Here is a 144,179-nt window from a genome sequence, read left to right as displayed (position 1 = left end):
TGTTGTTTTGGTAAAGTAGTTACCCACTTGTTGTTTTGGTAAAGTAGTTATTCCTTACCCACTTGTTGTTTTGGTAAAGTAGTTATTCCTTACCCACTTGTTGTTTTGGTAAAGTAGTTATTCCTTACCCACTTGTTGTTTTGGTAAAGTAGTTATTCCTTACCCACTTGTTGTTTTGTTGTTACCCACTTGTTGTTTTGGTAAAGTAGTTATTCCTTACCCACTTGTTGTTTTGGTAAAGTAGTTATTCCTTACCCACTTGTTGTTTGTAAAGTAGTTATTCCTTACCCACTTGTTGTTTTGGTAAAGTAGTTATTCCTTACCCACTTGTTGTTTTGGTAAAGTAGTTATTCCTTACCCACTTGTTGTTTTGGTAAAGTAGTTATTCCTTACCCACTTGTTGTTTTGGTAAAGTAGTTATTCCTTACCCACTTGTTGTTTTGGTAAAGTAGTTATTCCTTACCCACTTGTTGTTTTGGTAAAGTAGTTATTCCTTACCCACTTGTTGTTTTGGTAAAGTAGTTATTCCTTACCCACTTGTTGTTTTGGTAAAGTAGTTATTCCTTACCCACTTGTTGTTTTGGTAAAGTAGTTATTTACCCACTTGTTGTTTTGGTAAAGTAGTTACTTACCCACTTGTTGTTTTGGTAAAGTAGTTATTCCTTACCCACTTGTTGTTTTGGTAAAGTAGTTATTCCTTACCCACTTGTTGTTTTGGTAAAGTAGTTATTCCTTACCCACTTGTTGTTTTGGTAAAGTAGTTATTTACCCACTTGTTGTTTTGGTAAAGTAGTTACCCACTTGTTGTTTTGGTAAAGTAGTTATTCCTTACCCACTTGTTGTTTTGTAAAGTAGTTATTCCTTACCCACTTGTTGTTTTGGTAAACTTGTTGTTTTGGTAAAGTAGTTATTCCTTACCCACTTGTTGTTTTGGTAAAGTAGTTATTCCTTACCCACTTGTTGTTTTGGTAAAGTAGTTATTCCTTACCCACTTGTTGTTTTGGTAAAGTAGTTATTCCTTACCCACTTGTTGTTTTGGTAAAGTAGTTATTCCTTACCCACTTGTTGTTTTGGTAAAGTAGTTATTCCTTGTTGTTTTGGTAAAGTAGTTACCCACTTGTTGTTTTGGTAAAGTAGTTATTCCTTACCCACTTGTTGTTTTGGTAAAGTAGTTATTCCTTACCCACTTGTTGTTTTGGTAAAGTAGTTATTCCTTACCCACTTGTTGTTTTGGTAAAGTAGTTATTCCTTACCCACTTGTTGTTTTGGTAAAGTAGTTATTCCTTACCCACTTGTTGTTTTGTAGTTATTCCTTACCCACTTGTTGTTTTGGTAAAGTAGTTATTACCCACTTGTTGTTTTGGTAAAGTAGTTATTCCTTACCCTTGTTGTTTTGGTAAAGTAGTTACTTGTTGTTTTGGTAAAGTAGTTATTCCTTACCCACTTGTTGTTTTGGTAAAGTAGTTATTCCTTACCCACTTGTTGTTTTGGTAAAGTAGTTATTACCCACTTGTTGTTTTGGTAAAGTAGTTATTCCTTACCCACTTGTTGTTTTTGTAGTACCCAAAGTAGTTATTCCTTACCCACTTGTTGTTTTGGTAAAGTAGTTATTCCTTACCCACTTGTTGTTTTGGTAAAGTAGTTATTCCTTACCCACTTGTTGTTTTGGTAAAGTAGTTATTCCTTACCCACTTGTTGTTTTGGTAAAGTAGTTATTCCTTACCCACTTGTTGTTTTGGTAAAGTAGTTATTCCTTACCCACTTGTTGTTTTGGTAAAGTAGTTATTCCTTACCCACTTGTTGTTTTGGTAAAGTAGTTATTCCTTACCCACTTGTTGTTTTGGTAAAGTAGTTATTCCTTACCCACTTGTTGTTTTGGTAAAGTAGTTATTCCTTACCCACTTGTTGTTTTGGTAAAGTAGTTATTCCTTACCCACTTGTTGTTTTGGTAAAGTAGTTATTCCTTACCCACTTGTTGTTTTGGTAAAGTAGTTATTCCTTACCCACTTGTTGTTTTGGTAAAGTAGTTATTCCTTACCCACTTGTTGTTTTGGTAAAGTAGTTATTCCTTACCCACTTATTGTTTTCGCCTCCCTTTCTGGGGTGGAAATCCGTTAAAACAGTGAATACATTTTGTCTGAACTAATATACTATAATAGTGTCGCCCATTACCTCTCATCAGCACCTGCATCTTTTGTAGTAGGACCATTACATAAAACAAGGCCAAATATACATTGGAGTTGCTTACCAAGATGACATTGAATGCTCCTGAGTGGCCTAGTTAAAGATTTAAAATCAGGTTTTAAATCTATGGCAATACTTGAAAATGGCTGTCTAGCATTGATCAAGAAACAGCTTGAAGACTTTAAAAGAATAATGGGTAAATATTGTACAAGCCAGGTGTGCAAAGCTCTTAAGAGACTTACCCAGAAAGACTCACAGCTGTAATCTCTGCCAACGGTGATTCTAACACGTATTGACTCAGGCAGTTGAATACTTATCTAATCAAGATATTTTATTTTCATTAAAAAACATAATTTTCTTCTACTTTGACAAGGTATTTGAAAGAAAAATATCATTTTAATCTCACTTTCTAACAACCAAATGTTTAAAAAGTCTAGGGGTGTGAATACTTTCTGAAGGCACTGTATATAAAGAAAACAAACTATTGGGACTTGGTTCAAACCATGTGAATTTATTTACCTTTTAACCTATCTAAGAAATAGTTGACCAGAATTATTTATTGTCATGTTTTTGTGTGATGGCAATTTTAACCACACATTAACAACATTGATTCTGCAAAGTGCTTTTAATTCCTGACATCAATGCCATTGAATGCTAAGGTTTCACAAATAGCATTCTTCAGTTTTGATCACTTGCACGTTTTATGATGATACACATTGTCGAAAATATATGCGTTCCAAACATTTAAAAAACTTCCAATCAATAAAAATAACAAAATCATAAAAGTTAAACCAATCAGAAGTGTCATAATAAATACTAATCATTCAAAGAGTTCGCCTTGTGACCGATATCGATCCGACAACATTGGCTTTATAATTGAGGGAAAATAGATTAAAACCCAGGACATTTTGCTATCAGCTCACACATTCTTCTAGCCTGGGTGTCCAAGATATGTTTATGCTCTTGCCAATGCCAATTGTATTGTTTGGCAAGACAATGAGTAACAGGGAGTTGGCACAAACAGACTGACACACGGGGTAACATTCTTCAACATATTGCTCAGTCTGAAAGCAACATATATCACACCAGTGGGAATTGTGTCAGTTCTGTGTCATTTTGTTGTTGTTAACTAGGCCTACTTTTACATTTCTTGAGGGACATCATTCCAGTTTGTATTTCTACAGGAAACTCACAATTCTACAGGTTTCAGTGATTTAAAAAAGTCTCAATGGAAAAAACAAAACACAAATTGCATATTACTATCTCCATGACAACAAAGCATAGAATGTGAACTAGAAGACGAGCCTTTCTGAACTAACTCAAATATGTACGTTAATATCAAGAATAAGGTACCAATTCAGCAAATCACATGACATGATTAGCAACAAAACTTGGAATTAGTGGAAAAATATACAAAACCACCAATTATTTAAACCTGTAGAGATACTGGATGAGCTACTGATCAAGTATACCAGCTGTTTATCTGCCACAATCATATGTACAACTAAAGAGCCTTCTTTCCTCAGAAATGTACTCCAGAAACAGTTGATACTTTGCTTTGCTTCCTAATCACATACACACCTTTGGGAGCGTGTGTGAAAGACTTGCCATTATAATGTAACGTACCTTTTTGGAAATACAATATCTGCTCAATAGACCGATTTACAACAGTACCTGAACTAGCTAACCCACACACACAGCCCCTGGAACACTACAGAAACATACATACCAACCAACCAACAAAACAAGCATAGAACGTAAAGTAGGAGTGACAATTGTTGGTGACTGAGGTGAGTGCGGATGGATTGGAGCACAAGGCTACGATACAAATGAATTTGTCCATCGAGGAAAAAGAAACAGCCATCATGATGACAGCTACCTAGGTAGCTAGCGGGAGTACAGAGGTCCAGTAACTACTGAACCGCTGCTCATGAACATCACAGAGACAAAATTGCATAGTCCCAAGACCATAATCAAAATCGAAGGAAGTTATTGTTTTACTGTCGGAGTATTAACTCTGGATAATCGTTCAGAATATTTTCAGACTGAAATGTAATGAATAGAGCAGACCCAATTGCCAAATCTATACGACATGCAATTCTATCTGTTCTACACAATACATATCTATCCAAACGTTTCATTATGTCCTGTAATATTGCTGCCTTCTGAACAGACCCCTTCCTCGTTAGAGCAATGATAAGTCTGTCTGAACCACTAACACAACAGCTTATATCATCATAATGATACACCAATGAGAGGTTAAAACAGGGAAGATAACGTATGACAGTTAATGTCAACTTTTAAAACACCTATGAGAGCTTATAACAGATTATGTCAACAGATAGACCAAGGAAAGCATATGACACCTAAGAAAGCAAATGTCAGCGTATGTCATGATCTACACTATGATGCCAGTTATTTCTGATTCATGACTGGAGGCCCCTATAGTTCAATATCAATAATGTTATCAAGGGAAGTCACTTTCCATCAGCCATTCACTCATTCTTTTACAAATCCATACTGTAATAGATCCTCACTAAATAACTAACTCCTTCACACTTCGTAATATACAAGTCTGCATCCAAAATGGCACCCCTCCCCTACATAGTGCACTACTTTTGAACAGGGCCCTGCTTAAAAGATGTGCGCAATATAGGGAATAAGGTGGCCATTAGGGAGGCAGATTATATCATTCAGATAACAGTCCAAGGATGCCTAATAGTGGTGGCTATTACACACAACACTCAGTTGTGCACTGGTTCAGTGGCAGTTCATAAACAGGCGTTTACAGTGCCTTCGAAAAGTATTCAGCCCCTTTGACTTTTTCCACATTTTCTTAGGTTACAGCCTTATTCAAAAAATTATTAAATTGCTTTGGTTCCTCATCAATCTGCACACAGTACCCCAGAAATGACAAAGCAAAAACAGGATTTTAGAAAATGATACTAATTTATATAAATACATTTAAAAAACACGTAAACAGCACATTTCCATAAGTACTCAGACCCTTTACACAGTACTTTGTTAAATCATCTTTGGCAGCGATTACAGCATTCTTCTTGGGTATGAAGCTGCAACCTTAGCACACCTGTATTTGGGGAGTTTCTCCCATTCCTCTCTACAGATTCTCTCAAGCTCTGTCAGGTTGGATGGGGAGCGTTGCTGCATAGCTCTTTTCAGGTCTCTCCAGAGATGTTCGATCTGGTTCGAGTCCGGGCTCTGGCTGGCCCACTCAACAACATTGAGACTTATCTCGAAGCCACTTGGGGCAAAGTACAGAGAGATCCTTGATGAAAACCTGCTCCAGAGTGCTCCGGAGCTCAGCTACTACAGCTGTGTGCTTAGGGTGGTTGTCCTCTTGGAAGGTGAACCTTCGCCTCAGTCTGAGGTCTGAAGCACTCTGGAGCAGGTTTTCATCAAGGATCTCTCTGTACTTTGCTCCGTTCATATTTCCCTCAATCCTGACAACTCTCCCAGTTCCTACTGCTGAAAAACATCTCCACAGCATGATGCTGCTACCTCCATGCTTCACCGTAGGGATGGTGCTAGGTTTCCTCCAGAAATTACACTTGGTTTCATTAAACTTGTTTCTCATGGTCTGAGAGTCTTTAGGTGCCTTTTAGCAAAGGTTGAGCGGGCTGTCATGTGCCTTTTATTGAGGAGTGGCTTCCATCTGGCCACTCTACCATAAAGGCCTGATTGGTGGAGGGCTGCAGAGATGGTTGTCCTTCTGGAAGGTTCTCCCATCTCCAGAGGAACTCTAGAACTCTGTCAAAGTGACTATCGGGTTCTTGGTCACCTCCCTGACCAAGGCCCTTCTCCCCCGACTGCTTAGTTTGGCCAGGCAGTCAGCTCTTGGAAGAGTCTGGGTGGTTCCACACGTCTCTCATTTATGAATGATGGAGGCCACTGTGTTCTTGGGGACCTTCAATGCTGCAGACATTTTTTATTACCCTTCCCTAGATCTGTGCCTCGACACAATCCCGTCGGAGGTATTTGTTTTTTTATTTTTAATATACGTGCAACAATGTCTAAAACCCTGTTTTCACATTGTCATTATGAGGTATTGTGTGTAGATGAGGATTTGATTTATTTAATCCATTTTATAATAAGGCTGTAACATACCAAAATGTGGAAAAAGGTCAAGGGGTCTGAATACTTTGAAGGCACTGTAAGTTATCACTTCCAGAACTCAAGAGAGTTATATTAAAATATGTTTTGGATTATAGAGCTAAATGTAGAAAATGAAATAAGAAACGTTCATTTCATTTTTAAGTCGATGATGATTATGTCGATTGCGATGCCCGCCGTCCTCCCTCCCAAATACACTGCTGTAAACTCTTTCAAGTGTGATTTACTGTTCCTGTCCTAACTGTTGTCTTTTTGTTACACTGGTCCCATTCTCAGAGCCCATTTTAACTAACACTGCAGGTTTCAGTAAAGAAAATAACCCTACAGGTTGACAAATGCACTGTGGCTCTCTTCTTTGGCAGTAGTGGTGTCTTGGAATTTAGAACTATGCCGCTGTGCAATACTGTTTGTTCTCCTTTGTTGACGGAATATTGAGTTAACTGATGCTGAGCTGAGCGAAACCCATCAGCTTGACATCGTCAGGGATCTCCGACTCGTCTATGCCAGATGCCTGAGAAAGAAAGAAATGTTCAGTGCATCTGTCTTTGTAGAACGTTGGGCAGGGCATAATGCAGTTTCAACAGGACAAAAATGGAAGCTTTGATTGAAACAACAAATATTGAACTTACCAGTTTGAAAGTTACATTTTTATTGTTGAAAGGATCATCAACAATCTTCTGCAGGTTGGCAGCAACTGGAAAGAATACAGATGTGGAATAAGGAATCTGAACCTCTAAAACCAGCATAATTTTTGGCATTTCTGGAGTAAATGACAGTGTCTGAAATGTGTCTTGCCTACTACTTACTAAAACTACATACTGTGTACGAATCGTTCTACATACTATTTAGAACGTACTGTTTTGTAAAACGTATGCACTATAAGCAACAAATATCAACATACTAGTGTCATGACGTGGCCCTCTAGATATAGCAAGCACCAACTCACTCTCGCTCACCACCTCTCTCTTCCCCTACACACAGGCTCTGTTATCTCAGGTCGTAAATTTCTGTTGACTCTTTCCCTCATGCAGTATAGAGAGAGAGGGTTCACAGTAGAACAAAGGAACTTATTCTACCTCATAGAACTTGAGAACTGAACAATATCCATGTTTTGGAGAACGTGTAAATGGTCGGTGGAGAATCCGGTCAACAGCACTGCACCCCCAACAGCAACTCGCCCAAGCCTTCCCCATTTCTCCTTCTCCCAAATCCATTCAGCTGATGGTCTGAAAGAGCTGCAAAATCTGGACCCCTACAAATCAGCCGGGCTAGACAATCTGGACCCTTTCTTTCTAAAATTATCTGCAGAAATTGTTGCCACCCCTATTTACTAGCCTGTTCAACCTCTCTTTCGTAACGTCTGAGATTCCCAAAGATTGGAAAGCAGCTGCGGTCATCCCCCTCTTCAAAGGGGGGGGACACTCTTGACCCAAACTGCTACAGACCTATATCTATCCTACCATGCCTTTCTAAGGTCTTCGAAAGCCAAGTCAACAAACAGGATTACCGACCATTTCGGATCTCACCATACCTTCTCTGCTATGCAATCTGGTTTCAGAGCTGGTCATGGGTGCACCTCAGCCACGCTCAAGGTCCTAAACAATATCTTAACCGCCATCGATAAGAAACATTACTGTGCAGCTGTATTCATTGATCTGGCCAAGGCTTTCGACTCTGTCAACCACCACATCCTCATTGGCAGACTCGACAGCCTTGGTTTCTCAAATGATTGCCTCGCCTGGTTCACCAACTACTTCTCTGATAGAGTTCAGTGTGTCAAATCGGAGGGTCTGCTGTCCGGACCTCTGGCAGTCTCTATGGGGGTGCCACAGGGTTCAATTCTTGGACCGACTCTCTTCTCTGTATACATCAATGAGGTCACTCTTGCTGCTGGTGAGTCCCTGATCCACCTCTACGCAGATGACACCATTCTGTATACTTCCGGCCCTTCTTTGGACACTGTGTTAACAACCCTCCAGGCAAGCTTCAATGCCATACAACTCTCCTTCCGTGGCCTCCAATTGCTCTTAAATACAAGTAAAACTAAATGCATGCTCTTCAACCGATCGCTACCTGCACCTTCCCGCCTGTCCAACATCACTACTCTGGACGGCTCTGACTTAGAATACGTGGAGAACTACAAATACTTAGGTGTCTGGTTAGACTGTAAACTCTCCTTCCAGACCCATATCAAACATCTCCAATCCAAAGTTAAATCTAGAATTGGCTTCCTATTTCGCAACAAAGCATCCTTCACTCATGCTGCCAAACATACCCTTGTAAAACTGACCATCCTACCAATCCTCGACTTTGGCGATGTCATTTACAAAATAGCGTCCAATACCCTACGCAACAAATTGGATGCAGTCTATCACAGTGCAATCCGTTTTGTCACCAAAGCCCCATATACTACCCACCATTGCGACCTGTACGCTCTCGTTGGCTGGCCCTCGCTTCATACTCGTCGCCAAACCCACTGGCTCCATGTCATCTACAAGACCCTGCTAGGTTAAGTCCCCCCTTATCTCAGCTCGCTGGTCACCATAGCATCTCCCACCTGTAGCACACGCTCCACACACTCTCTAGTCACCCCCAAAACCAATTATTTCTTTGGCCGCCTCTCCTTCCAGTTCTCTGCTGCCAATGACTGGAACGAACTACAAAAATCTCTGAAACTGGAAACACTTATCTCCCTCACTAGCTTTAAGCACCAACTGTCAGAGCAGCTCACAGATTACTGCACCTGTACATAGCCTACCTATAATTTAGCCCAAACAACTACCTCTTTCCCAACTGTATTTAATTAATTAATTAATTTTGCTCCTTTGCACCCCATTATTTTTATTTCTACTTTGCACATTCTTCCATTGCAAAACTACCATTCCAGTGTTTTACTTGCTATATTGTATTTACTTTGCCACCATAGCCTTTTTTGCCTTTACCTCCCTTCTCACCTCATTTGCTCACATTGTATATAGACTTGTTTATACTGTATTATTGACTGTATGTTTGTTTTACTCCATGTGTAACTCTGTGTCGTATCTGTCGAACTGCTTTGCTTTATCTTGGCCAGGTCGCAATTGTAAATGAGAACTTGTTCTCAACTTGCCTACCTGGTTAAATAAAGGTGAAATAAAAAATATATTTAAAAAATCCAGCTACGACCGGTCCATTTTGTCTAATGTTTGTGACCTCATGAGATACAATACAGCCACATTACCATAACTCTGTATATACAAGAGTCTCCGTTATGAGATTTGCATCTAATTATTGTATAAAATGAATGAGTAAAGATGAAACTATTTGTGAAATTATGTAATGTGATTTTAAACTGTTGAAAGAGAATCCAACTCCCTTTAAAGTTTAACTAAGTCATTGGCCAGCACCATGAGCACAGACAATGATCTGGAGTCATGGGACAGCCCTTTTCTGCTGTCCCGAATATAAAACCCCGGTTGGAGAAGCCCACTTCAGACCAAGACAGAATAAGAGCAAATCTTCTATACTAATTACTAGCCTGCAGCTAGAATAAATGTTGACTGAATGCGGAGACCGACAACTGCCGAAACATCTATTCTATAAGAACATTTCTGAATGTTACTGTGAAATATTCCTTCTAACCAAAGACTCCATGGACGCAGAGAAAATCTCGGATGAACTTTCCAACAGAAAAGGACGATTCCAAGAGATCACAACGACGCACTGAGCGTAAATATATATATTGATTGCAATTATTCCAGAATGAGTGAGCGTTCATGTGCAAAGGATTAGCATGTGTAGTGACTCGTCTTTCCCGGCCTTCTCAGTCCACACCCACTTTCCTTATCATTTCCTTGTAACCATATATATTGTTGTTTGGTTATGCATTTCTGTGATTATTTAGTTAGTAAATAAATGATTAATGTATGGATGATTCATAGTGAAGGCTGGGTTCTTGCAGATAACCAATGACATTTGGGATGAGACTAATGTGAGGTAAAGAATGATTCATTAATTAGAAGACTAATTGGTCAGATATTAAAATATCTGAAAAGTTATATTAGGAAAATTATAACTTTGTAATCTGAAGATTTTCCTTGGTGCCCCGACTTCCTGGTTAATTACATGTACATGATTAATTTAATCACGTAATAATAACTACAGAGAACTGATTTGATAAGTCTTCACTTTAATGATGCCAAAGACACAACACGGCTCACCCATACTGAGAATGTGTCAGCTAATGCACAATTGCATTGTTTCCAGCCATTTGTTCATTTTTCTACAGCCTGTCCCTTTCTTTGATTATCAGCTGTTGTCAAACACACATGCGTCTGAAAATGTAATTCTCTTCCTTAGAGTGCAGATAAATCTACTAGATGAAAAGCCAAAATGAGTATGACATCCTGGCATTTAAAACACCCAATTTTCTAAATGTCACACTATAAAATATATTTCCACATAACCAAAATGTGCTGTCTCAGTCAGTCATTTCAGCCTGACCTGTGACTTCACTGACCTCTAGTAGTTTTGGTCAAGTTACCATAGTCGGGGACATGTTATCCTACAGTAGATCTCTCGAAGCTTTGATTTCATACTCACCAACCACTACGTCTTTCCCATCGACTAGACCTGCGGATACCAACTCCTGAGACACTCCATCTGATGAATCTGAGGAAGGTAGGTGAGTGAGTGGGAGAGAGAACAGAAGCGAGAGATATGGAGATAGATGGGGAGAGAGAAACAGAGCAGGAGTGGTTAGTTATGTGAGAAGAAAAAGTGTGATGGGTCCATATATGTGATTGTAACATAGCCACATAGCCCTGATATGCAGATGACTGGCAACCCTGATTAGAAACACCTGTTTCTCACCTGTCGATCCCTATAAATGCGGTTTCTGATAGGAAAAGATTTTAACATACACAAAGAAGACTGTTAAGTTGAAACATCTGCTCTGAAGCAGTAAAAGTTAGCTTTATGCAAAATATTGAGTGCGAATCCCATCACACATGTTTTGCTAATCTGGATTCACTGGTTTTATGATACCATCAGACTTTTGGGTGAATGCGATGGTCCACTTTTGTTTAATGGTTAGATAGTGCCTTCAGAAAGTATTCACACATCTTGACTCTTTCCACATTTTGTAAGGTTACAGCATGGATTTAAAAATATATTACATTCATATTTTGTTTCACTGATCTACACACAATACCCCATAATGTCAAAGTGGAATTATGTTGTTAGAAATGTCTACAAATTATAAAAAATGTGAAATCATTTAAGTAGTCAAACGTTTTGTTATGGCCTAAATAAGTGCAGGATTGTTGAGGGAAACTTGTTCCAAGGATCAGGCAGAGCTCATTATCCAGTTTATAAGAGTTTATTAAAGCAATTGAAGGGAAGTTCACTCAGGACAGAAGCAGAAGAACTAAAAAACACTGCAGAATCACAGTCATTTACAGTGGGGCAAAGAAGTATTTAGTCAGCCACCAATTGTGCAAGTTCTCCCACATAAACAGATGAGAGAGGCCTGTAATTATCATCATAGGTACACTACAGAAAATCACATTGTAGGATTTTTAATGAATTTATTTGCAAATTATGGTGGAAAATAAGTATTTGGTCAATAACAAAAGTTTCTCAAAACTTTGTTATATACCCTGTGTTGGCAATGACAGAGGTCAAACGTTTTCTGTAAGTCTTCACAAGGTTTTCACACACTGTTGCTGGTATTTTGGCCCATTCCTCCATGCAGATCTCCTCTAGAGCAGTGATGTTTTGGGGCTGTTGCTGGGCAACACGGACATTCAACTCCCTCCAAAGATTTTCTATGGGGTTGAGATCTGGAGAATGGCTAGGCCACTCCAGGACCTTGAAATGCTTCTTACAAAGCCACTCCTTTATTATCATGCTGAAAGACCCAGCCACGTTTCATCTTCAATGCCCTTGCTGATGGAAGGAGGTTTTCACTCAAAATCTCACGATACATGGCACCATTCATTCTTTCCTTTACACGGATCAGTCTTCCTGGTCCCTTTGCAGAAAAACAGCCCAAAAGCATGATGTTTCCACCCCCATGCTTCACAGTAGGTATGGTGTTCTTTGGATGCAACTCCGCATTCTTTGTCCTCCAAACACAACAAGTTGAGTTTTTACCAAAAATATATATTTTGGTTTCATCTGACATTCTCCCAATCTTCTTCTGGATCATCCAAATGCTCTCTAGCAAACTTCAGACGGGCCTGGACATGTACTGGCTTAAGCAGGGGGAAACGTCTGGCACTGCAGGATTTGAGTCCCTGGCGGCGTAGTGTGTTACTGATGGTAGGCTTTGTTACTTTGGTCCCAGCTCTCTGCAGGTCATTCACTGGGTCACCCAGTGTGGTTCTTGTGATCATTTTGACCCCACGGGGTGAGATCTTGCGTGGAGCCCCAGATCGAGGGAGATTATCAGTCGTCTTGTATGTCTTCCATTTCCTAATAACTGCTCCCACGGTTGATTTCTTCAAACCAAGCTGCTTACCTATTGCAGATTCAGTCTTCCCAGCCTGGTGCAGGTCTACAATTTTGTTTCTGGTGTCCTTTGACAGCTCTTTGGTCTTGGCCATAGTGGAGTTTGGAGTCTGACTGTTTGAGGTTGTGGACATGTGTCTTTTATACTGATAACAAGTTCAAACAGGTGCCATTAATACAGGTAACGAGTGGAGGACAGAGGAGCCTCTTAAAGAAGTTGTTACAGGTCTGTAAGAGCCAGAAATCTTGCTTGTTTGGTGACCAAATACTTATTTTCCACCATAATTTGCAAATAAATTCATTAAAAAATCCTAGAATGTGATTTTCTGGATTTTTTTCTCATTTTGTCTGTCATAGTTGAAGTGTACCTATGATGAAAATGACAGGCCTCTCATCTTTTTAAGTGGGAGAACTTGCACAATTGGTGGCTGACTAAATACTTTTTTGCCCCACTGTAACAGGAAATAGCTAAAAACATACAAACACAGAGACAGACAGACACTTACCTCTACCAGGCATGAACTCAAATCGGATGTCATTCAGTTCTTTCTTCAAGTTCCTGGGAAGAGAAGAGTGAGAAATGGTTTGGAGGAGGTCTGGACATTCAGGTTAGGCGGTGTCAACCATTGTCCAATCGGGATTATCTACTCATAAAACATTGTGATATACCCCTATTGGCCAACACTTTTTGTTATATAAACAAAACAACCCAGCTAAAACACAGTTGGGCTGGGGCGAAATCGGATGCTACAACTGGACGAAACAAGACAAGACGTAATGTTGAAAGCCTGGACAGATACTAAGGCAAATCTTTTCTAATATTCCTTTCTGGTGGAGGAGCTTGAGCATGGAACAGGTTTGTGTCTATGTGGCACTCACACGACGGAGCAAAGTGACAGTCGACTGATGACGAATGGGCGGTCTTGCCGTAGTGAGTTTGGTTATAAATCATGGGCTGGATAGAAGCAAAGTTACAGTCGACTGATGACGAATGGGCAGTCTTTATGCAGGAATCGACAGATCAGAACCATGCTATTTGGACTATCAAGAAAAATTTGTGGAACTTTGGATATGGAACAAGCATGTAGTTTGAAAACCCAGCCCTAGTCTGTGGTTGACCAATTAGAATTCCTTGCAATAAAACTAGCCAATGGCCAAATAACAAGTATCCTATTTCAGAAGACAGATTCCTCCCATGTCTCTAAGTGGAACTCGGTCCACGAAGAGTATTCACCCCCCAGCTTTTGCCCCTCCAAATAATGCATTTTAGGCTATTCATTGATTTAAAACCAGTCAATGTAGCACGAGAGCTGCTGATACAGCTCAAACAGCTATTTGTTGCTTCTGGAGTGAAACATGGACTTAAAAATCAGCCCAATCATTCTGCAACAATTCTACATTTTTTGGTCACAATTAAAATTATATTTTTTTATTTCTCAACTGGTAATTGAAGCGCAATTACTATTCAAGTGCAAAGGCAATTAGGCAGGCTTCAGCGCATCACACAACTTTGCAATGAGCTGGAGGCAGTACACATTTTGAAAATATATAGTTAATTTTTTAAAACCTAAACATTTTACTAATTATTATGAGGCACTTCTTAACATGCTTCAAAGTATCCTAGTCAAAATCCAACCAAACATGCAGACAATTACTTTATAAAGACTTTCACATGCCATTGAAACCAGTAAACGTGTTCGCTCATGTTCCATTGGTTTTCAAATGAACATTCTTTCATTGTCCAGTAGCCAAAGGCACAATCCTAGTCATATTATTAACCCTGCTAGTTAAAGATAATACTAGTCATATTATTAACCCTGCTAGTTAAAGATAATACTAGTCATATTATTAACCCTGCTAGTTGATGATAATCCTGGTCATATTAGTAACCCTGCTAGTTGATGATAATCCTAGTCATATTAGTAACCCTGCTAGTTGATGACAATCATAGTCATGTTATCAACCCTGCTCGTTGATGACAATGCTAGTCATATTAGTAACCAACCCATGCTAGTTGATGATAATCCTAGTCGTATTAGCAACCCTGCTAGTTGATGATAATCCTGGTTATATTAGTAACCAACCCATGCTAGTTGATGATAATCCTAGTCATATTAGTAACCAACCCATGCTAGTGGATGATAATCCTAGTCATATTAGTAACCAACCCATGCTAGTTGATGATAATCCTAGTCGTATTAGCAACCCTGCTAGTTGATGATAATCCTGGTTATATTAGTAACCAACCCATGCTAGTTGATGATAATCCTAGTCATATTAGTAACCAACCCATGCTAGTGGATGATAATCCTAGTCATATTAAAAACCCTGCTAGTTAATGATAATCCTAGTCATATTAGTAACCCATGTTAGTTGATGATAATCCTAGTCATATTAGCAACCCTGCTAGTCGATGATAATCCTAGTCAGAATAAGTTCTTAACTGACTTGCCTAGTTAAATAAACGCAAAAATGTTGTTGTTGCTTTTTAAATCCTAGTCATATTAGCAACCCTGCAAATTGATGACAATCCTAGTCATGTTAGTAACCATGCTAGTTGATGTTAATCCTAGTCATGTTAGGAAAATAAATGATCAACATTTCATGCTTAACGCTCTTATCTGTTGCATGAGCCTCATTGATTTTTTTCTGTTTTGGGGAAGTAGCCTAGGCCTCGTAGCTGTGTGTATTACGCTATATCCGATAGGAGAAGAAGTGTTACACTTTCTTTGCGCAGGAAAATGTTTGCGTTTTGTAAAAACATGTTTTACTTTATTTAACTAGGCAAGTCAGTTAAGAATAAATTCTTATCTTCAATGATGGTCTACCCCGGCTAAATCCGGACGACGCTGGGCCAATTGTGCCTCGCCTTATGAGACTCCCAATCACGGCCGGATGTGATACAGCCTGGAATCGAACCAGGAACTGTAGTGATGCCTTTTGCACTGAGATGCAGTGCCTTAGACCACTGCCACTCATGATTGCAATTCTATTACACTTTATATGAGAGGAGACATTAACAGAATATTTTTTAATACGACAAATTACTGATCAATTAGGCCTATGAAAGGGGGAGACCTATCTAACCTGGAGGAGGAAAATATTGTCCAAAAACAAAACAAAAGTAGCAATGACCCAATGATAAAGACAGTGAATATTCTCACCAAGGTTATGGCTGATGTTCTCCGCTGGTGCCAATAAGACAGGCTACTTTTCCCTCAAATAAACTGAGAATTTTGATAACTAAAAGACAGATTGGAGTCTTCTCATTGTCTCTATACAGCAATAGCCAAACTTTTTTTCCACGATTGTGTGTTTCTTTATATTGCAATATTCTTGGCTGGGTCTCTCTGCTTTTCACTGACGGTCACAACTCAACAATCATCTATTTGGTCCAAATTGAGGGCCCTTCCGGCTGTAGGCTATGTGATTTAAAATAACCCACAGCATTGGGTGGGTGGACGCCCTAATCACGGGTGGACGCCCTAATCAGGTTATGCAATCAATGCATATGGGGGTCTGGTGAATTTCTTAAATGTCCGGTCAATTCAAATGCTGCCAGTATAATGTCTGGTGCCACATTTTCCTAACGGAAACAATGTCACCCACCACTCGATGCGTACCTCAACCTCAACACCAGGCTGATGGGGACTTTGGTGGCGGCAGGGTCCTGGGCTACAGCGTCTCCCTGGGTAAGGATGGCCTCAGCTGGCTTGTCGTGCCCTGCCCCTCCTGGACGGAGCAGACTAGGAGAACCATCTTCTGGAGGGAAGATCTGAGGTGGACCAGAGATAGAGAGATAAACTCATGCTGTATCAGAAAGAGAATGTGAATGTGGTTTTGGTTGTCAACCTTGTGGTAATATTACCAAAGCTACCTTTCAGGGGATACTTTGGGATTTTGGCAATCAAGCCCTTTATCAACTACCTCAGAATCAGATTAACTCATGGATACCATTTTCGACTCTGCTTCCAGTATGAAGGGAGTAAGAGGTAGTTATGCGAGCCAACGGTAACAAGCATTAGCGCAATGACTGGAAGTCTACGGTATCTACTAGCATGCTAGCAGTTACCCATAGACTTCCAGTCACTGCGCTAACGCTAGTAAGCCACTGCGTTAACGCTAGGCACGCAAAGTCATACAAATTGGTATCCACTGGTTCATCTAACTATGGGGAAGTAGATAAAGGGCTTAATTGTCAAAATACCAAATTATCCCTTTAAGATGAAGGCACTAACTATAAGTCACACTGGATAAGAGTGTCTGCTAAATGACTAAAATGTAAATGCAAAGCCTTTTTACACTGTATTCTCTCAGGCCATGAGGCTGTCAGCCGTGGGCTAAGAGCAGTGTGAACATGGCTATAGATACTAATGCCAAGTCTTACAATGCATTATGACTGCACCATAATGCATTGTATACCTGTATGCCTTAAGTGAAGTGTTATCACATGATCTGCATGTCCATACACTCCTTTTGGGAGAGAGCAGATTAAAGAGTTAGATCAGGTCTTTGGCAATGATTCTTCTAATACAATTTCATACAAAACTAAAGCCGGCCGGCATCCTATTGTTTCTGCAATGAACAGATGAAAGGTTTTTAGGTGTTCTGATTTATAGCAGCACCATGGCTTACCTCGATGGATCCATCTTTCACTCTGGGAGACTAGAATGGGATACGACACAAAGATTAACAGACGTCAACAGAACATGCAATGAAGGTTTTCCCTCCCCACAGAATAACAGGTTGATTGATTGGGTCCTAGGTGGCATTGAACCACGACAGGACTTACGGTTACAACTAGCAGACCTGGGTTCAGATAGAATTTTAAATAATCCATATCTGTGCTTGATTGAACTTGCTTGGTACAATAAAAACAATAGAATAGTTGCAAGAGTGTAAGCCCACTCCAGGCAGACTAGAGAAAACCATAAGGGATGGTTTCCCAGACACAGATTAAATCTAATCCTGAACTAAACAGCACTTCCGATGAACATCACCATTGAGAACGCTTTTTAGTCCAGGACAAGGCTTAATCTGTCTGAGAAACTGTCCAGAAAGCCAATGATGTGAAGATTTTCAATAGTATTTGAACGTAGGTCTGATGTCTAGGTTAAGAGTAACTAGGTTAGTCTCACCCTTAGAGCTGCCACGGCTGCCTGGCCCTCCTCACTCTCCATATCCAGCTCATCATCACTCCACTCCCACTCCCCGTCTTCGGTCTTATGGAGACGACCACTGGAACCAGGCACACGGCGCACCTAAACACACTATTTTATCTTTAGCATGGCATTGTGTGGTTTGGAGTAAAAAAAACATCCCTTGGACCAGTCCCTCGAAATCATGTACAAACTTTTAATATACAAAATGCAACATTTCCCTGCCATACTGTAGGCCTACTGCTGTACATAGCAGGAAGGAAGTCCTTATGTCAAAGCATGATGTGTATATGTAGATTCCTGTGTTTGATGTCACTATGTACACTAACCTGGGACCTGTTCGGGAGGCTGTATCGCTGAATAACATTTTTATAGAACTGCATTGTGTAGAACAGCTATGACTGTGTTTCATGTAGAATTCCACTGTGTGAGTGTGCCAAGGGTTATAATTCTGTTGTCTCGTACCCTTTTGGATCTGTCTCCTATCGATGGACCTTTCTGAAGGAGCTTCTCTTCCAAGTATTCATTATTCTGCATGACAGAGACAGACAGACAAGATTAAATCCCATGACAACATGGTTCTATTTTTCTTTGCAACAGCAGCCACCCGAGTGGCGCAGCAGTCCAAGGCACTGCATCTCAGTGCTAGAAGCGTCACTACAGACACCCTGGTTCGAATCTAGCCTGTATCACAACCGGCCGTGATTGGGAGTCCCATAGGGCGGCGCACAACTGACCCAGCGTCATCCGGGTTTGGCCGGTGTAGACAGTCATTGTAAATAAAAATCTGTTCTTAACTGACTTGCCAAGTTAAATCAAAAATAATATTTGTCAAAGGTACTACATATTACGGATGCACATACACAGTGTACAAAACATTAGGAACAGCCGCTCTTTCCATGACAGACTGACCAGTTGAATACAGGTGAAAGCTATGATCCCTTATTGATGTCACTTGTTGAATTGTCTTCAATCAGTGTAAATAGAAGGGAGGGGACATGTTAAAGAATGATTTGAGACAACTGAGAAGTGGATTGTGTACATATGGCATTCAGAGGGTGAATGGGCAAGGCAAAATATCGAAGTGCCTTTGAACAGGGTTCGGTAGAAGGTGCCAAGCGCACCGGTTTGAGTGATTCCAGAACTGCAACACTGCTGGGTTTTTTTTACGCTGAACAGTTTCCCGTGTGTATCGAGAATGGTCCACCACCCAAAGGACATCCAGCAAACTTGGCACAACTGTGGGAAGCGTTGGAATCAACATGAGCCAACATCCCTGTGGAACGCTTTTGACACCTTAGTGTAGAATTTAAAAATTGAGTCTGTTCCAATGGCAAAATCGTGTGTAACTCAATATTAGGTAGGTGTTCCTAATGTTTTGTACACTCAGTGTATATATATAGTATCTGTCTTACCTTTGCTTTAGTGAAGAATTTATGCTTTAGCAGCTCAGCAGCAGTTGGTCTGAAAGACAGAGACAATTCTTTACTACTCTGCATGACCTTAAACGCACCATGGAGGGAAGAGAATCCACTCAAAAAATAAAATGGGATTAAGAAAAGTTGAGACCCAGAATAAGATGACTAGGTGAATAATAATAGCTGCTTTCTGGTGTGCCATATAAAGGACAATGCTAACTTGGAGAAATTGTGTCACAGTGGAATTAGGTAGCCAACCTGGTTGTAAAACATCTGATTACTAGAATCACATTTGTTAGATTAGGGTTGACCGTGTTGGTTAGACCGTGGCCCCTGCAACGTCGGGGTAGTAGGTTCAATTCCCACTGGGGCCATATACTAAAATGTATGCAATCACTAATGTAAGCCACTTTGGATAAAAGCATCTGTTAAATGGCATACATTGTATTATGAGAGTGTGGGATAGTCACCTTTTCTCGGGCTCCTTCTGTAGACAGAGTGAGATCATCTTCCTGAAGGACTTGCCATACTTCTTCACCATCTCCTTGTCCTGGATGCCCGTCTCCAAGCAGGGAGGGTCATTCTGCAGGGTCAGCATCAGCACCTACACACACACACACACCAGGTCATGACCAGGTTATTACACACACAACATGTAAGACAACATCAGTTGGCAATTGAATTCATATATATTTAGCCAGGATAGTCACAGAAACTGATTTTCAGGGGGATAAAGATGACACTGCTTCCACATCTTTCCAAGTAAATGTGTATAAATCACCTTCATGGGCGGATATTTATGATATGGGGCAGCGCCTGTAGCTAGCTCGATGGCTGTGATCCCGAAACTCCAGATATCTGCTTTGTAGTCATAACCTCTGACCTGAGGAGAGAGGAAGAATAATTGTAAGATATCTTTTCAAATATCTTCTAAAAGAGCATCTGTTCTAACAGTTAGACAGATAAAATGGTAGCTGACAAACAATCACGACATAATAAAGTGCTTTTAATTTCTCAAAAGATCTGAAGCAAGAGGAAATTGTGTATGTCTCCACTACGCTCTTTGGAGGTGAATTAGTTTTCATCTAGAAGTTAGATTGAAATAGAAGATAAGGAGAGTGATAGCGAAAGCAAGAGATAGATAGAGAGACAGCAACAGAGAGAGAAAGAAAGAAAAACAGAATGAGGATTGCCACCCACCTGCTCCATGACCTCTGGGGCCATCCAACATGGCGTTCCAACAAATGTCTTTCTGACCTTTGTTCTGGTCATATCTCCTCCCGCCGCTAAGAAGGCACTCACACCAAAGTCTGGGATAGACAGAAGGGAGGAGAGAGGTGAGAGTTGGTAGATAGAAAGATCAGAGAGATAGGCAACCAACCAATAGACTTGTTCCAGAGGAGTAAATGCTAGGAAGGTTGTATAATTTGTATTAGTAAAAAACAGAAGTAAATAAGCTTAAGGGAGTTGGGGTCTTAGGACACATGACCATCCATACCTGCGATTTGCACAGAGCCATCATCCCCGAGAAGAATATTACCAGCCTTCAGATCCCTGTGAACAGAAAAAAACAGACTAACCAGATGAATCAGGAAATCACCTTTAATGAAACTAAACTAAGCAGTAGGTAGTACTAAAACGGAGTCATTATCCTGTGTGTCTGTGGCCTAGCTGTATGGCACTGTGGTGCTACAGCTGGATGACAGATCAGAGCCTGTTCAGTAGCCCGTTTCATCTTTATGACACTGTGGTGCTTCAGCTGGATGACAGATCGCTGTGTGTTCCTAGGAAGAAGAAGCTGTTGAATGAATGAGGGAGTTTACATGAAGGGAGGAAGTTAACCTTTTTGGGATAGGGGGCAGCATTTTCACTTTTGGATGAATAGCGTACCCAGAGTGAACTGCCTCCTACTCTGTCCTAGATGCTAATATATGCATATTATTATTATTATTATTGGATAGACAATACTCTGAAGTTTCTAAAACTGTTTGAATGATGTCTGTGAGCATAACAGAACTCATATGGCAGGCGAAAACCTGAGAAGAATCCAACCAGGAAGTGGGAAATCTGAGGTGTGTAGTTTTTCCAACTCAGCCCCCATTGAAGATAAAGGGTGATATTAGTTAGGTTTCACTCCCCAAGTTCTTCCAATAGATGTCAACTGTCTTTATAACCTGTTTTGAGGATTCTACTCTAAAAGGAGGGGCTCATAAGGGCTCTTTGAGTGAGTGGTCTGGCAGAGTGCCACAGCCTCGGTCTGGCGCGCTCACGTGAAAGGCAGCTACGTTCCACTTCATTTGTACAGACAAAGGAATTGTCCGGTTGGAACATTAATGAAGTTTTATGTTAAAAACATCCTAAAGATTGATTCCATACTTAGGTTGGCATGTTTCTACGGCCTGTAACGGAACCTTTTGAACTTTTCCTCCAACGTTCGGTGCGACCTGAACGCGCTTTTGGATTTGTTTACCAAACGCCCTCACAAAAGAAGATATTTGGACATAACTGATGGACACTATCTAACAAATTAAAACATTTATGGTGAAACTGGTATTCCTGGGAGTGCATTCTGAGATTCCTGGGAGTGCATTCTGATGAAGATCATCAAAGGTAAGTGAACATTTAAAATGCTATTTCTGAGTAATGTTGACTACCCAATATGGCGGCGGGTATCTTTTTGGCTGCTTTGTTGTCTGAACGCTGTACTCAGATTATTTCATGGTTTGCTTTCTCCGTAAAGTTTCTTTTAAATCTGACACAGCGGTTGCATTAAGGAGAAGTGTATCTAAAGTTCCATGTATAATAGTTGTATCTTTATTATGAGTATTTCTGTAAATTGATGTGGCTCTCTGCAATATCACCGCATGTTTTAGAACTACTGAACGTAACACACCAATGTAAACTCAGATTTTTTTAATATAAATATGAACTTTATCAAACAAAACATACATGTATTATGTAACATGAAGTCCTATGAGTGTCATCTGATGAAGATCAAAGCTTAGTGATTAATTCTGTGTTTTTCTGTGGCTTGGTGGTGACCTAACATAATTGTTTGTGTTGCTTTCGCTGTAAATCAGACACTGAGGATTAACGAGAATTTTATCTTTAAAATGGTGTAAAATACTTGTATGCTTGAGAAATTTTAATTATGAGATTTTTGTTGTTTTGAATTTGGCGCCCTGCACTTTCACAAAAAAAACATGTGACTGCACCTGTGAATCTGCCCATTCTTATGCAGGTACTCCAATCCTCCCAGGACCTCTTTAAGGATGGTGGCTATGGACGACTCATCCAGCACCCCAGACTTATGCTCCCCACGAGATATGATGTGTTTAATGATGTCCAGTACTGAGCCTGACAAAGAGAAAGAGAAAGAGAGAGAAGCAATGAGAGGTCACTATTTGTTAGCTGTAGGATTCAACATGCATCATAGGAGGGTGAACAGTAAAATCATGAATTTCTTGGTCAAGTCCTTTTAGGTCAATAGTACTTTACTTCAAAAGTCTAGTTATTTAGATTTTGTGATCAGAAATAGCTATCACACACATGCACGTTTCATTACAAGCAAAGGTAGACCACAGAACATAGAGATAAAAGAATGTGTCCATAACAGGCAGCAGGGATAGTCTGGGCTGAGTTGCTCTATCCCTCCTCTATCTCTTGGCAGTGTTACTGCATGCCAGGAGGATGGACAGTACTGGGCTGAGAATCAAGGCCACAGCTGGAGAAAAGCTGCTGCTCTGTGGCCAAAAGAGCTTGGTAAGCAGGCACCTGGGATGGAGATGGGGTCTGGTAGTTCAAGAACAAACTTCTATTTCAAATACAATTTCATTACTAATATCAACAGTCGCGCTGGCAACAACCTGGTATCAATCTCAATTCCATGTCATCCCAATCGTGCCATCCCAGGCAGTTTGAAAGGTCAGTGCAGGGGCAGCCATTAGTAAATGTATTCTAACAGTAGTACTTACCACCACTGAGTAGCCTCATTACCAGCCACAGCTCGTCCTTCACTACGAAGGATGTGTAGTAGGACACGATGTTGGGGTGGTGGCACTGGGACATAGCCTGGATCTCTTTCTGCAAAGAAAGTAAGAGAAAGAGAGAGAGAACCTGAGAGGAATGTATCAGTCTCAGCAATGCACGTCTTTCCCTCCGATTGTGTGTGTGTGTGTCTGTGTGGTATGGTGTGTCTGCTGCTGCACTCTCACCTTTTCCAGCCCGTTCTCTACAGCTAGCCTATACCAGAGGCCATATTGTGAGATTTTGACAATTCATGTGACTGTGGGTAAATAGATAAAGGGCTTCATTGCTAAAATATCACACTATCCCTTTAAGAGGGCTTGCTATCAAATTATTAGCTAGTATTGATTGCTATACTGTCAACTCCTGAAAGACATTGTGCTCTAAACATGTGAGTGCGTGCATACCTGTTCATCTGTGTGTGTTTGCGTGCATGTGTGGGAGCGCATCTGTTGCATGTGTCTGTAGTGAATGAGTGTGTGTATGTGTGTGTGTGTGTGTGTGTGTGTGTGTGTGTGTGTGTGTGTGTGTGTGTGTGTGTGTGTGTGTGTGTGTGTGTGTGTGTGTGTGTGTGTGTGTGTGTGTGTGTGTGTGTGTGTGTGTGTGTTACCAGGAGCTCGTCCATACTGGTCTGACACTTCTCCAGGTTGATGCGTTTAATGGCCACCCTCTCCTTCCTGGGCTCACAGTAGGCCGCCTGCACCACAGCCGTGGCACCACTCCCTGAAGAGGAAAAGTAGGGGGAAGAATTAGAATGTAACACACATGCAAAGGGAAGCCAGTGGCACCATTAACTGGGACACACCACTGTTGGGAACACCTAAGGGTTTAACTAATCGTAATGTTTTGTTACCAGACAACTTCAACAAAAATCGGGAGAAAAAAAAAAGAGTTAAGAATTAGATTGCAACACACTCATTGGACAAGGAAACCATCAGGTTTTAAATGAATGTTTAATAACCAGACAATTTCAACAAAACCAAGAGGAAGACAGGGGGAAGAACGTAACACACATAGGTAAACCATGAGGGTTTAAATTACAGTAGCTAATAATTTAACTCCCGTGTTTGACAACGAAGAGATAAATAAATCCAATTGTAAAATAGTCTTCTCTTTTCAGTCCTAGACATGGCTCAAATTACAGTAACTGACCCGACAACTACAACAAAAGCCAATAAGAAGTCAGTTGGGGAAGAATGTAAGTTGCACATGTATAGGAAAACTAACTAGCTACAGTAATGTTTCAATACTCAACAACAAGTCACTATAACACCCCTGTATTTACAACAAATAAATAATTTATTTTATATTTTGCAGGATAAAATTGAGGTGTCCAAATAAAAAATGTAAAAATGTATACAATTAGTAACAAGAGCAATAAGGCAAACATCTAATAATAATAACAACAATTACATAATAACACAAATATATACAGTACCAGTCAAAAGTTCAGACACACCTACTCAATCTTGGGTTTTCTTTATTTTTACTATTTTCTACTTTGTAGAATAATAGGGAAGACAAAGCTATGAAATAACACATGGAATCATGTAGTAAGCAAAAAAAAAAGTGTTAAACAAATGAAAATATATTTTATATTTGAGATTCTTCAAAGTAACCACCCTTTTGCCTTGATGACAGCTTTGCACACTCTTGGCATTCTCTCATTCTCATTCTCTCAACCAGCTTCCTGCTTCATGAGGAAGTCACCTGGAATGCATTTCAATTAACAGGTGTGCCTTGATAAAATTTAATATGTGGAATTTCTTTCCTTCTTAATGCATTTGAGCTAATCAGCTGTGTTGTGACAAGGTAGGGGTGGTATACAGAATATGGCCTTTTACCAAATAGGGATAAGTCCATATTATGGCAAGAACAGCTCGATTTAGCAATGAGAAATGACAGTCCATCATTACTTTAAGACATGAAGGTCAGTCAACATGGAACATTTCAAGAACTTTGAAGGTTTCTTCAAGTGCAGTCGCAAGAACCATCAAGTGCTATGATGAAACTGGCTCTCATGCGGACCGCCACAGGAATGGAAGACCAAGAGTTACCTCTGCAGCAGAGGATGAGTTCATTAGAGTTACCAGTCGCGGAAATTGAAGCCCAAATAAAAACTTCAAAGATTTCAAGTAACAGACACATCTCAACATCAACTGTTCAGAGGAGGCCGCATTAATCAGGCCTTCAAGGTCGAATTGCTGGAAAGAAACCACTATTAATGATGAGTGCAAATTTGAGATTTTTGGTTCCAACCACCATCCATGTCTTTGAGAGATGCAGAGTAGGTGAACAGATTATCGCCGCATGTGTGGTTCCCACCGGAAAGCATGGAGGTGGTGGTGTGATGGTGTGGGGGTGCTTTGCTGGTGACACGGTCTGTGATTTATTTAGAATTCAAGGCACACTTAATAACCAGCATGACTACCACAGCATTCTGCAGCGATACGCCATCCCATTTGGTTTGCTCTTAGTGGGACTATCATTTCTTTTTCAAGAGGACAATAACCCAACACCCCTCCAGGCTGTGTAAGGGAAATTTGACCAAGGAGAGTGATGGAGTACTGCATTAGATGACCTGGCCTCAACAATCACCCGACCTCAACCCAATTGAGATATTTCGGGATGAGTTGGACTGCAGAGTAGTGTTTCCTCTGCGTAAGTGTGGGCATGCGCCATGGCAGAATCATTGCCGCCACACAAAAATAAATAAAGTTCCGTAAACCACATTTGCTTTTCTTGGTCAATAAAAAATCTGTCTGGGTTCAACACAGTTCTGAAGGTTATTTAGCTCTGTGAGGTAGCCTGCAACTCAATAAATACACAGTTCTGAAGGTTATTTAGCTCTGTGAGGTAGCCTGCAACTCAATAAACACAGTTCTGAAGGTTATTTAGCTCTGTGAGCTGTGGCAGGTAGCCTGCAACTCAAGAAACACAGTGTGCGAGTGACCAGTGTTCGATAGAAGCTCTGCGGCGCAAAACACAATTCACTTGAATCACCTCAGAGAGCACCTTCGTGAGAAACTGCAAGAAAGGTATGTTAGCTTGCTTGTTTGACTAACATTAGCTAGCCAACTACACAAGCTAGCTATCACATAAAAGCTCTAACATAATTTAGATCTATAATATTGCTGACACAATTGTAACGGCAATAAGCTATCCAATATCCACAAGTATATTGAGGATAGGAACATGGTTAACATTACTAGTCGAGCAAGTTAGCTAGCTACTTCGTTTGGAACTGTATTAAGTGCAAGCAAGATAGATACATTTATCTGACCTTGATTAGATTTTTTTCTCAGATGAGTTTATTGAAGTATTTCCAGCCACAGCAGCAAAAGAGAAAGAGGGAGCAGGGACAAGAGTGTCAGGTAACGTCACCTTAGCTTGCTATCGTCAAATCAGCCGGAATTAAATTAAACTTTCTTTAGTTCGTTAACTCTTTAAAAGCTTAAGCTATCATTTTATAACAAGTGTATGGCTTACTATACGCAGAAGAAACACTTCTATGTTGTCCAACTCATCCCGAACCATCTCAATTCGGTTGAGATCAGGTGAATGTGTAGGCCAGAGAAGAGGCAGAATCCCAGGAGTAAGGTAGGAATGCATGAGGGACAGAATGGAGCTGAGAGGAGAGAGCCAGGAGGGGAGATGGAAGGAGAAAAGGAGAGAGGAGATCAGAAGAAAGAGTAGATAAAAGGAGAGTGGTGGAGGAGGAGGAGGACAGGAGTAAGGCCAAGTGTGCACCATAGGCAATCCTAATGGGACCCAAAGTGGCTTAAAATTTACAGACTGACCCTGTGGCTATATAATACGCCACATGGTTAGTCAAATTTCCTTTAATTAGGCTAGGGGTAAAAATGTTTGTGCAAATTTAGTCTGTGCTAGTCTACAGCATTATGTGAAGTGTTGTAATACTTGTTAATACTTTACATTTACATTTAAGTCATTTAGCAGACGCTCTTAGCCACCAGTAATTCCACTAAACTACACTCTTCATCCCGTCTAGGAATGTTCTGCCGCCTGTGCCGTCAACATAGGAAGGATGCTAAGAGGGGTGTGTCAAAGCACCCTTTTATTGAAATAGGGGCCCAGATTCATCAGTTGGACTTGGCAGTAGTCCCCAGATCCTCAAAAAGTTATACAGCTGCACCATCAAGAGCAACATGACTGGTTGCATCACCGCCTGCTATGGCAACTGCTCTGCATCTGACCGTAAGGCGCTATAGAGGGTAGAGCGTACAGTCCAGGACATTACTGGGGCCAAGCTTCCTGCCATCCAGGACCTATATGCTAGGTGGTGTCAGAGCCCCAAAAATGGTCAAAAAGACTCCTAATGCTCTCATGCAGGTTTCAGTGTTACTTGCCTTGAAGCGAGCATAGAAGCATTTTAGCTCGTCTGGTAGGCTTGTGTCACTGGGCAGGTCGCAGCTTGCCTTTGTAGTGTGTAATAGTTTGCATGCCCTTCCACATCTGACAAGCGTCGGAGCCAGTGTAGTACGATTCAATCTTAGTCCTGTATTGGCGCCATGTCTGTTTGATGGTTTGTCTGAGGGCAGAGCGGGATTAATTACAAACTTCCGGGTTAGAGTCCAGCTCTTTGAGGGGCAGCTCTATCCTTTAGATTAGTGAGGATGTTGCCTGTAATCCATGGCTTCTGGTATGTACGTACAGTCACTGTGGGGACAACGTCATCGATGCACTTATTGATGAAGCCAGTAGTATGAATGAGTAGGTGTGTCCAAACTTTCGACTGGTACTGTATATACATTAACAGCATAATAATGTTGTACAACTACTAATAAGCCTAGAACTAATAAAAACTATGGCTACAACTCCTGCATGCTTTGTTGACTACGAAATTTCTTTACCCAACAGTGGGACAGACTTTGTTCCCACGCTCGGGACTCTGACTATTGGTTACACAGACTTTTGGCCTCCTATAACCACCTCTCGCCGGCTTACTATTCAAGTTACCTGATGAAATTGCTGTACAACATGATCTTGTTGCCATCCGATGCACTTTCAGATGTCATAAAAGCTCTCTCTGTCCTCTGCCGTGCCTTGATTGTATTGCTGTTGATGATATCTGGAAATGTGCATATACACCCTGGCCCACCTACTGTTGCTAGACCCAATACTGACTTGTGCTCTGATATCTGCTTCATTGATTTCTGCTCCCGTAAAAGCCTAGGTTTTCTGCACGTTAACATTAGAAGTTATATTTTTGAAAGTGTGGGTTCAAAGCTCCAATCCAGATGTGTTGGTTATTACTGAGACGTGGTTAAGGAAGAGTGTTTTGAATACTGATGTTAACCGTTCTGGTTATAACCTTTTCGGCAAGACAGATCTTCCAAAGGTGGGGGAGTGGCAATCTTTGCCAAGGATCACCTTCAGTGCTCGGTTGTCTCCACCAAGTCGGTCCCCAAACTATTTGATTTACTGGATTTAAGTATTCAACTTTCAAATAGCTCTTTGTTGACTGTTGCTGGGTGTTATCGCCTTCAATCAGCACAGGCCTGTACCCTACCTGCCCTAAACTCTCTCCTGGCCCCTTACACCAAGTCTGAATTTGTCCTGAGAGGTGACCTAAACTGGGACTTGCTTAAACCACCTGACCAAGTCCAAAAGCAATGGGACTCCCTAAATCTCTCGGATTATTACCAATCCCACAGGTATGACACCAAACACCCAGAAAAGGCTACTCTTCTTGATGTTATCCTCACAAATAATCCTGATAGGTACCAGTTTGGTGTTTTCTGTAATGACCTTAGTTATCCCTGTTTTATAGCCTGTGTTCGTAATGGCTGCTCAGTTGAACGACCTAGCCTGATTTGTCATAGACGCTTGCTAAAAAAAACTGCAATGAGCAAGCCTTCATTCATTACCTGTCCTCTAAATTGGTATAGAATCAGCTTGATCCCCTCTGTCAAAGACGCTTGGAACTTATTTTTTATATTTTCAGTGGTATTGTTAACAAACACGCCCCCACAAAAAAATGAGAATTAAAAACAGGTTCAGCCCCTGGTTAGACCGTGAACTTGCAGAGCTACTCCACCTCAAGAATTGCATTTGGCGAAAGGCTCAGCACGCGCATACTCAGGCTGACTGGCTCTCGTTCAGGCAAATGAGAAATTAGGGCACTCAGGCTATCCAGAAGGCCAAACTTAGTTACTTTAAGGAGCAGTTCTCTGTGGGTCTCACCCCAACAAGTTCTGGAAAACAGTTAAAGACCTGGAGAATAAACCCTCCTCACAGCTGCCCATGTCCCTTAAAGTTGATGACATGGTTGTTACTGACAAGAAGCACATGGCGGAGCTCTTTAATCACCACTCATTAAGTCAGGACTCCTATTTGACTCAGAAATGCCTCTCTGCCCGTCCAACATTTCCTCATCTCCCACCCCTTCCAATACGACTATCCCCGATGCTAATCCCTCTTTTCCCCCTGACCCACTACAAAGTTGCTCCCTGCAGGCAGTCACTAAGTCCGAGGTGTTAAAGGAGCTCCTGAAATTTGACCCCCAAAAAACATCTGGGTCAGATGGTTTAGCCCCTTACGGTTGCTGCCCCTATCATCGCCAAGCCTGTCTGCCCTTTCTGGGTAGGCTCCCATTGCTTGGAAGGGAGCCACGGTTCGCACATTATTTAAAAGGGGGAGATCAAGCTGATCCTAACTATTATAGGCCTATTTCTATTTTGCCCTGTTTATCAAAAGTGTTGGAAAAACTTGTCAATAATCAACTGATTGACTTTCTTGATGTCTATAGTATTCTCTCTGGTATGCAATATCGTTTCCATTCAGGTTATGGATGTGTAACCTTAAAAGGTCCTCAATGAGGTCACCATTCCCCTTGATTCTAAGCAATGTTGTGCTGCTATTTTTATTGCCTTGGCCAAAACTTTTGATATGGTAGACAATTTGATTATTGTGGGCCGGCTAAGGAGTATTGGTGTCTCTGAGGGGCTATGGTCTGGTTTGCTAACTACCTCTCTCAAAGAGTGCAGTGTATAAAGTCAGAAAATCTGCTGTCTCAGCCACTGCCTGTCACCAAGAGAGTACCCCAAGGCTCGATCCTAGGCCCCACACTCTCCTCAATTTACATCAACAAAATAGCTCAGGCAGTAGAAGGCTCTCTGACCCATTTACATGCAGGTGATACAGTCTTATACTCAGCTGGCCACTCCCCAGATTGTGTTAAATGCTCTTCAATAAAGCTTTCTTAGTGTCCAACAAGCTTTCCCTACCCTTAACCTTGTTCTGAACACCTCCAAAACAAAGGTCATGTGGTTTGGTAATAATAACACCCCTCTCCCCACAGGTGTGATTACTACTTGTGAGGGTTTAGAGCTTGAGGTAGTCCCCTCATACAAGTATTTGGGAGTATGGCTAGACATTACTCTGTGTTTCTCTCAGCACATATCAAAGCTGCAGGCTAAAGTTAAATCTAGACTTGGTTTCCTCTATCGTAATCGCTCCTCTTTCACCCCAGCTGCCAAACTAACCCCGATTCAGATGACCATCCTACCAATGCTAGATTACGGAGACATCATTTATAGATCGGCAGGTAAAGGTGCTCTCGAGCAACTAGATGTTCTTTACCATTCGACCATCAGATTTGCAACCAATGCTCCTTATAGGACACATCACTGCACTCTATACTCCTCTGTAAACTGGTCATCTCTCTATACCCATCGCAAGTCCCACTGGCTTATTAAAAATCCTCACTCCCCCTTATCTAAGATAACTACTGCAGCGCTCATCCTCCACATACAACACCCGCTCTTGCCAGTCACATTCTGTTTAAGGTCCCCCAAAGTACACACAAAATCTCAGCTTTTCAGTACGCTGCAGCTAGGTGACTGGAACAAGCTCCAACAAACACACAAACTGGACAGTTTTATCTCAATCTCATTCAAAGACTCAATCATGGACAATCTTAAGGACAGTTGTGGCTGATTTGCATGATGTATTTTTGTCTCTACCTTCTTGCCCTTTGTGCTGTTGTCTGGGTCCAATAATGTGTGTACCATGTTTAGTGCTGCTACCATGTCGTTGTCTCTCGTCATAAATACACACATACATATACACACACAGTTTAAGTCTGAACTTTACATACACCTTAGGCAAAAACAGTTCAACTCAGTTTTTCAATATTCCTGACATTCAAAATTCCCCGTCTAAGATCAGTTAGGATCACCACTTTATTTTGAGAATGTGAAATGTCAGAATAATAGTAAAGAAAATTATTTATTTCAGCTTTTATTTATTTCATATTCCCAGTGGGTCAGAAATGTACATGCACTCAATTAGTATTTGGTAGCATTGCCTTTAAACGTTTAACTTGGGTAAAAAAAAAATTGGGTAGCCTTCCACAAGCTTCCCACAATAAGTTGGGTGAATTTTGGCCCATTCCTCCTGACAAAGCTGGTGTAACAGTCAGGTTTCTAGGCCTCCTTGCTCGCTCACGCCTTTTCAGTTGTGCCCACAAATTATCTATAGGATTGAGGTCAGGGCTTTGTGATGGCCACTCCAATACCTTGACTTTGTTGTCCTTAAGCCATTTTGCCACATCTTTGGAAGTATGCTTGGGGTCATTGTCCATTTGGAAGACCCATTTGCGACCAAGCTTTAACGTCCTGACTGATGTCTTGAGATGTTGCTTCAATATATCCACATAATTTTCCACCCTCATTATGCTATCTATTTTGTGAAGTGCACCAGTCCCTTCTGCAGCAAAGCACCCCCACAACATGATGCTGCCACCCAACCGTGAAGAACTGGGGATGGTGTTCTTCGGCTTGCAAGCATCCCCCTTTTCCTCCAAACATAACGATGGTCATTATGCCCAAACAGTTCTATTTTTGTTTCATCAGACCAGTGGACATTTCTCCAAAAAGTATGATCTTTGTCCTAGTGTGCAATTGCAAACCGTAGTATGGCTTTTTTTAAGGCTGGTTTTCGGAGCAGTGGCTTCTTCCTTGCTGAGCGGCCTTTCAGTTTATGTCGATATAGGACTTGTTTTACTGTGGATATCGATACTTGTGTACCTGTTTCCTCCAGCATCTTCACAGGGTCCTTTGCAGTTGTTCTGGGATTGATTTGTACTTTTCGCACCAAGGTACGTTCATCTCTAGGAGACAGATCGCATCTCCTTCCTGAGCGGTATGACGGCTGTGTGGTCCCATGGTGTTTATACTTGCGTACTATTGTTTGCAGAGATGAACGTGGTACCTTCAGGCATTTGGAAATTGGATGAAACAGATTTGTGGAGGTCTAAAAAAAACATTTGAGGTTTTGGCTGATATCTTTTGATTTTCCCATGATGTCAAGCAAAGAGGCACTGAGTTTGAAGGTAGGCCTCGAAATACATCCACAGGTACACCTCCAATTGGCTCAAAAAGCCTCTTCAGAAGCTTCTGAAGCCATGACATCATTTTCTGGAATTTTCCAAGCTGTTTAAAGGCACAGTCAATTTAGTGCATGTACACTTCTGACCCACTGGAATTGTGATACAGTGAAATAATCTGTCTGTAAACAATTGTTGGAAAAATGACTTGTGTCCTGCACAAAGTGGATGTCCTAACCGACTTGCCAGCCCCCATCCCCGCAGGAGGCATTTTGCCCTTTTGTAGGCCGTCATTGTAAATAATATTTTTTTCTTAACTGACTTGCATAGTTAAATAAAATTACTACAAGTAATACATCTAAGTACCTATAATATATAACCTTTGCTGGAAGGATATTAATTATATAGCTAATATACTTTAATTAATATCCCTTTGTTGCAAGGTTTTTGACATCTTTGGCATTTGTATCAACAGTGATTTGTGAGATGTTTGGCTTTATTCAGATCTCTAAGACGATTTTCCTCTGTATCAAGTCTTAGTGGTCTCCTTTACAACTCAAACTTCAACTACAATACCAAACATACAGCATTATACAAACCAGCCAATTTCACAGAAACAAAAGCCTGAAATACAGGACATGGCATCGACAGGGATGGTCGCCTCGCTTCGCGTTCTTAGGAAACTTTGCAGCATTGTTTTATTTTTATGTACAATTTCTTACACTGTTACCCCAGGAATTCTTAAGTTTTATTACATACAGCCGGGAAGAACTATTGGAAATAAGAGCAACGTCAACTTACCAACATTACAACCAGGAATACAACTTTCCCGAAGCGAATCCTCTGTTTGGACCACCACCCAGGACAATGGATCGGATCCCAGTAGGTGACCCAAAACAAGAGCGCCGCAGAAGGGGCAGACGGAGCAGTCTTCTGGTCAGGCTCCGTAGATGGGCACGTCGCTCATCGCTCCCGAGTATACTACTCGCCAATGTCCAGTCTCTTGACAACAAGGTAGACGAAATTCGAGCAAGGGTTGCCTTCCAGAGAGACATCAGAGAATGTAACATTCTCTTTTTCACGGAAACATGGCTCACTCGGGACACGTTATCAGAGTTGGTACAGCCACCCTGTTTCTTCACTCATCGCAGACAGAAAGCAACATCTCTCTGGTAAGAAGAAGGGCGCGGGGGGCCTTATGCCTTATGACTAACGAGTCGTGGTGTGATCATAACAACACACAGGAACTCAAGTCCTTTTGTTCACCTGAACTAGAATTAATCACAATCAAATGCCGACCACGTTATCTACCAAGAGAATTCTCTTCGATTATAATCATGGCCGTGTATATCCCCCCCAAGCAGGCACCTCGACAGCCCTGAAAGAACTTAATTGGACTCTATGTAAACTGGAAACCACATATCCTAAGGCTGCATTTATTGTAGCTGTGTATTTAAACAAAGCTAATCTGAAAAGAAGACTCCCTAAATTTGATCAGCATATTGAATGTACGACCTGGGCTGGCAGCATTCTGGATCATTGCTACTCTAACTTCCGCGACGCATACAAAGCCCTCCCTCCTTTCGGTAAATCTGACCACGACTCCATTTTGTTGCTCCCAGCCAAAAGACAAAAACAGTAAACTCCCGTGCTCAGGTCTGTTCAACGCTGGTCCGACCAATCTGATTCCATGCTTCAAGACTGCTTCGATCACGTGGACTGGGATATGTTCCACATAGCCTCAAACAACAACATTGATGTATACGCTGATTCGGTGAGCGAGTTTATTAGCAAGTGCATCGGTGATGTTGTACCCACGGTGACTATTAAAACCTTCCCCAACCACAAACCGTGGATTGATGGCAGCATTCGCGCAAAACTGAAAGTGTGAACCACTGCTTTAAATCATGGCAAGGCGACCGGAAACATGACCGAATAGAAACAGTGTAACTATTCCCTCCGCAAGGCAATTGGATTGGATTGCGTCCTACCTGACAGGTCGCTCCTACCAGGTGGCGTGGCGAGAATCTGTCTCCTCACCACGCGCTCTCACCACTGGTGTCCCCCAGGGCTCTGTTCTTGGCCCTCTCCTATTCTCGCTATACACCAAGTCACTTGGCTCTGTCATAACCTCACATGGTCTCTCTTATCATTGCTATGCAGACGACACACAATTAATCTTCTCCTTTCCCCCTTCTGATGACCAGGTGGCGAATCGCATCTCTGCATGTCTGGCAGACATATCAGTGTAGATGACGGATCACCACCTCAAGCTGAACCTCGGCAAGACGGAGCTGCTCTTCCTCCCGGGGAAGGACTGCCCGTTCCATGATCTCGCCATCACGGTTGACAACTCCATTGTGTCCTCCTCCCAGAGTGCCAAGAACCTTGGCGTGATCCTGGACAACACCCTGTCGTTCTCAACTAACATCAAGGCGGTGGCCCGTTCCTGTAGGTTCATGCTCTACAACATCCGCAGAGTACGACCCTGCCTCACACAGGAAGCGGCGCAGGTCCTAATCCAGGCACTTGTCATCTCCCGTCTGGATTACTGCAACTCGCTGTTGGCTGGGCTCCCTGCCTGTGCCATTAAACCCCTTCAACTCATCCAGAACGCCGCAGCCCGTCTGGTGTTCAACCTTCCCAAGTTCTCTCACGTCACCCCGCTCCTCCGTTCTCTCCACTGGCTTCCAGTTGAAGCTCGCATCCGCTACAAGACCATGGTGCTTGCCTACGGAGCTGTGAGGGGAACGGCACCTCAGTACCTCCAGGCTCTGATCAGGCCCTACACCCAAACAAGGGCACTGCGTTCATCCACCTCTGGCCTGCTCGCCTCCCTACCACTGAGGAAGTACAGCTCCCGCTCAGCCCAGTCAAAACTGTTCGCTGCCCTGGCCCCCCAATGGTGGAACAAACTCCCTCACGACGCCAGGACAGCGGAGTCAATCACCACCTTCCGGAGACACCTGAAACCCCACCTCTTTAAGGAATACCTAGGATAGGTTAAGTAATCCCTCTCACCCCACCCCCCTAAGTTTTAGATGCACTATTGTTAAGTGACTGTCCCACTGGATGTCATAAGGTGAATGCACCAATTTGTAAGTCGCTCTGGATAAGAGCGTCTGCTAAATGACTTAAATGTAAATGTTAAATGCAATCAAACAAGCCAAGCGTCAGTATAGAGACAAAGAAGAGTCGCAATTCAACGGTGAAAATTACAGGCCTCTCATCTTTTTAAGTGGGAGAACTTGCACAATTAGTGGCTGACTAAATACTTTTTTGCCCCACTGTATATACTAGACTCTATACCAAAGGTACTCGAGTCACATGACACAAATATGATGACTTGCAACTCTACTTTAACACCAATGACTCGTGACTTGACTTGGACTTGAGGCTTATGACTCGACCTGACTTGATACCCTCCCCAAGCCCAAATATTTAAAAAAATTATGCTATTAAAGTGTGCAGCACATCAATTCTTCACTTAACAGATTACAGTTTGAATCGGACAGCAGTCAATCAAATTGTGCGTGGAAGTGCAAAGGAACGTCGGCGGGTGAATTCAGATGGAGCCCTTGGAAAGACGGTACTCAAAATAATTATTTTCGGATATAAAGACGGCGTTGTATCAACAAAAAACGGATTGCAACTTGCAAAACATGCGGGAAGAAAATTACAGACGGAGGCGAAACAATTTCCAACTTCATCCGACATTTTAAGCTGCACAAAACAGTAAGTTGTGGCTAATATTGCCGACAGCTATCCATCACACAAGGTTGTGTGTTTATGAGTGTGAGTAACTTGTTTGTTTCATGGGTTTGCTGGCTTGTGATGTCTGGAGCCTGTATTGTTATGTGCCGTCCTCACTGCTAGCCTAGATTAGACTTGCTGATTGGCGAGCCACCACGCTTTTTGGAGCTGGACAAGATCAAATGAGCACATTTGTGGCAGAGTGCCTCCTAGAATGGTTGTGTACTCTTCCTAACCTGCTGATTACGGCGAGTGCTTGAACCTCTGTGTTTATGCTTCACACAAATCCTACCATCCCCCTCTCTGCTGGCCTCCACAGTTTTGAGCTTTCTCCATTGAGTAACCACCCCACACGACCAGACCCAGCCTACCACGCCTCTTCCGCTGTCACAGATTGAGAGGGGGGTCTTTCTCATGGCTACCCATGTATTTCCATGGATATATAATGTTTATTTGTAAAGTAATAAATATATAGATATTTTTAAAAGCATTCATGATTTGCGTAAATGTAATATACTAACTATTACTCGTTAAAAACCATGACATGGGATTACATTTGGTGAAGAACACATGACGACTTGTTTAGGACTTGAGAGTTAAGAATTGAGACTTGTAAAACAAAGACTTGGTCCAACCTCTGCTCTATTCCATCTACTGCATCTTGCCTTTGCCCGACGGCCATTTGCTCATCCATATATTTGTATGTACATATTCTTAATTAATCATTCCTTTACACTTGTGTGTATAAGGTAGTAGTTGTGAAATTGTAAGACTACTTGTTAGATATTGCTGCACGGTCGATCTAGAACCACAAGCATTTCGCTACACTCGCATTAACATCTGCTAATCGTTTGTATGTGACCAATAACATTTGATTTGACTCATCTAGTAGCTACCAACTCCATACTAACACAAGGTATGAGTGACTCATTAAGCCCTATCATGCCTTCTCTCAGAGAAAAAAGGGAACCACCCTCCTCCATCCTGCCACTAGCTAGCACTTTACTTGTCCTGATTTACCTAGTTCGCTAGCTCCAGTAGCTTCGGGAAGCTAGCTACGCTAATTAGCTGCCTAGCTAGCTAGTAATCCATGAAACGCACAACTGATAAACGGATTTTTGGCCTATGTCTAACGTTACTTCAATATATTTGCTAGCTATCAAAAGTACGGTTGGTGGCTAGCTGTAGGTTTAGCTGACCAGCTATAAATTAGCGAGCTAGTTAGCTGTCTTGCAAGAAAGCCAGCTTAGTTATGACGTTAGCATGCTTGCTAGGTGTCTAGCGGCATACTCACCAATCACCTCGTTGAGCACATAATCGTCCTTGTTGATGGACCAGGTTTGAGCACTCGGGTCCTCTGTCATGGCTTCGTTGGAGGTTTACACTGTTTACAGTGTTCTAATGAATGTGGTGGGTTGGTTTTCAAGAAATGTAACGCGATAATTACTCCATTCGGTTCTGGGATGTTACCTACCTCACCCTGACAGTTACTGCAGCCACTGTCAACACTACTTTGACACTTGCGAGACGCCTCGCAGCCGAAAGTGGAATGAAAAAGACGCCATCTTGAGTGTGGCAATAGGTGGCTAGATTTTTTTAATTTTTTTATATATTTTTTATTTTATTAATATCAAATCAATACATAAAGGACATGAGGGAACACAAGCATACATAGATTACAAACGATAGACAATCGAGCTAGGGGGTACAATATCACATTACAATTACACAAGGACCTTAAGGGACATGCATATACTTACAATTCTAACAGCTTTTTTGTTAGAAGAGCATTTAACCGTCTTAAAATACAGTTCAATTTCTTTTTGTAGGGTACGAAAATGTGTTTTTCTGTTTGTAAATTGACATTTGTGTATATGAAATTTGGACAAAAGAATAATGAAATGAATTACGTAAAAATGATTGCGCTTATTTCTGTTGTATGTAAAGAATCCAAACAGTACATCTCTCCACAATAGTGTAAAATCTTCATAAATGTGTTCAATTATAAACCTACTGATGTCTTGCCACAGTTTTCTTACATGCATACAATGCCAAAAAAGATGCACAACTGTTTCTGGGTGGTCATTACAAAAGGAGCCATTTGAGTTTATGTTTTCCTTAAACTTCTTCATATAGTGGTTGGCAGGATAATATTTATTAATAATTTTAAAGGAAACTTCCTTAATTTTGTTAACAAGTAGGTATGTGTGTGGCAACATCCAAACTTTTCCCAACAGATATTATCAATAAATCCATTCCAATAAGGCATGACATAAGGTATAGATACAACATCCTGCTGAAACAAGGATCGTATCGCTCTGTTGTTGAATGGACCAAAAGAGAAACAAATCTTTCCTACTGATGAGTCAACAGGGTCAACAGAAGGTAGGCTCTGAGGGTCAGGTCTTGACATGTTCCTGAATAACATAGCAACACCTGAGGGAATGGCATCTAAGACAATTGCAAAATCTTTAGGTGTTACAGGGACCTTGTAAAGTGATAAGAATTCTTTATAACTGAGTAAAAGACCCTCTGTATTTACCAGTTGGCTCACCAATAGGATATTATTTCGGAACCAATATTCTAAAAACAGAGAGGTATTTTTATACAATATATCCCAATTATTCCATATATAATATCTGTGTGGAGAAAAATTGTGTTTATAAATTAAGGACCATGACAAGAAAACCTGCCGATGAAAAGCAGAAAGTTTCACTGGAACTTTGTCAATATTATAATTGCAAAACAACATGAAGTTAAGGCCACCAAAAGTAGAGAAGACATGATGAGGAATAAAATTCCAGATAGAAGTGGGTCTAGCTAGATATGTGGCTAGATATGGAACGCTGTTTGGGTATTAGTGTGTCAAAACAGACACACTTCAAATAACACAATTACTGCGGTGTAAAGTACAAATACTTTAAAGTACTACTTAAGTCGTTTTTTGGGGTATCTGTACCTTACTTTGCTATTTATATTTTTGACTACTTTTATTTCACTACATTCCTTAAGAAAATATTATACTTTTTACTCCATACATTTTCCTTCCGAAAGTGCTCGTTACACTTCGAACGGTTAGCAGGACCGGAAAATGGTCAAATTCACACACTTATCAACCGAACATCCCTGGTCATCCCTACTGCGGACTCACAAAACACACATGCTTTGTTCGTAAATTATGTCTGAATGTTGGAGTGTGCCCGTGACTTTCCGTAAATAAAATTTAAAAAACTAGAAACTTGTTTGCTTAATATAAGAGTTGTTTTATTATTTATACTTTTACTTTTGATACTTAAGTATATTTTAAACCAAATACTTTAAAACTTTTACTCAAGTAGAATTTTACAGGGTGACTTTTACTTTTTCTTGAGTCATTTTTCATTTAAAACCTGTTTGGGATAGGGGGCAGCATTTTCACGTTCGGATGAAAAGTGTGCCCAGAATAAACTGCCTGCTACTCAGGCCCAGAAGCTAATATATCCATATTATTAGTACATTTGGATAGAAATCACTCTAAAGTTTCTAAAACTGTTTGAGTATAACAGAACTCATATGTCAGGCGAAAATCTGAGAAAAATCCAAACAGGAAGTGGGAAAGTTTGTAGTTTTTCAACTCATACTTGAGTCATTTTTTTAAGAAGGTATCTTTACTTTTACTCAAGTCTGATAGTTTTCCACCACTGCAAAATTATATTATAAACTGGGTGGTTCGAGCCCTGAATGCTGATTGGCTGACAGCAGTGGTATATTTAAGCAATAAGGCCCAAGGGGGTGTGGTATATGGCCAATATACCACGGCTAAGGGCTGTTCTTATGCATGACGCAACGTGGAGTGCCTGGACACAGCCCTAAGCCGTGGTATATTGGCCAAACATCACAAACCCTAAGGTGTCTTATTGCTATTATAAACTGTTTACGAATGGAATTAGAGCAGTAAAAATAAGTGTTTTGTCAAACCCGTGGTATAAGGTCTGAAATACCACGGCTGTCAGCCAATCAGCATTCAGTTAATAATAGCAATAAGGCACCTCAGGGGGGTTGTGGTATATGGCCAATATACCACGGCTATCAGACAATCAGCATTCAGGGCTCGAACCAGCCAGTTTATAATATAAGTTTGTTATTTGTCGTGTCCCTAAGAACAGCCCTTAGCCGGCAGAGATGGCCGCCTCGCTTCACGTTCCTAGGAAACTATGCAGTATTTAGGATTTTTATGTGTTATTTCTTACATTGTTACTCCAGGAAATCTTAGGTTTTATTGCATACAGTCGGTAGGAACTATTTGATATAAGAGCAACGTCAACTTACCAACATTACGACCAGGAATACGACTTTCACGAAGGGGATCCTCTGTTTGGAAGACCACCCAGGACAATGAATTGGTTCCCAGCCGGCGACCCAAAACAACGGCGCCGCAGAAGGGGCAGGTGGAAGGTCTTCTGGTCAGGCTCTGTAGACAGGCACATCGCGCACCGCTCCCGAGCATTCTACTCACCAGTGTCCAGTCTCTTGACAACAAGGTAGACGAAATCCGAACAAGGGTTGCCTTCCAGAGAGACATCAGAGAATGTAACGTTCTTTGATTCACGGAAACATGGCTCACTCGAGATACGTCATCAGCATCGGTACAGCCACCTGGTTTCTTCACGCATCGCGCCGACAGAAACAAACATCTCTCTGGTAAGAAGAAGGACGGGGGTGTATGCCTTATGATTAACGAGTCGTGGTGTGATCATAACAACTCAAGTCCTTTTGTTCACCTGTCCTAGATTTCCTTATAATCAAATGCCGACCACATTATCTACCAAGAGAACTCTCTTCGATCATAATCACAGTCGTGTATATTCCCCCCCAAGCAGACACATCGACGGCCCTGAAAGATTTGATTTGATTTGATTTGAAGAACGTAATTTCACTCTACGTAAACTGGAAACCACATATCCTGAGGCTGCATTTATTGTAGCTGGGGATATTAGCAATGCCAATCTGAAAACAAGGCTCCCTAAATTTGATCAGCATATTGAATGCGCCACCCGGGCTGGCAAAACACTGGATCATTGTTATTATAACTTCCGCGACGCATACAAAGCTCTTCCTCACCCTCCTTTCGGAAAAACTGACCATGAATCCATTTTGCTGCTCCCAGCCTATAGATAGAAACTAAAACAGGAAGTGCCCGTGCTCAGGTCTGTTCAACGCTGGTCCGACCAATCTGATTCCACGCTTCAAGATTGCTTCGATCACGTGGACTGGGATATGTTCCGCATAGTGTCGAACAATAACATTGATGAATACACTGATTCGGTGAGCCAGTTTATTAGCAAGTGCATCGGTGATGTTGTACCCACAGCGTCTATTAAAACCTTCCCCAACCACAAACCGTGGATTGATTGCAGCATTCGCACAAAAAAGAAAACGCAAATCACTGCTTTTAATCGGGGCAAGGTGACCGGAAACATGACCGAATACAAACAGTGTAGCTATTCCCTCCGCAAGGCTATCAAACAAGCTAAGTGTCATTATAGAGAAAAAGTAGAGTTGCAATTCAACAGCTCAGGTAGTTGTTGTAAAATCATAAAATTGTTAGATTACTTGTTAAATATTACTGCATGGTCGGAACTAGAAGCACAAGCATTTCCTTACACTAGCATTAACATCTGCTAACCATGTGTATGTGACAAATATAATTTGATTTGATTTGGTATATTGGCCATATACCACGCCCTCTAATGCCTTAATGCTTAATTATAGAATGTTGTGTGTGCTGATTTGCATGTTGTGTTTACAATTCCGCATTGGTGATAAGGCATTATCTGTTTGACTGTGTCACGTATAATCCCTCTCCGGCCTCTTGGTTATCATGCTGCTGATTATCCCGCACACCAGTCACCATCGTGCAGCATTTTGAGCGTACAATGTCCTTTTTATTAGAATGTCGCCAACAATAAACAATACAAAATGACTGTGAAGCTTAACAGAGCTATGATGCCTCTAACAAAGTTAACTTCCCACAAAACCAACAGGGGAAAAGGCTGCCTAAGTATGATTCCCAATCAGAGACAATGGTAGACAGCTGTCCCTGATTGAGAACCATACCTGGCCAAACACAAAGAAATAGAAAACATTGAAAATCAGAACATAGAATGCCCACCCAAATCACACCCTGACCAAACCAAAATAGAGACATCAAAAGGCTCTCTCAGGTCAGGGCGTGACACCCTATATCTGGCACTCCCCTTAATTTGTTCCTCAAGTGTTATTGACTCTGTTTTCATGTCGGTGCGTTGTTTGGGTTTCGTGTTCATTGTTGCTTTTATTTATTAAAACCTCATATGGCCAAGCGGCAGTGTTCGGAAGTTCGGATGACTGACGTGCCCAAAGTAAACTGCCTGTTATTTAGGCCCAGAAGCTAGGATATACATATAATCGGTAGCATTGTATAGAAAGCACTGCAGTTTATAGAACTGCTAAAATAATGTCTGTGAGTATAACAGAACTGATATGGCAGGCAAAAACCCGAGGGAAATCCATCCGGAAAAACTTATTTTGAGGTCACAGGCCATTTCAATGCTAGCCTATGGGATATACAAATAACTAGGACCCAGGTTGCAGTTCCTATAGAACAGTTTGCAGTTCCCAGCTTCCACTAGATGTCAACAGTCTTTAGAAAGGGTTTCAGGCTTGTTGTTCCTTTTATCCAGGTGGGAAAGGGCAGTGTTGAGTGCAATAGAGATTGCATCAACTGTGGATCTGTTGGGGCGGTATGCAAATTGGAGTGGGTCTAGGGTTTCTGGGAAAATGTTGTTGATGTGAGCCATGACCAGCCTTTCAAAGCACTTGTCAGTGAAGACTTGCCAATTGGTCAGCACATGCTCGGAACACACGTCCTGGTAATCCGTCTGGCCCTGTGGCCTTGTGAATGTTGACCTGTTTAAAGGTCTTACTCACATCGGCTACAGAGAGTGTGATCACACAGTCGTCTGCAACAGCTGATGCTCTCATGCATGTTTCACTGTTACTTGCCTCGAAGTGAGTAGTAGTGATTTAGTTCGTCTGGTGGTTTTGTGTCACTGAGCAGCTTGTGGCTGTGCTTCCCTTTGTAGTCTGTAATAGTTTGCAAGCCCTGCCACATCTGATGAGCATCGGAGCCAGTGTAGTATGATTCAATCTTAGTCCTGTTGTCACGGAACTGTCATTACACACAACTGGTCCCTATTCCCTTTGATTGGTAATTGTATAAGTGTGCCCTTTGTTTGCCATCGTCCTGTCGATTATTGTTCCAATGTGTGTTGGTTCGTGTGAGTACCTGTGCTATGTTGTTTTGGCTTCCGTGCCACGTATATTGTGCAGATGATTACGGGTCTTGTGCCGTGTGATAGTCATTGTACGCTGGTGTTATTTATTCGAGGAACTCCTTGCTCTTTTGTTTGGGTTTCAACTTGTGTTTTGCATACGTGTTTGTTTGGTTTTCATCCCCATGCCTTCACACGGCATGCTGTAATTTGGGTGAAATAAAAAAAACTATTACGCATTCCTGCGCTTGTATCCCGATCTCTTTATATCAACATGACACCCGTATTGAAGCTTTGCCTGTTTGATGGTTCGGTGGAGTTGTTGTCTGAGACATTATTACTGATGATAGGATGACATAAACTGTATCTTGGAAAGTCTACACATTCTAGTTCAGATTCACATGGAATTGTTGTGCAATGTTTAAATATGAAACTATTTGTGAAAAATGTAATGTAATTGTAGCTTCTAAATGAGGGAATTGTTTTCATGAAGTAAACTCTGCTCACTCAGTGGCCCCACCCAAGTGAACAGATATTGGTTTTGAACTACAAATCACGCCCTTCTCTCCACCACTACAAAAGCCACATTGACGAAAAGTCAAGCATGTGTTCCCGATGACGTGAGGACTGCTGTCCATACGTTTTAAATGGCTAATATCAACTTCAGAACTAAGCCAACCTCAGCGTGAGCTCTGGTTGCGAATGGTTGAACGACTTGTTGTGGTAATTTCCTGTATTACTAAATGAGGAGAGTTTACAAACCACACACAAGTAAGAGTTATATTTTAAAGTCCATCTTTAATTATGACCTTCACCATAGCCCTTTGACTCTCAGATCAATTCAGTGTCTATAAATGAATTCTGAGAGTGCTTACAAAATAATACTTAGTATCTTTTATAGCCAAGATCCACCCCTCTGAACTCACATGACGAACCACAGATCATAGGAACTTCACAAAGGGCCTTTTACTTGAGAGTGGAGTATCCCATATCCAGATAGCATTAGCTATAAATTATCGTTCAGTTTGGTCTCTTAGACGAGGTTCTACTTCTCGTTCTTGGTACTTCATAGTACCAAAACATTACCTCATCCAATGGCATATATCAATTGTCAATTCTAGATACTTCCATCTCAAATACACCCCCTTCTGGACAAGCTCACAGAGGGGAGTGAGCCTCTAGGTCATATACTAGGTCAAGATAAGTTACAACATCAGAGGGGACATACAATGGTTCCAGACACTGCCATACTCCTCACCCCAATGGGAAAAGGAGGGAGTGACTGGAGTACAAACATTGTGGAGCCCTTCACATGGTTTAACAGATACATTCACATATGAAGACAATGCTGACCTCTCCCCTCTCTGGGCCCCAAGTGACTATCTCACATAAGCATATTATGAAAGTAAATAAAACATCTTATTTATCAATGTTAACTAACTCATTCTGATTCAGCTACGACAGACTACAACCTACAACAAAATTAACATTGCGTTCCCGGTGATGTGCGGACTGATGTCCATACATTTAAAAGGGCGAATTTCAACATGGAGGTGATGATCGACACGCTGGAAGGATGAATTTCGACTATACCAGCCAGAATATAGCATGAGCTTATAGTATGGCAACTTGGTATGAACTTTGAACTCTTATTCACTAAAGAAGTGATACATCCTAGACGCTGAGTTAGCAGCAGCAGCTGTAAACTTGGGCTCGGAAAAGACCTGAAAGTCATCAGAAAGATAGGGTACTACAATGTATCCATTCTACCACAAGACATATTCTTCAAAGGACAAGAGAGATCTCTGTTGGGAAACCCAGCCTTCCATCTACAACCAATCTATCGAAGTACTTCTCAGAGTAAATATTTATTGCATTTTCCTTTTCCAAATGGGCAGTTATTTAGAATGCATAAGATTCTGTATTTACGATAGCATAGCTTCATAAGGTCCAATAGAGACCAAATTATTTTGTTCCGCTTTCATTCAAACCCAACCCCCTTTCTTTGTGTAACCAGCCATCATATCGGTTCTGTCCATTCAGGACGCTTTCTTGTATGACATAATTAGTCATCAATGTATGATCCATCCTGTGTATATGTAATTCTTTGTGATTATTTAGGTATTTAGTAAATAAATAATTAAAACACATTTTGTATTGCTGATTCAACTTGTTAGCCAGGGTTCGTGAAGATAACCAATAATTTTACGACGTTCAGATGAGACTGAATAAGGTGACGATTAATAATTGACTGCTATTGATATAAAAGATTACCGGGTCTTTAAGAGTTTATTCGGAAGACAACAGCTCTATAAACATTCTTCCATGGACATATTTAGCAAGGTCTTTAATCAGCCGTATCCAATACCAGGTGAATCAAACTCATTCATTATAGCAAGCAGGGTTCGGATTTTCACCCTCCAGACATTATTTCCTAAAGGTCTTAATTATGAAATGCTTATGTATGTTATGTTGTAAATTTGTACATGAATTATGCCCCTATTTCAGATTACTATGATGTTTTTTTACACTGTACCCAATGATTCATGAAAACTTGTTTGGTAGGTCATGTCCTCATTGTGGTTTTGCAGACATGTTTGATACGTTTTATGTACACACATTATTTGAATATTTCTGAAATACATATTGTTATATTTGGTAGCACTTATTTGTTTTTCCTTCATCTCCAACCCCTTTCGATGCGTGGAATGGATGTGGCTGTGACTTGGTGTACATAAGGGTGCTAGTTTAAAAAACTCACAAAAGCCCTGAAGATGGCCGTGAGGCCGATACGTAAGGCTTATTAAAGAGCCGTGTGCGGGTTCCTTCTTCTTTTTCCTCATCCGGCTGTTGCCATGCACCTGCAAAAAAGATAGCGCAGATGTGCGAGTGCCTTTTGAATTTTGAATTTGACTTTACAAACAACAAGAGGGCTTAACATGAGTTTATTTCATCGGAGCCTAGACCTATATAAAATAACTTAATTGGCTGAGATAGGTTATGAGGCTTAACAGCCTAAGAAGTAGGATTTATTAGGCCAATTTACAATTGCAACTGATCAAAAATGTAGCCTCCTACATAAAACAATAATTTTAAAGAAGAAAAGTCTGCACGTTCAAACTTAAACAATGTAACTAAAAAGAAAGCGCACATTTGTAATTCCCAAACTCTAAAAGTAATTGGAGAAGTAGATACAAATGATGTATGACAATGTGGTTACAATAAAGAATGTAGCCCATCATGCAAATGATTCCTATTAGCAGGACAAAATACTTTTTATAGCCCGGTTACTGTTATGAAAATCTCTCAACTTGCCATGTATTCGAAGTACTCTAAAGTGTTACATTTCTAACTCAAAACAGCATTTCTTCATCAACATCTTTAGGCTTTCATTAATCTTCTTTCTTTTTTTCTGTAGCAATTTTGAGAAAATTGCTCAAGGTCAGCGGCTGATTCGTCTGTGAAGATGACGTTATTGAATGTCTCACCAGCTTTGATCCATACCTGGGCTTGGACGCAAAGTTCTTTGTTTGTCAGACGAATCATTGGACAGAACAGTACAAAACTGTCATGTTTTGTCATTTATTATCTTGTCTTGTCCCTGTGCTTCCCATTCTATTCGTTTCCCTCTGCTGGTCTTATTAGGTTCTTTCCCTCTTTCTATCCCTCTCTCTCCCCCTCCCTCTCTCACTCTCTCGCTCTCTCTTCTCTCTATCGTTCCGTTCCTGCTCCCAGCTGTTCCTATTCCCCTAATCATCATTTAGCCTTCCCACACCTGTTCCCGATCCTTTTCCCTGATTAGAGTCCCTATTTCACTCCTTGTTTCCCGTACCTGCCCTGTCGGATCCTCATTTATAATTCACCGTGCTGTGTCAATGTTTTGCCCTGTCGTGTCGTGTTTCCCTCAGATGCTGCGTGGTGAGCAGGTGTCTGAGTCTGCTAGGTTCAAGTGCCTTCCCGAGGCAACCTGCAGTTCTCGATCAAGTCTCCAGTCTGTTCTTGTCTTTACGTGTAGTATTATGCTTTTTGTTTTGTAAAGTTTATTCTGGATTAAATACTCTGTTTTCGCCAAGTCGCTTTTGGGTCCTCATTCACCTGCATGACAGAAGGATCCGACCGAGGAATGGACCCAGCGACTACAGACGCTCGTAACACTACCGTCGAGATCCAAGGAGCCATGCTCGGCAGAATCCTTGAAACACGAGCAGGAATTGTCTGCTGCTCGCCATGCCGTGGAGAACCTGGCCGCTCAGGTTTCCGACCTCTCTGGACAGTTCCAGAGTCTTCGTCTCGTGCCACCTGTTACTTCCTGGCCTGCCGAGCCTCCAGAACCTAGGGTTAATAACCCACCTTGCTACTCCGGGCAGCCCACTGAGTGCCGCTCCTTTCTCACCCAGTGTGAGATTGTGTTCTCTCTCCAACCCAACACATACTCTAGAGAGAGAGCTCGGGTTGCTTACGTCATTTCACTCCTTACTGGCCGGGCCCGAGAGTGGGGCACAGCTATCTGGGAGGCAAGGGCTGATTGTTCTAACAATTACCAGAACTTTAAAGAGGAGATGATTCGGGTTTTTGACCGTTCAGTTTTTGGTGGGGAGGCTTCTAGGGTCCTGGCTTCCCTATGCCAAGGTGATCGATCCATAACGGATTACTCTATAGAGTTTCGTACTCTTGCTGCCTCTAGTGACTGGAACGAGCATCAAGAGACACAGAGCCAACGGGGAGCCGGCGCTGCTCGCTCGTTTTCTGGAGGGACTCCACACAGTGGTCAAAGATGAGATTCTCTCTCGGGAGGTTCCTTCCTGTGTGGACTCTTTGATTGCTCTCGCCATCCGCATAGAACGACGGGTAGATCTTCGTCACCAGGCTCGTGGAAGAGAGCTCGCATCAACGGTGTTTCCTGCTCCGCATCGCAACCATCTCCCTCCTCTGGCTCTGAGACTGAGCCCATGCAGCTGGGAGGGATTCGCATCTCGACTAAGGAGAGGGAACGGAGGATCACCAACCGCCTGTGCCTCTATTGCAGGGATTTGATGGACATTTTGTTAATTCATGTCCAGTAAGAGGCCAGAGCCCATCAGTAAGCGGAGGGCTACTGGTGAGCGCTACTACTCAGGTCTCTTCATCTAGATCTTGTACTACTATGTCGGTCCATCTACGCTGGACCGGTTCGGGTGCTACATGCAGTGCCTTGATTGACTCTGGGGCTGAGGGTTGTTTCATGGACGAAGCATGGGTTCGGAAACATAACATTCCTTTCAGACAGTTAGACAAGCCTACGCCCATGTTTGCCTTAGATGGTAGTCATCTTCCCAGTATCAAATTTGAGACACTACCTTTAACTCTCACAGTATCTGGTAACCACAGTGAGACTATTTCTTTTTTGATTTTTCATTCACCTTTCACACCTGTTGTTTTGGGTCATCCCTGGCTAGTATGTCATAATCCTTCTATTAATTGGTCTTGTAATTCTATCCTATCCTGGAACGTATCTTGTCATGTGAAGTGCTTAATGTCTGCCATCCCTCCCATTTCTTCTGTCCCCACTTCTCAGGAGGAACCTGGCGATTTGACAGGAGTGCCGGAGGAATATCATGATCTGCGCACGGTCTTCAGTCGGTCCCGAGCCAACTCCCTTCCTCCTCACCGGTCGTATGATTGTAGTATTGATCTCCTTCCGGGGACCACTCCTCCTCGGGGTAGACTATACTCTCTGTCGGCTCCCGACTCTCTCTAACGTAAGGCTCTCGAGGATTATTTGTCTGTGTCTCTTGGACGCCGGTACCATAGTGCCTTCTTCCTCTCCGGCCGGGGCGGGGTTCTTTTTTGTTAAGAAGAAGGACGGTACTCTGCGCCCCTGCGTGGATTATCGAGGGCTGAATGACATAATGGTTAAGAATCGTTATCCGCTTCCCCTTATGTCATCAGCCTTCGAGATTCTGCAGGGAGCCAGGTGCTTTACTAAGTTGGACCTTCTGTCATGCAGGTGAAAGAGGACCCAAAAGCGACTTGGCGAAAACAGAGTCTTTAATCCAGTAAAGTAAATACAAACAAAAAACACAACTTTCACTCGAAATGACGAGGACAAACTGGAGACTCGATCTTGAACAGCAGGTGAACAGCAGGTTGCCTCGGGAAGGCACTTGAACCAGACAGACTCAGACACCTGCTCACCACGCAGCATCTGAGGAAAACACGACACGACAGGGCGATACACAAACACAGCACGGTGAATTCTAGACAAGGAACCGACAGGACAGGAACGGAACACAAAGGAAGAAATAGGGACTCTAATCAGGGGAAAGGATCGGGAACAGGTGTGGGAAGACTAAATGATTGATTAGGGGAATAGGAACAGCTGGGAGCAGGAACGGAACGATAGAGAGAAGAGAGAGCGAGAGAGTGAGAGAGGGAGGGGAGAGAGAGGGATAGAAAGAGGGAAAGAACCTAATAAGACCAGCAGAGGGAAACGAATAGAATGGGAAGCACAGGGACAAGACAAGATAATAAATGACAAAACATGACAATACCCCCCACTCAGAGCCAAATTATTTTGGCGCACATTCAGGAGGAACCCCCTGGCTTTGGCAACGGAGGAAATCATCAATGAGTGAACGGTCCAGCACGTCCCGAGACGGAACCCAACTCCTCTCCTCAGGACCGTAACCCTCCCAATCCACTAAGTATATGGTGACCCCGTCCCCGAGAACGCATGTCCATGATCTTATGTACCTTGTAAATAGGTGCGCTTCGACAAGGACGGGAGGGGGAGGGAAGACTTGAACGGGGTGCGAAGAAACCAATAATTTTAACACAGGAGACATGGAAGACAGGATGGACGATTAACGAAGATGTATTGATAAGAAGATTACAGCTTTACAGGATTTACCTGGGAGACACGGAACGGACCAATGAACATTCTTCCATGGAGTCAATTTACGAGAAGCTGTCTTTAAGAGGAAGGTTGCGAGTGGAAAGCCACATCTCTGGTGAATCAATACCTTGGATTCTTAATCCTGCGTTTATTTTCACCCTCACAGTCTGTGCCCTGTAACGGTCAAAGTGCAGACCTCACCCTCCTCCAGGTGCGCTCACAACGTTGGACAAATTGAGCGGAGGGAACGCTGGATTTCAGATTACTGGGATGAGAACAGAGGAGGCTGGTAACCCAGACTATTCTGAAACGGAGATAACCCGGTAGCAGACGAAGGAAGCGAATTTGAGCGTATTCTGCCCAGGGGAGCTGTTCTGCCCAAGACGCAGGGTTTCTGAAAGAAAGGCTGCGTAGTATGCGACCAATCGTCTGATTGGCCCTCTCTCTTGACCGTTAGACTGGGGATGAAACCCGGAAGAGAGACTGACGGTTTTTCAATCAAACGACAGAACTCCCTCCAAAACTGTGACGTGAATTGATGGGCCTCTGTCTGGTGTCTAACGGGAGGCCATGAATTCTGAATACATTCTCGATAATGAAGCCGTCTCCTTAGCGGAAGGAAGTTTAGCGAGGGGAATGAAATGGCTTATTAGAGAACCTATCGACAACCGTAAGAATCACAGTCTTCCCCCGCAGACAAAGTTGCAGACCGGTAATGAAGTCTAGGCGATGTGAGACCATGGTCGAGAAGGAATGGGGAGCGGTCTGAGACGACCGGCAGGAGGAGAGTTAACATGAGTTTATTTCATCGGAGCGCGCAGTCCGAACAAGCAGCCACGAAACTGAGGCGCGTGTATGAGGCTCCTGAGTCGGATTTATTAGGCCAATTTACCAAATCAAAATGTAGCCTCCTACATAAAACAATAACGCTGGCGAATAGACGCAAGAGTGCCTCGAACACCGGGATGACCAGCTAACTTGGCAGAGTGAGCCCACTGAAGAACAGCCAGAAGTGGAAACAGGAACGAAAAGGAGGTTATTAGGACAAACTCTAAACGCAGTGTGCGTGAAGTGCTTGCTTAACCTGTCTTTCAATGGTCCCCAGACTGTTAACCCGACAACACGCATAAGGAAGAATCCTCGGGATCAGTAGAAGCCACAGAAGAACTAAACAGACGGGATAAGGCATCAGGCTTGGTGTTCTTGCTACCCGGACGGTAAGAAATCACAAACTCGAAACAGCGAAAAACAACTTCCCAACGAGCTTGACGGGCATTAAGTCGTTTGGCAGAACGGATGTACTCAAGGTTCTTATGGTCTGTCCAAACGACAAAAGGAAAATTGCCCCTCAACCACTGTCGCCATTCGCCTAGGGCTAAGCGGATGGCGAGCAGTTCACGGTTACCCACATCATAGTTGCGACAGAACAGGCGATGAGAAAAATAAGCATGCAAGGATGAACATTTATTATCAGACTGGAAGCGCTGGGATAGAATGGCTCCCACGCCATTCTAAGCGTCAACCTCGACAATGAATTGTCTAGTGACGTCAGGAGTTCGAGGATAGGAGCGGACGTAAACGTTCTTTTAGAAGATCCCTCCCTCACTCGGAACCGGACCACTTAAAACACGTCTTGACAGAAGTAAGAGCTGTGAGAGGGGCAGTTCCTATTCCCCGAAATTACGTAATGAAACTTCCCACACCTAGAAATTAGCGAAACCTAAAAAGCGCTGATTAGAGTCTCGACACGTGACCTTGAACGGGCCAATCACTGACAGCTTGGACTCATTTAGCGGAATCCATCTGAATGCCTTCAGCGGAAATAACGGAACCGAGAAAAGTAACGGAGGAGACATGAAAAGAGCACTTCTCAGACTTTACGTAGAGACAATTCTCTAAAAGGCGCTGTAGAACACGTCGAACGTGCTGAACATGAATCTCGAGTGACGGAGAAAAAATCAGGATATCGTCAAGATAGACAAAAACAAAGATGTTCAGCATGTCTCTCAGAACATCATTAACTAATGCCTGAAAAACAGCTGGCGCATTGGCGAGACCAAACGGCAGAACCCGGTACTCAAAATGCCCTAACGGAGTGTTAAACGCCGTTTTCCACTCGTCCCCCTCTCTGATGCGCACGAGATGGTAAGCGTTAGAAGGTCCAACTTAGGAAAGCACCTGGCTCCCTGCAGAATCTCGAAGGCTGATGACATAAGGGGAAGCGGATAACGATTCTTAACCGTTATGTCATTCAGCCCTCGAGAACCACGCAGGGGCGCAGAGTACCGTCCTTCTTCTTAACGAAAAGAACCCCGCCCGGCCGGAGAGGAAGAAGGCACTATGGTACCGAGCGTCAAGAGACACAGACAAATAATCCTCGAGAGCCTTACGTTCGGGAGCCGACAGAGAGTATAGTCTACCCCGAGGAGGAGTGGTCCCCGGAAGGAGATCAATACTACAATCATACGACCGGTGAGGAGGAAGGGAGTTGGCTCGGGACCGACTGAAGACCGTGCGCAGATCATGATATTCCTCCGGCACTCCTGTCAAATCGCCAGGTTCCTCCTGAGAAGTAGGGACAGAAGAAACGGGAGGGATGGCAGACATTAAACACTTCACATGACAAGAAACGTTCCAGGATAGGATAGAATTACTAGACCAATTAATAGAAGGATTATGACATACTAGCCAGGGATGACCCAAAACAACAGGTGTAAACGGTGAACGAAAAATCAAAAAAGAAATAGTCTCACTGTGGTTACCAGATACTGTGAGGGTTAAAGGTAGTGTCTCAAATCTGATACTGGGAAGATGACTACCATCTAAGGCGAACATGGGCGTAGGCTTCTCTAACTCTCTGAAAGGAATGTCATGTTTCCGAACCCATGCTTCGTCCATGAAACAACCCTCAGCCCCAGAGTCTATCAAGGCACTACATGTAGCACCCGAACCGGTCCAGCGTAGATGGACCGACAAAGTAGTACAGGATCTTGATGGAGAGACTTTGTTAGTTGCGCTCACCTGTAGCCCTCCGCTTACAGATGAGCTCTGGCTTTTACTGGACATGAATTAACAAAATGTCCAGCAACTCCGCAATAGAGGCACAGGCGGTTGGTGATCCTCCGTTCCCTCTCCTTAGTCGAGATGCGAATCCCTCCCAGCTGCATGGGCTCAGACTCTGAGCCAGAGGAGGGAGATGGTTGCGTGCGGAGCAGGGAAACACCGTTGATCAGAGCTCTCTTCCACGAGCCCGGTGACGAAGATCTTGCGTTCTATGTGGATGGCGAGAGCAATCAAAGAGTCCACATCTGAAGGAACCTCCCGGGAGAGAATCTCATCCTTAACCACTGCGTGGAGTCCTCCAGAAAACGAGCGAGCAGCGCCGGCTCGTTCCACTCACTAGAGGCAGCAAGAGTGCGAAACTCAATAGAATAATCCGTTATGGACCGTTCACCTTGGCATAAGGAAGCCAGGGCCCTAGAAGCCTCCCCACCAAAAACTGAACGGTCAAAAACCCGAATCATCTCCTCTTTAAAGTTCTGGAACTTGTTAGAGCAATCAGCCCTTGCCTCCCAGATAGCTGTGCCCCATTCTCGAGCCCGGCCAGTAAGGAGTGAAATGACGTAAGCAACCCGAGCTCTCTCTCTAGAGTATGTGTTGGGTTGGAGAGAGAACACAATCTCACACTGCGTGAGAAAGGAGCGGCACTCAGTGGGCTGCCCGGAGTAGCAAGGTGGGTTATTAACCCTAGGTTCTGGAGGCTCGGCAGGCCAGGAAGTAACAGGTGGCACGAGACGTAGACTCTGGAACTGTCCAGAGAGGTCGGAAACCTGAGCGGCCAGGTTCTCCACGGCATGGCGAGCAGCAGACAATTCCTGCTCGTGTCTGCCGAGCATGGCTCCTTGGATCTCGACGGCAGTGTAACGAGCGTCTGAAGTCGCTGGGTCCATTCCTTGGTCGGTTCCTTCTGTCATGCAGGTGAAAGAGGACCCAAAAGCGACTTGGCGAAAACAGAGTCTTTAATCCAGTAAAGTAAATACAAACAAAAAACACAACTTTCACTCGAAATGACGAGGACAAACTGGAGACTCGATCTTGAACAGCAGGTGAACAGCAGGTTGCCTCGGGAAGGCACTTGAACCAGACAGACTCAGACACCTGCTCACCACGCAGCATCTGAGGAAAACACGACACGACAGGGCGATACACAAACACAGCACGGTGAATTCTAGACAAGGAACCGACAGGACAGGAACGGAACACAAAGGAAGAAATAGGGACTCTAATCAGGGGAAAGGATCGGGAACAGGTGTGGGAAGACTAAATGATTGATTAGGGGAATAGGAACAGCTGGGAGCAGGAACGGAACGATAGAGAGAAGAGAGAGCGAGAGAGTGAGAGAGGGAGGGGGAGAGAGAGGGATAGAAAGAGGGAAAGAACCTAATAAGACCAGCAGAGGGAAACGAATAGAATGGGAAGCACAGGGACAAGACAAGATAATAAATGACAAAACATGACACCTTCGTAACGCTTACCATCTCGTGCGCATCAGAGAGGGGGACGAGTGGAAAACGGCGTTTAACACTCCGTTAGGGCATTTTGAGTACCGGGTTCTGCCGTTTGGTCTCGCCAATGCGCCAGCTGTTTTTCAGGCATTAGTTAATGATGTTCTGAGAGACATGCTGAACATCTTTGTTTTTGTCTATCTTGACGATATCCTGATTTTTTCACCGTCACTCGAGATTCATGTTCAGCACGTGCGACGTGTTCTACAGCGCCTTTTAGAGAATTGTCTCTACGTAAAGGCTGAGAAGTATTCTTTTCATGTCTCCTCCGTTACTTTTCTCGGTTCCGTTATTTCCGCTGAAGGCATTCAGATGGATTCCACTAAGGTCCAAGCTGTCAGTGATTGGCCCGTTCCAAGGTCACGTGTCGAGTTGCAGCGCTTTTTAGGTTTCGCTAATTTCTATCGGCGTTTCATTCGTAATTTCGGTCAAGTTGCTGCCCCTCTCACAGCTCTTACTTCTGTCAAGACGTGTTTTAAGTGGTCCGGTTCCGCCCAGGGAGCTTTTGATCTTCTAAAAGAACGTTTTACGTCCGCTCCTATCCTCGTTACTCCTGACGTCACTAGACAATTCATTGTCGAGGTTGACGCTTCAGAGGTAGGCGTGGGAGCCATTCTATCCCAGCGCTTCCAGTCTGACGATAAGGTTCATCCTTGCGCTTATTTTTCTCATCGCCTGTCGCCATCTGAGCGCAACTATGATGTGGGTAACCGTGAACTGCTCGCCATCCGCTTAGCCCTAGGCGAATGGCGACAGTGGTTGGAGGGGCGACCGTTCCTTTTGTCGTTTGGACAGACCATAAGAACCTTGAGTACATCCGTTCTGCCAAACGACTTAATGCCCGTCAAGCTCGTTGGGCGTTGTTTTTCGCTCGTTTCGAGTTTGTGATTTCTTACCGTCCGGGTAGCAAGAACACCAAGCCTGATGCCTTATCCCGTCTGTTTAGTTCTTCTGTGGCTTCTACTGATCCCGAGGGGATTCTTCCTTATGGGCGTGTTGTCGGGTTGACAGTCTGGGGAATTGAAAGACAGGTTAAGCAAGCACTCACGCACACTGCGTCGCCGCGCGCTTGTCCTAGTAACCTCCTTTTCGTTCCTGTTTCCACTCGTCTGGCTGTTCTTCAGTGGGCTCACTCTGCCAAGTTAGCTGGTCATCCCGGTGTTCGAGGCACTCTTGCGTCTATTCGCCAGCGATTTTGGTGGCCGACTCAGGAGCGTGACACGCGCCGTTTCGTGGCTGCTTGTTCGGACTGCGCGCAGACTAAGTCGGGTAACTCTCCTCCTGCCGGTCGTCTCAGACCGCTCCCATTCCTTCTCGACCATGGTCTCACATCGCCCTAGACTTCATTACCGGTCTGCCTTTGTCTGCGGGGAAGACTGTGATTCTTACGGTTGTCGATAGGTTCTCTAAGGCGGCACATTTCATTCCCCTCGCTAAACTTCCTTCCGCTAAGGAGACGGCACAAATCATTATCGAGAATGTGTTCAGAATTCATGGCCTCCCGTTAGACGCCGTTTCAGACAGAGGCCCGCAATTCACGTCGCAGTTTTGGAGGGAGTTCTGTCGTTTGATTGGTGCGTCCGTCAGTCTCTCTTCCGGGTTTCATCCCCAGTCTAACGGTCAAGCAGAGAGGGCCAATCAGACGATTGGTCGCATACTACGCAGCCTTTCTTTCAGAAACCCTGCGTCTTGGGCAGAACAGCTCCCCTGGGCAGAATACGCTCACAACTCGCTTCCTTCGTCTGCTACCGGGTTATCTCCGTTTCAGAGTAGTCTGGGTTACCAGCCTCCTCTATTCTCTTCCCAGCTTGCCGAGTCCAGCGTTCCCTCCGCTCAAGCGTTTGTCCAACGTTGTGAGCGCACCTGGAGGAGGTTGAGGTCTGCACTTTGCCGCTACAGGGCACAGACTGTGAGAGCCGCCAATAAACGCAGGATTAAGAGTCCTAGGTATTGTTGCGGCCAGAGAGTGTGGCTTTCCACTCGCAACCTTCCTCTTACGACAGCTTCTCGTAAGTTGACTCCGCGGTTCATTGGTCCGTTCCGTGTCTCCCAGGTCGTCAATCCTGTCGCTGTGCGACTGCTTCTTCCGCGACATCTTCGTCGCGTCCATCCTGTCTTCCATGTCTCCTGTGTTAAGCCCTTTCTTCGCACCCCCGTTCGTCTTCCCTCCCCCTCCCGTCCTTGTCGAGAGCGCACCTATTTACAAGGTACATAAGATCATGGACATGCGTTCTCGGGGACGGGGTCACCAATACTTAGTGGATTGGGAGGGTTACGGTCCTGAGGAGAGGAGTTGGGTTCCGTCTCGGGACGTGCTGGACCGTTCACTCATTGATGATTTCCTCCGTTGCCGCCAGGATTCCTCCTCGAGTGCGCCAGGAGGCGCTCGGTGAGTGGGGGGTACTGTCATGTTTTGTCATTTATTATCTTGTCTTGTCCCTGTGCTTCCCATTCTATTCGTTTCCCTCTGCTGGTCTTATTAGGTTCTTTCCCTCTTTCTATCCCTCTCTCTCCCCCTCCCTCTCTCACTCTCTCGCTCTCTCTTCTCTCTATCGTTCCGTTCCTGCTCCCAGCTGTTCCTATTCCCCTAATCATCATTTAGCCTTCCCACACCTGTTCCCGATCCTTTTCCCTGATTAGAGTCCCTATTTCACTCCTTGTTTCCCGTACCTGCCCTGTCGGATCCTCATTTATAATTCACCGTGCTGTGTCAATGTTTTGCCCTGTCGTGTCGTGTTTCCCTCAGATGCTGCGTGGTGAGCAGGTGTCTGAGTCTGCTAGGTTCAAGTGCCTTCCCGAGGCAACCTGCAGTTCTCGATCAAGTCTCCAGTCTGTTCTTGTCTTTACGTGTAGTATTATGCTTTTTGTTTTGTAAAGTTTATTCTGGATTAAATACTCTGTTTTCGCCAAGTCGCTTTTGGGTCCTCATTCACCTGCATGACAAAAACAAGCGAACACACATGGTTAATATTCTGAGTATTAAAATAAATAAATGTATATGTATATATAGAGTGGGGCAAAAAAGTATTTAGTCAGCCACCAATTGTGCAAGTTCTCCCACTTAAAAAGATGAGAGAGGCCTGTAATTTTCATCATAGTTACACTTCAATTATGACAGACAAAATGAGAAAAAAAATCCAGAAAATCACATTGTAGGATTTTTTAATTAATTTATTTGCAAATTATGGTGGAAAATAAGTATTTGGTTAATAACAAAAGTTTATCTCAATACTTTGTTATATACCCTTTGTTGGCAATGACAGAGGTCAAACGTTTTCTGTAAGTTTTCACAAGGTTTTCACACACTGTTGCTGGTATTTTGGCCCATGCCTCCATGCAGATCTCCTTTAGAGCAGTGATGTTTTGGGGCTGTTGCTGGGCAACACAGACTTTCAACTCCCTCCAAAGATTTTCTATGGGGTTGAGATCTGGAGACTGGCTTGGCCACTCCAAGACCTTGAAATGCTTCTTACGAAGCCACAAACTTACAGAAAACGTTTGACCTCTGTATATAGAACATTACATTACATTACATTACATTTAAGTCATTTAGCAGACGCTCTTACTTACCGAGCCGTGATGCCCGCAGATTACAGATTGCCTTTGACGATCGCTCATCATCTTCATTCATCAGTGAGTCAATGGCTTGAATAGTCATTGACTCACGCACTGAAAAGGAATGAGATGGAGTCACAATCCATTCCAGGCACACCTGTGAGCTCTGGAACTCCACCTCCAACAGTTAGAGTCAACAAACATAATGGTTCGTCAGGTCGTCAGGTTTTCAGTTCACCCAGAAAGGCAATTCTTTATCATTATTTTATTAACCAAATGTGTTTATTTATTTATTAGGGTACTGTGCAATCTACAATACATAATGTAGCAAACATGGGAAAGTGCCTAATTCCTTATGTAAGGGAGAGCAGGCCATGTCTGTACCACAGCATGCAGGGCATGCGGGAGACCAGTGTTATTTCATAGTTGTGATGTATTCACTATTATTCTACAATGAAGAAAATAGTCAAAATAAAAATCCTGGAATGAGTAGGTGTGTCCAACCATTTGACTGGTACTTGCTTAATGAATTAGAATAATATTATGGTGTTTCTATTCCATGAAAACAAAACCCTCAGGGTTTCCGTTAGGATGGAATGGAAAATATGGCGCTGTACAACGTGACGGTCGGGAGTAGGCTACAGGATTGGAGGATTCTACATTGTTTGCCTTCATCAGGCAACTTAGTTCCAATATGTCTGTAAATCAGTGATATTTATTCCCATAGTAATTCAATGTGGATCCATAACTAAACAACATCTGCATTTTGAAACAGTATTTTTTATTATGATTTTATTAACTAAATGTGTTTATTTGTTTATTAGGCTTCTATGCAGTCTACAATACATACTGTAGTTAACATGGGACTCTTTCAAAATACAGATGTTGATTTAGTTATGGATCCATAACAAATTACTATGGGAATAAATATCACTGATATTGACCAAAAGAGTCCCATATTTACTACAGTATGTATGTATACAGGCTTCTTCTTCTTCTTTGGACTTAATATGGCGGTTGGCAACCAACTTTAAGGTGCATTACCACCACCATCTGGTCTGGAGTGTGGACCAGAGTTCATCTTTCAATCACCCACGTGGGTATATGCTTGTAAAAACCAAGGAGATGGTAGAAGCGGGACTTGCAGCATATCAAACATCAAAAATAGAACCAAGTTATATTGTAGCACCTGGCTACGCAGACGCTAATTGATGCACGCGAGCAATTTGGATGAAAACGATTAAATAACACGTATGTGTACATTTATTTTGCAACGTTTGATCACTTAATGCAAGCAGTGTGGTCAGCATGTCTGACCTCAGGCCATGACGTTACAACAGTTTGCCTATAGAGGGCTCAGAGCACTGAAGGTCATCACTATACAGTAAATTTCCAGTTTCATGAGTTGATCCATGATGCTGATTCTATTCATAAGAAAAATCCTTAGGTAGTTGCTAAACAAAATACTCCTAGGCATCAGCACAATACTTTTGGCCACAACTTCACAGGTGGATCAAGTCCTAAACCTGTGCTGTTCATGGGAAAGTGTAAAACGTGTATTTTTTAGAATAGGAGTACACTTAACACATTGGGTAAGCCTAAATGAAGCAGAGTCATAATGACTGTTGGTGGTCTGGCTATATGGTATAATCCCCAAGTAAGCATTCAAGAGATCAAATACTGTATTATAAGGATGATCTCGCAACAAGATCAGCGGGTCCGAGGATCTTGGAGAGCAGCAAAATGCCTGATTGCAAGTTTGTGGGTGAGCTAAGAGAGGTAGTGGTGCACCAGTCCTCGACCAAGGAGTAAGAGATCAAATACTGTTTATAAGGATGATCTCGCAAAAGACACCGTCTTCAAAGTAAGAGCTTAAGGGAAGGCCTGATTGCAAGTTTGCGGGTCACTAACGGAGGGTGACAGAAGTAAGACAATCTCTAAAAAGCTGCGCTACTTTACCCAACAATTAAGGTTCCTTATTATTTTTGTAAAGGGCCACAGGCATATTTGATGTAATATTATATACATGTATTTTTTTCAGGGATATGGTATCTTCGTGGTTGTGAGATGAGTATCTTGGATATTTTTCATATGAACGATTCAGTTGAAACCATAAATAAGTCCAAGAAAGAGAGAAAATACATCACAAACTGACTGATTTACAGAGGGTTGAATGCAATGTTTTTCACTAACTGTAGGTACTGAAATCAAAACCACTTTTAGGGTAATTAAACCACTTCTGGTTGCTCCAAAAAGCTTAAACTCAACTCAGGTAATCCTCATAGTGGCCTGATGGATTATCATTGAAGACAGTTTGATATGGCAATCATAATCCACATAGGCATCAGTTTGACGTTAGGGCAGCAGGCAATGTATTCCTATGGGAAGAGATGTAAATGTAAACTGTCAGAAGAAAACACCCTGTTTTCACTGTTAAGGGTTAATTCCACATGGTCAAGGTTAGGCTTGCACAGATCGGGAGGACCTTAGGAACATTCCTGTGGTTGAATTCTGCTTCTAGCCTTAACGGTTCTGCCTTTGTCATCCAAAAGCACCTCAAATTTAGGTCAGGCTTCATTTTGGGCCTACTTTTTTGCACAGTCGCTGCGGTCAGACTGAGCGAACTACAGTCAAGTGGAGCGTCTTGTTGCACTCGGCACGGCCTAGAGACTATGGTCATGCCACTTGTTTCCCTTTCTGTGATGATTTAAGCCTCCACATTTTGGGATTTCAGCCCTATTCAATGGTAAAGTTCACATTTCCCCTTCGGGATATGAAGGGGACCATTCAATATTTTCATGTTGATATCTGTATAGGTACAGGTGACCCTGAACATGTGGCAAAAGAAAACGGCGTGTCTCTGTGTGACCCAGAGACCGTAATATGTCAAAAGCATGTGTGAACATCTACTAATCAGGCTTAATTCCGGGCCTACTTTTTGCATGGTCGCTGCGGTTAGGCCGAGTGAGCTACGGTCAAGTGGGGGCACACATTGAACTTGGCACGGCCTAGAGACTACTGTGGGACCATTTGCCAATACTTTCATCGTTCATTTTAGCCTGTCCATTTGGTGATGGTTCATCACTGTTTAAACTTATTGGAAATGGACAAAAGTCAGCCATCAAGTCAGCGTCCATCAGTCCATAAGATATCATTCTGACACCAATACTGACACCAAACCCACTTTGTCCAACTCATTTAGAAGCCAACTATCACATATTTCAGAGCCAAACCAAAATTCCCAGCGCCTTCTGAATTTCACAGCGCCTCCAGCACCTCCTTTTTTTAAACCATACAAAAAATGTATAAAACAGTTTCCTTCTAGCTGCGGGTTCAGTTCTGACATTATGTGTAGTCCTAGCCGAGGCGACGCCAAATCCCAAGTTTTGGGTCAATAGGTCATTTGGAGCCTGAGCAGTAACCTTAATTAGTGCTGAAATGCACTTTTCCCGGGCGTTGCTACTGAAAGAGCTATCAGACAGAAACTTTAGGGTCTGTCTCTATGGGCCGAGGCGGTTTCAATGCATCTAGTCTTGTCATTCTGGGACTTTTCTAAATGTCGTCATTTTCACAACATTAAAAATGAATTGAAGTTCTTGCAAATGGACAAGGCTTTTTCTCGGCCTGAGAACCTCCTAGAGCAACATAACTCACCGTGCACTACCGACTCAAGCCCTAGAACAGGTTTAAAAAGTTTCAGAGGTCTGACAATTCTTTGATGGTTCGAACGCAGGAAACTATTGCAGGCTTTGTGTGTCTGTAAGCCCCACACTGTGCCACTCCACATTGCCTGTGTGTTTGAGTACAGAAAATCACAGTATAAAATCACAGAAATCACGTACAGCTCTGAAACCCAACGGATTTGCCTTAACACGCCGCAACTGGTTCAATATATATATTTTTTTAAATAAACAAACATTTATTTAACCATCATCAAAAGGACGTTGTACGATTTGTCGTAAATTATGATGAATGGCTGGTTCTATTTTTCCTTAACCGCAGGTTTATGTACTTTAACGTGAAGGTGTCAAATTAGCGCTGTATTACCATTTTCTACCTTTAATCCTAGAAAATGGGCATTAACTCAAAGAGCGTTGAGGCCTCGATGCCATCTTGTTTCTGAGCTAAAAGTAAATTTGGCTAAACCTGTGTTCACCAAGTTTCATCTTCAAAGTATTTTCCGTTGATCAGAAACGATAAACCGAAAAATGTCCATTGGGTAATCACCATTTAGTGATGTTTTGTCCATTTGCCACAAGCAGCCAGTAGCCATCTGGTGCAATTTTACAGTACAGCAGAAAAATGTCAAAAGATGTAACATTTTATAACGTGGAAACCAAATGTCCTAGAGACTTTATATGATGACTTGCCGGAAGACCGGGCCCCGTACATTTGCAATATGGAGATCCTCGTCAATCATACGGGAAATGCCACTCGTGTCCCTTAAGGTATGTAAATAGACCTTTATGTAGTAAAATAAAGGTTATATAAAAATGAATAAATAAAAGACCTACAACACCTACGGTCAGCCTACAGTATATCTACAAAATGTTTTGTTCATCTCTACATATAGGTCTCCTGATTTAAACCCGATCAAACTTGTTTGGCATCAACTGAAAACATTAATCCATAACGATACAATTCTCCCCCTACCCTCCTTCTTGGCAAGAGTCTGTTGTCCTGCTAAAAGACCATAATGGATGGATAGATGGCTTATTTTGTGTTCCAATGTATTGAGTGAATGTACTAATTACAGTCATTTACCATTCCCATTCTCAGACTGGAAACGTTGTTTGCAGAGTTCACAATCTAATTTTCATTGTTTAAGTCCTTATTTAAAAAATAACGATATTTTGGAGATGATTTCATTTCCAAATAACCGCAATTGAGCGGTTGTAATCTTTAATATTTAATTTCTGCCCCCCAGAATTCATTATATAAATAGGCCCATGTGCACCTTCATCAGATGAACTGCAGCATCAGCTAACGCGATTTAATTAATTAATGCATAAAATCAACCAATGTCAGCCTTTGAATGCTTTATTATCCAAATGTTTAAAGTGTGTGTGGACGACGGAGAGAATGCATTTGACTGTTAAAGCTTCAGGAGGAACTGAAAATTGCGTGTCAATTCATAAACCATGTGCCATCGAAAATCTCTTTCCAACTATTTTGCAATCTAAATGGCTGTCTGCCAATAAATACATTTAGAGGATTCTAAATTAATTCAATCACCTTCTTCATCCTCATCATTCATTGATTGAAATTCAATTTTGAAGTTGTGCACAATTATCAGTTTCTATTTGGTTTATATCGCCCATTCATTGTCAGGACATTAGGCCTTGGGACCCAAAAGCATAATCAGTGCTCCAACTCCCCCTTGTGGTGGTCTGGAGCAATGAAGCAGTGATGCAGGGTAACATACTAAATCCAGCGGCATATCTCTAAATCCAGCGGCATATCTCTAAATCCACTGGCATATCTCTAAATCCAGCGGCATATCTCTAAATCCAGCGGCATATCTCCAAATCCAACGGTATATCTCTAAATCAGGCGGCATATCTCTAAATCCAACGGCATATCTCTAAATCCAGCGGCATATCTCTAAATCCAGCGGCATCTCTCTAAATCCAGCGGCATATCTCTAAATCCAGTGGCATATCTCCAAATCCAACGGCATATCACTAAATCCAGCGGTATATCTCTAAATCCAGCAGCATATCTCTAAATCCAACGGCATATGTCTAAATCCAGCGGCATATCTCTTAATCCAATGGCATATCTCTAAATCCAGCTGCATATCTCTAAATCCAGTGGCATATCTCTAAATCCAGCGGCATAATCTCAAAACATTTAATCGAGGAACCACTGTACTCTGCGTCTCACAAAGACACAGAGGTTGGAACCAAAAATCTCAAATTTAGACTCATCAGACCAAAGGACAGATTTCCACCGGTCTAATGTCCATTGCTCGTGTTTCTTGGCCCAGGCAAGTCTCTTATTATTGATGTCCTTTTGTAGTGGTTTCCATGCAGCAATTCAACCATGAAGGCTTGATTCACACAGTTTCATCTGCACAGTTGATGTGTCAGTTACTCTGTGAAGCATTTATTTGGGCTGCAATTTCTGAGGCTGGTAACTCTAATGAACTTATCCTCTGCAACAGAGGTAACTCTGGGTCTTCCTTTCCTGTGGCGGTCCTCATGAGAGCCAGTTTCATCATTGCACTTGATGGTTTTTGCAAATGCACTTGAAGAAACTTTCAGAGTTTTTGAAATGTTACAGATTTGACTGACTTTCGTGTCTTAAAGTAATGATGGACTGTCATTTATCTTTGCTTATTTGAACTGTTCTTGCCATAATATGGACTTGCTCTTTTACCAAATAGGGCTATCATCTGTATACCACCCCTACCTTGTCACAACACAACTGATTGGCTCAAACGCATTAAGAAGGAAAGATTATCCACAAATTAACTTTTAACAAGGCACACCTGTTGATTGAAATGCTTTCCAGGTGACTACCTCATGAAGCTGGTTGAGAGAATACCAAGAGTGTGCAATGCTGTCATCAAGGCGAAGAGTGGATACATTGAAGAATGTCAAATATTTTGATTCGATAAACCGTTTTTTGGTTACTACATGATTCCATGTGTGTTATTTAATAGTGTTGATGTCTTCACTCTTATTCTCCTAAGGAGAAAATAGTACAAATAAATAAAACACTGGAATGATTTATTGTGTCCAAACTTTTGACTGGTACTGTATATATACAGTCGAAGTCGGAAGTTAACATACACCTAAGCCAAATACATTTAAACTCAGTTTTTCACAATTCCTGACATTTAATCCTTGTAAAAATTTGCTGTCTAAGGTCAGTTAGGATCACCACTTTATTTTAAGAATGTTAAATGTCAACAAAATAACAAAATAAATGTTGACCTAAAATGTATATATATTTTTTTGTTGGGGGGGGGTGGCTTGCCTGTTTTGCATGTTATTTTGGCATTAATACGTGTCACATATCAATTTGCATTTGGTACCAACTCACGAACCCCCCATTTCTCGACAGTGTATATTGGGGCCATGTCTTTGCAGATGTAAGTTGTAACAGCAGCAGTTATCTCCTTCCATCTTCGTGATTCTTTGCCATTGTCACGACTTCCGCCAAAGTCTGCTCCTCTCCTTGTTCGGGCAGCGTTCGGCGATTGACGTCACCGGCTTTCTAGCCATCGCCGCTCCATTTTTAATATGTCCATTTGTTTTGTCTTATTCCATATACACCTGGTTTTTATTCCCCAATCAATCTACATGTATTTAGTGCTCTGTTCCCCATCATTTCTTTGTGTGTAATTGTTCATTGTTAATGTTCACCCGTGATACTTTTCTAGTTTATGTTCCATGTCTTTGGGCACTTATGTCATTTTTTCGTGCCCTGTTGAACGGAATAAAAGTGTGCCTGTTTACTCTACTCTTCTCTCCTGTGCCGTGTTGATTCCTCTGGGAGTCGAGGCAACAGGCAGGGCACTCTGGCGTCACCCAAGATGAGTTTGCACCACACTCCTCCAGAGTCCTCTGTTGATCAACTGTTTGTATCTGTTTCCCTGATTTTTCCCCGCATTCCCAGCATAAGGCGCTCGTCGATTCAGGAGCAGCTGGGAATTTTAGGGATCCGCATTATTCCTGTAGTTAGACCGTTCCCGGTTCACACTATGGATAGTCGACCATTAAGGTCCGGGCTAATCAGGGAAGCCACCATCTCCCTGACCATGGAGGCACAGGGGGGTCACGAGGAGAAAATCTGTCTCTTTCTTATTGACTGTCCTGTGTTTCCGTGGTACTAGTCCTTCCCTGGTTGGCTCGTCATAACCCCACCATTTCCTGGCAACAGAGGGCTCTCACAACGTGGTCGCGAGAGTGTTCAGAGAGGTGTGTAGGGGATTCTGTTGGTGCTACTACGGTGTAAAGTCCAGACCAGGTCTCCACCGTGCGCATACCCCCAGAATATGCCGATTTGGCTCTCGCCTTCTGTAAAAAGAAGGTGACTCAATTACCACCTCATCGACGGGGGGATTTTGCGATAAGTCTCCTGGCAGACGCTGCGCTTCCCAGGAGTCACGTGTATCCCCTTTTGCAAGCGGAGACGGTGGCTATGTAGACATATGTCTCTGAATCCCTGTGTCAGGGGATACATTCGGTCCTCCACTTCACCCACCTCCTCGAGTTCCTTTTTGGTGAAGAAGAAGGATGGAGGTCTATGCCCGTGCATTGGCAATAGAGGTCTCAATCAAATCACGGTGAGGTACAGTTACCATCTACCTCTTATCACGGCGATTGAGTCAATGCATGGGGCACGCTTCTTCACGAAACTCGATCTCAGGAGTGCGTATAACCTGGTGCATATCCAGGAGGGAGACGTGTGGAAGACAGCGTTCAGTACCCCCTCAGGGCATTATGCGTACCTCGTCATGCCATATCGGTTGATGAATGCTTCATCAGTTTTCCAAGCCTTTGTAGACAAGATTTCAGGGACCTGCATGGGCAGGGTGTAGTGGTGTATTTTGATGACATTCTGATGTACTCCTCTACACGCGCCAAATCTCAGCCCAGCGGAGTGTAACTATGATGTGGGGGACCGGGAGCTGTTGGTTGTGGTTAAAGCGTTGAAGGCATGGAGACATTGGCTTGAGGGGGCTAAACACCCTTTCCTCATCTGGACTGACCACCGCAACCTGGAGTACATCCGGGCAGCGAGGAGACTGAATCCTCGTCAGGCAAGGTGGGCCATGTTCTTTACCCGTTTTGTGTTTACCATTTCCTACAGACCAGGTTCCCAGAATACGAAGGCAGACGCACTATCCCGGCTGTATGACACAGAGGAGCGGCCCATGGACCAGTCTCCCATACTCCCGTCCTCTTGCCTGGTAGTGCCGGTCGTGTGGGAGTTGGACGCGGACATTGAGCAGGCAGAACCCGCTCCCCTCCAGTGTCCGGTCGGTCTTATGTACCTTCCGTCTGCTGTCCGTGACCAGTTGATCTATTGGGCCAACACGTCACCCTCCTCTGGTCATCCGGGGATCGGACGGACGGTGCGCTCTCTGACTGGGAAGTACTGGTGGCCAACCTTGGCTAAGGACGTGAGGATCTATGTTTCCACCTGCTCAGTGTGTGCCCAGATTAACGCTCCGAGACACCTGTCCAGAGGTAAGCTACACCCCTTAACCGTTCCACAACGACCTTGGTTACACCTGTCTGTGGATTTTGTAACTGATCTACATCTTTCACAGGGAAACACTACGATCCTGGTCGTTGTGAATCGTTTCTCTAAGTCCTGTCGTCTCCTCCCTCTGTCCAGTCTTCCTACAGCCCTACAGACTGCAGAAGCCCTGTTTACTCATGTCGGGTTTTCAAAAAGGATGTGGGCAGGGATCTGCGATCCTATTGCCAGGACCGGCCGGGGGAGTGGGCGGCGTTTGTGCCCTGGGCCGAGATGTCACAGAACTCGCTTCACCACTCCTCCACGAACCTCTCCCCCTTTCAGTGCGTATTGAGGTACCAGCCGGGTTCTGGCGCCGTGGCATCAGGGTCAGACCGAAGCTCCTGCGGTGGACGACTGGTTCAGGCGTGCAGAGAAGACATGGGAGGCCTCCCGTGTACACCTCCAGCCTCGTGGAGTGGGAGGGGTACGGTCCGGAGGAGAGGTGCTGGGTTCCGGTTGCAGATGTTTTGGATCCCGAACTGCTGCGGGAGTTTCACAGTCGCCGGACGGATCGTCCTGCGCCTCGCCCTCCAGGTCGTCCCCGAGGCCGGTGTCGGCACACCGCTGGAGCCGTGCGTCAAGGGGGGGCCGGGGGGGTACTGTCACGACTCCTGCCAAAGTCCTCTCCTTGTTTGGGTGGCGTTGGGCGATCGACGTCACCGGCTTTCTAGCCATCTCCACTCCATTTTTCATATGTCCATTTGATTTGTCTTGTTCCATACACACCTGGTTTTCATTCCCCAATTAATATATATGTATTTAGTCCTTTGTTCCCCATCATGTCTTTGTATGTAATTGTTCATTGTTAATGGTGTATGTTCATGAACGGAATAAAAGTATGCCTGTTTACTCTACTCTGCTCTCCTGCACCTGACTTCGCCTCCCTCACATACATAACATCCATATGGTGTGCCGCTGGCAACGTCTGAGTCGTTTTGAGCACTCAACTGTACTTTTTGGAGTCTCATCCGTAGACTTTCTCCGTACTGTTTCACATGATTATTGCATAGGGGGTAAAAGAGGTTAGTGGTGTTTGAGCATGTTGTCGGGACCAAATTAATTAATCACAGCAGGCAGAAGAAGCGAAGAGGTGGGCAGAGACAAGAACGAGCTAGGAAGATCCTATTGGCACGTTCTAGCTCATTTTTGCACATTTCATTTAGGGAATGCCTACTCTGTGAAGCAAGTGTGTGCAATGTCTCATTTCATTCTTGTACTCCTTCTAAACAACACCATCATTTGTTTGGGGGAAAGTGTAAAGTCTACTAACTTCAGTCCACTCTGCCTGTTACAGGTTGTAGTTTTGGAAATAGAGAACTGACTGGAGATCAAATGCTTTATCGATAAGAACATTTGCAGAATATCTGCCAAAATCTATTTTCTCCCATTGCCGGCCCCTGGGCTTCCGCTCATCACCATATTTGGTAGTGAGTGGAAACGCCAACTGGATGCTTCACGTTTTTCAACAGGTGAAATCTCTGGTTCGAGGCTTTCTGAAACGCTTTGCAAGTCAGACCAAGCTGTTGTTTGGGGTTAGAGAAGTGAAACATTCTTCCTTAGTTGTTCATTTTCTCAAATCCTAAAGGCGCAGCCTAGAGTCGAGCCAATGTCTTCAGTAGTCGAACATGTTATTTCTACAACCTCGTGAAAGTGGTGTTTTTTTGTATAAAATAACTATATCAAAGGCATTACTGGTTTGACTGCCTGCACATGCGCAATTCGGCGTGAAACAAACGTTAGATCCCATTCCGTGTTTCTGCGCGTACATTTTGCTACCCAAAGTCGCGCCATGACATCGCCTACAAGTGTAATCTGGGATTTCTATTGGAGAAGCAATTTTAGACTCATGCTGTACTGTCTTTAATGAAGCCTTTTCACTTTGTGGCTGTGGTAACAACCTTGCAGTGCAGTGCTTTTCCACGTGACCGAACGCGGAAGCGGATTGTACAAACAACAGCTGAGAAGTCTGGGGATGATGATGATGATGGCGGAGTTGGTGCAGGGACAGGCCTCCGTGGCTCAGCCCGGAATGAAAGCTGACGGCTTCGCCGACGCTTTACATCGGGCTCGACAGGTAATAACAGTATAAACACTCGCAAAGAAATCGATTGATTTTGAACTAAGCCTTTTAAACGACAAAAACACTTTTATTTTAACTCGCCCATCACCAGTTTATGCTATGCGCTCATGGAAAAACACACTAGCTAGACAGCTAATGTTACCTAGCCGGCTAACTAGCATGCTAAGCTAGTTGACAACCACAATAGTTTCGAGTTCGCAATGAATACTCGTGCTTGTTCATTTTTGGATACAACAGGGCACGACAGGAAACAATGTTTTTATGTAGTTAGCCGTGTTATTGTCTTCAAGTGACTTCGTTAATCCAGCTAGGTAGCTAACTAGCTAGCTACGTTTTCTACACGTGTCCACATGCAACCTGTTGTTCAGTCACTGAAGTTCTGGGGTTGAAACCCATAACAATCTGTGACAAGTGGTCGAAGGTTCCAAACCCACCCACTCGTTTTTAAACAGATATCCGTTTTGTTTCCCAGTTGTAGGTAGACAACATTGATCCAGTTGCCCCTCCCTCCCCTGTTGAGACAGTGTCAAAGTTTGTAGCTCCATTATGTAACTGGCAAGCACCAGATATACACTTTGGGGAGCGGGTGGTGTCTAGTTAGGAACCCGTTTAGTGAGTAGGTTAATTCAGTACTATGTTATATTTTACCTTATAAAACAGTGTTTTTCGGGACGAGCAAAACATATTTTTACTAGCTAACTACTATAACTAACGTGGCTATATTTTGTGCTACATAAAGGTTAGGGATAACTTTTTTAAAAACCTTTATTCAACTAGGCAAGTCAGTTAATAAGAACGAATTATTATTTACAATGACAGCCTATCCTGGCCAAATCTGATATTACAGTGCTCCCTTGTGCAAAATATACATTATTTAGTTTTGATTGATTGACCCATCTATTACATTGTTTGACAGAAACTTGCACTTTAGCACCAAACCTCATGGAGAGGTGATAACTTGGCCCCTGAACGATTCAAAATCATCTCAAGAGTTGACAAGAATTTATTTGGAAGGAGAATGGTACAACTGCATCCGCATACATTGGCAACTCAAAGTTCAGGGGTGGGGGACTATATCCAACTGGGGAAAACTGTTTTTAAATGTCATCCAACTTGGAAAATCATGCATAGATCTAGAGCTCAGACTTTCTGACCTGCAGTTATGATTTGATCCCCAGTTTTTTTTATTTTTACCCGAGTTCCCAGTTGTCTTGAAAGCACCATGACCATCGGAAGCTGGTAACATCCGTCCAGTAAAATAAAAAAGCAAATAATTCAAATTTATGCTCAGCTGTGCCTCGCAAGTGCTACACCAACTGATGTATTTTTTTAATCAAAGCTTGCTTTCGGAAATATAATATGGTCAGAGAAAAACAATATTGTCAGGTAATATGCTGTGACAATGTATTCATTCAACTGCACACAACTCATTCCTACAAATGGTTTTTATTAGGTTAATGTTTTTGTAGTCGTGTAAAAAATTTTTTTTTAAAGTTGGTTACCGCTGGTTTATACATTTCAGTTGCCGGTGAGTCAACTGCGTGTTGTTATTCAGCAGATGGTGGCCCTAGCGCTCATGATGCTTTTGACCTACAGATATTGGATTTGCTTGACGTGTGGGGCGGCAGGTAGCCTAGCGGTTAAGAGCATAAGACCATTAGGTTACCCTGGGGCGGCAGGTAGGTAGCCTAGCGGTTAAGAGCATAAGAACATTAGTTTACCCTGGGGCGGCAGGTAGGTAGCCTAGCGGTTAAGAGCATAAGACCACTAGGTTACCCGGGGGCGGCAGGTAGGTAGCCTAGCGGTTAAGAGCATAAGACCACTAGGTTACCCTGGGGCGGCAGGTAGGTAGCCTAGCGGTTAAGAGCATAAGACCACTAGGCTACGCTGAGGTGGCAGGTAGCCTAGTGGTTAAGAGCATAAGACCATTAGGTTACCCTGGGGCGGCAGGTAGGTAGCCTAGCGGTTAAGAGCATAAGACCACTAGGCTACACTGAGGCAGCAGGTAGCCTAGCGGTTAAGAGCATAAGACCATTAGGTTACCCTGGGGCGGCAGGTAGGTAACCTAGTGGTTAAGAGCATAAGACCACTAGGTTACCCTGGGGCGGCAGGTAGGTAGCCTAGCGGTTAAGAGCATAAGACCACTAGGCTACGCTGAGGCGGCAGGTAGCCTAGCGGTTAAGAGCATAAGACCACTAGGCTATCCTGGGGTTAAGAGCATAAGACCACTAAGCTACCCTGGGGCGGCAGGTAGCCTAGTGGTTAAGAGCATAAGACCAGCAACCAAAGGGTCGCTGTTTTGAATCCCAAAACCAACGAGGTGAAAAATATGTCGATGTGCCCTTGAGCAAAGGCACTTACTGGCATATTTTGGGATTTTGTCAACGAGACCCTTTATCTACGTCCCTAGAGTCAGGAGAAGTCGTGGATATCATTTTTATGTCTATCATTTTTGTTTCTTCTAAGACACCTGTCTGATTCGTGCCTGTCTGAGTGGACTAATACGTTGTGGAGGCTGTGGGGATGGCACAGTCCACTTTAAGACGTGCTGCTGAAGTTGTTAATGGTTATTTTACCTAAAAAGAATGGTACATCGCTAATAACAATTATATTATTTCAGAACAAATGCACTTTCTCCTGCGTTGGATAATGGTCGCTGTTCACGGTTCTGAAACACATCAGTGCGCTGTTCAATTGGAGCCTTTTCCTAGACCATGTTGCTACACTACATGGCCAATGCCAAGCATCGGCTGGAGTGGCGTAATGCCCACCGCCATTGTATTCCAGAGCAGTGGAAACGTGTTCTCTGGAGTGATAAACCATCTGGCAGTCCGACGGGTGAATCTGGGTTTGGCGGATGCCAGGAGAACGCTACCTGCCGCCGAATGCATATTGCCAACTGTAAAGTTTGGTGGAGGATGAATAATGAATGGGCTGGGGCTGTTGTTCATGGTTCAGGTTAGGCCCCTTAGTTCCAGTTGAAGGGAAGCTACCTACAGCATACAATGACATTGTTGGTAACTTTGAGGTAACAGATGTATGAAGCCCTTTCATGTTTCAACATGACAATGCCCATGTGCACAAAGCGAGGTCCATACAGAAATGGTTTGTCAAGATCAGTGTGGATGAACTTGACTGGCCTGCAATAAATAAACCATTCTATTTTGGAACTGCTTTGAGTCTTTGCTGTAATAAAGGCTTAACAAAAAAGTTACAACAGACTCTGGTACGCTTATTTGTTTAGTGTTTACATTGTTCTAAACGGTCAAATTATACTGAACAGAATTATGAACACAACATGCAACAACTTCAAAGATTTTACCTGAGTTACAGTTCATAGAAAGTCAGTCAATTGAAATAAATAAATGATACCCATATCTATGGATTTCACATGACTGGGCAGGGGCGCAGCCTTGGGCTGGCTGGGAGGGCGTAGCGCCACCCCCACACACACGCTTCAGAGCAAAGCCCACCCACTGGGGAGCCAGGCCCAGCCAATCATAATGGGTTTTTCCCCACAAAAGAGAAGCTGGATGTGAATGTCCTGGGCTGGCGTGATTACACATGGTCTGTGGTTGTGACGTACTGCCAAATTCTCTATAACAATGTTGGTGATGGCTTATGGTAGAGAAATTAACATTCAATTCTCTGGCACAGCTCTGTTGGACATTCCTGCAGTCAGCATATCAATTGCACATTCCCTCAACTTGAGACATCTGTTTGTTATAACCAATTTATTGATGTGAGACGTGATTATGATATGCTATAGGTCAGGCCCTATTGTTCATGTGCATGGGTCACAGAAACAGAGCAAGGGTTGGCGGAATCGGGAATGCTTTTCCTAAACAAATGAGGAGTTTCAGTAACAGAACTTTAAAGCCAGAAATGGCTGTAATTATGTTGCAGTTTCAGAAACCCGGACAGCGCAATAAACACTTAATGTTCTGTGGTGGTCACTGCAGCAGGGAGGAGAGCGAGACAATGGGTGCTAGTTTAGTCACTGTCATTTTTTAAAACCCAATGCAGCAAGTCTGAGCCGAGCCCAGCACAATGAAATAAGTTGTGTTGGACTCCCGCTAGTCATTTGTCTTAATTATTCAAATAAAATTTTATTGTTCACATACACATGGTTAGCAGATATTAATGTGAGTGTAGCGAAATGCTTGTGCTTCTATTATTTCATCAAACAGTGCACTTAAACCATCAGACAAGCTCAGTGCATATACTTTATTTGATTAAAACACAATAGATGTGTCTATATAATCGATTGGTCGAAAGTTAAAATCAAATAAAAAAGTAAGTAAGAAGGAAATTAGAGGTAGTTTCAAGAACAAATGCAAACTAGCATTAGAGCAATGCCTGGAAGTCTATGGGTATCTACTAGTTTGCATTTGATCGCAAAACTACCTCTAACTAACTTCATACTAGACACAGAGTAATAAAAATGATATCCATGAGTTCATCTGACTCTGGGGGAATTAGATAAAGGTACATTGCCAAAATCCTGAAGTATCCATTTAACCCTAATGTATGTGACTAAAATGTAATGTGGTCATAGCACTAGCAATTTGGGAAAACTTAATGCATTTAGCCATTTGTGTGTAATGCAACAATGGATACAATGAATGGATTAATTGTTGTATAGAAAATCTGTGAAGTAATTACTATTATTTTTCCTCACCTTTCAGATGGCAGCAAAGATGGGGAATGAGCAGATTGTAGACCCCTCCATGTATGGCTACGGGGGCCAGAAGCGTTCGGTGGAAGATGGAGGTAACCTCCATTTCTCTCCCGCCGACGATTTAAAAGGATAGTTTCCTATGGTTTTCACAATGTTTTAATCTTCTTACCTCCAAACGAGTTCATGAACGTTTTGTCGGTTATCATAACAATTTTCGAAACACATACCATAGAAGCCAATAGTAAAAGCTTTCAAAATTTTGGATCAGAAATGTTCATGTCCAAGTGTTAAGGTTTACCTCAGTTTAAAATGTTTTATTCTACTTTAGAATTTTTTTTAGTTCTGTTTCAACTTACAGTGTTAGTTAAAGGTTTGGATACACCTTCTCATTCCAGGGTTTTTCTTTATTTTTTACTATTTTCTACATTGCAGATTAATAGTGAAACCATCAAAACTATGAAATAACTTATATGGAATCATATAGTAACCAATAAAGTGTTATACAAATCAAAATATATTTGAGATTCTTCAAAGTAGCCACCCTTTGCCTTGATGACAGCTTTGCACACTTGGAATTCTCTCATCCAGCTTCATGAGGTACTCACCTGGAATGCATTTCAATTAACAGGTGTGCCTTGTTAAGTTAGTTTGTGGAATTTATTTCCTTAATGCGTTTGAGCCAGTCAGTTGTGTTGTGACAAGGTAGGGCTGGTATACAGACGATAGGGCTGTCTGGTAAAAGACCAAGTTATATTATGAGAAGAACAGCTCAAATAAGCAAAGAGAAACGACAGTCCATCATTACTTGAAGACATGAAGGTCAGTCAAGAACTTTCAAGAACTTCTAAAGTTTCTCAAATGCAGTCGCAAAAACCTTCAAGTGCTATGATGAAACTTGCTCTCATGATGACTGCCACAGGAAAAGAAGACCCAGACTTACCTCTGCTGCAGAGGATAAGTTAGAGTTACCAGCCTCAGAAATTTCAGCTCAAATAAATGCTTCACAGAGTTCAAGTAAGAGACACATCTCAACACCAACTGTTCAGAGGAGACTGTGAATCAGGCCTTCATGCTTGAATTGCAGCAAATAAACAACTACTAAGGGACACCAATAAGTAGAATAGACTTGCTTGGGCCAAGAAACACAAGCAATGGACATTAGACCGGTGGAAATCAGTCCGTTGGTCTGATGAGTCCAAATTTGAGATTTTTGGTTCCAATCGCCATGTCTTTGTGAGATGCAGATTAGGTGAACGGATGATCTCCGCATTTGTGGTTCCCACCGGGAAGCATTGAGGAGGAGGTGTGGGGGTGCTTTGCTGGTGACACTGTCTGTGATTTATTTAGAATTCAAGGCACACCAGCATGGCTACCACAGCATCCTGTAGCGATACGCCATCCCATCTGGTTTGCACTTAGTGGGACTATCATTGTTTTTCAACAGGACAATGACCCAAAACACACCTCCAGGCTGTGTAAGGGCTATTTGACCAAGAAGGAGAGTGATGGAGTGCTGCATCAGATGACCTGGCCTCCTCAATCCCCCGACCTCAACCCAATTGAGATGGTTTGGGATTAGTTAGACCGCAGAGTGAAGGAAAAGCTGCCAACAAGTGCTCAGCATATGTGTGAATTACTTCAAGGCTGTTGGAAAAGCATTCCTCATGAACCTGGTTGTGTGTGCAAAGCTGTCAAGGCAAAGGGTAGATACTTTGAATTATCTGAAATATGCAGTCATGTCCATAAATATTTGGGCATTGACCAAATTTTTCTTTTAGCCGTCTACCACAGCATATTGGAGTTGAAATTAAATGATTAATAATTTGTTGGTTTTTACATCCAAATCCGGTGGACGGTGTAGGAATTACAGGACTTTTTACATGTGGTCCCCCTTTTCTAAGCGACCAAAAGTAATTGGACAATTGGCCGCTCAGCTGTTCCATGGCCAGGTGTGTTTTATCCCCTCATTAGGCAATTTACAAGTAAGCAGATAAAATGTCTAGAGTTTATTTCAAGTGTGGCATTTGGAATCTGTTGCATTTAACCCTCAATATGAAGTCCAAAAAGCTGCCATTGAAATGAGCCGTCATTAGGCTGACAACTCAAAACAAACCCACGAGAAAGAAAAAATGTTAGGTGTGACCAAATCATAAGGTTTTATTTCTTTCTTCACATTCCCAGTGGGTCAGAAGTTTACATACACTCAATTAGTATTTGGTAGCATTGCCTTTAAAATGTTTAACTTGGGTCAAATGTTTTGGGTAGCCTTCCACATGCTTCCCACATTAAGTTGGGTGTATTTCGGCCCATTCCTCCTGACAGGCTTCAGGTTTGTAGGCCTCTTTGTTTGCAAAAGCCTTTTCAGTTCTGCCCAAAAACTTTCAATGGGATTGACGTCAGAGCTTTGTGATGGCCACATACCTTGACATTGTTGTCCTTAAGCCATTTTGCCACAACTTTGGAAGTATGCTCGAGGTCACTGTCCATTTGGAAGATCCATTTGCGACCAGCTTTAACTTCCTGACTGATGTTTTGAGATGTTGCCTCAATATATCCACCTAATTTTCCTACCTCATGATGCCATCTATTTTGTGAAGTGCACCAGTCCCTCCTTCAGCAAAGCACACCCACAACATGATGCTGCCACCCTCGTGCTTCACGGTTGGGATGGTGTTCTTCAGCTTGCAATCCTCCCACTTTTTCCTCCAAATATAACAATGGTCATTATGGTCAAACACTTATATTTTTGTTTCATCAGACCAGAAGACATTTCTCCAAAAAGTACGATCTTTTTCCTCATGTGCAGTTGCAAACCGTAGTCTTGGCTTTTTTTATGGTGGTTTTGGAGCAGTGGCTTCTTCCTTCCTTAACCTCTTGGAACCACCATTCCTGAATCCGGGATAATTGTCATCAACTATGCTAAATAGCATAGCGCAACGGTCAAATAATCTTACCAGAAATGATTCATATTCATGAAATATAGCGAAACACAGCGTAGCCTTTTGTTAATCACCCTGTCGTCTCAGATTTTGAAATTATGCTTTACAGCGAAAACAATACAAGCGTTTGTGTAAGTTTATCGATATACTAGAAAAACATTATTTACACCTAGCGGCAGGTAACTTGGTCACGAAGATCAGAAAAGCAATCGTTTACCTTTGATGATCCTCGGATGATTTCACTCACGAGACTCCCAGTTAGACAGCAAATGTTCCTTTTGTTCAATAAATATATTTTTCTATATCCAAATACCTCTGTTAGTTTGATGCGTTATGCCCAGGAATCCACCGGAAATAGCGGTCATGACAACGTAGACAAAAATTCCAAATTATATCCATAATATCGACAGAAACATGGCAAACGTTTTTTATAATCAATCCTCAAGGTATTTTTCAAATATCTATTCGATAATACACTGCTCAAAAAAATAAAGGGAACACTAAAATATTTTTTCTTTACATAGTTGAATGTGCTGACAACAAAATCACACAAAAATGATCAATGGAAATCAAATTTATCAGCCCATGGAGGTCTGGATTTGGAGTCACACTCAAAATTAAAGTGGAAAACCACACTACAGGCTGATCCAACTTTGATGTAATGTCCTTATAGCAAGTCCAAATGAGGCTCAGTAGTGTGTGTGGCCTCCACGTGCCTGTATGACCCTCCCTACAACGCCTGGGCATGCTCCTGATGAGGTGGCGGATGGTCTCCTGAGTGATCTCCTTCCAGACCTGGACTAAAGCATCCGCCAACTCCTGGACAGTCTGTGGTGCAACGGGGGCGTTGGTGGATGGAGCGAGACAGGATGTCCCAGATGTGCTCAATTGGATTCAGGTCTGGGGAACAGGCGGGCCAGTCCATAGCATCAATGCCTTCCTCTTGCAGGAACTGCTGACACACTCCAGCCACATGAGGTCTAGCATTGTCTTGCATTAGGAGGAACCCAGGGCCAACCGCACCAGCATATGGTTGCACAAAGGGTCTGAGGATCTCATCTCGGTACCTAATGGCAGTCAGGCTACCTCTGGCGAGCACATGGAGGGCTGTGCAGCCCCCCAAAGAAATGCCACCCCACACCATGACTGACCCACCGCCAAACCGGTCATGCTGGAGGATGTTGCAGGCAGCAGAACGTTCTCCATGGTGTCTCCAGACTCTGTCACGTCTGTCACATGTGCTCAGTGTGAACCTGCTTTCATCTGTGAAGAGCACAGGTCGCCAGTGGTGAATTTGCCAATCTTGGTGTTCTCTGGCAAATGCCAAACGTACTGCACGGTGTTGGGCTATAAGCACAACCCCCACCTGTGGACGTCGGGCCCTCATACCACCCTCATGGAGTCTGTTTCTGACTGTTTGAGCAGACGCATGCACATTTGTGGCCTGCTGGAGGTCATTTTACAGGGCCCTGGCAGTGCTCCTCCTGCTCCTCCTTGCGCAAAGGCAGAGGTAGCGGTCCTGCTGCTGGGTTGCGGTCCTGCTCCTACGGCCTCCTCCACGTCTCCTGGTGTACTGGCCTGTCTCCTGGTAGCGCCTCCATGCTCTGGACACTACGCTGACAGACACAGCAAACCTTCTTGCCACAGCTCGCATTGATGTGTCAGCCTGGATGAGCTGCACTACCTGAGCCACTTGTGTGGGTTGTAGACTCCGTCTCATGCTACCACTAGAGTGAAAGCACCGCCAGCATTCAAAAGTGACCAAAACACCAGCCAGGAAGCATAGGAACTGAGAAGTGGTCTGTGGTCACCACCTGCAGAACCAGTCCTTTATTGGGGGTGTCTTGCTAATTGCCTATAATTTCCACCTGTTGTCTATTCCATTTGCACAACCGCATGTGAAATGTATTGTCAATCAGTGTTGCTTCCTAAGTGGACAGTTTGATTTCACAGTTTGATTTCACAGAAGTGTGATTGACTTGGAGTTACATTGTGTTGTTTAAGTGTTCCCTTTATTTTTTTTGAGCAGTGTACATTTGATTGTCAACTAGCTAAGGGCGCGTTCATAAATTGCCTCCAGTGTGTTAGTGTGCTCTGGGTTGTTCGTAAATTCAGAACATTGACAGACTGTCTGTTTGTAAATTCAGAGTTAGATGTTACTGTAGTCCGGTGTAGCTCAGTTGGTAGAGCATGGCAATTGCAACGCCACGGTTGTGGGTTCGATTCCCACGGGGCACTAGTATAAAAATGTATGCACTCACTACTACTGTAAGTCGCTCGGGATAAAAGTGTCTGCTAAATGACTAGAAATATTAGAGATTCACAGCGATGCTTTGCCTGGCTAGCCAGACTCGATGCTTCTCCACGCCCATTCACTTTAGTGTCTTCTCTGCAATGAGTCTGGATCTGAGTGCCCCCCCGAGTACCTCCCCGACTCTTCACCGAATGCATACACATTTGGGACCATCTGATTGGTCCAGAAACCGATGGGTTGGCCCAGAGCAAAAACACAGCGGTTTGAAAATTCATCATTTGCTTTGATACTTTGATATGTTAGAGACGATCCAATCGCTGGTGACTTTGTTTTGTACAATGCCCTTCATCACCACAAACAACTTCAATGATGGCAGTCTGACTAAAGTATGTTTATTTATTTTATTTTACCTTTATTTTACTAGGCAAGTTAGTTAAGAAGAAATTCTTATTTTTACCTTGTCAGCTCGGGGATTCGAACTTGCAACCTTTCGGTTCCTAGTCCAACGCTCTAACCACTAGCTTAGCCCCGTATGTAGCGAACAACAGAGCAGCGGAATAATTTTGTCTCATCAGGCTAAACGAAGCTGTTACCTATTGTTATTATCTGAATTCTTATTTAACTTTTTTCCTTTACATGGTCAAATAACTCAAGATTGGTAAAATAAAACTAAAAGTCAAATTCACTCCGAATTTCGGACTCATCACAACAGCCCCTAAAGAGTTTAAGAAACTAAAGTTTATGCGTTTAAAGATGGCCACGCTATACCAGTAGCGGCGTATTAGCACATATGCTAAAAATAAAAATATTTCACATCTTCTCATGAACAATAGTTATAAATGGCCCATGGTACATGTCTTAATTTAGTTTGAGAAAAGCTAAGGGATTGGTCAAAAGATGGCTGAGTTATTGGCAAATCAGATTAATTTGTCCATTGAATAAACCACTTTAAATTCGCTCCACATTGGCCTATCAACTTTTTAAAAATGGTTTTTATTTAACCCTTATTTAACTAGGCAAGTCAGTTAAGAACTAAATCTTATTTATAATGACGGCCTATCCTGGCTAAATCCTCACTTAAATCTTCATAATCGTCGCCCCATTTGACCTAGAGACTTGTACCTTTTTATGTAGGTGTTTTTCCTCATGGGGAATATATTTGCCTCACTGGCCCATAAGGTCCTTCAGAATAGAGGAAAATCTATCTTAAAAATGTTACACCAAATTTGATATGTAGGCCATGGTAAAAGGCAAATCAGATTAATGTGTCCATTTTAATAAACCACTTTAAATTCACTTTAAATTCAATAAACCACTTTAAATTCACTTCACTCTGGCCTATCAACTTTTTAAAGTTTTATTTAACTAGGAAAGTCAGTTAAGAACAAATTCTTATTTACGTTGACGGCACTGCCCTATGGTACTCCCAATCCCGTCTGATTGTGATACAGCCTGGAATCAAACCAGGCTAGCATTGAGATGCAGTGCCTTAGACCGCAGTTCCACTTGGGAAACTGGGATATAAAGTCAATACATTAAGTGAACACGTTAAGGGATACTTTGGGATTTTGGCAATGAGGCCCTTTATCTGCTTCCCCGCAGTCAGATTAATTCATGGATACTATTTGCAAACTAGCATAACTCTCTAATTAGCGTTGGCTTGCGAAACTACCTCTACCTTCCTTTATACTGGACACAGAGAGACATACAAACACGAGTTCATCTGACTGGGGAAGTAGGTAAAGGGCCTCATTGCCAAAATCCCAAAGTATCCCTTTAAGAATGATTACCTGCTGTATTCAAAGATAATCAACCTACAGCACTAGACTAAACTTTACTGATTGCTTTATAAGGAAGATAGTTCCCACATCATAGTGCTTGCTTTGTTATCCATCTGATCTTGTCCTCATCCTGTGAACCCTGTTCATTGCTGCTTGCAATTTTATTATTGGATTCATTCATCTAATGGGCATTTCAATTAGACTTAAGACTCTTTTTATTTTTAACTTTGGCTAATAGTCATCATAAAAAGTAGTGGTGTAGTGTATCCTTTACTCATCTGGGCTGATACGCTGCATTTCGGATGAGCCCTCTCGGCTTCTCAGTCAGTTGTTTTCGGCCTGTTGTAGCCTATTATTGTCTCTGGTTTGTTCATGTTGAAGGAATAGCTGGACTCGGTGCCGTCCCAAGCTTCATCCCCTAGCTTTGGGTTCTGGCCAGAGGGAGGCATGTCTAATATGCTATTTTTATATATTTTTTTTCATGATTTCACCTTTATTTAACCAGGTAGGCTAGTTGAGAACAAGTTCTCATTTGCAACTGCGACCTGGCCAAGATAAAGCATAGCAGTGTGAACAGACAACACAGAGTTACACATGGAATAAACAATTAACAAGTCAATAACACAGTAGAAAAAATGGGCAGTCTATATACAATGTGTGCAAAAGGCATGAGGAGGTAGGCGAATAATACAATTTTGCAGATTAACACTGGAGTGATAAATGATCAGATGGTCATGTACAGGTAGAGATATTGGTGTGCAAAAGAGCAGAAAAGTAAATAAATAAAAACAGTATAAAAACAGTATGGGAATGAGGTAGGTGAAAATGGGTGGGCTATTTTCCTATAGACTATGTACAGCTGCAGCGATCGGTTAGCTGCTCGGATAGCTGATGTTTGAAGTTGGTGAGGGAGATAAAAGTCTCCAACTTCAGCGATTTTTGCAATTCGTTCCAGTCACAGGCAGCAGAGTACTGGAACGAAAGGTGGCCAAATGAGGTGTTGGCTTTAGGGATGATCAGTGAGATACACCTGCTGGAGCGCGTGCTACGGATGGGTGTTGCCATCGTGACCAGTGAACTGAGATAAGGCGGAGCTTTACCTAGCATGGACTTGTAGATGACTTGGAGCCAGTGGGTCTGGCGACGAATATGTAGTGAGGGCCAGCCGACTAGAGCATACAAGTCTGAGTAGAGTGTTGGAAGCCATTTTGTAGATGACATCGCCGAAGTCGAGGATCGGTAGGATAGTCAGTTTAACTAGGGTAAGCTTGGCAGCGTGAGTGAAGGAGGCTTTGTTGCGGAATAGAAAGCCGACTCTTGATTTGATTTTCGATTGGAGATGTTTGATGTGAGTCTGAAAGGAGAGTTTGCAGTCTAGCCAGACACCTAGGTACTTATAGATGTCCACATATATTAACTGGGAGGGGGTTAGCTTAGCTAGCATACTCAACTTTATACCTGTCATAGGCTCATCTCCTAGTGGGGTGGTGTATTGCACACACACTTTACTTTGCCATCCAGCTGTGTGTCTGATATTTAAAAAAAATATTGACAGATCCATCTCATAATTTTCACCCTCTGCCCAGGTGCATAACTCCTGCAATTGGGCTCTTTGGCACAGGTGCAGGATGCAGTTAATCCTTCTAATCTTTTTCTCTCTCCACTGCATCTCCATCTGGCTCTGGTCCCATCCCTGGTTGGCTCTTGTCTATTTCCCTCACAGTAGGTAACCAGCTGGGAGCCATGGTACATCAAAGGTAAGCCTGTAGCCAGCACCAATTTACCCGCTGTATTGACAGACTAAATAGGTATTGATTGAGAAATCTGTGCGATGATTCCCCCTCTTCCACGTCATTTTAGCTTACTGTCCAACCCAAAGACATAACTTTGGATCCCCAGTGGGATAGCACTGAAGTACTGAGACCAGATAATGATTGGTGCTCAGCATCACTGTTTTGTTAGACTTTACTATATTTTCAAAGTATTATAGATACTGAACAAAAATATAAACGCAACATGTAACAATTTCAAAGATTTTACAGTTCATATAAAGAAATCTGTCAATTGAAATAAATTCATTCGGACCTAATCTATGGATTTCGCATGACTGGGAATACAGATATGCATCTGTTAGTCACAGATACCTTAAAAAGAAATGGGCCTCACAATGGGCCTCAAGATCTCGTCACGGTATTTCTGTGTATTCAAATTGCCATCAATAAAATGCAATTGTGTTCGTTGTCCGGAGCTTATGCCTGCCCATGCCATAACACCACCACCACCATGGGGCACTCTGTTCACATCGTTGACATCAGCAAACCGCTCGCCCACATGACGCCATACACGTAGTCTGAGGTTGATGCCGGTTGGATGCAGTGCCAAATTCTATAAAATGATGTTGGAGGCGGCTTATGGTAGAGCAATTAACATTTAATTATCTGGCAACAATTCTGGAGGACATTCCTTCAGTCAGCATGCCAATTGCACGCTCCCTCAACATGACATCTGTGGCATTGTGTTGTGACAACTGCACATTTTAGCCTTTTATTGTCCCCAGCACAAGTTGCACCTGTGTAATGACCGTGATGTTTAATCAGAATCTAGATATGCCACACCTGTCAGGTGGATGGATTATCTTGGCAAAGGAGAAATGTTAACTAACAGGGAGGTAAGCAAATTTGTGCACATTTGAGAAATTTGTTTTTTTGTGCGTATGGAACATTAAAGGCATTTTTTATTAAATGAAACATGGGACCAGCACTTCAGATGTTGCATTTATATTTTTGTTCAGTGTAGTTCACATTGTTGAATGGAGTGATGGAATGTAATCATCTGCTGGCCTTTCTATTTGATATATTTTGTCTCTTTTCACCCTTTTGTCATTTAGGGCTGTCATGACAGAAGACTTTAAAGTGCCTGATAGAATGGTTGGATTCAGTAAGTACATGTTATGGGAGGTGTGGTTTGGGATGGTTTTGTCTTTGTATGCTTTGTTTTGAATTATGTTAAGGATGTATTCATTAGTGTTGTCCCTGACGAAATACAATGTCAGACCGAGAGTCGTCGTCTTTTGACCAATCGATTGGTGGAAATGTTCAAATGTGTAGACACACTGTGTGCCTGTGTTGTAATAAAATCAACTATATGTACTGAGTTTGTTGTTATGCTTTAAGCACACTGTTTGATTAATTTAGGAGGACACACAAATTATTTGAGGGAGCCTGAGAGCCTAATCAAAAGAAAGAAAATCTCAAATTAACATTGTATTTTCAGCTGTTTGAAGCTGGTGTACAAAACCTAAAGTAAAAGATGCAAAAACTAAACTTAAGACCTGGAAACATAGAAATAGCCCACATAAAACAGATCTACTGTTTCTTAGACTTGCTTGCAATGAGAATGACAGATAACACATATTTCTATATGAATTTGGTCATGCCACCTAAAAAGTTACATATTGCAGCTTTTATTCAATCAGAAATACTATTAGACATCCCCAAATGGGCACATTTATAGACCTACATTTGCGCACAGGTCACAGGTTCGGTAGCTCGGCCTACTTCTAAATGCGTAATCAGGTGCGCGTCCTTACTCAACATTGACAGGAGCGCTCAAAACAAAAGACAAAGAATAAATTGACAACTCGTAAATGGAATGAAATAAACCTAAACTTCTTTCTCACAAGAGTAGCATAGGTTGTGATCTATGCAAACAAGGTGGTGAAAATCTAAACAACTGTAACAATATATTGAATGCATTAACAGAAATGACCCCAACCAAATAACAAAGTAGTTAAGAAATTATGGGGATTAACGGTAAATGTAGACTACTACTGGTGATATGTAATGAGGAATTGATGCACTAACGCTCAAAGGCTAACATTTGTCACAATGAATGTGAATGAAATGGCAGGAGAGAGCTCATTCTGGAGAGAGATGTGGCTTGTGCATCTTAGCCACACCCCTTCTTGGACTGTGTCATCTCCCCGCGGCCTCCTCAATGGATTAGTCCACTAAACCAGGCGCAAATCAGACTGGTGTCATGTGCCATGAAAGAAACCAATCATTTTAGCCACACCCCTTCTTGGACTGTGTCATCTCCCCGCGGCCTCCTCAATGGATTAGTCCACTAAGCCAGGCGCAAATCAGACTGGTGTCATGTGCCATGAAAGAAACCAATCATATTAGCCACACCCCTTCTTGGACTGTGTCATCTCCCCGCGGCCTCCTCAATGGATTAGTCCACTAAGCCAGGCTCAAATCAGACTCGTGTCATGTGCCATGAAAGAAACCAATCATCTTAGCCACACCCCTTCTTGGACTGTGTCATCTCCCCGCGGCCTCCTCAATGGATTAGTCCACTAAGCCAGGCTCAAATCAGACTCGTGTCATGTGCCATGAAAGAAACCAATCATCTTAGCCACACCCCTTCTTGGACTGTGTCATCTCCCCGTGGCCTCCTCAATGGATTAGTCCACTAAGCAAGGCTCAAATCAGACTGGTGTCATGTGCCATGAAAGAAACCAATCATCTTAGCCACACCCCTTCTTGGACTGTGTCATCTCCCCGCGGCCTCCTCAATGGATTAGTCCACTAAGCCAGGCGCAAATCAGACTGGTGTCATGAAAGAAACCAATCTTTTTGCGACTGCTCGACAAATCAAATACTGTTAAACCATCAGCCTATCGACCAAACAATCAACCAGTCGACTTTAACAGGGTCAGCCCTAGTATTTATTTTGTCCGACACATTACCTGAACTATTTTCTCCTCTCCCATCCCACTTTTATTTTCCTCTCCTCCCATTTATTTTAGTCATAGGCAGAGGAGGAGAACAAATTACAAGAATCCAGCTGGAGTCCGGGTGTAAGATTCAAATTGCGTCTGGTAAGCAGCCATCAATATGTCCCATAATGTCTGACTACACACACTTCCAACCTTCATATGATATAATAACCAATGTCAGAGTGCTTTTAGTTGAATATCTCAGCAACATATAGTATGAGTGTTGTCAGCTAGCTTGATGCGCTGTCAGTAATGCAAAATGGATTATCATGACTTTTTGTTCAATACTGAAGGGGCTCTATCTTGGAAACTTGACTCCTTTAACTGTATGCTGTTCTATACATGATGCTGACTGTAATGTCTGTTTGTCATGGTAGAGAGTGGAGGTATGATGGACAGAGCCTGCTCCCTCACTGGAACCCCTGAGAGCATTGAGTGAGTTTCTATATTGACGGTTGAACATGTTAAATTCTATAAACTCAGTAAAGAACCGTTGACATCCTTTGTCATTTTGAAAATAACAATATGTTTCCGTCTTGAGTGTACCCTATTGCATTTAATGGTCCCAATTTATGTGGGAAGTCCCCATATTTACGTTCTATAGATGTTCACAGTATCAACTGTAACCCTGTTGGAATTAGGTAAAAATATATATATTTAACGGTCACTCCACAATACTACAATTTTGACAATGCATAATACATTTTTAGAGACCACATTGTGGACCACTCAGATAAAGTCTTGAGACACTGTAGGACAGTCATTGTAGGAAATCAGTACAATATTTCATTGATTTCGGTGATAATACGTTCCGTCATCTATAATTCATTGATACCATTTGCACTCCACCAGGCAGGCCAAGAGAATGCTTGGTCAGATAGTGGAACGCTGTCGGAACGGCCCAGGGTTCCACAGCGAGGCTGAGAGCAACAGCTCAGTCCAAGAGATGCTCATCCCAGCCAGCAAAGTGGGCCTGGTCATTGGAAGGGGAGGGGACACCATTAAGCAACTGCAGGTATGTCTTCCAAGAGAAAAAAAATTACAATTGATTAGGATCTCTGTGGCTTTACTCCCTCTAGCCTGGCTATTCCCAAACTGGGGTACGCAATGCCATCGGGGGTACGCCAAATACAAAATGCAGTCACATTTTCTAACAGATCATTTAGATTTTCCAACGGGGCTAAACATTTGGGTGAGGTTTTTTTGTCCCCTGAGTAGCCTTGTTTCACTGCCAGAAATCATATTCAACTATCTAGTATTCAGCAAAATAAATATTCAGTAACAAACACAGGTAGCCTGGTCAAATAATAAACATCCAATCACATGACCCATTACTCTCTTGTGGGAATTCCACTGTATTGTAGCCAAACGTAGCTGCTGCTCATTCAGGCCCACGTCCATAGAGACATATACCAGCTCCACTGGTAGTACTGCTACTACCAATAGTACTACACCTGCACTGTTTCACGATGCATCAGTGACATGGCAGGAGGTGTTTAGAAACAATTACTGCTTTGCATACAAGCCAGTGAATTATATGCCTTACAGCTGGATGAGTCAACAGACATGGTGGGCCTGGCACAGCTCCTGGTATATGTCCGTTATGTTTATGGGGGGTCAATTAAAGAAGACATCCTCTTCTGCATGTCACTGGAAATCAGGACAACAGGAGACTATATTTTTAAAGTACTGAACAGCTTTGTGACATCGAATGGACTTTGGTGGTCAAGATGTGTTGGTAACTACTGATGGCGCAAAAGCCATGACAGGGAGACATAGTGGAGTCGTAATGCGCGTGCAAGCAGTTACTCCCGACACCACTTGGGTACACTGCAGCATCCACCTAGAGGCTCTTGCTGCCAAGGGAATGCCTGACAGCTTGGAAGACATTTTGGACACAACAGTGACATTTTTATTTTAAAGCAAGGCCCCTGAACTCTCTATTTTCTGCATTATGAAATTATATGGGCAGCGACCAGGTAATGCTTTTACAACATACCAAAGTGTGCTGGGTATCAAGGGACAAAGTTTTGACACATTTAAAAAAATTGAAAGACGAGCTTAGTTTTCTTTACTGACCATAATTTTCACTTGTCTGACCACTTGCACAATGACGAGTTTCTCACACGTTTTTCTGGTGATCTGAATTTAGGATTACAGGGACTCTGCAAGTATATTCAAAATGCAGAATAAAATTGAGGCTATGAATAAAAGGTTGGAGCTCTTCTCTGTCTGCATTGACGAGGACACAGGTCTTTCCACAATGGTAGGATTTTTTATGTGCAAGTGAATTCAAGCTTACGGACAATGTTGAATGTGATATAGAGAAGCACTTGAGTGAGCTGGGTACGCAGGTACTTTCCCAAAACGAATGACACAAACAACTGGATTTGTTTTCCCTTTCATGTCCTGCCTCCAGTCCACCGATATCATTGCAACAAGCGCTTCTATGAAAATTGAATTTAATCAGAGGCCTCTGACAGATTTCTGGATAGGGCTGTCTAAGAGTATCCTGCCATTGCAAATCTCACCACTTACCTATGTGAGAGTTGATTCTCGGTCCTCACCAGCATGAAAAATAAATAATCAAATCACATTTTATTAGTCACATGCGCCGAATACAACAGGTGTACAGTCATGGTCAAAAGTTTTGAGAATTCCACAAATGTTAATTTTCACAAAGTCTGCTGCCTCAGTTTGTATGATGGCAATTTGCATATACTCCAGAATGTGATGAAGATTGATCAGGTGAAATGCAATTATATCTTTGCCATGCAAATGAACTGAATCCCCAAAAGACTTTTCCACTGCATTTCAGCCCTGCCACAAAAGGACCAGCTGACATCATGTCAGTGATTCTCTCGTTAACACAGGTGTGAGTGTTGACGAGGACAAGGCTGGAGATCACTCTGTCGTGCTGGTTGAGTTCGAATAACAGACTGGAAGCTTCAAAAGGAGGGTGGTGCTTGGAATCGTTGTTCTTCCTCTGTCAACAATGGTTACCTGCAAGGGAACACATGCCGTTATCATTGCTTTGCACAAAAAGGGCTTCACAGGATATTGCTGCCAGTTAGATTGCACCTAAATTGACCATTTATCGAATCATCACGATCTTCAAGGAGAGCGGTTCAATTGTTGTGAAGAAGGCTTCAGGGTGCCCAAGAAAGTCCAGCAAGTGCCAGGACCTTCTCCTAAAGTTGATTCAGCTGCGGGATCGGGGCACCACCAGTACAGAGCTTGCTCAGGAATGGCAGCAGGCAGGTGTCAGTGCATCTGCACGCACAGTGAGGCGAAGACTTTTGGAGGATGGCCTGGTGTTAAGAATGGCAGCAACAAAGCCAATTCTCTCCAGGAAAAACATCAGGGACAGACTGATATTCTGCAAAAGGTACAGGGATTGGACTGCTGAGGACTGGGGTAAAGTCATTTTCTCTGATGAATCACTTTTCTGATTGTTTGGGGCATCTGGGGAAAAAAGCTTGTCCGGAGAAGACGAGGTGAGCGCTACCATCAGTCCTATGTCATGTCAACAGTAAAGCATCCTGATACCATTCATGTGTGGGGTTGCTTCTCAGCCAAGGGAGTGGGCTCACTCACAATTTTGCCTAAGAACGCAGCCATGAATAAATCAAATCATATCAAATTTATTTATATAGCCCTTCGTGCATCAGCTGATATCTCAAAGTGCTGTACAGAAACCCAGCCTAAAACCCCAAACTGCAAGCAATGCAGGTGTAGAAGCACGGTGGCTAGGAAAAACTCCCTAGAAAGGTCAGAATCTAGGAAGAAACCTAGAGAGGAACCAGGCTGAGGGGTGGCCAGTCCTCTTCTGGCTGTGCTGGGTGGAGATTATAACAGAACATGGCCAAGATGTTCAAATGTTCATAAATGACCAGCATGGTCAAATAATAATAATCACAGGCAGAACAGTTGAAGCTGGAGCAGCAGCACGGCCAGGTGGACTGGGGACAGCAAGGAGTCATCATGTCAGGTAGTCCTGAGGCATGGCCCTAGGGCTCAGGTCCTCCGAGAGAGAGAAAGAAAGAGAGAATTGGAGAGAGCATACTTAAATTCACACAGGACACCGGATAGGACAGGAGAAGTACAGATATAACAAACTGAACCTAGCCCCCGACACATAAACTACTGCAGCATAAATACTGGTGGCTAAGACAGGAGGGGTCAGGAGACAATGTGGCCCCATCCGAGGACACCCCCAGACAGGGCCAAACAGGAAGGATATAACCCCACCCACTATGCCAAAGCACAGCACCCACAGCACTAGAGGGATATCTTCAACCACCAACTTATCATCCTGAGACAAGGCTGAGTATAGCCCACAAAGATCTCTGCCACGGCACAACCCAAGGGGGGGGCACCAACCCAGACAGAAAGATCACATCAGTGACTCAACCCACTCAAGTGACGCACCCCTCCCAGGGACGGTATGAAAGAGCCCTAGTAAGCCAGTGACTCAGCCCCTGTAATAGGGTTAGAGGCAGAGAATCCCAGTGGAAAGAGGGGAACCGGCCAGGCAGAGACAGCAAGGGTGGTTCGTTGCTCCAGAGCCTTTCCGTTCAATTTCACACTCCTGGGCCAGACTACACTCAATCATATGACCCACTGAAGAGATGAGTCTTCAGTAAAGACTTAATGGTTGAGACCGAGTCTGCGTCTCTCACATGGGTAGGCAGACCATTCCATAAAAATGGAGCTCTATAGGAGAAAGCCCTGCCTCCAGCTACTTGCTTAGAAATTCTAGGGACAATTAGGAGGCCTGCGTCTTGTGACCGTAGCGTACGTGTAGGTATGTACGGCAGGACCAAATCAGAGAGATAGGTAGGAGCAAACCCATGTAATGCTTTGTAGGTTAGCAGTAAAACCTTGAAATCAGCCCTTGCCTTGACAGGAAGCCAGTGTAGTGAGGCTAGCACTGGAGTAATATGATCAATTATTTGGTTCTAGTCAGTATTCTAGCAGCCGTATTTAGCACCAACTGAAGTTTATTTATTGCTTTATCCGGGTAGCTGGAAAGTAGAGCATTGCAGTAGTCTAACCTAGTGACAAAAGCATGGATAAATTTTTCTGCATTTTTGGACAGAAAGTTTCTGATTTTTGCAATATTACAGAGATGGAAAAAAGCTGTCCTTAAGTCTTGATATGTTCTTCAAAAGAGAGATCAAGGTCCAGAGTAACGCCGAGGTCCTTCACAGTTTTATTTGAGCCGACTGTACAACCATTAAGATTGATTGTCAGATTCGACAGAAGATCTCTTTGTTTCTTGGGACCTAGAACAAGCATCTCTGTTTTGTCCGAGTTTAAAAGTAGAACGTTTGCAGCCATCCACTTCCTTATGTCTGAAACACATGTTTCTAGCGAGGGCAATTTTGGGGCTTCACCATGTTTCATTGAAATGTACAGCTGTGTGTCATCCGCATAGCAGTGAAAGTTAACATTATGTTTTTTCTCGAATGACATCCCCAAGAGGTAAAATATATAGTGAAAACAATAGTGGTCCTAAAACTGAACCTTGAGGAACAAACCATTCACAGAGACAAACTGATATCTTTCCGACAGATAAGATCTAAACCAGGCCAGAACTTGTCCGTGTAGACCAATTTGGGTTTCCAATCTCTCCAAAAGAATGTGGTGATCAATGGTATCAAAAGCAGCAGTAAGGTCTAGGAGCATGAGGACAGATGCAGAGCCTCGGTCTGATGCCATTAAAAGGTAATTTACCACCTTCACAAGTGCAGTCTCAGTGCCATGATGGGGTCTAAAACCAGACTGAAGCATTTCGTATACATTGTTTGTCTTCAGGAAGCATATAGGAGGACCCATTCCATTGTTAACCACTCAACACAGAATAGCTGCATGTGCTCACTCCCTCAGATTGTGTGGAGAAAATATCCTTTCTATTTTATTCAACTTTGATCAGCTATATTCTTCATACTATAAAATAATGCCACTGGAATTCTAAGCAAATCTTATCTGCTAAATGAAATGGTGTAGCCCACAGTATTTGGCATAGCCAGATCAGGACCTAACATAAGGACAAGTCAGAGTATGCTGTTTTGTTTTCTGACGTAGACTACATTTTCTTCATATCGTGTTCCTTTAGACCTGTCTAAAATAAATGATGTATGTATTAGACTTTTTTAAATGTAGATGTTCCAACGGTCTGCATCGATGGCTTGTAGGCTAAGTGTGGAAACCAGGAGATGCTAAATGTGTTTATGTTAATGGTCAGTTACCGTGAGAATGACAGTTATTTGTTTCACAATCACCGGCTGACCAAATGTTGTGACCGCCACAGCCCTAGTCAGCGGTAGTCACTAATATTTCTGGAGGAGCAACTTTTGTGAAACTACCTTACTGGGCAAGCCACCATACCAATTGGAGAAGAGGGTTAGGGAGGTCACACAGTCAAATTGCTTCATATAATCTAAACGGATGATTAGGCTATCAAAGCAATATTTCTCAAGTTCACATTTTATAGTTACATTTTTACATGGAGTTCATATTGGCTACCCAAGAAGGTGGTTTGGTTCATTCCGTCTGAGAGATCTAAAAGCAGCAGCCTATAGCGAGGGCTCTAGACTAATCTTTTCAAGTTCCAAAGCCTATTAAAATATTGGCTACCCAAGAAGGTGGTTTGGTTCATTCTGTCAGAGAGATTTAAAAGCAGCAGCCTATAGCGAGGGCTCTAGACTAATCTTTTCAAGTTCCAAAGCCTATTAAAATAGGAAACGTTTTTACCATCTCTGCAACAGAAGAGCCTCGCTATTTTGCAAAATAGATTTTCTGAAGATAGTGTAACATGGACCATCAACCCGATTGATTGTCTATTTTAGGAAATTAACTTGATTAAAAAATAAAAATAATTAAATGCTGGCCTTATTGCCATCATCTCAAAAATTATAAATAACAGAGCAAAATTCCAGTCTGAAGGAAGTATGCTTTCAAGTGATTGAAAGGTATTTGAAAGACCAGGCATAATGATGAAGCAATCTTTGTGTATGATCTATAGAGAATCAATTAATTTCATTCTGTGTGGATTTGTCACCCTGTGTTCTTATGGGCCTTGTATGGCTTTTGAGTGTCATAGAGGGAAACAGAAGACATGGATGTGGGAGTCTTGGCTTTCAGGAATGGGCTCTACTAGGTGTTTACTGTGTGTGTTTGTGTGTGTCAGGAGAGAATAGGAGTGAAGATGATGATGATCCAGGATGGCCCCATGCCCACCGGGGCGGACAAACCCCTGAGAATCACTGGGGATCCCTACAAGGTCCAGGTGAGACGGGAGGCCTGACTAACGTTATACAGGGCAACTACTGTCAGGCTGCTGCATGACGGGGACCATTGACTGCCATGGTGCACATCGTCACGTGAATATCACTTTCTTCTCCCCATAGCAAGCTCGGGAGTTGGTGATCGAGATCATCCGCGACAAAGACCAGGGAGACTTCCGCAGCAGCCGCAACGACTTTGCGTCAAGATTAGGCGGAAGTACTTTGGATGTAAGAATGCAATGTGCATGCACCAGATGTCTAGGGAATTTCACATCCCCTGACTAGGGTGTCTTTTTAAACACACCCTTGATGTTTGAGCTCACGTGCTTTTGACCTTTTCCCTCCCTATAGGTAGCTGTGCCCAGGTTCGCAGTGGGGATCATCATCGGCAGGAGTGGCGAGATGATCAAGAAGATCCAGGCTGATTCTGGAGTGAGGATCCAATTCAAACCAGGTGCGTGTCGAACGTTTCTTTTTACATACTGTATGTCATATGGAGGAGGGTTTCTCTTCATTGTAGCGATGTAATTATATTTTAGGGAATGCAGTTTTCCCTGTTTCTTATCATACCATAACCAAGTATGTATGTGGAAAGAGGACTTTGATTCTTTGTGTCGGTGTGTGCCGTATTCAAAATGACAAAGGGAAACTGAACGGCCAGTTGATAAGCTTTCATTATGGTATCCCAGAAGGTGATCAGCTTGTAGTGTGCTGCACAAGTTTTGAGATGTAAAATGGTCACATTCATATTTATCACCCACCAGTTGTGGACCCCAGGAAGAGTAGCTACTCCATGTGCAGTGGCTAATGGGGATCCTAATAAACTAAACCCACCAAGCGGAAGCAAATGTACTTCAAAGGCTGAAGAAGAATGGCACCGTTTTGGGGAAACGTGCCGTTCAGTACAAACTGTCATGCAAACGTTGAATCTAACTGAACACAGTCCTGCTTTCAGTCACCACTGTTGGCTTAGTGCTCTACTTCCTACTCCCACCTCCAGATGATGGCATCAGCCCAGAGCGCATCGCCCAAGTGATGGGCCAACCAGACAGGTGTCAGCATGCTGTCCATCTCATCAACGAGCTCATCCAAACAGCACAGGTACACACACACCCAGAACAAACAAATACCGCTCCAGTAAACACTCAGAGCAAAGAACACATGCACACTGCACAGAACACACACTTTCCTTAGAAGTGGAGTGTACACACAAACGCACCACCGCCAGCAAACGCACACTTGGCACAGAACACACACCAAGCAAGCACACATACCACTCGTGATCCTTATTTTCCAGTAAATGTATTTTTCCCCATGCTGTGTCTTGACCTATGTGTGTGTCCCAAATGACGGCGTATTCCCTACATAGTGCACTACTTTTGACATGCAACCATAAGGTTCAGGTCAAAAGTAGTGCCCCGTGTAGGTAATAGTGTGCCATTTTGGACTCGTCCCATGTTGCTTGTTTTCTGGCGTGTATCGCTCAAGTGGCCAAGACAATTACCATTTAGATCTGCAAATAAGTACTGCTACTCCTGGTCAAATACAGCTAACAGATTAGTCATACGTTTGGTTCTTTGTAAGTGCAGACGACCTCAAGCAAAAGTACACGTTTGCAATTAACAGGATTGATAAGATACATTATCGGATATATTCAAATATTTGACTTGTGATATATCACAAGGACATTGTAAAATAATTCCACTCCATGCTTGGGTTATGCTCTGGGGTATAATACCTGTATGAGCTCGTGAGGGTCTCCTTGCTGTATGTAAGGAGTTTGAATGTTTTATCATTATGAATCGCTCATTAACTTTCATATTCTCATTGTATTTATTGTCTGTAATTGTCTTAATGTCCATTGTCTTCGCTTGATGACATGTTTTAATGTATGAAAAGAGCTGCAATTAAAAGTTTCCCATGGGGATAATAAAGTTATCTTATGTGTGATTGGAGCAGGAGCGCGATGGCTTTGGGGGCTCTGGAGGACCAAGAGGAAGGGGACGAGGCCGCGGGGACTGGGGCATGGGCTCACCAGGGGGACTGCAGGAGGTCACCTACACAATACCCGCTGACAAGTGTGGTCTGGTGATCGGCAAAGGTACTGCAACTCGGTCCCTCAGTGTTCAAAGCAGGCTAGGGCAGCGTAGAACCTCGGAGCTACAAACACAAGTGGATATCGTTGCGAACACTGAGGTGTCCGAAGTTCCCTTAAAACTGTATCGAACCATTATAGAAAATATGGATTGTGTATTTACACAACTTTTCTCATCTTTTAGCCAGATGCTGTAATTATCGCTTGTGTTTTCTGCACATGTATGCCTAAGCAATATTTATGTTTGTCTGAAGCCTACAAAAATGTATTGGGATTTTGTTGCAATTAAAGGCCCAGTGCAGTCCACTTTTGATAAGAGCTGTTTGAAAGGACCGCCTGAAGTTTCTGACTGTTTTGTTGGGGTGGAGGTTTGGCCTGCCTTGTGACATCACCAGGTGGTAAATTAGTTAAGAGCAATCAGAATGCGTTCCAAACCTCTCTGCCAATAACAGCTTGTTTTCCGTTTTAGACCGCTCCACTCAAACCACTCCCAGACCACTTTCTCAACGTGCGTCAATCCCATAGGAAGTCTATGCCAGAAGCAGCTGGGTGGCCAGTCTCCCCCTCTCCCCACCTCCTCCTGCACTCATGTGTATATGGCTTTTAAAAGTGACATTGTATGTAAAGTGTCTAATGAGAGGGACAATGCATTTAAGGTAATGTGACAAATTGTTTCGGTCTCAAAATAACAGCCCGATGGACATGAATGAGGGAATGACTGTCAAATGTGCTTATTTGCTATTCATGCTCACTCTATTGCCTGACCATTTAGTGAGTTTGCTTGCCGCGAGGGGGGGGGGGGTGTACTTGTTTTGGGTCGGTTGACAGCGGGCGCGTAGAGAACAGACGACTCATGCGAATGGTGTTCATTTAATAAAGTTAGATCAAAGTTGTATCACTGTCTTCAAGATCACATAATGATAGTATTCTACACAACAGCATAGTATAACGTTACTGTAAGCCAAAAACACCACCACATTTCTCCCTACCGCCCCCGTTGTCCTAGAACTATTTTTTTCCTTAAGTATTAAGGAATGTTATTACTTCAACCTTGTGAACGTGACAAACTGACACTTTTTCATTTTTTGTCAAAAACAACTTTCGTTCGAAGGAATGCCCTTTGATTTGACAGCCTGCACATGTTCATTTCGGCCAGAGACAACCATTAGACCCGATTACTTGTTCATTTCGGCCAGAGACAACCATTAGACCCGATTACTTGTTTCTACGCATGAGCTTAGCTAGCCAACGTTTACATGAAAAAACGTTTTCTCATTTAGACGACTAACTTCCCATTTCATCTTCTCACAAATAGTTTCATATTTAATCATATACATTCCCCTACATTTGGATGTGACCCTGACAACTGGGAAATATACATTTTTGTAAAGAAAATATCGCAATTTGAAATGCTTTGGGAGCTCATTTAAATATTTTTATAGTTCAAAAAGTATAAATGCCTTGAAGTATCTACCCAAGCAATCCGAGTTGGAGCAGTCTGGACATTTGGAAGTTGTTTTTTTGTTAATAATTGAAGCTCTAGAGCGGGCTAAAGAAACCAAATAATAACATGAAGAGTATGTAAGAAATCTAGAGTTGTGCTTTGACTTCAGCAAGCACACCTAATAATAATATTAACTAGTTGGTAACTTTACAAGGGACGTTGTGGGGCTTGCTAAAGTTCTTTAAAATGATTTTTTGTGGAATCTGTTTTTAATTTGTTTTATTATTCTAATAGTGAAATCATTTCAAATGCGCATCCCTAGTCAGTGGTGAGTAGCAGTAGTTGAGTGCTCAGTCATTTTTTTTGTTGTGGTCAGTAGTTTTGGTAAGTAAGTGTGTTCAGTAATTGTGGTCAGTAGTTGTCCGTTTTTTTGGCAAGTAGGTGTGTGGTTCAGTTGTTGTGGTCTATAGTTTTGGTATTTTTTGCACCAAATTTGAGCTAAATACATTTTTTGTGCATAACGAAAATTTCTGGAATCTTTCATTTCAGTTCTTGAAACATGGGACCATCACTTTACATGTTGCGTTCATATTTTTGTTCAGTGTATGTACAGAACCTTTAGGGGTGCCATATATGAAGGAGGCAATATTACCCTTTTTGGATCTACCTAGAACAGTTGTTAGTTGTTGTGGTCTAAACTACAGTTGTTGCGTGTGAAAACTGTACGAAGTGCGATGTGAAGTGATCGGGTGAAGTATGAATCGAGTGAACGGAGAAAGCTTCGCTCTATCCAATCAGAGGTGTACAGATTGCCCCTCTTTTTACAGACAGGTACACTTGCCAGTTGAGTTATTTAGAGCACGGAGCATGATCCTGAGAAGGACGAAGCTAGTGAGCATTAGAAATGTTCTGTGTCATTCCAGGTCGTCCAGACTGGGGATGCATTCAAAATCTTAGTGTTGGCTGTTCGGTCTGAAACAGATACATAAATCTAAGGAATTTGTTGAGCTATGAAGACGTCTCCCCCAGTCAAGTGGTTGTGGTCAGTAGTTGTGTGATTTCATAGCTGTGTGATTCAGTAATTACGTGGTTAGTAGTTGTTGTGTTGGTCAGTGGTTGTCATCAGGAATTGTGTGCATTAGTTGTGGTCAAAAGTCATGTGGTTAGCAGTTGTGGTCAATAGTTGAGTGATTGTGGTCAGTAACTGGTCTCTAGTTTTGGGCCATTGTTGTGTGGTTGTGGTCTGTAGTTGTGTGGTAAATAATTATGGTTCTGCTCAGTGGTTGTGGTCTGGGTGTGGTCAGTAGTGGTGTGAGTGTGGTTAGTAGTTGAGTGATTGCGGTCTGTAACTGGTCTCTTGTTTTGGTCCATTGTTACAAGTGTATGCCTTTGTTGGCTCTCTGTGGTCGCCGGCTCATCTGCTGGGTAGATTGTCGACAGAACGTTTCTGGTTTGTCCACCAGAGGTCAGTCTTTCCTAATTGTAGCTTGTTATAATGTATACGTCAGGCATACCATATTCTGACAGAATGTAAATATTCTACATTCCCCTCTCTCCCTCGGTGACATAAGGATACTTCATATTTTCAAGTTTAGAACTCAGAACCCATCAATAGTTATAGTTGATACGTGTTTAAATCATTTTAAGTTAGGATAGCCTGAGTTATACTATGCAAATTTCATATGTTGATAAAGGATTTTAAAAGTAATAATACGTTAAATTGTTTTATTCTCATCAATCTACACACAATACCACATTGACAAAGCAAAAACAGGCAAAACAATTTTTTTAATGTATTACAGACCCTTTACTCTGTACTTTGTTGAATCACCTTTGGCAGCAATTACAGCCTTGAGTCAAGAAAATGTTGATTCAGTTACTAAAACAGCTAACTTTTTATCATAATATAGTTTTTTTTGTTTAAACAACAGATTGGAGTAGCAGATGACGGTGTAAACACTAACTTTCTGTCTAAGTTGCTGCCAAGTGGTCAAAGTAGCTGATCTGTGTCAATAGTTGCATTATTATAGTGAATCGAAGTGATGTCACAATGGGGCCTTGAGGAAATCCCAATTAAGTTTGATAGAGGACAGAAAATGTATTACCTTCAATATAAAACGTATAAAAAAGTTGTATACAATCACACGAGGAGGAAATGCTAGAATTTGCAGACGTTACTTGAACCGAAATACACAGACAAGGAACTTCAACAGATGGAAGATTACAGAGAAATGAGAGAGAGAAACGGAGCAGGCAACGGCTCAGGCAGATGTCCCAACTCGAGACATCTGGAAATTGGTGGTGTACCAGTGCTCAATGCCTACTGAAGACAAGTGTCTTTGCTGCACGGAGTGGGACCTACTTATGCCACCTGTGAAGAACCTAGAATTGTCTGGCAACGAGACGTTGATCTGAGAGCCCTGCCTGCTTTGTGTAACCAGTTACAATGATTTTCCAGCTCTCATAAATCCAGCCGATGTAGAAACTTCTTTTCCATGTGCCAAAAATAAACTGGAAGAAGAGACCTCGGCCTGAGGGACCTAATGGCCAGCTGTCAGTAAAGTAAGTAGTGGTAGTTCATTTTTTTATACATAGACTTCCCAGCGTTACAGTATTCATAGGCTGTGTCAAATATGTGACCCGACCGGTTCAAATCGGTCTTATGTATTGATTTTTTAAAATATATTTTTTAACATTGTATAAAAGTATAGACTCAGAGCTACAAAATGGTATATCATACACTGCATTTTTTAGGAACAATGGGAAAGTAATTCTGCTTTGAAAGTTGAGCAACTTGTAAAATTCACCTTTGAGAAAATGTCCTTTGAATGTTTTAGTACCTAGTGAAGGGCTGTTATTTGTCTACACCTATTCAGCATCGTTCACACCCTCTTAAGCTTTAGCCCCACCCATCTCGTTTTGCTCTCGGATTGTTCAGAGCGCACGCTTGACGCTCTGGCCGATGATTTGTTTACCTCTGGATAACACGAGAACAGTCTAACCAGCTCTGCTGGCAACAATTTTGTTACGCTTTTTTTACCGACGTTTACTGACGCCGGCTATATTCAACGAGCGTTATGCGTTTGAAAATTCATCAGTTATTCTGCGTTCTGGCATACTCTGACTGAATTTACGAATGCAGCCAAAATGGTTACTTGCATAGTGGAGTCTTGTTAAGACAGGTAGCTAGCTAGGTAAACAATGTGTAAGATCATACACGTCACGTAACATTAGCTAGCAAGCCAGCCAGCTAACATTAGCTAATTAAACAACAATGAGCATAGCGCCAAATCATGTCGTTACTACCCTGCAAGAATCTGCTGGGTAGTACGTTCAACCACGTTCAATGTAGCTAGCTAACATTAGGCTCGAACTAGCCATGCAAACGGCTCTGGGATACGAATAATATCAAACGCGTAACGTTAGCTAGGGAGCCATTCAGCTAAAGTTAGCTAGCTAGCTAACAGTACACTTTAGCTTGAAATGAAACCACTTTCTTTCAAAATTAGAAATGTGTAATATCTGAAAATGTAGCTAGCTAGTCTATCTTACCATATACTACATCATGCATGATGGACACGTCTCCCTGTCACGGATGCCATGCCATGGTTGCCCATAGTTTGAAGATGTAATCCGGAGACTGGTGTTTTCTTCACCTCTTTAGTGATCATACTCCACTTTTTGGAGTCAACACTTATGCAGCTCCATTACACAATACATTTGATTTAAAATCTGCGTTGGACAGGATTACCTACACAGACTGACCAGCTCAAATAGACAGAAGCCTTCTATATGGCAGACCAATCTGATCTCCTTTCTCGGCATGTCCTGCCCACTCATTATCTCAGCCAATCATTGCTAGTGGGAAGGTTGCTGGCTTTTTCCGTGGCTAAACCAACTATACTCGTGATTTAACTATTGTATGTGTATTTACAAGTTTGTTTTTAAGGCACATGAAAGTTCACATCTTCCAGAAGGCATTTCTGCCAAAAAATGCATATTTGATGCAAAGAAACTTTCAAATGGCTCTCCTGTGAAGTAGTGACTTACGACATACGCCTAGTTTCCTGAAACGAGTCACATATGTCATTAGTCACCTATATGTTCATTAGTAGGCCTACCTAGTGTTATTCTGCTTTCACACAGCGAGCTGACTTATTCTACCATTTGTTTTCTTGGCAATATAGACTTGAGGCTTAAAGAGCAACAACTACCCCTCCCCCACTGATGTCTATGCTGGATTCAAGAAGGCAGATGACGCCATCAGAATCATTTGAACAACCTTCCACCCATGGCTCATCACCTTTCCCTTCCGTTAGTTTCTATATCTCTTTTTCTCATTATATATGTTTTGCTTTTATACTGCAATTCTACTTTTAGTTGCCAATGTGTACAAGATCAAATAGTCCGTACTATACATGCAACACATAGTGTTGAAAAATCCCTTTTGACACCTGTGCTATGATGGATGTATAACAAGACCAGAAACAGTATTATCACTTCCAATTGTTTTGAGGGATAATGATGCATTGTAGACTTTAACATTTACAATTGAGGAATGAAGAACATGTATGACTTTTATTTCACATATGAAATCTGTAATAATACATTGACAGTATCTGTAGAAAATTCCCTCTGGACCATCTCTCTGACCCTGGGAGTTGGGGAAACATTTGTGATAATCAGGCTGCATCAAGTAGTTTACCATCACCCAACCAGAGCCTAAAGAAGAGGGCAATTCACACCTCTGTTGTTAGGAAGGTTACTATGGAGCCTTCTAGGAGAGTTCCAGACATTTGTGAATATCAGGCTGCATCAAGTAGTTTACCATCACCCATACAGAGCCGAACGATTGTCTTGCAGGAGAGGGCAATTCACACCTCTGTTGTTAGGGAGGTTACTAGGGAGCCTTCTAGGAGAGTTCCAGACATTTGTGATTATCAGGCTGCATCAAGTAGTTTACCATCACCCATCCAGAGCCTAATGATTGTCTTGCTGGAGAGGGCAATTCACACCTCTGTTGTTAGGGAGGTTACTAGGGAGCCTTCTAAGAGAGTTCCAGATATTGTGACAAACTCTCCCTTACTTTCAGGGTCAAAGAGAGGGTACAGAGGGGATTCTCTACAGCAGTGGTTCCCAAACTTTTATTGTGCCGTACCCCTTCAAACATTCAACCTCCAGCTGCGTACCCCTCTAACACCAGGGTCAGCGCACTCTCAAATGTTGTTTTTTTGCCATCATTGTAAGCCTGCCACTCACCCTGTATATAGCTTACCTAATTTATCATGTTCTTATTTATCTTTGTTGTGTGTTTTTGATCTACCTTTATTTTATAGTACTACGTTGATATTGATAAGAGGTTCACAAAATGTTTTGAAATTTGCGATACTGACTTGAGTAGTTTGCTACTATTCTGTACATCCAAGAAATACGTTCTAGTTGGCCGGAACTGGTTTTGATTAGCATTTGTGTGATGGCTGTGATTATGGAGTGGGAACGTTAGTTTTCTCCTTTTCCAGCTACAGTTGTAAGGGGCAGGAATCGGGATCGGTTTGCAGCTACAATCTCCGCTATGTCTGGTCTTGGAAAACTGGCTATGTTCTTGGGTGGTCGTCTTGGAAGTTGTACATGGGAGAGCGGGTCCCTGTACACTACTGTCTTGTCCTCGCATCTTTTCAGCAGGTCCAACTATACTCAGCAAAAAAAATAAATGTCCTCTCACTGTGTTTATTCTGCCAACTTAACATGTGTAAATATTTGTATGAACATAACTTTATTCAACAAATGACACATTAACTGAACAAGTTCCACAGACATGTGACTAACATAAATTGAATAATGTGTCCCTGAACAAAGGGGGGGGTCAAAATCTAAATTAAGTCTGTATCTGGTGTGGCCACCAGCTGCATTAAGTACTGCAGTGCATCTCATGGACTGCACCAGATTTGCCACTTCTTGCAGTGAGATGTTACCCCACTCTTCCACCAAGGCACTTGCAAGTTCCCAGACATTTCTGGGGGGAATGGCCCTAGCCCTCACCCTCCGATCCAACAGGTCACAGACATGCTGAATCGGATTGAGATCCAGGCTCTTTGCTGGCTCTGGCAGAACACTGACATTCCTGTCTTACATTTACATTTAAGTCATTTAGCAGACGCTCTTATCCAGAGCGACTTACAAATTGGTACATTCACCTTATGAGACACTTATACTACCTTCCGGAGACACCTGAAACCCCACCTCTTTAAGGAATACCTAGGATAGGATAAAGTAATCCTTCTTACTTAAAATATTTAGATGCACTATTGTAAAGTGGTTGTTCCACTGGATGTCATAAGGTGAATGCACATTCACTAAATGACTTAAATGTAATGTAAATGTAAATGTTATGACATCCAGTGGAACGGTCACTTTACAATAGTGCATCTAAATCTTAAGGGGGGGGTGAGAAGGATTACTTATCCTATCCTAGGTATTCCTTAAAGAGGTGGGGTTTCAGGTGTCTCCGGAAGGTGGTGATTGACTCCGCTGTCCTGGCGTCATGAGGGAGTTTGTTCCACCATTGGGGGGCCAGAGCAGCGAACAGTTTTGACTGGGCTGAGCGGGAACTGTACTTCCTCAGTGGTAGGGAGGCGAGCAGGCCAGAGGTGGATGAACACAGTGCCCTTGTTTGGGTGTAGGGCCTGATCAGAGCCTGGAGGTACTGAGGTGCCGTTCCCCTCACAGCTCCGTAGGCAAGCACCATGGTCTTGTAGCGGATGCGAGCTTCAACTGGAAGCCAGTGGAGAGAGCGGAGGAGCGGGGTGACGTGAGAGAACTTGGGAAGGTTGAACACCAGACGGGCTGCGGCGTTCTGGATGAGTTGTAGGGGTTTAATGGCACAGGCAGGGAGCCCAGCCAACAGTGAGTTGCAGTAATCCAGACGGGAGATGACAAGTGCCTGGATTAGGACCTGCGCCGCTTCCTGTGTGAGGCAGGGTCGTACTCTGCGGATGTTGTAGAGCATGAACCTACAGGAACGGGCCACCGTCTTGATGTTAGTTGAGAACGACAGGGTGTTGTCCAGGATCACGCCAAGGTTCTTAGCGCTCTGGGAGGAGGACACAATGGAGTTGTCAACCGTGATGGCGAGATCATGGAACGGGCAGTCCTTCCCGGGAGGAAGAGCAGCTCCGTCTTGCCGAGGTTCAGCTTGAGGTGGTGATCCGTCATCCACACTGATATGTCTGCCAGACATGCAGAGATGCAATTCGCCACCTGGTCATCAGAAGGGGAAAGGAGAAGATTAATTGTGTGTCGTCTGCATAGCAATGATAGGAGAGACCATGTGAGGTTATGACAGAGCCAAGTGACTTGGTGTATAGCGAGAATAGGAGAGGGCCTAGAACAGAGCCCTGGGGGACACCAGTGGTGAGAGCGCGTGGTGAGGAGACAGATTCTCGCCATGCCACCTGGTAGGAGCGACCTGTCAGGTAGGACGCAATCCAAGCGTGGGCCGCGCCGGAGATGCCCAACTCGGAGAGGGTGGAGAGGAGGATCTGATGGTTCACAGTATCGAAGGCAGCCGATAGGTCTAGAAGGATGAGAGCAGAGGAGAGAGAGTTAGCTTTAGCGGTGCAGAGCGCCTCAGTGATACAGAGAAGAGCAGTCTCAGTTGAATGACTAGTCTTGAAACCTGACTGATTTGGATCAAGAAGGTCATTCTGAGAAAGATAGCGGGAGAGCTGGCCAAGGACGGCACGTTCAAGAGTTTTGGAGAGACAAGAAAGAAGGGATACTGGTCTGTAGTTGTTGACATCGGAGGGATCGAGTGTAGGTTTTTTCAGAAGGGGTGCAACTCTCGCTCTCTTGAAGACGGAAGGGACGTAGCCAGCGGTCAGGGATGGGTTGATGAGCGAGGTGAGGTAAGGGAGAAGGTCTCCGGAAATGGTCTGGAGAAGAGAGGAGGGGATAGGGTCAAGCGGGCAGGTTGTTGGGCGGCCGGCCGTCACAAGACGCGAGATTTCATCTGGAGAGAGAGGGGAGAAAGAGGTCAGAGCACAGTGTAGGGCAGTGTGAGCAGAACCAGCGGTGTCGTTTGACTTAGCAAACGAGGATCGGATGTCGTCGACCTTCTTTTCAAAATGGTTGACGAAGTCATCTGCAGAGAGGGAGGGGGGGGGAGGATTCAGGAGGGAGGAGAAGGTGGCAAAGAGCTTCCTAGGGTTAGAGGCAGAAGCTTGGAATTTAGAGTGGTAGAAAGTGGCTTTAGCAGCAGAGACAGAAGAGGAAAATGTAGAGAGGAGGGAGCGAAAGGATGCCAGGTCCGCAGGGAGGCGAGTTTTCCTCCATTTCCGCTCGGCTGCCCGGAGCCCTGTTCTGTGAGCTCGCAATGAGCCACAGAGCGGGAGGGGAGGACCGAGCCGGCCTGGAGGATAGGGGGCATAGAGAGTCAAAGGATGCAGAAAGGGAGGAGAGGAGGGTTGAGGAGGCAGAATCAGGAGATCGGTTGGAGAAGGTTTGAGCAGAGGGAAGAGATGATAGGATGGAAGAGGAGAGAGTAGCGGGGGAGAGAGAGCGAAGGTTGGGACGGCGCGATACCATCCGAGTAGAGGCAGTGTGGGAAGTGTTGGATGAGAGCGAGAGGGAAAAGGATACAAGGTAGTGGTCGGAGACTTGGAGGGGAGTTGCAATGAGGTTAGTGGAAGAACAGCATCTAGTAAAGATGAGGTCGAGTGTATTGCCTGCCTTGTGAGTAGGGGTGGAAGGTGAGAGGGTGAGGTCAAAAGAGGAGAGGAGTGGAAAGAAGGAGGCAGAGAGGAATGAGTCAAAGGTAGACGTGGGGAGGTTAAAGTCGCCCAGAACTGTGAGAGGTGAGCCGTCCTCAGGAAAGGAGCTTATCAAGGCATCAAGCTCATTGATGAACTCTCCGAGGGAACCTGGAGGGTGATAAATGATAAGGATGTTAAGCTTGAAAGGGCTGGTAACTGTGACAGCATGGAATTCAAAGGAGGCGATAGACAGATGGGTAAGGGGAGAAAGAGAGAATGACCACTTGGCAGAGATGAGGATCCCGGTGCCACCACCCCGCTGACCAGAAGCTCTCGGGGTGTGCGAGAACACGTGGGCGGACGAAGAGAGAGCAGTAGGAGTGGCAGTGTTATCTGTGGTCTTGCAGGAAATCATGCACAGAACGAGCAGTATGGGTGGTAGCATTATCATGCTGGAGGGTCATGTCAGGATGAGCCTGTAGGAAGGGTACCACATGAGGGAAGGAGGTCTTCCCTGTAACACACAGTGTTGAGTTTGCCTGCAATGACAACAAGCTCAGTCAGATGATGCTGTGCCACACCACCCCAGACCATGATGGACCCTCCACCTCCATATCGATCCCGCTCCAGAGCACAGGCCTCCGTGTAATGCTCATTCCTTCTACGATAAATGCGAAACCGACCATCACCCCTGGTGAGACAACTGCAAATTGTCAGTGAAGAGCACTTTTTGCCAGTCCTGTCTGGTCCAGCGACGGTGGGTTTGTGCCATAGGCAATGTTGTTGCCGGTGATGTCTGGTGAGGATCTGCCTTACAACGGGCCTTCAAGCCCTCAGTCCAGCCTCTCAGCCTATTGCGGACAGTCTGAGCACTGACGGAGGGATTGTGCTTTCCTGGTGTAACTCGGGCAGTTGTTGTTGCCATCCTGTCCCGCAGGTGTGATGTTTGGATGTACCGGTCCTGTGCAGGTGTTGCTATCAGCTGTCCGTCCTGTCTCCCTGTAGTGCTGTCTTAGATGTCTCACATTAGACATTTCAATTTATTGCCTTGGCCACATCTGCCATCCTCATGCCTCCTTGCAGCATGCCTAAGGCACATTCACACAGATGAGCAGGGACCATGTTTTTCAGGGTCAGTAGAAAGGCCTCTTTAGTGTCCTAAGTTTTCATAACTGTGACCTTAATTGCCTACCGTCGCTAAGCTCTTTGTGTCTTAAAGACCGTTCCACAGGTGCATATTCATTAATTGTTTATGGTTAATTGAACCAAGCATGGGAAACAGTGTTTGAACCCTTTACAATGAAGATCTGTGAAGTTATTTAGATTTTTACGAAATATCTTTGAAAGACAGTGTCCTGAAAATGGGACGTTTCTTTTTTTGTTGCGTTTAGAAGGTCTGTTTTGTTGTAAATTTTCTTAGCAACCAAGGTTTTGGGAAAACCATACTATACCTGGGTGTGCCTGACGAGAAATTAAACTGCAATTAACAATTTTCTAAGTTCCGCACTAAGATTTACACACTAAGTCTGTCTGGTGTCTACTTTTCCCGAAAAATAAGATTATCCAATGACAGAGAAGCATTACTTGGAAAATAGTTAAATTGTGTAACTTTTACCCAGCCGATAAAGATTTCAAAACAATGACTGTGATTAGCTTCTTCCAAACCCTAGACCATATGTCTCCTGTTACCATGGCCCTTAATATAATCTATGACCTGTCCCTTGCAAAACTTCAAATTTTACCTGCAGTAGTGGTCACCTGTCAGTTTTTTGTTGTTGTCCGGGGATACAGCAAAAATATGTGATGTTAGGGGTACTCTAGAGCCAGAGTTGGGTAATACTGATCTAAGGTGTAAGGTATAAAAAATTTAATATGTTGAAATCTGAAAAGCTTGCAAGAGTAAAATGTAACCCCTCACTTGTGCTACTTTATGGGTTGGTTCTGGCTGACTTGGATCAGTCACTTTAGGTTTTCTGTGACATACTGTATAGACCAGGGTTTGTTGACACTTGGGAAAGCCGAAACCTGGAAAACTGAACTTGGGGAAAAAACTGAAGTATGCAAAAAATATTAACATATTTTAAAAGGCCATAACCTGGGTGATCACAGGTATCAAACCCAATATCCTGGCATTGCAATGCTCTACCAAGATGCATGACGGGTTATATGCTTTGTTAAGCCTCAATTTAATATGATTTATAAAGGTTTGTCATATTTAACAGTGCGTTATGTCACATTTGACATTGGTGGTTGTGTCACAGTTATACCACATTTTATAAACCCTGATGTGGTTATACATTTTTAACACTTACAGTGGGGCAAAAAAGTATGTAGTCAGCTGCCAATTGTGCAAGTTCTCCCACTTAAAAAGATGAGAGGCCTGTAATTTTCATCATAGGCACACTTCAACTATGGCAGACAAAATGAGAAAAAAAAAAGAAAATCCAGAAAATCACATTGTAAGATTTTTTATGAATTTATTTGCAAATTATGGGAAAGCTGTGGACATTCCCTTACACCTCGGTGTATTTTGTTAAACGCCAGACCTCTCGGCCATTGATTCATAATATTAGAAATGCACCGTGTTTATGTATTGAATGCATGTGAAGGACTAGTTGATCAAATTAATGATATTACATCAAATTTATCTCCAGCACCACTGCAATGTCAACATACAGTATGTGATAACGTCAGGTGTCTATGTTTTGTAGTTTAAATGATATAATAGATAAGTGTTTCCCATGACATAATCCTAATGTTATCATCTGGTGTGCATCATATGTCAACATACAGTATGTGATAACGTCAGGTGTCTATGTTTTGTAGTTTAAATGATAGAATAGATAAGTGTTTCCCATGACATGATCCTAATGTTATCATCTGGTGTGTATCATATGATTTTAACCAACTAGGAAAAGGTTTCTTACTATATTTTATATTTTTTGTTTAGAAATGTTATTGGTTGCTTTTTTTCCCAGTTCATACTCTATACAAAATCACCATGCCGTTGCCTACTTGGGGTGCGCGGCCGTCACCAACGCTTGTTTAATGTGAGTCTAGATCTGAGGGCTACCTGTCCTGGCTTTGAGCCATCCCAGACGTCCCGATATTTTCAAAATCTGCATAGCTCATGTAGTGTTTCAACTGTTCTGCCTGCGGCTATGGAACCCTGACCTGTTCACCGGACGTGCTACCTGTCCCAGACCTGCTGTTTTCAACTCTCTAGAGACAGCAAGAGCGGTAGAGATACTCTGAATGATCGGCTATGAAAAAAAGCCAGTGGACATTTACTCGTGAGGTGCTGACCTGTTGCACCTTCTTCAACCACTGTTATTATTATTATGTGACCCTGCTGGTCATCTATGGACATTTGAACATCTTGGCCATGTTCTGTTATAATCTCCAACTGGCACAGCCAGAAGAGGACTGGACACCCCTCAGCCTGGTTCCTTTCTAGGTTTCTTCCAAGGTTCTGGCCTTTCGAGGGAGTTTTTCCCACCATCTCACTGGCTTCTTCTCTAGCGAGCTCTTGCTATTGCTGACCACCGTGCTTCTACACCTGCAGTGCTTGCTGTTTGGGGTTTTTGGCTGGGTTTCTGTACAGCACTTTGAGATATCAGCTGAACAAGGGCTATATAAATACATTTGATTTGATTTAGTGTGAGATGTGCAATGACAAGTTTTGAGAACGGTGGTCAGCAATAGCGAGAGCTCGCTAGAGAAGAAGCCAGTGAGATGATGACATATTGCCCAGAATGTTTAGACTACAACTAGCATACGTTTATACTTGCCATTTTATCCAAAGCCAAAGTGTCAGATCGTTACAGCTCTGAAATTCACAAGCAATGTTATTCAATTCAACATGTATTGATATTTCAACTCGTGCTTCTACACCTGCATTGCTTGCTGTTTGGGGTTTTAGGCTGGGTTTCTGTACAGAACTTTGAGATATCAGCTGATGTACGAAGGGCTATATAAATATATTTGATTTGATTTGTTTGGAAGCGTTAATGTCTGACTGAAAACATTTGAGGCTACTTTAAACCTCAGCTGGTTCTAGCTAGGTTAAACATCTAAACACATCATACTGTTTTCGTGAATCAGCGTGGTATCACGACCAAGTGAAGAATCTTGTAGTGTGTGACCCCCCCCTGTTTAGTTTGCACTCCACTACATTGGCAATACAAACTACTGGAAAGACGGTCGTTTAATGTGAGAGGCTCAGAGATTTTAGGATTTCGGGAAGTCGTGTATTGTACCCCCGGCATTAAAGGAGATCGATTTGATATTCAAGTAACCTATTTTCGATGTTCTGACATAGCATTATAATGTAGCAGTTTCTTTTCATTCTATTTTTAAACGTTCTCAACTAGCCTCGGTTCCAGAAGCGCGCCAGCAACCGGAGGGCTGCTGGCATACACATTTTCGTCCACAACATTTGAGAGTAATAAGCTTTTTGTGGAACATTTCTGGGTTTTAGTATTTCAGCTCATAAAACATGGGACCCAACACTTTACGTGTTGTGTTTGTTTTTATTCCGTGTATATTTTGTTTCATTAGTCCACTGTTGATACAGTCCTAAAAATGTTTTGCATGTCAGCAATCAAGTTTGCAAAACACGTCATATTGTGAAACTTTCTGTATTTTGAACGTTTTGCATCTTGAAAACTTGATTTCTGAAAAACATTTCTGTGACTGTATCAACAGTGGACTAATGAAACAAATACCAAAAAACAGGGAGTGGTATTTTCCTTTAATGACTAAATAATACACTGCTATTTTTGTGCTTATTTATGATATTATGGTTGCTTTTCATGAAAAATACTCTCAAAGCAATAAAATAAGAACTAGTTAATTAATTTTGGCTTAATTTGTAACATATTGATACAGCCCAACTGAGAGAACTGCACTGTTTTCATTTACAAACTTCAAGTAGAGAATCGTCTTGCACATTACGATATCTCAACCATATATTGTCTAGGTCAAATTTTGACGATACTCGATATCATATATCCGCCCAACACTGTTACACAAACGACAAGGGTGCTGTCAAAGCATGACCAAGGATGTGTTATTCCCAGCCGTGCATAGTCTCATGTGTGTGTGATGTGCTGTCTGTCCAGGCGGAGATACCATCAAGAGCATCAACCAGCAGTCTGGAGCCCACGTGGAGCTGCAGAGGAACCCCCCTCACAACACCGACCCCAATGTCCGCATCTTCTCCATCAGAGGCACCCCGCAACAGATGGAACTAGCACGCCAGCTCATCGATGACAAGATCGGAGTAAGTAGTTGTTGGAAAAAGTTCCCCCAAGCCCAAGTGCCTTTACACTACATCTGCCGTAGGCCACTGGCCACTGGCGTTTGATTTTGTACGTATTTCTCTCCTCACTGAATGAATGAATGCGTAAAGGCTCAATACAGAGTCTGATACAACAAATAAATTACTTGTTTTCATATCTTGTCCTGAAAATATATTTTCACAAATATTTCTTTATGCAATGAATTATTTAAATTTGTTTTATGCCTGTTTATCAGCGTTGGCACTCGTGTTTATAACAAATAATTTGTCTCCGTGCCTTGCGGGTTGATAACATTCTCTGTATGAAGATGTTACTAGACTATTTACTATACCTCTAGTACTAATCAAGTATATTGTAAGGGAAACATGGTACAGCCTTTAGAATGATGCAGAACAGATCCCTGACTCTATCCGAGTTGATGAGCGACGGGATTAAATGATGTGTGTTACAGTAGGCCTTTAGAATGATGCAGAACAGATCCCTGACTCTATCCGAGTTGATGAGCGACGGGATTGAATGATGCGTGTTACAGTAGGCCTTTAGAATGATGCAGAACAGATCCCTGACTCTATCCGAGTTGATGAGCGACGGGATTGAATGATGCGTGTTACAGTAGGCCTTTAGAATGATGCAGAACAGATCCCTGACTCTATCCGAGATTAAATGATGAGGCCTTTAGAATGATGCAGAACAGATCCCTGGATTAACGGGATTAAATGATGTGTTACAGTAGGCCTTTAGAATGATGCAGAACAGATCCCTGACTATCCGAGTTGATGAGTGTTACAGTAGGCCTTTAGAATGATGCAGGATTAAATGATGCGTGTTACAGTAGGCCTTTAGAATGATGCAGAACAGATCCCTGACTCTATCCGAGTTGATGAGCGACGGGATTAAATGATGTGTGTTACAGTAGGCCTTTAGAATGATGCAGAACAGATCCCTGACTCTATCCGAGTTGATGAGCGACGGGATTAAATGATGTGTGTTACAGTAGGCCTTTAGAATGATGAAGAACAGATCCCTGACTCTATCCGAGTTGATGAGCGACGGGATTAAATGATGTGTGTTACAGTAGGCCTTTAGAATGATGCAGAACAGATCCCTGACTCTATCCGAGTTGATGAGCGACGGGATTGAATGATATCAGAAAGAGCATATTTTGCAGATTCTACTTTGTCAAATAACTCTCAATATTCTCGAGGTGCAGCTCTATTTACAAACATCACTTTTGAATAATAGCACTGTCCATGCTTTCAGCACTCGTGCAACAGTGTTTCTCAGGCCACTAAGCAAAGACTAGTAATCTGATTAAAATATACATTTTCTTATTTCCACAATGTTTCTTTAAACCTGCACTAACTAAATTTGAACAGATTTCTTTGATGGATTTAACTCTTGAACTAGTGGTTTTTGGTTTTTAAGAAACTACTGGAAATGCTATTAATTTATTTAAAAAATATGTTTTTATTCTGTTACCGAAGACCTTCATAAACACAACCAAATTGTTGTTTTTCTGAAAGCATACAGTGCATTCGTGAAGTATTCAGACCCCCTGACATTTTGTTACAGCCTTATTCTAAAATGGATTAAATAGTTTGACAAAGAAAAAAAAAAGTTTTTAGAAATGTTCTGAACTGAAATATCACATTTCCATAAGTATGCTGACCCTTTACTCAGTACTTTGTTGAAGCACTTTTAGCAGCGATTACAACTTCAAGTCTTCTTGGGTATGACGCTACAAGCTTGGCACACCTGTATTTGGGGAGTTTCTCTCATTCTCCTCTGCAGATCCTCACAAGCTCTGTCAGGTTGGATGGGGAGCGTCGCTGCACAGCTATTTTCAGGTCTCTCCAGAGATATTCGATTAGGTTTAAGTCCGGGCTCTAGCTGGGCCATTCAAGGACATTCAGAGACTTGTCCCGAAGCCACTCCTGCATTGCTGTGTGCTTAGGATCATTGTCCTGTTGGAAGATTAACTTTCAGCCCAGTCTGAGGTCCTGAGCTTCATCAAGGATGTCTCTGTACTTTGCTCCGTTCATCTTTCCCTCTTTCCTGACTAGAGCTCAATTTAGAGTCTCGTAGCAACGCTCTGAATACTTATGGAAAGAAGGAAAGAAAAACCTGTTTTCGCTTTATCATTATGGGGTATCGTGTGTAGATTGAGTATTTACATATTTTAAAAAATATATATATATATTAAATAAATAAATTTTTGAATAAGGCTGTAACATCACAAAAAGTCAATGGGTCTAAATACTTGCCGGAATGCACTGTATATGTCATTTGTTTATTAGACTGTTAGAATGGGAGGTCCATCGATGCCAGGCGTATGCTAACATTCTCTAGCAGATACTTATAGGCTGAAAGGCCTGGCAGTTCTAGTGATAAGTCAACAGGACTACCTTGGTCAAATTGTTTAACATTTCTAAACGTTTTAATTATTAACTGTTAGTCGACTAAATAAATACTGCCGTGATTTCAACTTATTCAACCTGGTGTTATTTACTCCGGTTAACAGTGTTGAATGTATCGTCTTTTTTTTCAGGGTTCAGGAATAGTGAGCAACAATAATTTTGGATTTAGCCCTTTCACTCAAGGCCCTGCAACTCATCAAAAGTAAGTCAGACTTTCTGTTCGCCCCTGTCGGTTGTACCTATATGCATTTTTTTGTGTTGCTGTAGCTCTTTCTGCTTTCTGTCTTGATAAGTTGCGGCAGTGGAGCCCAGACCTTCATGACAGGAGGATGGGGGACTACTTATCAAACATGGCAGCCTCAAGGCCAGCAGGACCCCAGTAAGTCACTTTTTGCTCAACAGCTCGTCATAAGCACAGCCTGTAAACATTTGGTAACCCTTTCTTGTATTGCGATTAACATCAACTCTGCTAGCCTGATGGAACCAGCCTGATCTCTGCATAAAAAAAATATATAAAAAATCTATTTAACCTTTATTTAACTCGGCAAGTCAGTTAAGAACAAATTCTTATTTACAATGATGGCCTACGCCGGCCAAACTCCCAGGGAGTTGACTCCCAGTCACGGCCGGTTGTGATAGTCTGGATTCGAACCCGGTTGTCTGTAGTGACGCCTCAAGCTGAGATGCAGTGACTTAAACCACTGCGCCACTTGGGAGCCCAAGTGGCATTCATCATTGAAACCAAAGGTGAATGCAGCGATCAGGCTGGTTCCACCAGGCTAAACTCTACAGCAATATCTTGATATCGATATTTCCTCATCTTAAACATAGTTTTGAAACAATTTTGCACAGAGTTTAAATGAATTAGACATATAAAGATGGACTCTGCAAAATGTGGCTAATTTCAGTGTCTTACAAATATCTCTCAAATGTAAGACTCATAAAGGGTATTTCATCTTCTCCAGGGCACTGCTCGGTAATCAGTGAAGTAGAGGTTGCTGTGCTTGGGTCAGTTTTGCATTTACCCCTTAGTGGTTTATGTTAGGATTGGGGTTGGGGAAGCTAATCATAAATCTGTCCCTTGGCGGGACTTCACACCGGAGCCTAAAAGAGCATGAATAGGACAGGAGAGATGCGTTCATGTTTAGATGTTTCTGACCCAGCAGTAGGTGTGGTTGGCTGAAGACCACAAACATGTTTAGATGTTTCTGACCCAGCAGTAGGTGTGGTTGGCTGAAGACCACAAACATGTTTAGATGTTTCTGACCCAGCAGTAGGTGTGGTTGGCTGAAGACCACAAACATGTTTAGATGTTTCTGACCCAGCAGTAGGTGTGGTTGGCTGGTGTTAAACACCACCACAAACATGTTTGGATGTTTCTGACCCAGCAGTAGGTGTGGTTGGCTGGTGTTAAACACCACCACAAACATGTTTGGATGTTTCTGACCCAGCAGTAGGTGTGGTTGGCTAGTGTTAAACACCACCACAAACATGTTTGGATGTTTCTGACCCAGCAGTAGGTGTGGTTGGCTAGTGTTAAACACCATCCAGGCATAAGACTTATTTAGGTGGGAATGAACTAGGGCTGCACGATTCTGACAAAATAATATTTCACCAAAGATTAATATGATTTGCAATTACGTACTTCTTCTTAACTACTGCAGTCAGTAGCCTACCACCATTACTACTACTACTACTACTACTACTACTACAACAAAGGTTTTTAAATCCCATGACAACTTTCTTCACAACCATAGTTCAAGACAAGCAAGCACACTTTTTCATAAGGAAATATGATTTTCTATTTCGATGTTTGGAATAGAGTGGGCACTTGGAATACGGTGTTTTGCAATGAATGAAAAGGCAGTGGATTTTCATTCAGAACATGTTGTTGCGTTACATTCAGATCTCCACCACCACTGGTACCAGTCTGTATTAGATATTAGATTACCAGTCTGTATTAGCTAACGTTTGTGAGCCAAATTTCTTTCCAGCAGCATACCACCCTGCATCCATCTGCTGGCTGGCCGCTGAAGCTTGCTCGTTCACCCCCCTCCTCTCTCCTGTAACTATTCCCCAGGTCGTTGCTGTAAACAGGAATGTAATTCTCAGTCAATTTATCTGGTCAAATAATTTAATACCACATTTATTTAGCTCAGTCGAATTAGCATTAGTGGCTAGATACAGTGTGCAAAAAAAAGTACCTCAACTATAACAAGCTTTTTTCAGAGAGTAAGATTCACAAAGTAGATGCATATTATAGATGTCGATGCATATTAAGAAGCAATTGGAAAGCTGCATTGTTTTCACAAATTGGACAAGTCTGTTTGCAATACCGCATGCATTAATATAAGAACTGCACGCGGACAGTGTGAATATAACTTTGGACAGTCAGGAACTGTACTACCTGCTTGAGTGGCAGGGGGCGGTCTTGGTGTGTATTCGAAGCGGGTGCAGGAGGACAGGGTCATCAAATCAAATTGTATTTGTCACATGAGCCGAATACGACAGGTGTAGGTAGCCCTTACCGTGAAATGCTTACTTACAAGCCCTTTAACTAACAATGCCGTTCAAGAAAGAGTTAAGAAAATATTTACAAAATCAATGTGCGGGGGTACAGGTTAGTCGAGGTAATTTGTACATGTAAGTATGGATACAGTGACTGCATAGAGAATAGACAGCTTGTAGCAGCAGTGTAAAAACAAATAGGGGGTGTCAATTTAAATAGTCCAGGTGGCCATTTGATTCATTGTTCAGCAGTCTAATGGCTTGGGGGTAGAAGCTAAGGAGCCTTTTGGTCATAGACTTGGCGCTCCCATACCGTCTGCCATGCGGTAGCAGAGACAGCAGTCTAGGACTTGGGTGACTGGAGTCTTTTTGACAACTTTTTGGTCTTTTTCTCTGACACCGCCTAGTATATAGATCCTGAATGGCAGGAAGCTTGGCCACAGTGATATACTGGGCTGTACTACCCTCTGTAGCGCCTTATGGTTAGATGCCGAGCAGTTGCCATACCAGGCAGTAATGCAACCAGTCAGAATGCTCTCGATGGTGCAGCTGTATAACTTTGAGGATCTGTGGACCCATGACAAATTATTTCTGTCTCCTGAGGGTGAAAATGTGTTGTCGGTGCCCTCTTCACGACTGTCTTGGTGTGTTTGGACCATGATAGTTTGTTGGTGATGTGGACACCAAGGAACTTGAAACTCTCGATCCGCTCCACTACACCCCGGTTGATGTTATGGGGGCCTGTTTGGCCTGCCTTTTCCTGTAGTCCACGATCAGATCCTTTGTCTTGCTCACATTGAGGGAGAGTTGGTTTCCCTGGCACCACACTGACAGGTCTCTGACCTCCTGCCTATAGGCTGTCTCATCGTTGTTGGTGATCAGGCCTACCACGGTTGTGTCATCAGCAAACTTAATGATGGTGTTACAGTCGTGGGTGAACAGGGAGTACAGGAGGGGACTAAGTTTACCACCTGGTGGCGGCCCATCAGGGTCCTTAGCTTAGTGATGAGCTTTTTTTAGGCAGGTTACCTTCTCTTCCTTGGGCACAAGGACTACGGTGGTCTGCTTGAAACATAGGTATTATAATTAGTCAGGGAGATGTTGAAAGTTGCCACTTTGTCCGCACATGCTTTCGGTACACGTCCTGGTAATCCGTCTAGCCCTGCGGCTTTGTGAATGTTGACCTCTTTAAAGGTCTGTTTCCGTCGGCTGCCAAGAGCATGATCACACAGTCATCTGGAACAGCTGGTGCTCTCATGCATGCTTCAGTGTTGCTTGCCTCGAAGCGAGCATAAAAGACAATTAGCTCGCCTCACTGGGCAGCTCGCGGCTGGGTTTCCCTTTTGTAATACGTATTAATTTTCAAGCCCTGCTACATCTGACCAGCGATAGTTCTTAATCCTGTATTGACACAAAATCATACATCCTACCTATTTCTACTATTTATCTTAAAATCTGATTTTAAACCTAACCATTGTGCTAACCTTATGCCTAACCTTAAATCAAGACCAAAAAGCAATGTTTGTTTTCATTCATCTTTACAATATAGCCAATTTTGACTTTGTGGCTGTGGTCACTAGTGGAAACCGGAGGACAGTGAGAGAGTAAACTATAGAGTAAACTATAGAAAGAGTAAATGAGTAAACTATAGAAACTATAGATGTTGCACGCGGCTGAGGGGTATTTCAAAGTATCCCACACAGCCTCTTGCGATATGGACATTGCACGTGTCAATATTGCAATTTCGATGTGAATTGGATTAATCATGCATAATATAAGTTGACTACTCACTTGATTCAGTTGACTACTATTCACTGAATCAAGTGAGTTCTGCCAGCTTTGGGCCAGATACTGCAAAGCAAATACTTATCCCCAAATGTTAGAGAACATATCCCCGAATGTTAGAGAACATATCCCCGAATGTTAGAGAACATATCCCCGAATGTTAGAGAACATATCCCCAATTGTTAGAGAACATATCCCCAAATGTTAGAGAACATATCCCCAAATGTTAGAGAACATATCCCCAAATGTTAGAGAACATATCCCCAAATGTTGGAGAACATATCCCCAAATGTTGGAGCCCATCTTAAATACACTGGTATTTGTCATATGTTTAATACAATGTTGTATTATTTGGGTACAGGTCACAATGGACCCCAAGCAGGCCAGATGGACTACTCTAAAGCATGGGAGCAGTATTATAAAAAGCTAGGCAAGTGCTCATGAGACCGTACAAACCCTGTCTTACCCATGTGACTATTCAGAGTTTTGTTTTTCAGTAACTTTGCTTTATTGTGACAATTTAGTGCAACTGCATCAAAGCTTGAGGTTCAGCATTTAGCGCAGTATATCCCCAGTAGTAGACATTGCAGATAATGCAATGATTATGATTCTCCATGTCCACCTTAATGGCCCTTTCTGTGTTAGCAGGCCAAAATACCCATGCTCAGATTATTGTCCATGATTACAGCAAAGCATGGGAGGATTAATATAAGAAATTGTAGGCTCATTCATTTTGTCAGTTGTCTTTAGACATAGTCAAGGTTACAAATAGGATTGTGATAGCGTTATTTGATGCTGTTTTCTCACAATGTCTTTACACTTGTGCCCTAAAAGGTCAGACATCTCAGCAGCAGAGCTCGCTCCCAGAATACAGTGCGGCTGTGGCAGAGTATTACAGGCAGCAGGGAGCATACCTCTGGCCGGGTGCACAGGCAACCCAGGGCCCAGGTCTTCAGGTAATGTACAACACAGCCAAACCTGTACTCACAATGGCCTCTAAACAACTTTCTCTAAACATGACCTAAACAGCCTTTTGTCTCTAAACAGCATTGTAAACTCAGCAAAAAAAGAAACGTCCTCTCACTGTCAACTACGTTTATTTTAAATATTTGTATGAACATAAGATTCAACAACTGAGACATGAACTGAACAAGTTCCACAGACATGTGACTAACAGAAATGGAATAATGTGTCCCTGAACAAAGGGGGGGTCAAAAGTAACAGTCAGTATCTGGTGTGGCCACCAGCTGCATTAAGTACTGCTCCTCCTCATCTCCTCATGGACTGCACCAGATTTGCCAGTTATTCCTGTGAGATGTTATCCCACTCTTCCACCAAGGTACCTGCAAGTTCCCAGATTTTTCTGAGGGGAATGGCCCTAGCCCTCAACCTCCAATCCAACTGGTCCCAGATGTGCTCAATGGGATTGAGATCCGGGCTCTTCGCTGGCCATGGCAGAACACTGACATTACTGTCTTGCAGGAAATCATGCACAGAACGAGCAGTATGGCTGATGGCATTGTCATGCTGGAGGGTCATGCCAGGATGAGCCTGCGGGAAACGTTCCACATGAGGGAGGAGAATGTCTTCCCTGTAACGCACAGCGTTGAGATTGCCTGCAATGACAACAAGCTCAGTCCGATGATGCCACTCCACCTCCAAATCATTCCCGCTCCAGAGAACCAGTGTAACGCTCATTCCATTGACGATAAACGCGACTCCGACCATCACCCCTGTTGAGACAAAACCGCAAACAGCACTTTTTGCCAGTCCTGTCTGATCCAGCGACAGTGGGTTTGTACCCATAGGCAACGTTGTTGCCGGTGATGTCTGGTGAGGACCTGCCTTACAACAGGCCTACAAGCCCTCAGTCCACCCTCTCTCAGCCTATTGCGAATAGTCTGAGCACTGATGGAGGGATTGTGCGTTCCTGGTGTAACTTGGGCAGTTGTTGCCATCCTGTACCTGTCCAGCAGTTGTGATGTTCGGATGTATCGATCCTGTGCAGGTGTTGTTACAAGTGGTCTGCTACTACGAGGACGATCAGCTGTCTGTCCTGTCTACATGTAGCGCTGTCTTAGGCGTCTCACAGTACGGGCGTTGCAATCTATTGCCCTGGCCACATCTGCCATCCTCATGCCGCCTTGCAGCATGCCTAAGGCACATCCACACAAATGAGCAGGGACCCTGGGCATCTTTCTTTTGCTGTTTTTCAGGGTCAGTAGAAAGGCCTCTTTAGTTTCATACGTTTTCATGACTGTGACCTTAATTGCCTACCGTCTGTAAGCTGTTTAGTGTCTTAACGACCGTTCCACAGATGCATGTTCATTAATTGTTTATGGTTCATTGAACCAAGCATGGGAAACGGTGTTTAAACCCTTTACAATGAAGATCTGTGAAGTTATTCGGATTTTTACGAATTATCTTTGAAAGACAGAGTCTTGAAAAGGGGGCGTTTCTTTTTTTTGCTGAGTTTATGTGCCTCTCTCTTAACAGCTCTATTTCTGTCTCTAAACCGCTCTGTCTCTGCCTCAGTCTTTAAATTGCTCTGTTTCTACCCCTAAACAGTGCACTGCCTCTCAGCACAGCACTGTCTCTGCCTCTCAACACAGCACTGTCTCTGCCTCTCAACACAGCTCTGCCTTTAAACATACAGTATCTTCAGAAAGTATTCATACCCCTGGACTTATTACATATTTTGTTGTGTTACAGCCTGAATTCAAAGTGGAATAAATTGACTACACACTATACCTCATAATGACAGTGAAACCATGTTTTTAGACCTTTTAGCAAATTTATTGAATAGGAAATATGTAATTTACATAACACCGAATGTAGAAGCACCTTTAGCGGTGATTACAGCTTTGAGTCGTCTTTGGTATGTCTATCAGCTTTTCACATCTGGATTTGGGGATTTTGTCCCATTCTTTCTTGCAGATTTTCTCAAACTCTTAAGTTAGATTGGGAGCGGCGGTGAACAGCTTGTTGGCTTGAATGGTATTCAAGTCTGGGCTTTGGCTGGGCCACTCAAGGACTTTCACATTATTGTTCTAATGCCATTCCAGCGTTGCTTTGGCTGTATGCTTGGGGTCATTGTCCTTTTGGAACGTACGTCTTCACCCCAGTCTAAGGTCATTTGCAATCTGTAGCAGGTTCTCATCAAGGATTTCCCTGTATTTGGCTCCATTCATTGTTCCCTCTCTCCTCACCAGTCTTCAAGTCCCTGCCGTTGAAAAGCATCCCCACAGAATGATGCTGCCAACCCTATGCTTCATGGTAGCGATAGTGTTAACCAGGCACAGCCTATCACCCTCTTTTCTCCAGACATATTGCTTTGCATCCAGGACAAAGTTATAATTTTGTCTCATCAGACCACAGGCCACGTGCCTTTTTGCAAACTCCAGACGAACTGTCGTGCCTTTTTCTCAGGAGTGGCATCCATCTGGCCACTCCCATAAAGCTCAGATTAGTGAAGTGCTCTAGAGACTGTTGTCCTTCTTGCAAGTTCTCCCATCTCATACAATGAACTCTGTTGTTCTGTCAGTGTTGTCGTGACTTGACTTTCATTAATCTGATGATTTATTTAATCCACTAACTACGTTTAATTGTTACCCGATTTAAAAACGTTTTAATTGGATTCTTTAATCATGTAACAGTTAATTAACTCGTTAGGAATTTGGGGCACCACGGAAAAAGTTGTTTAACGAGTTACCATCTCCCGAATTCAACTCTGGAAGATATATGTTATATATCGATAAGTCACGTATTAATCATTACCTCATGTAAGTCTCATTCTGAACTATCGTAACCTTCTTGGATCTGCAAGAACCCCAGCTTTACTGATCACTACCTACCATACAAATTGGTTTAATTATTTATCTATTAGAAAATAAATAATAAGACTGAATACACAAATACATTAGACAAAGTGGACTGACAAGATATGATGGCTTGTTACAACATAACGTTAGATGGAGAGGGGGAAGAGCGAGAGCGACAAAGGGATACATTCTAGGACTGTCCTCACATTAATCATATACCTTTCACACGAACCGCCGCCCGTTCGGAAAAAGAAGTAATGAATGTTTTTACTGGTTGAATGCCGTTTGCCGTTTCTCTGTCGGAGATAGCCCTCCTTCAGAAGAGTGTTGGTTTGGTGGACTTTTCCTTTTACCTGCTCTGATTGTCCACCAGAGGGCACAATGTCCTTCTTGTCTGTTGCTTCAATGGGCTGTTTCCTAAGAACAGCTACTTAGCCATACCCGTGATTGTCTGAGAGGGGAGTTTCCTTCTCCTCTTCCTCGGGTAGACTGTCCTCCTGACAGAGCTGGTGTAACTGAGTCAGGTTTGTAGGCCTCCTTGCTCTCACATGCTTTTTCAGTTCTGCCCACACATTTTCTGTGGGATTGAGGTCAGGGCTTTGTGATAGCCACTCCAATACCTTGGCTTCATTGTCCTTAACCTCTCTGGGATATTTGGGACGGTAACGTCCCACTTGGCCAAAAGTCAGAGAAAATGCAGAGCACCAAATTCAAATAAATTCCTATAAAAATCTAACTTTCATGAAATCACACGTGTAAGATACCAAATTAAAGCTACACGTGTTGTTAATCCAGCCAACATGTCAGATTTCAAAAAGGCTTTTCAGCAAAGGCAAACGATGCTATTATCTGAGGATAGCACTTCCGTAAACAAAAGAGAGAACCTATTTCAACCCTGCAGACGTGAAACAAATCGCAGAAATAAATCATGCCTTACCTTTGACGAGCTTCTTGTGTTGGCACTCCAATAAGTTCCATTAACATCACAAATGGTCCTTTTGTTCGATTAAAAATGTATTAAAGTAAATCATCGATAAAATTGAAGACTGGATGATCTGTGTTCAATACAGGAAGATCACAAACTGACGGTACCTTTCTGGTTACGCGCCTCTATCAAACAGGACACATGAAGTGTCCCTCGTTTTGAACAGGGCTACTTCTTCATTACACAAAGGATAAACGTCAACCAATTTCTAAAGACTGGTGACATCCAGTGGATGTGGTAGGAACTGCAAGAAAGTCCCTTAGAAATCTGGATTCCCAATGAAAACCCATTGAAAAGAGTGACCTCAACAAAAAAAATCATAAACCTGAATGGTTTGTCCTCCGGGTTTCGCCTGCTACATAAGTTCTGTTATACTCACAGACATGATTCAAACAGTTTTAGAAACTTCAGTGTTTTCTATCCAAATCTACTAATAATATGCATATCTTATCTTCTGAGGATGAGTAGCAGGCAGTTGAATTTGGGCGTGCTTTTCATACAAAATTCCAAATGCAGCCCCCTATCCTAGAGAAGTTTTAAGCCATTTTGCCACAACTTTGGAAGTATGCTCAAGGTCATTGTCCAGTTGGAAGACCCACTTCTGACCCACTGGAATTGTGATACAGTGAATTATAAGTGAAATAATCTGTCTGTAAACAATTGTTGGAAAGATTACTTGTGTCATCCACAAAGTAGATGTCCTAACTGCCAAAACTAGTTTGTTAACAATAAATTTGTGGCGTGGTTGAAAAATGAGTTTTAATGACTCCAACTTAAGTGTATGTACATTTCTAACTTCAACTGTGAATATGTATATGTGTGTGTGTGTATATATATAATATATATATATATTTATATATATATTATATAAGTGTAGAACTTTTCATCCTGTAGCTTGTTCTCCATTTCCTTTTTAAATAGTGAGCCACCATGTTTTCGGCACCCTGACTGATCAACACTTGTTTTCTCATACTCTGCAGCAGACATATAGTGAACATTATGTTTGGAACATCAATTCTCAAAATTGTAGTATTGAATCGCAACTCAAATAGATTTGTAAGAATCGCAATACTTATTGTGATGATATCATATGGTCTGACCCACTGGAATTATGATACAGTAAATTATGAAGTGAAATAATCTGTCTAAACAATTTTTGTAAAAATGACTTGTCATGCACAAAGTAGATGTCCTAACTGAATTGCCAAAACTATAGTTTGTTAACAAGAAATTTGTTAAGTGGTTGAAAAATGAGTTTTAATGACTCCAACCTAAGTGTATGAAAACTTTTGACCTCAACTGTACATAAACAGAATACTGCATAGTTTCCTAAGAACCACGAAGCGACCATCTCTGTTGGTGCTAGAGAACCAGAAAAATGCATTTAAAAAATGTAAGACCAGGTGTAAGGTGTCAAAAAGCCCCCCCCCCCCCCTTCTTCTGTGGGTGAGAGATTTGTCCACCATTGCCAAACCCATCTGACCCATTGTGATCCTCACATGTAGTCATGACAGAGCTCATTTGGTTCTTGGTCACCTCCCTGACCAAGGTCCTCCTTGACCAGTTGCTCAGTTTGGTCGGGGACCAGTTCAAGGCCAAGTCTCGGTAGTTCCAGATTTTTTTTTCCCCTTATCCCAATTATAGAGACCACTGTGCTCTGGGAAACTTCCAACGATCTAGAAAGAGTTTTATACCCTTCCCCAGATACAATGTAAATAGTCCAGGTGGCTATTTGATTAGTTTAGTTGTTCATTGGTCTTATGGCTTGGGGGTAGACGCGGTTAAGGAGCCTTTTGGTTCTAGAAATGGCGCTCCGGTACCGCATACTATGCGGTAGCAGAGAGAACAGTCTATGACTTGGGTGACTGAAGTCTTTTGACAATTTTTAGGGGCTTCCTCTGACACCGCCTAGTATGTAGGTTCTGGATGTCAGGAAGCTTAGCCCCAGTGAGGTACTGGGCCGTTTGCACTACCCTCTGTAGCGCCTTACAGTCAGATGCGGAGCCATACCAGGTGGTGATGCAACCAGTCAGGATGCTCTCGATGGTGCAGCTATAGAACTTTTTGAGGATCTGGGGACCCATGCCAAATCTTTTCAGTCTCCTAGGGGGGAAAATGTGTTGCTGTGTCCTCTTCACAACCGTCTTGGTGTGTTTGGACCCTGATAGTTTGTGGGTGATGTGGACACCAAGGAACTTGCAACTCTAGACCTGCTCCACTTCAGTCCCGTCAATGTTTTTTTTAAATGTAACTAGGCAAGGGGGTTAAGAACAAATTCTTATTTACGTTGATGGCCAAACCCGGATAATGCAGTGCCCTATGGGACTCCCAATCACGGCCGGATGTGATACAGTCTGGATTCAAACCAGAGACTGTCGTGAAACCTCTTGCACTGAGATGCAGTGCCTTTGACTGCTGCACCACTTGGGAGCCTTGTTAACGGGGGCCTTTTCAGGCCTAATTTTCATGTAGTCCACGATCAGCTCCTTTGTCTTGCTCACATTGAGTGAGAGGTTGTAGTCCTGGCACCACACTGCCAGGTCTCTCTCATCATTGTCGCTGATCAAGCTGTTATGTCGTCGGCAAATTTAATGATGGTGTTGGAGTTGTACTTGGCCACGCAGTCATGGGTGAACAGGGAGTACAGGAGGGGACTAAGCACACACCCCTGATAGGCCCCAGTGTTGAGGATCAATGTGGCAGATGTGTTGTTCAAGACCATGTTGCAGAAGGAGATGTTTAGTCCCAGGGTCCTTAGCTTAGAGATGAGCTTTGTGGGCTCTATGGTGTTGAACGCTGAGTAGTAGTCAATGAACAGCATTCTCATGTTCCTTTTGTCCAGGTGGGAAATGGCCATGTGGAGTGAGATTGAGATGGCGTCATCTGTGGATCTGTAGGGGTGGTATGCGAGTTGGAGTGGGTCTAGGGTTTTTGGCATGATGGTGATGTGAGCCATGACGAGCCTTCCAAAGCACTTCATGGCTACCTATGTGAGTGTTACAGGGTGGTAATCATTTAGACAAGTTATCTTGGGCAAAGGGACTATGGTGGTCTGTTTGAAACATGTAGGTATTAAATACTCGGTCAGGGAGAGGTTGAAAATGTCATTGAAGACATTAGCCAGTTGATGTGCACATGCTATGACTACACGTCCTGGTAATCCGTCTTGCCCCGTGACTTTGTGAACTCGGCTACGGAGAGCTTGATCAGTCGTCTGGAACATCTGGTGCTCTCATGCATGCTTCAGTGTTGCTTGCCTCAAAGCGAGTATAACATGCATTTAGCTTGTCTGGTAGGCTCGTGTCACTGGGCAGCTCGTGGCTGGGTTTCTCTTTGTCGTCCGTAATAGCCCTACCTCATCCGATGAATGTCAGAGCCGGTGTTGTAGGATTCCATCTTATTCCTGTATTGACGCTTTGCCTGTGATGGTTCGTCTGAGGGCATAACGGGATTTCTTATAAGTGTCCGGATTAATGTCTTGCTCCTTGAAGCTAGGTGTGTATGTTGCCTGTAATCCATAGCTTCTGTTTGGGAAATGTGCGTACGGTTACTGTGGGGACGACATCGTCGTCAATGCTCTTATTGATGTTGGCAGTGACTGAGGTGGTATACTCCTCAATGCCATTGGATGAATCCCGGAACATATTCCAGTCTGTGTAGCAAAACAGTCCTGTAGCGTAGCATCCGAGTCATCTGACCACTTCCGTATTGAGTCACTGGTGCTTCCTACTTTAGTTTTTGCTCGTCTTACCAGACGTAGCAGCTCTGTCCTGCCAAAACATGGAGAAGCCAGCCAGCTCTATATTATCCGAGTTGTTGTTCAGCCAAGTCTTCGTGAAACATAAGATATTCATTTTGAATGTCCTGTTGGTAGGATAGTCTTAATCGTAGATCATCCAGTTGGTTTTCCAATGATTGCACGTTGGCCAGTAATACAGAGGGTAGTGGTGGTTTACTCACTCGCCAACAAATTCTCACAAGGCACCCAGACCTCCGCCCCCTGTATTTCCTTCTTTTCTTAATGCGAACGACGGGGATTTGGGCCCCAGTATATCCTTCACGTCGAACTCATTAAAGAAAAACATCTTCGTCCAGTTCGAGGTGAGTAATCGCTGTTCTGATGTCCAGAAGCTCTTTTCGGTCATAAGAGACGGTAGCAGCAACATTCACAGCAGTCATCCCCTCCAGCGCCATTATCTAGTGTTGGAGTCATGCGTGGCCACGCAGTCGTGGGTGAACAGGGGGGGACTCGGCACACACCACTGTGGGGCCCCTGTGCTGTGAGGGTCAGCATGGCAGAGCTGATGTTGCCTACTCTCACTACCTGGGGTCGACCTGTCAGGAAGTCCAGGATCCAGTTGCAGACCCAGAGTCGTAAGCTGGTGACGAGCTTGGAGGGGACAATGGTTTTTAATGCTGAGCTGTGGTCAATGAAGAGCGTTCTCTTATAGGTATTCCTCTTATCTAGGTGGATGAGGGCAGTGTGGAGAGCAATTGATATTGCGTCATCTACGCATCTGTTGGGTCGGTATGGCAAATTAGTCTGTCTCGAATGGTGGAGTTGATGTGTGCCATAATCAGCCTCTCAAAGCACTTCATGATTACAGAGGTGAGTGCTACAGGGTGGTAGTCATTGTGGCATAAAGCCTTAGTGTTATTGAGGACAGGAATGATGCTGGTCATCTTAAAATTTGGGGATTACAGACTGGGACAGGGAGAGGTTGAAAGTACCTATAATATACCTGACAGCTTTTCTGCGCATTCTCTGAGAAAGTGCCCTGGAATACCATCGGGCCCCTCGTTCTTGCGGGTGTTGATGTGATTAAATAACCTTTTCATGTTGAACTCGGAAAGCGGAGTTCTGGGTCGATGACGGCCATCACATCCGGCACGATTTTGTTGTCAAAGTTTGTCTGGTAGAGATGCATCGTTGAACAGATCACAGTTGGATCTTCCTTCGTAATCCATAATGGACTGGGGACTCTGGCACATACCACAGGCTTCGTACCAGTCACAATGTCAACAGTGAAGAGGCGACTACGGGATGCTGGCCTTCAAGGCAGAGTTCCTCTGTCCAGTGTCTGTTATTTTGCCCATCTTAATCTTTTCTTTTTATTTGCCAGTCTGAGATATGGCTTTTTCTTTGCAACTCTGCCTAGAAGGCCAGCATCCTGGAGTCGCCTCTTCACTGTTGACATTGTGACTGGTGTACTATTTAATGAAGCTGCCAGTTGAGGACTTGTGAGGTGTCTGTTTTTAAACTAGACACTCTAATGTTCTTGTCCTCTTGCTCAGTTGTGCACCGGGGCCTCCCACTCCCCTTTCTATTCTGGTTAGAGCCAGTTCTCGCATGGAATAGCCTTAATTTCTCAGAACGAGAATAGACTGACGAGTTTCAGAAGAAATTTCTTTGTTTCTGGCTATTTTGAGCCTGTAATCGAACCCACAAATGCTGATGCTCCAGATACTCAAGTAGTATGAAGTTTTATTGCTTCTTTGATCAGACCAACAGTTTTCAGCTGTGCTAACATAATTGTAAAAGGGTTTTCTAATGATCAATTAGCCATATAAAATGATAAACTTGGATTAGCTAACACAACGTGCCATTGGAACACAGGAGTGATGGTTGCTGATAATGGGCCTCTGTATGCCTGTGTAGATAATCCATTAAAAAAATCTGCCGTTTCCAGCTACAATGGTAATTTACAACATTAACAATGTCTACACTGTATTTCTGATCAATTTTATGTTATTTTAATTATAGGTCGACCAATTATGATTTTCAACGGCGATAGCGATTATTCGAGGACCAAAAAAAGCCGGTACCAATGTTCAATTTGGTTTAAATAGTGCGAAAACACAGTGTTGGAGAAGAAAGTAAAAGTGCAATATGTGCCATGTAAAAAGGCTAACGTTTAAGTTTCTTGCTCAGAACATGAGAACATATAAAAGGTGGTGGTTCCTTTTTAACATGATTCTTCAATATTCCCGGTAAAAGGGCACAAGGCGGGACCCAGATGCAGACACGGAGGCAGATGGTTTGAGTCTTTTCTATTTATTAATCAATCCAAAAGAGGTAGGCAAGAGAATGGTCATGGACAGGCAAAAGGTCAAAACCAGTTCAGAGTCCATGAGGTACAGAGTGGCTGGCAGGCTTGAGGTCAGGGCAGGCAGGCGGATACGCAGTCCAGAAAACAGGCAAGGGTCAAAACCAGGAGGACAAGCAAAAAGAGAATAGAAGCAGGAGTACAGGAAAACACGCTGGTTGACTTGACAAAACATACAAGACGAACTGGCACAGAGAGACAGGAAACACAGGGATAAATACACCAGAGCAAATAAGCGACACCTGGAGGGGGTGGAGACAATCACAAGGACAGGGGGAAAAGATCAGGGTGTGACACCCAGTTCAGAAGTTTTAGGTTGTAGTTATTTTTGGACTATTTCTCGCTATACCATTTGTATTTCATATACCTTTGACTATTGGATGTCCTTATCAGAGGTCGACCGATTATGATTTTTCAACGCCAATACCCATTTATTGTAGGACAAAAAAAAAACGATACTAATATTAATCGCCGATTTTTAAAATATATATTTATATATATATATATAAATATTTTGTAATAATGACAGTTGCAACAATACTGAATGAACAATGAACACTTTTATTTTAACTTAATATAATACATATGGGCTTTTGGATGGGTGTTCTTAATAAGGTGATACCACAGGTTGGTGGTATTTATTGATTTAGCCGTTGCTGACATCTTTATCACAAATAAGACACCTTGCTTTCCCTGGTGCCAATTCCATTTAATACCCACACTGGTGCTCTGCTTTTCTCTGCCATCTGTAAAACACACCGCTCTGAAGTGACAATGATACTGAAGTCTGCTTAGGAGACAAATACTCTCAACTGTTTGAATAAAAATAGAGTTTAAGTTACTTGTGATTAATGTTGAAAGCAAAAACTGTAATTTCTATATGCATGAAATCCTATTTTAATAATGGACATGGTAAGAATTGACTACCAAAGTGCGAGTCAAAATTCCCATGATACCTTCTAGCAAAATCTGAAAATTAACTTAAAATAAGGTCTGTTTTATAACTGTGTAGATATCCATAGGACAAGGTAACTCTGATCAATATTGGCTAAATATAAGCAAAGATCTTTTTTTTTGTAGAGTGGATTTAAGAAAATATTTTGACAAACATTACCTTATCCTGGTGATATTTACACGGGTATCAAAATGCAGAGGCGTTTAAGCCTGAACGAAACACAGACCTTATTGGAAGTAGATCAAGACATTCTCTATGGAAGACATGAACAGAGGCGGTTTAAGCCTGCACGAAACACAGACCTTATTGGAAGTAGATCAAGACATTCTCTGTGGAACAGTAAAATAACAAAGGAACCCCTTTCAAGTTCAGCCACAAGTTATTACAGGAATTATAACGCGTTGACTATTTCTCTCTAAACCATATACCTTTGACTATTACGAGCCTGCTGCTGCCTACCACCCCTCAGTCAGACTGCTCTATCAAATATCAAATCATAGACTTAACTATAATAAACACACAGAAATACGAGCCTTCGGTCAAATCTGGAAACTATCACCTCGAAAACAAAACGTTTATTCTGTTCCGTATTTTATGGCATCCATGAGTCTAAATATTCCTGTTACATTGCACAACCTTCAATGTTATGTTACGTTATAATTACGTAACATTCTGGCAAATTAGTTTCCAAAGAGTCAGGCGGCCCAAACTGCTGCATATACCCTGACTCTGCGTGCAATGAACGCAAGAGAAGTGACACAATTTCACCTGGTTATTGCCTGCTAACCTGGATTTCTTTTAGCTTAATATGCAGGTTTAAAAATATATACTTGTGTATTGATTTTAAGAAAGGCATTGATGTTAATGGTTAAGTACACATTGGAGCAACGACAGTCGTTGATTGCTAGCTAGCAACCTACTTTGGCTTACTGCATTCGCGTAACATGCAGGCTCCTAGTGAGGCAGGTGGTTAGAGCTTTGGACTAGTTAACTGTAAGGTTGCAAGATTGAATCCCCCGAGCTGACAAGGTAAAAATCTGTCGTTCTGCCTTGTTCCTAGGCCGTCATTGAAAATAAGAATGTGTTCTTAACTGACTTGCCTAGTTAAATAAAGATTAAATAAAGGTGTGGGGAAAAATCGGCGCCCAAAAATACAGATTTCCGATTGTTCTGAAAACTTGAAATCGGCCCTAATTAATCGGCCATTCCGATTAATCGGTTGACCTCTAGGAACCATTCCGTATTTTATCTAACAGGTGGCAACCCTAAGTCTAAATGTTGCTGTTACATTGTACAACCTTCACTGTTATGTCATAATAATGTAAAATTCTTGCAAATTAATTACGGTCTTTGTAAGGAAGAAATGGTCTTCACACAGTTTGCAAAGAGCCAGGTGGCCCTGACTCTGCTTGCACTGAACGCAAGAGAAGTGACACAATTTCTCTAGTTAATATTGCCTGCTAACATGAATTTATTTTAACTACATATGCAGGTTTAAAAAATATATACTTGTGTGTTGATTTTAAGAAAGGTATTGATGTTTATGGTTAGGTACATTTGTGCAACGATTGTGCTTTTTTCGCAAATGCACTTTTGTTAAATCATCCCCCGTTTGAAGTAGGCTGTGATTCGATGATAAATTAACAGGCACCGCATTGATTATTTGCAACGCAGAACAAGCTAGTTAACCTAGTAATATCATCAACCATGTGTAGTTAACTAGTGATTATGTTAAGATTGATTGTTTTTTATAAGATACGTTTAATGCTAGCTAACAACTTACCTTGGCTCCTTGCAGCCGCAAGGTCCTTTCGATGCTGCACTCGCGTAACAGGTGGTCAGCCTGCCACACAGTCTCCTCCAGGATTGCAATGTAATCGGCCATAATCGGCATCCAAAAATGCCGATTACCGATTATGAAAACTTGAAATCGGCCCTAATTAATTGGCCGTGCTTTTCTTCCAAAACAAGGACCTTTCTTAAGTGACCCCAAACTTTTGAACGGAAGTGTAGGTTTTCTTACTTGTTTATGGCTTTGCACAGTTCGTTAAGTGCCAGCTAGTTATTTCTCTTATCCTGGTGGAATACAACAGTCACGATAAGAGCTGAAAACTCCCTCGGAAGGTAGAAGGGTCGGCATTTGACCATCAGGTATTCCAAGACGGGTGAACAGTGGGTCGACCGCACTGGAGTTAGCTTGGAGTTGATGTGGAGGCAAACCCCGCCTCGATTTCCCCGACTCCACTGTCCTGTCCACCCTGTGAATGGAGAATCCATTGAGTTGGATAGCCATGGGGGTATCTTGTCCGAGAACCATGTTTCAGAAAAGCAAAGGATATTGCGGTTTTGGGAGTCCCGTTGTCATGCAAATCCACAATCGGAGATCATCCATCTTTTTGTCGAGTGACTACATTCGCCAGTAGAATGGAGGGAAGAGGTTGCCTGTTTATCTTTTTTGCCTTAATCTCGCATGGACCCCCCCCCCCCTTGCCTCTGTAATGCCAGCATTTCCTCTTGCCCGAAAATTGGGTCGGAGTACTTTCTGAAGGTATATGTTAAAGCCAAGTCTTGAAATGTTTACAGGCATGCGTGTATTGGTGTGTGCTGTTGCATGAATGAATGCATGGTAAACAACATAACATTTTCCTCTTTGTAATATCTTTCAGGAGCATTAGAGTGGACGCCCATCTTATGAAGATTTTGGAATCATTGAGATGATGAAAACAGAACTATTAACAGTACTATTGAGGTTTCTAAAGTATATTTTCAACACTTTGCGGCTTACCTTTCCTTTTTGTAATGCACTAGCTATAGAATAACAAAAAATAATTAACGAAAATCTATTTCTTTTTCTTTTATTTTTTCTTTTATTTTTTTATCTAAAAACTGATATTTTACTGGGCAATTTGGAATACCCTCTGGTCTTGAGAATATAACTTTCTTTTTTTTGATCAAACTTGAACTTAAAATGTATCGGTGTGGCTTTGAACAAAATGCAGTATAATCTATTTTGTCCAGTTTTAGCAATAAAATGGTATTGGCTTAGCAGTCTTGAGTATTGAGTATAATGACAGTTTTGTTTTTGTAAACTATGTTTTAAACATGTGCTTGTGATGATTTGTGTTTTTATGTAGACATTTTTTTGTTGTTGAGAGATTGAAATGTAATGTATTATTGTTGGGAAAAAGTTTTATTTTGTACTAAATTCCTGGTATGGTGTCTAATTTCTTATTTAATCCTGTTATTCTTCTGTGTTATTGTTTTGTTTTCTGTTCAGGGAGGTGCAATATCTCATTTCGGTTTGCAGACAAATATGTTGACAAAAATGAGTTCTTATTCCTACATTAGAAATCTTAGGTTTAAGCCTAAGTGTAATACATGCTTGTCAAAATGATCTGTTATAGGGAGTGGGGTTTATTATTATGACGTGGATTTAATCTTGTTATGTATGTATCCTTATGTACATGGGTATTTAAGTATATTTGTTGAATAAGGATTGTGTAGTTTTCACATGGACGCTCTCCCAATTTTCTGTATTCACTGCTCAAATATGGTAAATATGTTTCGAAATTTGATGTTGCATCTCTCACCAAGTGCAAATATAAACCCAGTATACACTCTGTGCTCAAGACTGCTAAGCCTTTCTTTCATTCTACCTGTTAAAAACATTTGTTTTTGTATGGCAAATGTGTGTACCCCCCTAGCTTCCACAATATCCCAACCAGAACACTCTGTTACTCGCTAACATGATTGTTTTTGTGTGAGCAAGAATGTATGCTATGATTTGTTACATGATTACTGTCTCTACTATATTTTCTAATGACAAGGCATACTGTATCCTCTGATTTATTTTTAAAAGCAAATCTCATATGCACAGCTAACGATGTATTTAAAAGTAGTCATTTTTTTGTTTCTGGGGCAGTTGATACCATTTGGGCTATTGTAAAGCACATTCCTGTTTTGAAATGTTTGCTGCCTTTTCAATGGCAAATTAGCTTAACTGCAGAGTTACCCAGAGAGCCATATCACTGGACTAACAAATTCATTGTTCTGTAGCATACAGTGTGATTTAGATACCTTAAGTGTAAAGTTTTATATGCCATAAACATGAATAGAGGCAATATATATTCTCACTAGTTTATTTCTATGCTTTCTTTACTCTTTGACTCAAAGTAATTTGCCACAATTGCTTTTGTGGTGAAAATATAGAATCTTTATTTTTGTACTGTTAAAAAGTGAACTGCACCGGTATGAAGTATAATGATTTGTCTCCCTACCAGTTTTCTTTGTTGCTGTGTACCCTGCTTCAATTAAATCTAAACTCCACGATTGAGTATGAATTTACCTCTTCTTTCAGAAGCATTATTTTAATCTGATCCTATTGAATTTTTTCAAGATATGAAATGTCATGATGTGGACAGCAAAAGTAATGACTAGTTTTCTGCCAGAAAAAAACATAAGTGTTATGTGTTTACAAGTCTGTCATTCTTAATTGAATCCATTAGTGAAATGCAATCCCTCTTTCACTCACTTATGCATTAAAACACATTAGCAAAACAAGTTGTAGAACTCTGTTCCCTACATAGTGCACTAATTTTGACCATAGGGCTCTGGTCCAAAGTAGTGCACTCAGGGCCGACCCTGGGCTTAATTAAGCGACATAAACCGATGCTTAGCCCCCCCCAAAAAAAAACAGTGCCTTCAGAAAGTATTCATACCACTTGACTTATTTCACATTTTGTTGTTACAGCCTGGATTCAAAATTGAATTCAATTTTCATTTCATTTTTTTCACACCCATCTTTTCTCACCCATTTGTTGCTTATTTATTTGGAAATTAAATGCAGAAATATCTAATTTACATAAGTATTCACAACCCTGAGTCAGTACACCTTTGGCAGCAATTACAGCTGTGAGTCTTCATGGTAAGTCTAAGCTTTCCACACCTGGATTGTGCAACATTTTTTATTTTTTTAAATCTATTCTTCAAGCTCTGTCATTGATTGATGATTATTGCTAGACAACCATTTGCAGGTCTTGCCATAGATTTTCAAGTAGATTTAAGTCAAAACTAACATTCACTGTCTTGGTAAACAACTCCAGTGTAGATTTGGCCTTCTGTTTGATGTAATTTTTTTATTTCACCTTTATTTAACCAGGTAGGCCAGTTGAGAACAAGTTCTCATTTACAACTGCGACCTGGCCAAGATCAAGCACAGCTTTTCGATAAAAACAACAATTGGCCACATCGGATAAACAAACGTACAGTCAATAACACAATAGACAAATCTATGTACAGTGTGTGCAAATGTAATAAGATCAGGGGGGTAAGGTAAGCCATAGTGGCAAAATAATTACAATTTATCATTAACACTGAGTGATAGATGTGCAGATGATGATGTGCAAGTAGAGATACTGGGGTGTCCAAAGGATAATTAGGTAGTTGGGTGGGCTATTTACAGATGGGCTGTGTACGGGTACAGTGATCGGTAAGCTGCTCTGACAGCTGATGCTTAAAGTTAGTGAGGGAAATGTAAGTGTCCAGCTTCAGTGATTTTTGCAATTTGTTCCAGTCATTGGCAGCAGAGACCAGTGAAATATACCTGCTGGAGTGCGTGCTACTGGTGGGTGTTGCTATGGTAACCAGTGATCTGAGATAAGGCGGGGCTTTACCTAGCAAAGACTTATAGATGACCTGGAGCCCGTGGGTTTGGTAACAAATATGTAGTGAGGACCAGCCAACGAGAGCATACAGTTCGCAGTGGTGGGTAGTGTGGGCTTTGGTCACAAAACGGATGGCACTGTGATAGACTACATCCAATTCACTGAGTAGGGTGTTGGAGACTATTTTGTAAATGACATCGCCAAAGTCAAGGATCGGTAGGATTGTCAGTTTTACAAGGGTATATTTGGCAGCGTGAGTGAAGGAGGCTTTATTGCGAAATAGGAAGCAGATTCTAGATTTAATTTTTAGATTGGAAATGCTTAATGTGAGTCTGGAAGGAGAGTTTACAGTTTAACCAGACACCTAGGTATTTGTAATTGTGCACATATTCTAAGTCAGAACCGTCCAGTCATCGTGATGCTAGTCGGGCGGGCGGGTGCGGGCAGCAATCGCTTGAAGAGCATGCATTTAGTTTTACTAGCATTTAAGAGCAGCTGGAGGCCATGGAAACTCATTTGGAGGTTTGTTAACACACTGTCCAGAGAAGGGCCAGATATATACAGAATGGTGTCGTCTGTGAAAAGGTGGATCAGAGAATCACCAGCAGGAAGAGTGACATCATTGATATATGCAGAGAAAAGAGTCGGCCCGAGAATTGAACCCTGTAGCACCCCCATAGAGACTGCCAGAGGGCCGGACAACAGGCCCTCCGATTTGACACTGAACTCTATCAGAGAAGTAGTTGGTGAACCAGGCGAGGCAGTCATCTGAGAAATGAAGGTTATTAAGTCTGCCAATAAGAATGCGGTGATTGACACGAGTCGAAAGCCTTGGCCAGGTCAATGAATATGGCTGCACAGTACTGTCTTTTATCGATGGTGGTTATGATCTCGTTCAGCCTTGAGTGCGGCTTACGTGCACCCATGACCAGCTCGGAAACCAGATTGCATATCGGAGAAGGTACGGTGGGATTCGAAATGCTCAGTGATCTGTTTGTTAACTTGGCTTTCGAAAACTTTAGAAAGGCAGGATGGATATAGGTCTGTAACAGTTTGGGTCTAGAGTGTCTCCCCCTTCGAAGAGAGGGATGACCGCGGCAGCTTTCCAATCTTTAGGGATCTCAGATGATAAAAAAGAGAGCATGAACAGGCTAGTAATAATAGGGGTTGCAACAATTTCGGCACATAGTTTTAGAAAGAGAGGTTCCAGATTGTCTTGCTGTTATTGTCCTGCTGAAAGGTTCATTCGTCTCCCAGTGCCTGGTGGAAAGTAGACTCAGCCAGGATGCCTTTTTAGGAAGGACGCATGTGTCTTTGTACAGACACTATTACACACAGAGTGAGTCCATGCAACGAAGGGGTTGAATACTTGCTGACTCAAGACATTTCAGCATAAAATTGTTCATTAATTTCAAAAGGTGTTTGATGGGGTTGAGGTCAGGGCTTTGTGCGGGCCAGGCAAGTTCTAACACAACGATCTAGACAAACCATTTCTGTATGGACCTAGCTTTGTGCAAGTGGGCATTGTCACACTGAAACAGGAGAGGGCATTCCTCAAATGAAAGCACATAATCGTCTAGTATGTCATTGTACGCTGTAGCATTAAGATTTCCCTTCACTGGAACTAAGGAGCCTAGCCTGAACCATGAAAAACATCCCCAGACCATTATTCCTCCTCCACCAAACTTTACAGTTGGCACTATGCATTTGGGCAGGTAGCGTTCTCCTGGCGTACGCCAAACCCAGATTCATCACTTCAGAGAACACGTTTCCACTGCTCCAAAGTCCAATGGCGGCGAGCTTTACACTACTCCAGCAGACGCTTGGCATTGCGCTTGGTGATCTTATGCTTGCGTGTGGCTGCTTTGCCGTGTGCACCCATTTCATGTAGCTCCAGATGAACAGTTCTTGTGCTGATGTTGCTTCTAGAGGCCGTTTGGAACTCGGTAGTGAGTGTTGCAACTGAGGATAGACTATATTTACTAGCTTCAGCACTCAGCGGTCCCTTTCTGTGAGCTTGTGTGGCCTACTACTTTGCGGCTGAGCCGGTGTTGCTCCTAGAGCACTTCACAACAACAGCGCTTACAGTTGACCGGAGCAGCTCTCGCAGGGCAGAAATTTGATAAACTGACTTGTTGGAAAGGTGGCATCCTATCCAATTTGAAAGTCACTGAGCTCTTCAGTAATGCTATTCTACTGCCAATGTGTGTCTCTGAACATTGCATGGCTTGGTGCTCGATTTTATACACCTGTCAGTAACGGGTGTGGCTCGTGGGAGCCGAATCCACTAATTTGAAGGGGTGTCCATATACTTTTGTATATACAGTGCATTTGGGAAAGAATTCAGACCCCTTGATTTTTTCCACTATACTCCACAATGACAAAGCAAAAACAGGTTTTTAGAAATACATTATTCACAAGTATTCAGACCCTTTGCTATGAGACTCTAAATTGAGCTCATGTGCATCCTGTTTCCATTGATCATCCTTGAGATGTTTCTACAACTTTATTGGAGTCCACAACCACAGATCCATATCCACAGAACATGTTTGGTTGAGGTTATTGCTGCCAAAGGAGGGTCAACCAGTTATTAAATCCAAGGGTTCACATACTTTTTCCACCCTGCACTGTGAATGTTTACACAGTGTGTTCAACAAAGACATTAAAAAGCATCATTGTTTGTGTGTTATTAGTTTAAGCAGACTGTGTTTGTCTATTGTCACCTACTTTTTCTTGCCACTGTACATTCTAAGGCTGCATGATGTGACTAATGATGATTTGAAAAAAGTTGCATGAAAGGCATGAGCTCTGCTTTGTTTTTTTGCACAGGCTGCACACTTCATCAGTCTCTCATTCACAATTTGACAGGCACTTGATAATGCCTCGAATGTCCCGGTGGCCTCTTTGCGTGGCTGTAATGCCCCCTAAAATAAGGAATGCCTTTTGCGGGCAGTGGCCGTTGTGCCCCTGGGCTGAAAATAATAATTATAATTCCTTTCTCTCAGCTGCGTGCTCCGAAGCACCTGGAACTTGCATGGCTCTCTCAGATATCTCAATTATTATTAGCCAATGCCCGTCACGTGACAGTGTCCTTCTCACAGGCGACACATCGGGGATGCAACTGTTCACATCCTTATCGAATTCCGAAGAGCATATTGAAAAAGGTGGAAGAATTGTATGTCATCTATGCACTTAAATAGTGAATGGAGGACGCTTTTCCCATGGTTCATTTCATACCATCCAGGTAGGCTATACTCCAGTTGTAAAGAGCAGCAATGTGCTTAATATTAGGAATGTTGAAAAATAAATATAGTAGACCTAACATATAGAAAGCTGATGGGATTCTCTTTTTAAGTCTTGCGCGATTGCAATAGCCTATAGAAATGTTGCGCAACATGAGCTCATGGACTATCATGAGGTGTTTGATTAGATTTTCGATTACATTTGCATTTATGTCAGAGTGATTAGAGGAGCAATAGAGTGCTGAGTACCAGGCTGTTAGCAAGTTTGGTAGGCTACTAATGACCATCAGCAGGATCGGAGCTTAGAGAAGCCTAATTAATCGTTAATTGACTAAACGGCCACGTGGAAATTCACTGCCCTCATGACTCGTGACCCCCGGTGTGGCGGTAATACGGTCACCATAACAGCCCAATGCATGACCATCTGGGTAGGGGCTGAATGGTTAGAGTTGGAGGAAAAGTAGTTATCAGAGACCTGGAGCAGGGTTGCATTGAGATTAGTAGGAAAGTAGCCTCTAGTAAAGATGAGGACAGGTGTATTGCCTGCTTTGAGTTGGAGGGGATTGGGAAAGGGTGAGGTGAAAAGAGACCAGGAGGGGAAAGAGAGAGTTGGAAAGAAATGAATCGAAGCCAGACGTCGGGAGGTTAGTCGCCAAGTTTGAAGAGCGGTGAGCCATTGTCAGGGAATGAGCTAATCAAGGCATTGAGGAACTCTTCGAGGGCACCTGGTGAGCGATAGATGACAATGTCAAGCTTGAGTGGAGAAGTTACAGTGACAGCATGGAATTCAAATGAGACGGACAGGTGAGAGAGAAAAGAATCTCCACGGGAGAAATGAGTAGACCTGTGCCACCACCGCTTCATCCAGATTTCTCAATGAGAGAAAACGTAGTCGGATGAATAAAGAGCAGCTGGAGTAGCCGTGTTCTCTAGGGTGATCCATGTCTCCGTCAGGGCCAGGGTTAAGGGACTGAAGGGCTGCATAGGCTGAGATGAACTCTGCGTTCTTGACCACAGATTGGCAGTTCCAAATGCTGCCAGAGACCTGTAATTCCACATGAATTGTGTGTGCAGTGTACACTATTAGAAGGATTGCAGTCCAGGGGTGGGGAGCGTCTGTAAATCCTACAGGGAGAGGAGCGAGCATGGATAGAAAACACACACGTAGTTGCTAAAGTTACAAAAATAGCAAAAATAAGATTTGAAAATAATTAGGTAAGATACTCAAGCGAGAAAGTGATGTGGAGCCTTCCTCGAATAACTCGGCAGAACCGTCTTTCTTTCAGCGACATTCTTAGATTTGCGAAACCACACAAAAGTTGCACTATTTAACATGAGAGAAATTATGTTTTCCGTTATTCCCCTAAAATCCATTAGGGCTGGAATCCATTTGGAACAGTGAAACAACCAACAGGTTTCTGTTATGGGATGACATTAGTGCCATGAGAAATGTATCTGATGAATCACACTACTATCACTCCATATTCCAGCATCTGTTTGAAACTAGACAGCAATGTGATGATAAATGTGCTCTTTCTTACATTCTCTAAACTGCCAGTCATATCTTATGTCCCAGTGGTTTGTCAACAATCTTTTCTTCCGGCGCCGACTGAGATGGCCGCCTCGCTTCGCGTTCCTAGGAAACTATGCAGTTTTTTGTTTTTTTACGTGTTATTTCTTACATTAGTACCCCAGGTCATCTTAGGTTTCATTACATACAGTCGAGAAGAACTACTGAATATAAGATCAGCGTCAACTCACCATCAGTACGACCAAGAATATGTTTTCCGCGACGCGGATCCTGTGTTCTGCCTTACAAACAGGACAACGGAATGGATCGCATGCAGCGACCCAAGGAAACGACTCCGAAAAGAGGGAAACGCGGCGGTGTTCTGGTCAGACTCCGGAAAAGGGCACATCGCGCACCACTTCCCAGTATTCTTCTTGCCAATGTCCAGTCTCTCGACAACAAGGTTGATGAAATCCGAGCAAGGGTGGCATTCCAGAGGGACATCAGAGACTGCAACGTTCTCTGCTTTACGGAGACATGGCTTACTGGGAAAACGCTATCCAGGGCGGTGCAGCCAACGGGTTTCTCCACGCATCGCGCCGACAGAAACAAACATCTCTCTGGTAAGAAGAGTGGAGGGGGCGTATGCCTCATGACTAACGGGACATGGTGTGATGAAGAAAACATACAGGAACTCAAATCCTTCTGTTCACCTGATTTAGAATTCCTCACAATCAAATGTAGACCGCATTATCTTCCAAGAGAATTCTCTTCGATTATAATCACAGCCGTATATATCCCCCCCAAGCAGACACATCGATGGCTCTGAACGAACTTTATTTAACTCTTTGCAAACTGGAAAACATTTATCCGGAGGCTGCATTCATTGTAGCTGGGGATTTTAACAAAGCCAATCTGAAAACAAGACTCCCTAAATTTTATCAGCATATCGATTGCGCAACCAGGGGTGGTAAAACCTTGGATCATTGTTACTCTAGAAATGACGCATATAAGGCCCTGCCCCGCCCCCTTTCGGAAAAGCTGACCACGACTCCATTTTGCTGATCCCTGCCTACAGACAGAAATTAAAACAAGAGGCTCCCACGCTGAGGTCTGTCCAACGCTGGTCAGAACAAGCTGACTCTACACTCCAAGACTGCTTCCATCACGTGGACTGGGACATGTTTCGTATTGCGTCAGATGGGAATATTGACGAATACGCTGATTCGGTGTGCGAGTTCATTAGAACGTGCGTCGAAGATGTCGTTCCCATAGCAACGATAAAAACATTCCCTAACCAGAAACCGTGGATTGATGGCAGCATTCGCGTGAAAACTGAAAGCGCGAACCACTGCTTTTAATCAGGGCAAGGTGTCTGGCAACATGACTGAATACAAACAGTGCAGCTATTCCCTCCGTAAGGCTATCAAACAAGCTAAGCGTCAGTACAGAGACAAAGTGGAATCTCAATTCAATGGCTCAGACACAAGAGGCATGTGGCAGGGTCTACAGTCAATCACGGACTACAAGATGAAATCCAGCCCAGTCACGGACCAGGATGTCTTGCTCCCAGGCAGACTAAATAACTTTTTTGCCCGCTTTGAGGACAATACAGTGCCACTGACACGGCCTGCAACGGAAACATGCAGTCTCTCCTTCACTGCAGCCGAGGTGAGTAAGACATTTAAACGTGTTAACCCTCGCAAGGCTGCAGGCCCAGACGGCATCCCCAGCCGCGCCCTCCGAGCATGCGCAGACCAGCTGGCCGGTGTGTTTACGGACATATTCAATCAATCCCTATACCAGTCTGCTGTTCCCACATGCTTCAAGAGGGCCACCATTGTTCCTGTTCCCAAGAAAGCTAAGGTAACTGAGCTAAACGACTACCGCCCCGTAGCACTCACTTCCGTCATCATGAAGTGCTTTGAGAGACTAGTCAAGGACCATATCACCTCCACCCTACCTGACACCCTAGAATTTGCTTACCGCCCAAATAGGTCCACAGACGATGCAATCTCAACCACACTGCACACTGCCCTAACCCACCTGGACAAGAGGAATACCTATGTGAGAATGCTGTTCATCGACTACAGCTCGGCATTCAACACCATAGTACCCTCCAAGCTCGTCATCAAGCTCGAGACCCTGGGTCTCGACCCCGCCCTGTGCAACTGGGTACTGGACTTCCTGACGGGCCGCCCCCAGGTGGTGAGGGTAGGCAACAACATCTCCTCCCCGCTGATCCTCAACACGGGGCCCCACAAGGGTGCGTTCTGAGCCCTCTCCTGTACTCCCTGTTCACCCACGACTGCGTGGCCACGCACGCCTCCAACTCAATCATCAAGTTTGCGGACGACACAACAGTGGTAGGCTTGATTACCAACAACGACGAGACGGCCTACAGGGAGGAGGTGAGGGCCCTTGGAGTGTGGTGTCAGGAAAATAACCTCACACTCAACGTCAACAAAACTAAGGAGATGATTGTGGACTTCAGGAAACAGCAGAGGGAACACCCCTATCCACATCGATGGAACAGTAGTGGAGAGGGTAGCTAGTTTTAAGTTCCTCGGCATACACATCACAGACAAACTGAATTGGTCCACTCACACTGACAGCGTCGTGAAGAAGGCGCAGCAGCGCCTATTCAACCTCAGGAGGCTGAAAAATTCGGCTTGTCACCAAAAGCACTCACAAACTTCTACAGATGCACAATCGAGAGCATCCTGGCGGGCTGTATCACCGCCTGGTACGGCAACTGCTCTGCCCTCAACCGTAAGGCTCTCCAGAGGGTAGTGAGGACTGCACAACGCATCACCGGGGCAAACTACCTGCCCTCCAGGACACCTACACCACCCGTTGTTACAGGAAGGCCATAAAGATCATCAAGGACATCAACCACCCGAACCACTGCCTGTTCACCCCGCTATCATCCAGAAGGCGAGGTCAGTACAGGTGCATCAAAGCTGGGACCGAGAGACTGAAAAACAGCTTCTATCTCAAGGCCATCAGACTGTTAAATAGCCACCACTAACATTGAGTGGCTGCTGCCAACACACTGTCATTGACACTGACCCAACTCCAGCCATTTTAATAATGGGAATTGATGGAAATGATGTAAATATATATATATATATATATCACTAGCACTTTAAACAATGCTACCTTATATAATGTTACTTACCCTACATTATTCATCTCATATGCATATGTATATACTGTACTCTACAACATCGACTGCATCCTTATGTAACACATGTATCACTAGCCACTTTAACTATGCCACTTTGTTTACTTTGTCTACACACTCATCTCATATGTATATACTGTACTCGATACCATCTACTGTATGCTGCTCTGTACCATCACTCATTCATATATCCTTATGTACATGTTCCTTATCCCCTTACACTGTGTATAATACAGTAGTTTTTTTTTTTTGGAATTGTTAGTTAGATTACTTGTTGGTTATCACTGCATTGTCGGAACTAGAAGCACAAGCATTTCGCTACACTCGCATTAACATCTGCTAACCATGTGTATGTGACAAATAAAATTTGATTTGATTTGATTTTTACCTCTTCCACACTCCAAATTACAATGCTTGTCTTTCATAATTTGGTCAGATACACTTGAATGTGTAGTGCCAGTGTTTGACAATTTGTTTACGTTTTTGCTAGAGCGAAACAGACCTCAAGACATTTGCATTTGTAATTATTAGAGATCCCCAT

The 144,179-nt window shown here is 42.8% G+C and overlaps 2 protein-coding genes across 4 annotated transcripts; one reads left to right on the top strand and one right to left on the bottom strand.

Moving 5' to 3' along the window:
• Positions 1-6,236: 6,236 nt before the first annotated feature.
• Positions 6,237-38,014, bottom strand: LOC124041676 (serine/threonine-protein kinase OSR1-like). Of its 2 annotated transcripts, XM_046359544.1 has the most exons (17): positions 37,810-38,014; positions 24,021-24,133; positions 23,359-23,467; positions 22,600-22,741; positions 20,883-20,938; positions 20,585-20,694; positions 20,166-20,267; positions 19,855-19,988; positions 19,382-19,430; positions 18,432-18,497; positions 17,946-18,068; positions 17,443-17,472; positions 16,431-16,582; positions 13,314-13,366; positions 10,897-10,965; positions 6,945-7,009; positions 6,237-6,826 (listed from the first exon to the last, which is right to left on the bottom strand). In XM_046359544.1, exons 1-17 carry the CDS (start codon positions 37,877-37,879, stop codon positions 6,752-6,754), a joined length of 1,518 nt encoding a protein of 505 aa, XP_046215500.1. In that variant the 5' UTR covers positions 37,880-38,014; the 3' UTR covers positions 6,237-6,751. The 2 variants fall into 2 exon arrangements, with proteins under 2 accessions (XP_046215500.1, XP_046215501.1); XM_046359545.1 differs by lacking the exons at positions 6,237-6,826; positions 6,945-7,009 and having other exon boundaries at positions 16,417-16,582.
• A 31,866-nt stretch (positions 38,015-69,880) lies between these two features.
• On the top strand, positions 69,881-134,380 carry LOC124041675 (far upstream element-binding protein 3-like). 2 transcript variants are annotated; one of them, XM_046359542.1, is made up of 18 exons: positions 69,886-70,133; positions 74,828-74,912; positions 83,518-83,551; positions 84,682-84,731; positions 86,605-86,676; positions 86,952-87,009; positions 87,427-87,589; positions 93,770-93,868; positions 93,990-94,094; positions 94,218-94,320; positions 94,867-94,967; positions 95,826-95,967; positions 111,279-111,439; positions 114,007-114,077; positions 114,169-114,254; positions 118,530-118,598; positions 119,003-119,124; positions 132,703-134,380. In XM_046359542.1, exons 1-18 carry the CDS (start codon positions 70,032-70,034, stop codon positions 132,709-132,711), a joined length of 1,632 nt encoding a protein of 543 aa, XP_046215498.1. In that variant the 5' UTR covers positions 69,886-70,031; the 3' UTR covers positions 132,712-134,380. The 2 variants fall into 2 exon arrangements, with proteins under 2 accessions (XP_046215499.1, XP_046215498.1); XM_046359543.1 differs by lacking the exon at positions 118,530-118,598 and having other exon boundaries at positions 69,881-70,133.
• Positions 134,381-144,179: the final 9,799 nt, after the last annotated feature.

The sequence above is a fragment of the Oncorhynchus gorbuscha genome, linkage group LG08 (assembly GCF_021184085.1).
Source record: "Oncorhynchus gorbuscha isolate QuinsamMale2020 ecotype Even-year linkage group LG08, OgorEven_v1.0, whole genome shotgun sequence".
Lineage (NCBI taxonomy): Eukaryota > Metazoa > Chordata > Actinopteri > Salmoniformes > Salmonidae > Oncorhynchus > Oncorhynchus gorbuscha.
The sequence above is the reverse complement of the archived record's forward strand: the minus strand, read 5'-3'. Positions and strand labels throughout refer to the sequence as shown.

Excerpts from the sequence above, each read along its gene's own strand:
- LOC124041676 (XM_046359544.1), bottom strand. The coding sequence starts at position 37,879 with ATGACAGAGGACCCGAGTGCTCAAACCTGGTCCATCAACAAGGACGAT. Across the intron at positions 18,498-19,381 it reads AATTCTTCACTAAAGCAAAG|AATAATGAATACTTGGAAGA; the intron begins GTAAGACAGATA and ends TCTGTCATGCAG. Across the intron at positions 7,010-10,896 it reads TGGGAAAGACGTAGTGGTTG|TTGCTGCCAACCTGCAGAAG; the intron begins GTGAGTATGAAA and ends TATTCTTTCCAG.
- LOC124041675 (XM_046359542.1), top strand. The coding sequence starts at position 70,032 with ATGATGATGATGATGGCGGAGTTGGTGCAGGGACAGGCCTCCGTGGCT. Across the intron at positions 83,552-84,681 it reads GGAGCCATGGTACATCAAAG|GGCTGTCATGACAGAAGACT; the intron begins GTAAGCCTGTAG and ends TTTGTCATTTAG. Across the intron at positions 111,440-114,006 it reads TCATCGATGACAAGATCGGA|GGTTCAGGAATAGTGAGCAA; the intron begins GTAAGTAGTTGT and ends CTTTTTTTTCAG.